Here is a 141077-nt window from a genome sequence, read left to right on the forward strand (position 1 = left end):
GGTGTGGCTGCAGTCGGGGTGCGTGGGCCACCCACAGGGAGCTGCCAGGAGGGGGAGGCGGGTGGGAGGCACTGGGTTCCGCCCAAGCAAGTGGGTGGGAAAGGAAGCAGGGTCCAGACACTTCCACGGAACCTGCGGGACGTGGCCCCGGGTGGTGTCAGGCCACACCCAGCACACCTGCCCCGGGTGCACCTGCTCTGGGCTTTGGGGGAGGCCTGATGGGGAGCCGGGAGGTCGGCGCCAGGTGCAGGAGGGACCAGGGCAGCTGACACCTTCCTCCGCGTGGCTGCTGGACTGGGCCCGGCACAAACGGGGCAAGGAGGCCGAGGTCACTTTTCCAACAGAGATTTCTTTTATTGTCCACGAGGACCCACAGGAGATACTGACTACGGAGACGCAGACGCGGACCCCACCTGGTTTCTACACGAGTCACTCTCGGCGACAGCGATGGCTGTCCTGCCACGGGTCACATGGACGTGGTGAGCTCTCCTCGCTCAGCGGCAGCTGCACACGACCTCGCAGCAACAGGCCAACGTCGAATTCCCATCCCTTGTACCCGCCGCGGCCACTTGCGAGGGCAGCGGAGACTGGCCCCTGGGCTGTGGGCCACGGATCCGAAAGGCCGCACCCAGTCTTCCCTCCGGGCAGGGAAGAGTGCACAGACAGCGGTTCTCACCTACGGTTGCCGCGTGGCGTTGCTCAAAGTCCTTGTGGGCAAGACTGCAGCGTCAGCACACGGGCGGGAGAAGCCAACCTTGCGATCTTGGATTCAGTGTGGCTCACAGGTGGTAGGATTTAAAAAGCCATCCCCTAACGTAGAAAGCGTGCTTGATGCAACGTGCATCTGAGAGAAATGAAATCCTGGTGGGGTCTTTCCCGAATTGCCGGCTCTGGGCCGAGCAGGGCGGTCTCCAGGCTGTCTGCCCAGGCGGCCGTGAGTGTCAGGGGAAGGGACACACTCTGCTTGGAGCGCGCTTCCTTCTGCGGCCTGAGTGTCCACAGCGACCGGGAGAGCCCACGCAGGCAGGACGGAGGCAGCCCACGCTGGTCCACGGAGCCACGCGACGGGAAGGGACTTCGCACATATTAGTGGTTTCTTCCATTCCACCTTCTGCACAACTGCACAAAATAGGATACTTGGCTTTTTTAACATGAGCAAAATAAATGACGCAGGAAGCAACTGTGAGCACAGGGGTTCTCGGCACAGTGTATGTACAGGACGTGGCCTCCTCAGAACACAGGTGACAGCCAGGCCTGTGCCCGGTGTGGCCACAGAGTTGGGGAGGGAGCGGCCTCGCACACACGGAACAGGACGGACACAGCGAGGCATCACGGGTGGTACGAAAGGGTGTAAACAGTCGGAAGATAAAAGCCTCACGCCTTGTTTGTTTTTTCAGTGAAGCGGAGGTGAGAGCAGGCAGCCAGTAGCCATGCTCGCTCTGGAAACGCAGCCCCTTCTTTGCTCGAGCTTCTCCCGTGGCGAGATGCCCCTGGGCGCCTCCTCCCGCTCCAGGCTACACCAACAGCCAGTGGCGCAGCTGAAAGAAAACAGGTTCCATCAGAATCGGAGACAGCGGCTGCGTGGACAGAGGCGGCTCCTGGGCCGCTGACACCCGTCCTGTGGCTCAGTGGCCTTGGTGGGCCACGGGCACTCGCCCACGGGGACGCTCGAGGAGGGCAGGGGCCAACGTGCTCCTGAGGGTGCCCGATGCCCGATTTAAACTCCCATAAAGACACCACGACTTGACAAAGAGAAGCTGTGAGAGTGAGTTTGCAGCACGGCCGGTGCCCTGGCCAGCACACGGCCGCGGTGGCTTCGGTGGCCCCAGGGCCTGTTAGAGATCAACTGTGGGGCCAGGGAGACGCCGGGCTGGTTCCAGACCACGCCTGCCAGCTCCCACGTGACCGAGTGCTGTCCCCTCCCTGCCCTTGTGCGTGTGCAGCTGCACCTTGCTCCGTGTGACCCCATGCGGGGCGACAGCGGCCGCACTGAGCCAGGGACTGACGAGATGCACAAGAGCAGCATTTAGACATTGGCAAATGTCACCGCCTGCTATCATGCAGCTGTTAGTGTGGCCTATTTTTGAGTACAAGCCATTTGGTGACATTAAATGGCAAGAACTGGGTTTTATAAGCATTTTCAAAACAAGGGCAGGCAGGGCTTGCCTCCAACACAGCCACCAGAGACGGGAAACGGCTGAGTGACTGCCGGCCACACGGCAAGGCTCTTCGGGCCACTGCAGCGGGGGAGCCTGCAGGGGCTTCCTCTGGCCTGGGCAGCACAAACCGCGCCATGGGCGGGGGCCGCGGGGGGCCGCAGCAGCCGTGGGCGGTGCCAGCACAGGCGGAGGCTGGGTGCGGAGTGGGGTGCAGTGAAGGGGGCCTGTGGGCAGGGCCCGACCGGGGACACAGCTGGGAGGGGCCCGGGGCCCAGAGCCCCGGAACAGCAGCTCCGGGTGACGGCCCCACTTCAGACCAGCCCCAGCCCTGTGGTCCTCTGCCCTGGCCACCGACAGGAGCAACAAGTGACCCTCTCCAGGGGGAGGTGCGTTCGGGGGACTCCCAGATTCCCCGCAGATTAAGACCAACCTCCCAGACGAAGCAGACCAGAAACATCAGAAACACCAGACAGCGGCCAGACTTCACGTGACCCCAAGGGCCAGAGACATTGCACAGCTAGAGAGTAGGGCGGCTGGACACGGGATGTGTGAAGGTGCCGCATGCAAATGGCAGTGACGTGCATTTCACACGGAACAGGCAGACCAAACATGCCTTCCAGAGACGAAGTGAGAACACGGCTGCTGGCGAAGCGTCACAGCAAAGGGGGTGTGAGTCGGGGAACTAGCTCAGGTGTGTCTGTTCACCTGACAGAGGACGCGCAGCGGGCGGGAGGGTGACTGCAGCCGTGCGGCGATGCGCAAAGGTGATCCGGGGAAGATGGAGCAGCAGGGACCGAATTCGCTGTCTAGAACAACCCAGGTGCAAAGCACGAGTGCCAACAGCGTTCGAGACACAGACACCGGATGGCAGAGGTCGGGGACCCCTGAGAGAAATGAACGAGGACGGCCACCCAGCTGCCTGCCTGCCGCTCCGGGGGCTCGAGATGCAGCACGGGGAGGGGACCCCAGGTGGAGCCCGTGGACTCCCCGAGTTGAGGGGCTGGAGATGGGAGTTGGGAGACTGAGGTGGCTGGATTTTGAAGGACAGAGGACCAGAGGGGGAACAGCCACACAGAAACGAGACCCGGGACAGCTGCGCAGGACCCGTGGGCTGACAGGACCAGAGGGAAAACCTCTGAAGCCCGCGCAGGGCCGGGTACAGCCCCTGCTCCCGCCAGCCGGCTGGGAAGCCGCGTGGCTCGCAGGGTCTTGCTTCACTGGGGGACGATTGGCCACACTGAGTCCGACTCGGGTGCCACCCGCAAGCCTCGACACGCAGCACCCCACAGGACCAGGCTGCTCGGACGTGACGTAGCTGCGTCCAGCACGGAGCCCACGAATATTTAAGGGGACACAAAGTATCCAGCGTTGACAAAGGTAAAACCCGCAACATCTGACACACAACTGGAAATCGCTGGGCAAACAAACGTAAACTGTCAACACAATTCCCAGTGAGAAAAGCCAATCAGCTGAAACTGACCCGAACTGACGCAAACGTGAAAATCAGCACAATTATTGTAACTGTCCTATGTTTAAAAATTTAAGTAAAGACACGAAAGACATGAAAAGATCCAAAATGAGCTTCTGGAGGAAAAGCCATGATGCGTGACATGCAACAAAACTGTGCAGTGAAAGGGCCGGGGAGGGCCAGCGCCAGGTGAAGGAGATTTACTCCGGGGCAGGCGGGCGGGGCCGGCAGGGAGACATGTGAGTTGCCACTGTGTTTCGTCCCATGTGACTGGTGCTCAAGGGCGTGTTTTTTTTTTTTTTTTTTTGAGACAGAGTCTCACTTTGTTGCCCGGGCTAGAGTGAGTGCCGTGGCGTCAGCCTAGCTCACAGCAACCTCAAACTCCTGGGCTCCAGCGATCCTCCTCCCTCAGCCTCCCGAGTAGCTGGGACTACAGGCATGCGCCACCATGCCCGGCTATTTTTTCTATATATATTTTTAGTTTTCCAGATAATTTTTATTTCTATTTTTAGTAGAGACGGGGTCTCGCTCAGGCTGGTCTCGAACTCCTGACCTCGAGCGATCCTCCAGCCTCGGCCTCCCAGAGGGCTAGGATTACAGGCATGAGCCACCGCGCCCGGCCACAAGGTTGTGTTTTGTCGTGTGGACAGAGGCAAACACGAGCTCGCGGGCACTGCCAACAAGACTGGGCGTACAGCTGTGCCCGTGGTTCAAATTCAAAGAAAACCTAAGTGAGGCGAGAGATCGGAGGGGACGTGGCACAGCAGACATGCCAGGGCCCCAGCAGGGACGACATGGAGAGGCAAAAGGCGATATTTAAAAGTGTGGCCAAAAGTCACAGAGCTGACAAAACTGTGAATCCACGGATCCTGGACACACAATGCGTAGCTCAGGAAGATGAAGAAAGAGAAGCCGAAGGTCACAGTGAACCTGCAGCACCACAGGCAGAGGAACGCAGTGTCGGGGGGGGGGGGGGGCACGGCACGTCTTGGGACGGCAGGGGATGGCAGGGGACAGCACTGATGTCTCCACATGCTGAGGAGTCGCTGCCACCCCAGGCTGTGAGTCCACGGACACGTCCATGGTCCGGGGCAGCGTGGAGACGGTCACACAGGCGCAGAAGTGAGGGAGTCCGTCACCAGACCTCTTTAAAAGAATGTCTGAGGGATGTTTTTTGAAAAGCAAGAAAATGATCCTAGAAGGAAAAATGTATATGCCCAAAAGTATGATGAGCCACCTAACACCAAACATGTATACTAATCTAAGGAGCATAGTCTACACAAAATAAAAATAAAAATAAAGGCAACAATAGTGCCTAATTTGTGGGTTAAAAAGAGAAATACTAAGTAGTAGGAGGAAGGTTCAAATCCTTGTCATGTTCAGAATGGGAGTTGAGATATCGCTTAACTTTAGACTTTAAGTGAAATTTGTACGGTACCACATCAAGGGTAACTCTAAAAGCATAGAATAAAGTGTGTAAGTTTCAAACAAGTAGAGAGAAGTAAACAAAAATAAGAATATGGAAACAAACAAGCCAAAAAAAAAATCACTCGATAAAAAGGCAATAAAAGAGAAAGATACACATTAAAAATGGGACAAATAGAATCGAAATGTAACAGAATCAAATTCAAATATATCCATAATCACAACACATGTAAATAGATTAATCTGCCAATTGTCAGAGAAAAAATTCTCAGTGCACGCTACATTTGCAAAAGACACCTAAATGTTAAGATCACTGCAAAGCTGACAGCTGACAGATTGCAAAGGACATTTCAGGCAAACTGGAAAGAGTCCTGGTGCAGCTATATTCATCTCGGACGAAGTGGACTCTAAGAGCAGAATCCTCACTGGGGAGAGGATCTTTCTAGACATGTGTCCACCTCAGAGAACAGCTGCAGGCTCTATGAGGCAAAACCTGATAGAACTACAGGGAGAAACTGGACAGATATGCTCTAAGGTAGAATAGGCCATGAACATCCCCAGTCACTAACAGCCAAGCAGACGCAAGATCGACAAAATGTAGAAGATTTGGGCAACCCGATATGCAAGCCAACCCCATGGACAGAAGCAGAATTGCCTGTGGACATTAGAGAATCCACATTTATGTGAAAGACATGTGTGACATTTATCGAAAGTTGATGAGGTACAAAGCCATGAAAAAGTCTCAACACATTTCAAAGAATAGATATATCTACATCTGAGCACAATGCAATTAACTTAAAAATTAATAACAAAAGATAAACAAAACATCTCCATGTTTTTGGAAATTTAAAAGCAGACTTCTAAGCAAGTTATGAATCAAAGAAGTCACAGTGGAAACTAAAATATATTTAGAACTAAAAGATACAGAAAATACTATGTAAAATATTGTGGAATGCAGCAGATGGGGTATTTTGAGGGAAATTCATAGCCTTGAATATTTGTATTAGAAAAGAATAAAGGTTGAAAATTAATGCTTTAAGGTCCAAATTAAAAAATAAGCAAAAATATAACAGAACAGATCCAAGGAAAGTAGAAGAAACAAAAATAGGAGCTGAGATTAGCGAACTGGAAAGTGAGAATCCTGCACAGCGTTGAAGCTGGGCGTTGGCGAGAACTGACAAAATGCTGGACACAGTGCGAGACCCTGGCAACGGGGTGTCAGAGGCGAGAGGCTCCGACTGAGCTGGGGGAGGCCGGCGGGGAAGGGCCAGGCCCCCAGACAGGTAGGCTTGGGGGCCGCACACCCTCTCGTGTCAGCAACAGTGAGTGCTGGGAGGGCAGAGAGGAGGGTGCGAGGGCGGAGCAGGGAGGCGGGGGACTTGCGGGGAAGGGGGGCAGGAGCAGCCGTGCGCCAGTGGTCTGGAGGCCCCGGCTGCCACTCTCACCACCTCGTCCTCCGCCATTTGTTCTGCACTGCGTCCTGGCCCGTCTTCACCACCCCACCTCCCTCCGCCTCTGTCCACGCTCCCAGTGTGACACACAGGTCCTCATCAGACCCCTACTCGGGAGGACTGCTTCCGTGGTCCCTGACGTGGGATGGGGCCCAGGCGTCCTCCCCACCACGGCCTTCTCTGCCCTCATGGAGTCGGACTCTAAGCGCCACATGCCTGCCCGGCCCACCCCGCCTACAGTCGAGCTTGCTGGGTGCTGTGTGAGTCCCTGGAGGACGTGCACACGCACTCGCGTGTTCCCCAGGTAAGAGCAGGAAGGCCTGGCGTGACCACTCTCTCACAGAGCCTGTTCTGAGCCCCCGGGGTCCGATGGACCGTCCACTGGCCCCAGAGCCGCCCGAGGCCACACCTCCCCGCCTCCCCTCCTGGGCGGCTCCAGGCCCCCGGCCGGTCCCCAAACTCGCTCAGATCTTCGTCTTTGCAGAGACCCCTCCCTCACGCAGGTGCGTGTGCAGATGCACCCCCCGCCTTCCCCAGTCCTCCTGCACCGACACCCACTGCCCGCGAGCCGCCTGTCCTCAGCACAGGGCTCCCAGGACCGCGTGGCACGCGTGTGCTCACGGAGCGCGCGCTGACTGAGGGAATGAGAGCTGTCTACACGCAGCCTCCGAGCTCTGAGTGCTGCAGCAGCAGCTGAGGACAAGGACACTGCTCTTGGGGTCATTCTGGATTCTCCTGCTGGGGCCCCCTGGGGACAGCGACCTCACCGTGAACTGGCGCACCTCCCCTCTGTCCACCAGCTCCCGGTCCTTCTCGGGCGTGATGGCGTAGGCCAGCTTCTACAAGAGAAGGACACAGTTGGTGCCAGTGCTCACCCCAGTGCCCACACCAGCCCGCAGCCCTGGGGTGAGCGGGCTCCCCTTGGGGCCAACACGCGGGCAGACTGGGAAGCTCACGGTCCTCCAGGACAGGGTGGAAAACCAATCATCAAACCCCCCTTGAAATAAAAGGGGTCCTGGATGTGCTTTGACTCTGAGCAGCGTGTGGGGGGCTCTGAGAGAGAGCGCCAGGCCTGGGGACAGCTCACAGGTCCCAGGGCCTTGCTGTCTGCCACATTCCAGCCCCCGACCCTGGCCTGCTTTCCCTCCACCACCTGCCATGGCTCCTGAGGAGGGCGGGGCCAGGGTGCTGGAAGTCACCAGGCCTCCTTGAGCAGGCAGCGTCTCCCAGGAGCTCACACTGGGGCCTGGGGACCCCCGTCTCTGAGGGAGGCCAGGTGTCCCCTCCCTGGTGTGGTCCTACCCACGTCGCTGCTGCAGGCCCCCTATCCAGGCTCACCGGGGCCCCTCCCAAGTCTGTCTTGGACACCCACAGAGACCGACCCCCCACGGGACTGCCCGGCCACACGCTCTCCCTGGGCGTGGTCTGCAGGTCAGCGGGTGGGACCATTGGGGGGTGTCCACAATGGGATCCCCTGGGCTTTCCTGGAGCCAAAGCAGCCCCAGGGTCCCCCCACCCCCCGAGAGGCCCCGCAGCCCGAGGGCTGGCAGCCTGGCCACACACTGCTGTAGGCCCCGGCCCGGCCGACTGCGGGGGACCTGCTGCACGTGGGAGCCCAGGGGATACTGTGTGGCCCTCAGGCGGATCCCTGGACCCAGCCGGGAGCAGAGACGGCTGCGCTGCCCAGGGCGAGGCACTACTTCCAAGAAAGACTGCGGGACTCGAGCACAGAGGGGCTTCTGTGAACCCCAGTGGTGGCTTCTCGGGGAGGGATGTTCCTTCCAAGGACGATGTGTCCTCGTGTCTTCCCAGAACCGCAGAGCCAGGCTGCCACATGGGGGACGGCTCCCTTGCCCTCCTCACGTGAAGGGGCAGAACCGAGGCAGAGAAGAGAACTTGCGGCGGGTGAGGCCCCAGAGCTGCCCCTGCTCGGCCAGCAGGGCTGGGACCCTGGAGGGCACACGGGTCACCCCAGTTCTGCTCTCAGATGGCACGCATGCACACACACACACACACACACACACAAATACATCCAGACACACGTGGGCACACACACAGACTCAGACACACACATAAGCACACATACGCACAGCACACACACACGCGCACACACACACACACACACGGACACAGTGGACATACAGGCACATACACTCACAGACGCAGGCAGGCACATGTGGACACACAGGCACCTGCATGCGACACACTGACACACATACACACATCGACACACAGAGGTACACAAATGCACACACACAGACACACGGACAGAGACAGACACACATGAGCATACACAGGTACACACACACGGTCACAGACACACGTGTGGACACGCATACATGGACACAGACACACGTGTGGACACACACATGGACACAGACACACGTGTGGACACGCACACATGGACACAGACACAAATGTGGACACGCACGCACGGACATAGACACACGTGTGGACACGCACGCATGGACACAGACACACGTGTGGACACGCACGCACGGACATAGACACACGTGTGGACATGCACGCACGGACACAGACACACGTGTGGACACGCACACATGGACACAGACACACGTGTGGACACGCACACATGGACACAGACACAAATGTGGACATGCACACATGGACACAGACACACGTGTGGACACGCACGCATGGACACAGACACACGTGTGGACACGCACGCATGGACACAGACACAAATGTGGACATGCACACATGGACACAGACACACGTGTGGACACGCACGCATGGACACAGACACACGTGTGGACATGCACGCATGGACATAGACACGTGTGGACACACACACATGGACACAGACACACATGTGGACATGCATGCATGGACATAGACACACGTGTGGACACACACACATGGACACAGACACGTGTGGACAGGCACACACGGACACAGACACACGTGTGGACAGGCACACACAGACACAGACACACGTGTGGACACACACACATGGACACAGACACACGTGTGGACACACACACATGGACACAGACACACGTGTGGACACACACACATGGACACAGACACACGTGTGGACACACACACAAGCCCCTCTCCCCTGTCTCCCCCTCCTGGTGGTCGCCACCTCCAGCCTCCTCCTCCTGGGGGGAGAGCCAGGCGGGGACACACCCTGGGCGTGGACACCCTGTGTCTTCCCGGCTTCTCCCTGGGGGGCGAAGGGCCCGCCCGACACCCACCTCTCGGAAGGACCCGGGCAGGCTGCAGAACTTGTAGGCCGCGTAAAGGGGCACCATCGCCATGGAGGACGTGGCGATGACCCAGCCCAGCACGTTGGCCCAGGTGGGGAAGACGTAGGCTCCGTAGTGGGGGGGACTGAAGGTCACGATGCTGACCACGACCACGAACTGAAACAATGACACGGAGGGGTCAGGGGCCGCGAGGGTCGTGCCCTGCGGGGCAGGCTCAGGGCGGAGCAGCAAGAGGCAGCGGCAGGGCCTGTGCTTGGTTTCCCAGCAGGGACGTCCTCACTTCTCCCTCCCAGTCCCCTTCACAGACTGCTCAGTGACGTGCTGGGAACAGGGCTCGGGCACTCACGCACAACCACGCTGCTGCACGGGGTGTCATTGCTACCAGCTGCCAGTGGGTCCCCAGGACAGGACCCCCCTCTCGTCCTGTTCCGACACCCCCGGCGCCTGCACTCGGGCGCTCAGAATCCCTCCACTGTGCGTAGGTAACCAGGGGTCCTCCCACACGCAGGGCCCTGCGGACCCCTGGGACTAGCCCTGGGGTCGGTCCAGGAGGGGTCTGGCCTGAGTCACTGGCCCCCTGCCAGGCATGGCCCCCGTGGCTGCTGGGCCTGGGGGAGGTGCTGGTCTCTGTGAGCAGCTGGCGAGACTCTGCTTGGGCCTGGCCCAGCCCCTGCAGCCGCCAAGGCCCCTGTCCAGACCAGGCCGCACGGCTCTGGCTCCGTGAGCCGCCCTGGTCTCTGCAGCTGTGGTACGGAAACAGCCGGGGACAACCTGCAGGTGAGTGGCAGTGGCTGTGTCCCAGGGAAACCCTGTCCACGGGGACCGGCCAGGGCCCCTGATTTGCTGACCCCAGCCTGGAAGGTCTAAATTCCATCTCAACATCGCAGAAGTGTGCGGACCACCGGGACCAACTCGGCACCCCCAGCACAGGTATGGCCTGAGTGCAGGCTCACTCGGACCTTACTGGGGGTCCCAGACCACCTGGGATCACGTGCGAGGTTTTCTCGGGGGATCTGGAGGGGAACGAGGGAGACACCCTCAGGAGACTAGAGGTCAGTTTAGGTCCCAGCCACTCTTTCCTGGCCGAGTCTCAGGACTGGAACCACCCTGCTGGTTCCAGCCACGGTGACCCTGGTCTCAAAGTGGCATTTAGCGGCCTGCCCTGCCCCGGACCTGCAGGGCTTTCCCTTCACTCAGGGGTGACCCAAGTCAGCGCTGGACCTCAGGGTGGGCACGGGGCAGGGGGCAGAGGAGGGAGTGGCACGTGGCTGGGTCCCTTACCAGGAGGAAGCAGGGGCTGACCAGCTTCCAGCACAGCCGCCAGTACAGGCTGGGCCGCTGCCCCGTCATCTGCTTGATGTCGTCGCTGAACTGCCGGACACCTGGGGGAGACGCAGTGAACAGGGCTGGTCAGGGCAGCACGGGGTCCCCGCTGACCCCGGGCTCCACCCACAGACCCCACAGACCCCAAGCTCCCGCAGGGTGGCCGGGCCCCTCCAGACCCTCGGCATGTCCTGACCCGCAGAATCCCATCAGCCCACCCGCCCCGGAGGTGCCCCACAGGGACCTGTGGCCGGGCAGCCATACTGTTGGGCCCCAGCCACACCCTGCCCACCCCACGCTGCCCCTGACTCCCCTCTGCAATCAGTGATTTTCTTTTTTACTTTGTCAAAACTGTGGTAAAATACACGTAACATAAATTCCCCAGCATAACCATTTTAAGTGCACGGTTCAGTGGCATTAAGCATCCGCACTGCTGTGTGACTGTCACCATCGTCTGTCTCTAGAACTTTTCCGTCTTCCCAAACTGGAGCTCTGTCCCCATGAAACACTGGCCCCCGGCCCCAGCCCTGGCACCGCCCGCTCCACCCTCTGTCTCTGGGGCTCTGGTGACGCTGGAGACCCGGTACGGGGGTCTGTCCTTTGTGTCTGACTCACTTCACTAACACAATGTCCCCAAGGTCTGGCCGTGCTGTGCCGTGTGTCGGAATTTCTTGCTCTTTTAAAGGCTGAATAGTATTCCACTGTGTGTCGACAATCACCGTTTTCTTTAAGAAAAGCTATTTCTAGAACCCTAATAAACTCCCCCCCCCCCCCCGAGCACGTCCCAGTCCCAGTGGCTGACTGTAGAAATGTGCTTTCCTTCAGCGGCGCTGGCTAAGCTCTAGGGATCGACCGTACGGAGGCCTGGAAAGCGGCTTCTCCCCCAAGTCCAGTCTGGTCTCCGACTCGGCCGCTCGGCGGGGTTGGTAAGTCCTGTGTGCCGCCTGCCCTGGCGGAAAGACGCTCACACTCGGACTCCTGTCCGCGCCCCGCGCCTGTCAGCAGGACTCGGGTGGCGGAGGGTGAAACCGGCGCGTGAGCACCGGGGCCCCTGGCCCGCTGGGACCGTCCACGCACCAACACAGAATTTGTTTCACTGGGATGGGAGGGGCGTGAGCTTCTGTTTGGAGAAATAACTCAGATCTGTCTCCCCAGGCTTTGGGAACAACGGGCGGGGCCGGCTTCCCATCTCCCGTCACCCCACAGGTCGTGGCGGTGGCATGTGTCTCCGGCACTTTCTTCCTTTCTCTGCGAGGTTCTGTTTATTTATTCTCTTTGGTGTGTGTTGAGGGTGGAGATTAGGGTTTAAAGTGATGGGCAAATTATTGACTCCGGTAGCAATGAAAGCAGAGTCTGACATTTCCCTTTTCTGTCGAAAAGAATGTACAATTGAGAAAACGCTCTTGCAATATGGGCTACTTGCCGGGTTGAGACACGCAGAGCCAGGGCGTTGCCCCAGGTTGTAAATGCCAGGGCTCCAGGGCAGAGAGAATGACCCCTAGTGTGCGGGTGAGCTAGGGGTGAGCTAGGGGTGCTCCGCGATGGGGGGGTTGTGCAGCGCCACAGATGGTTGGCCTTTGGCTGGACACATGTGTGCAGAGAAACGCAGCTCGTCTGCACTGCTCACCCTCAGAGGGACTCCCAGGTGAGTGGAGCTGTCACCACAACCCCGTCTTACGCAGAGAACTGAGAGAAGTGGAGGTCTGACAACTTGGCCAGCTCAGCACGTGGGGAAAGGGTAGACCTGTCTCCAGCCTGGGTTTCCAGTTACTGATTCAGCTGTGTGTGGACGGACGTCCCAGGACACAGCGGTCACCCCCAGCCGCGGCAGCAGAGGAGCGGGAGCTGCAGCCCCTGTGAGGGCCGCCCGCCGGCCACCAGGTCCCAGCCTCGTCCCACTGTCCTCATACACGAGAAAGCCAGGGCTGGGTGCCCGTCAGCAGTGCGAGTCCACGACGCACCTTTGAACCTCGGCCCTCGTAGCTCAGCACCGGAACCGATGGCCCTCCGACCGTGGTCCCCTACGAGGGACAGACTCACGGGGTTTCTCCAGGGCGGGGCAGCCGAGGCCGTCTCAGCCACCGTGAACATCTGACCACACGTGGGTTTTGGCTGCCGTTGGGCTAACTGACCCCACTGACCCCACGGGGCAGCCCACCGCCCGGCCTCCCTCCGCCAGGCTGTGCTGACCACGCTTACGGCGGCCTGAGGCGAGCGCACCTCTTTCACGGTGGCTTTGCCAGAAAGAGCTGCGCGGCCACAGAGCAAGAGGGGACAGCCTGCCGGCCTCTCCTGAGGACTCACCATAGAACCACGCCACCCCGATGGCTTCGATGAGCACCCCAAAGAGGATGGACGTGCCGGCCGCGAAGTGGTCCAGCAGCGTGAAGACGTAGATGCCACCCTGGGGAGAGGACACCTGCTGACCTCGGCCCGTGGACGGACTTTTCCCGAGGGGCAAACCGGGCCTGTGGCTTCACCTTGCAGTGGGCTCTATTTGACTCTCTATGAAGTCCGGTTTGAGTCGCTAAATTAACCCACAAGGAGTTTCCTGGGGCCACGTCTGTTACGCAAAACCAGAAACGACCTCTCCTTCCGCAGGGCTCCAGGTGCAATTAGACAGGGAAGCCACCAACACCCAGCGGGGCGGTGCCTCCCTTGGAGGGGAAGTGGCCCAGACCCCCAGTCTCTGCTGCCCCCAGGCTCTGCCCACCCAGACCCACAGGCTCCACCCCGCGAGACCCACAGGCTCCGCCCCCAGACCCACAGGCTCCACCCCCTGAGACCCACAGGCTCCGCCCCCCAACCCACAGGCTCCGCCCCCCAGACCCACAGGCTCTGCCCTCTGAGACCCACAGGCTCCGCCTCCCGAGACCCCACAGGCTCCGCCCCCCAGACCCCCAGGCTCCGCCCCCCAGACCCCCAGGCTCCGCCCCCAGACCCACAGGCTCCGCCCCCAGACCCCCATCCCGCATATCCTAGAGGGAAGTGGCTTCAGCCTTGGCACTCCGCGGACTGCCCAGGTGCTGACGTGACCCCGAGACCAGGCTCCAGACGTGCGCAGCTGCCCCGCGGGCAACCGCAAGTCCCTTTCTAAGCGCGGGTGTGTGTGCGGCTTCCAGCCAAGCCTGCAGCTCCGTTCGGCGCGGCCAGGCCGCCCCGTGCCGCGTGCTAACGGGACAGTGTCGGGCGAAGCCGAGCCGCCGCGGTACGTACGTTGGTGACGCAGAACAGGGAGAGGAGGAAGGTGGCCAGGACGATGAAGAGTGTGAAGAGCTCGCGGTGCCTGTGCAGCAGCTGGAACTCGTCGATGAGCCCGGTGATCACCGACTCCATGCCGCCCATCTGCGGGGCACAGACGGGGCTGTGGGGCGTCTGCCCACGCCGGGACTCGCCAGCACGCGGAAGCGTCGGGGCAGGCGTGGTGCGGGGGTGCTGCTGCCCCTTCCGGAAATGCCCGTCATTCTCGGCGCAGCCTCTGGGGGCGCCCTGTCGTGCTGCCCACAGCCTGCAGGCGGCTCGGGGCTGGGGCAGCCGCCGACGCCCCCGGGGGAGGAGCGGGGGCCGACCCCGCCCCGAGAAGGGGCTCTCAGGCGGGGCCTCTGCGCCCAGCCCTGAGGTTTGAGGGCCGTCGGGGAGCGGCCGGGGTCCTGCCCGGCTCTGGGGAGGTTCCCCTGGATGGGGCCGCGAGTGGCCCCAACCGCCCGGGCAGGGCTGGCGCGGGTTACTCACGGCGCTGTCGATGCCCAGGGTCAGCAGCATGATGAAGAAAACCACGGCCCAGGCCGAGGACAGCGGCAGCGTGGCGATGGCCTCCGGGTAGATGATGAAGATCAGCCCCGGCCCTGAAACCGACACGGGTCTTGGCACCGCTGTGCCCACCCCCGCCCAGTGCCTCCAGCGTTGCACCCGGGAGGCCTTCCTTGCCTGTCCCTGTCCTTCTCCCCCGGGAGCCCCCCTCCCCCCAGCTCTAGAAAACAGGAGCCCAGGACCCGTCAGACACCCACCAACCCGGCCACCTGCTCCCCCAAATCACGTGTGTCCACATGGGCCACGGAGGTGCTGGGAGTGGGGACGGGAGGACGTCCAGGCTGCCCTGTCCGTTGCCCCAGGTAACACCTGAGGACGCCTTCTAGTTAGGTTTCCCAGTGCATGCCACGTGATGCAAACACGCACACGCATGCACATGAGCACCCTCACACGCTCAGCACACACACTCACGCTGCTTGGTAGCCTGGTTGCTAAATTTAGCAACACATAATGAGCATGTTCCTGACCTCTGCATTCGGGCACGCAGGGCAAACGAAACTCCTCTCACCCTCTCTAAGGCTGCCCTGGGCGTCCGGGCGAGGGTGTGGTCACGTGGTCATGTGGCCCACGGCCCCTGCCCCGGGGCCTGGACACCAGCACTGAGGCACCCGAGGGGCTCGGAGGGGCCCCACACCCTGTCTGAGACTGGGGGGGCCAGTGGAGGCTTAAGAGAGAGAAATCTGCCTCCCCGTTGTCCCCACACGCCGTGGCACGCCAGGCCAAGGGGCAGCGCGGGCAGAGGCTGGGGAGGTGTCCCCACCCGGGGCCACAGGTGCGTCCTCACCACAGCAGGGAGGACCGGGCAGAGGGGCAGGGCGCGGGCAGGGGTGGGGGTGCACTGGTCAAGACAATGCAATCTGGTCCCAGAGGATCCCAAAGTAAAAACATCCCCACAGGCGGCTGGCAGGCGGCCTCCTCATGGTCCCTTTAAGGGACACACACCCCACACACCGCGGCGAGCAGAGCCTTTGCCTGCAGGACGTAGCTCCCCTCTCCCCGACTCCCACCCGAGGCAGGTGTGTCTGATGCAGCCCTGGGAGGGGGCTGGTAAATTCACAGCTAATGGGTGCGGAGCGCACCATCTGGGGGAGGGGCACGCTTGCACTCTGGCTCTGGTGGTGCAAAGGCAATTCATGTAACCAAAATGTTTGCACCCCCGTGATATTCTGAAATTTGAAATAAAAGAATCAAATACGGATAGTGCCAGGGCCCATCTCCCAAAGTCCTCCACGGGGCGTCAGCCGGGCAGCGAAGTCACACCTGGGCGCTGCACTTCCCAGACGCCCGTGGCCGGGTGCAGGCTGGGGGCTCGTCGGAGACGCTCTGGGTTTAAATGCCATAAGCCGCGGACTGGGAAGATATTCATCAGCCCGGCTGAACGTAATGTCAATATTCTCGGCTTTCGTTTCTGTACCTGAGTTAACATTTCACCCTGTTTTCTTGAGAATTAGGGCCATAAATGACATTTACTTTGCTTGTCATGAAATGCATAGAAGACATTCAACTTTATTTTCAGGGGTTAATGGAGGTTTTGCAAGCTACTGCTATTTATCATAATAAAGGGCAAAAAGAATGTGAAATTGCATAAATGCAACTACAAGTAAATTTCACTGCTGTGTATTTATTTGCATTCTGTTCCCTTTCTCGGCCTTTATTGAATTTTTTTCCTGGAGGGAAGAACACGGGCTTAGGAAACGCACCCTGAGCTGCAGGACCAGCCCTGGCTCCTGCCGCAGGTGTTGGGGGGCCGACTCCCACCTGCAGAGCGAGAGCCCTAACCCAGCTCTCCAGGGTCCAACGGGGTGATGGAGGCCGGCCCTGGCCCAGTGCCCAGGCCTGGGCAGAGCTGGGCCGCTGCTCCCCTGTCCCCCCTGCACCCCTGCACCCAGCACAGCTCAGCGGGGTGTTCTGGCCAGCAGTGGTCGCCTGCAGAAGCAGCTCCCAGGAGGGGAGTCGGAGGAAGCGAGGATGGGGGCACAGCACGGGGAGCCCACCCTGACCCGGGGTCAGCCTCCGCCCACAGAGCAGGCCCAGAGGCAGGTGAGGGGCTCCGCCAGCCGGTAGGATACCACGTGATCTCGGGGGACCCTGGAGTTCTGGGCCAACCCAATTTAGGGCTGCCACTGCCAGCACTTGCCACCCCGGGTACCAGAGCCAGCTGGATTGCCCCAAATACTGAGGCCTCCTGTCGTGTCACCTGTACCAGCCCAAGCCCCGCACCCTCCCAGTCCCCCTGCTGGCAACTCCCAGGTGTGCAGAGACACCTGTGTCCCCGTGGGCTGTGTGAGCAGGCGGGAACACCCTTGCTGGGGACCTCAGGGGCTTCTCTGATTTTACCCAAATCCCATCTCACATGTTGTGTGGTCTCTGGATGTTTGTTGGGAAGAGGTTTTTTTTCTTTCTTTCTTTTTTTTTTTTTTGAGACAGAGTCTCGCTCTGTTGCCCGGGCTACAGTGCCGTGGCATCAGCCCAGCTCACAGCAACCTCAAACTCCTGGGCTCAAGCAATCCTCCTGCCTCAGCCTTCCGAGTAGCTGGGACTACAGGCATGCACCACCATGCCTGGCTAATTTTTTCTATATATTTTTAATTGTCCATATAATTTCTTTCTATTTTTAATAGAGATGGGGGTCTCACTGTTGCTCAGGCTGGTCTCGAACTCCTGACTTTGAGTGATCCTCCTGCCTCGGCCTCCCAGAGTACTGGGATTACAGGCATGAGCCACCGAGCCCGGCGGGGAAGAGGTTTTGAACAGACTAATTGCTGATGTCAGAAACAACCTGGCTTCCTTTTGGTGGACTAGCTCGGGCTGCCTCTCCCTGAGCCGTACGTCCCCCGCACCCTGCAGACAGATGCTGGGGCTTGGCAGGGAGCAACCAAGGGACAAAGGCGCCAGTGCAGCCAGGTTTGGGCTCCAGGCTCCCCTGGGCACATGGGTGCAGGGCAGGGGCCTGATGCGGCAGGGCAGGGAGGGAGCCGGGGCACCACTGTGCAAGTCAGCGCTGTGTGCACGTCCCTCTCGTTCTGCAGGGAAAACACCCCAGAGAGCCGGGCGGCCAGCGCCGCGGGCCAGCGTGTGGCAGGAGAGCTCACCGTCCTTGGCCACGTCTGCGATGGGCACGCTGTGCTTCTGGGCCATGTACCCCAGGAAGGAGAAGACCACGAAGCCGGAGGAGAAGCTCGTCAGGGAATTGATGGAGATGGTGACAAGCGTGTCCCTGCAAGAACGAGACAGGCTGTCCCGTGCCCAGCTGAGCCGCAGCAGCTGCAATTTCCCAGCTATTATCCCTAATTTCCCGTGTGTGGAAGGGGCGGGAGGGCTTGGAGGGGCTGCTTTTCCCTCCGGCAGCCTGCAGAGCCTGTCCTTGGGCCAACTGGGGCCCCGGCCCGGCTGCCCGCGGCTCCTGGGTGCCAGCGGGGCTCGGCGGGTGGGCAGAGCAGATGCCTGACCCTCGTGCCCTGCCGGCCCCACCTCAGGTGCCCACCCGAGCGCCGAGGCTGCCAGGCAGGGCACCCAGAGCCCGGAGGAGCAGCCGCCTGGGCAGGTCTGGGGGCCCAGAGGCCGGTTTCTTGAGCCCCCAGGGCTGAGGGCCAGAGATGGGAGGGCCAGAGATGGGAGGGCCGAGGGAGGAGCAGGGGGGGTTGGCTGGGAGACCAGGTGCCCCTCCTGGGTGCCACCCGCTTCACATGCCAGCCAGGCCAGGCAGGGCTGTCTCGGACCCGCTGGGGGGCCTCCCCGCACGGCCTGTCTGCACACCGTGCTGCGCACTGTCTTGGCAATTTCACTGTCTTTTCCTCCTCACGGTGTCAGAGAAAGTAAACACAAGCCAGTAAAGGTCAAAGAAATTGTGTCCCAGATTCAGTTCCGTGTCTGTCTGGAGGAGGATTTTGGGTCCAGCATGTGGCTGCAGGGGCTGGAGCCCGAGCAAGGCGGGACAGGGACCCACTGGGCGGAGGGCTGTGTCCCCGCAGGGTGGTGCCCGGCTGTGCTGCCTGGGGGGCCCGCGTGGGGGGTCTGGTCAAAGCTGGGGCGGCTCCCACGGAGGTGACACACCTCCCACGTCGGGGCCTTCCTTGAAGCCAAACTTCCTGCTGGCCGCTGCCCCGTCGTAACTTCCATTTAGAAGCCACGTGGCTTGGAGGTTTTGTGGGCTCCGTTCGTCTCCCCTCTCTGCACCCGGGGACACGCTGTTTCCAAACGTCACCGACCCTCCCTTAGTACCAGCGATGCCCTGGCTTGAACCTGCAGCCCTGCACGGGGCGCCGGGCTCACCTGTAGCAGTCGTTGGTGAACTTGTTGTAGCTGGAGAAGGCAATGAGCACCCCGAACCCCACGCCCAGCGAGAAGCACACCTGGGTGGCGGCGTCGATCCAGACCTGGGGGAGCCGGGCGGGGAGGGGGGCAGGCAATTAGGGAAATTGCGGGGAGCACATTCGGCCCAGGCGCGAGCTGAGCTGTCACCAGGCAACTGTGCAGACGCTCCCCCCCACACACCCCCCCCCCCCCCCGCCAGACGCCCAGGGCTCCCGGCAACGGCTGTGCCCCCTCCGGGCCCCTCCACCTGCCCTGTAGGCACCTGGGGTCGTCCTCCGCCCCTCGCTGTCTCCTGCTCTGTCCTGCTCGTCCAGCCACCATCTGCCATCTCTAGCTTCCACCAGTCATCCATCGCCTGTCTCCATCACCATCACTACTGATCACCTGCCCTCCCCCTTCCTGCAGCCCCCACCTTGCAACCTGCTCCTCTGACTGGGCACCCCCCGCCCACGCTGGCGTCTGCTCTGCTCCCTCCTGGCAGACGCCCAGGCTCTGAGCTGTCCCCCTGTTGTTTGACTCTGGCGTACACCCTCCCGTTGGTGTCCCCAGGGTGGGTCCCAGGCCCTCTGCTGACTATGCCACCTTCCCTCCTCCTCCCCCCTCCCCCAGCTCCCGTGGGACACGCGAGGGGCTTCCCTGCAGCATCCAGACCTGCCACCACCCACCCCGCCGGCCCTGCTGCCTCGTGGGTGCCGCGTCCACACCGCCCTCTCTGCACCTGCCAGCCCCTGCCCTGCAGGCCTCCTGGGGACTCCTGGGGCCACGCCTGCCTGTACCTCACACACCTGCCCCAGGTGCGCCTTTCTGATGTGCTCCAGCCCGACTCTGCGCCCGACCCACCCGCAGCACAACGACCTTCCGCAGGGCCTCCTGGCCCAGCCTCGCACCCCGCACAGTGACTCGGACGCCCCAGCCTGGCGCCCTGAGCTATAGCGATGCCCTGAGGGCTGCCATTTCTGCCACGCCAGCCTTCCGCCAGCGCCACTTCTGTTTCTGGGCCCGTCCCTTCTCCTCCCTCTCTTGGGGGACCCAGCCCCACGACCTGCCAGCTTCCCGAAGCCTCCTCCAGGTACTTAGCCACAGTCACTCCTGCCTTTGCTGGAGAGCTCTGGCTTGGTGTTCGACCCCCTGGCACTCAGATCACATCCTGGCGTCCTGGGCAGGGCCTGGTTTCTGCAGCTCACATCCCAGCCCTGCCGGACGCGGGATGGGGGCTGCTGTCTGCATGGGCAGCGACGCCCACGGTGCAGGTGGGGTGACCTCCGGGCCGTGGTGGGCAGGGGGTCGGACTGCGGCGGGCAGCGGCGGGAAGCCCACCCTGACCTCCTCAGTCTGCACCCCCTCGGCCTCCCGCTCTGCTCACATGGCCCCTGGCTCCCCCAGACTGTGGCTCCGCTGGGTGGGCGAGGAGGATGGCGCCCGCACCTGCTGAAGTCACAGGGCGAGAGGAATTCCTGCCCAGCTGTTGCCTGGGGGACATCCCACCTGGGGACACAGGCACCCCGGGGACTGCAGCAGGGGGGTACTCACGGACGCCTCACAGAGCCGGTAGAAGTCAACGCTCAGGTACGCTCTGATGCCGTCGATGGCTCCGGGCAGGGTGACCCCCCGCAGCAGCAGGGCAGTCAGCACCACGTACGGCATGGTGGCTGTGATCCACACCACCTGGAGGAAGGCACAGTGTCACCGCTGCACGGGCCAGCCGCGGCGGGGCCCTCGGCGCAGTGGACGCTGGCATCACAAGAGCACAGGCTTGTCTTAAAGACAGAGGTGGCCTCTGGCTGGGAAGCCCAGGGTCCCCAACATCTCACGGTGCCAGCTCAGCAAATAGTGAATGCTCATGGAGAGGGAGGGTTGGACGCCTCCTGTCTCGCACACCTTCCCCAGGTTTTAATGTGGGAGAACCATTAGGCAAGAAAAGAACATTCTTGTGCTGCATCCAGTAGTCCAAACGGGCAGCAGAGGCTGGGTCTCTGGCGGAGGGTGCGTGTGCATTGACACCGACTGTGCACACGGGCACCTTGACGTGGAGGGACCGACTCTGGGTCTGTCACTGTGGGAAGGTCCCCGTGTGCCTGCACCACACTACATATATTATCGGAATTGAAGGACACACTTTGGTCAAAATTGGTTTTCACGCCCATGTAACAGCCAAAGTATTTTCACCAGCAAAAAGAAGTATGTTGTGCTGTCTTCCTGCCAGGAGCACTTTGCCGTGGGTGCTCTCCCCCCTCATGTCCTTTCACAAACAGCCACGTGTCCACCCAAACCCCAATCACGGCCACGTGGCCACCCAAACCCCAATCACGGCCACGTGGCCACCCAACCCAACCACAGCCACGTGTCCACTTGGTGGCCCCATGTCCGCAGGGAGCCTCACCTTCCCTGAGGTCTTCACCCCCTTCCAGAGGCTGAAGTAGAGCAGGACGATGACCAGCACCAGGCAGGCCGTGAGCTGCCACTGCGGAGGGCCCAGGTCGTCGATGCCACGGCTCTGGTGCAGGTGCAGCACGCCTCGCCTGGGGAGGAAGTCAGCGGGGGGTTGTGGAGGGAGCTGCCGCCCCACCCGGACCTGGAGCTGAGGGCTGAGCTTGTCCAGAGCCCGCCCTCCCCGGGCCAGCAGGGCAGGAAGCGCCTGCTCTGACGGGACCGCAAGACCCACGGCCCCTAGCGGGGGCATCAGGACTGCAGAGCAGAGGGACGCAGCTTGTCAGGGCCCAGAAAGCCCAGCCCTGCACCTGCCCTCAGCACACCTGCTCTTTGGAGCCAGGGAGGGGACGGGCACTTTGAGTTTTCAAAGGAAAGGAGCCACAGAAGCCAGAGGAAGGTGCTGAGTGACGCTGGCACCTGCTGCTGCCCGTGGGGCAGTCCCAGGCTATCCCTCTGTAGAGTGAGGCCGAGGGGACACTGAGCAGTGACGTCCGGCATGTGGGCACCTGCACCGTTTCCCAGGCTGGTGGCTCATGACACGCCCACACAGCCCCGCTGCCTTGATTAAGGACCCCACACGGCTCCATGCGGCTTTTGAGGATCCACCTCCAAGGGCAGGACCCAGGCGAGGGAAGCGGACGGGCTCACAGCAGCCGGCCACACCCTGCCCCCCATCCCAGCACGGATCCTGGGCCCTTTCTGTGCAGTGACTGGAGAATCCTGCTGCCGCGCGGGGAAGACGGAGGTGACCCGTGGGAAAGGAGCTGCTGCCACCCAGACCTGCTGTTAGTGTGGGTCTGCCAAGGTCCCCAAAACAACTCCCGATACCCACAGCAGGACACGCGCCCCAGCGCACGGAGCTTCCCACCTGTGGCACCACACGCACAGCCCCCAGCCTCCCGCACGCCTAGACCTGGTGGCGAAGGACCACGTGCCCACTGCCCGGAGGAAGGAGCGAGTGCAGCTGTGCGTGGCCACAGGCGAGGGAGGCGAGGGAGGAGGTGAGGGGCCGAGGCACCAAGAGGGAAAGTGCCCCCAGCTCGTCGCTGCGGAGCCCTTGCCCTGCGGGGGCAGTCACTGCTGTGGAGGGGACAGGGGGCTTCCATGTCTGGCCGCAATGGAATGGCACCTGGACAGCTAGGACGCTGGCCCAAGTGCACCAGACAAGTGTTTCAGACACTGGACTGGAGGCCACGTGGGGCCGAGGTCCCTGAGGTGAGCCCAGGAGGACCAGCTCCCCTCCTGTGGCCGTGCAGGGACAGCCCTGGGGCAGCTGCTCAGGGACTGCTGCTCGAGGGACGGCGGTCAGAGCTCAGGGCTCTGGGGTGCTGGAAGCTGCAGGGCAGAGCCCGGGAAGGGTCGCCATAAACCTGCGCCAGGGTCTCCGAGTCTCTGCTGGACATGAGGCCCGTCCCAGGGTGACACTCTGCAGGACCAGGCAGCACAGGGCTGGGAGCAGGGAGCCGGCTGGGCCCCAGGGCGCACACGGGTGGGGAGAGTCGTCCCGCCAGCCAGGGAGAGGCTTGCTGAGCAGGGGAGCTCAGTGGGGACCCCGCAGGGCCACACTGCCAGACAGGGAGACACGGCTCCCAAGGCGCGGGCCGCCCCAGAATCACATTAACAGAGCTTAAAAACAAACTTCTAACTTCCTTGCAGACCAAATCCGACACTCTTTAAGGGAAGACAACAAGATCTAAATACCCACTAATATAAAAGTCACCAAGTCCAGCAACTAATAAAAAATTACTAGACATAACGGAGCAAGAAAATGTGACCAATAGCCAAGAGAAAAATCAGTCAATAGCTGCTTTACACCAGATGCAAAAATTAACTCAAAATGGTAAAAAGAGCCAAATGTAAGAGTTAAAACTAGAAAACTCTTGGAAGAAGTCATAGGGGATAATCTTCATGACCTTGGATTTGGCAATGGATTCTTGGATATGATACAAATGAAACAACAGATAAATTGCACTTCATCAAAATTTAAAACTTTTGTGCATCAGAGGACACTATCAACAGAGTGAAAAGGCAAACCGCAGAACAGGAGAAAATATTTGCCAATCGTATATCAATCCGATAAAAGAATAATATCCAGAATATATAAAGAACTCATCAAACTCAACAACAACAAAGACACAAACAACCCAATTCAAAAATGGGCAAAAGACTTGAGAAGACGTTTTTCCAGAGAAGGTGGGCGAACGGGCAGCAGGTGCAGGGAAGACACTCAGCATCACTAATTGCCAGGGAAACGTGGGTCAAAACCACAGTGAATACCACTTCACACCCAGTAGGATGGCTGCGGTCAAAACAAAGAAAATATGTTGTCACTCCAGGATGTGAAGAGAGGGGACCCTGCGCGTTGCTGGCGGGAACATAATACGGAAGGTGCAGCCACCGTGGAACGCGGCACGGCGGTTCCCCGACACTGCAAACAGAATCATCCCACGGTGCAGCAATCCCGCTTCTGGGTGTGAACTCAAGAGACGTGAGAGCAGGGACTCAAACAGGCGTCCGCATGCCGGGGGTCACCGGCGCGTCACTCACTGCAGCCAAAACGCGGGAGCAGCCCAAGCGCCCACCGACACATGACGAGTCAACAAAGTGCGGTCTGTACATAAAATGGAGGGTTACGTGGCCATAAAAAGGAATGAAACTGACAACGGATAAACCTGAAGATGCGGCGAATGAAATAAGCCAGACACAAAGGACACAGCTTGCGTGATTCCCTCACATGAGGTCCCCAGAGCAGCCAGGTTCCCGGGGACAGAAAGTAGGTGGTGGGTGCCAGGGTCTGGGGCAGGGCTGGGGATCCGATGGGGACAGCATTTAACGGGCACAGAGTTTCAGTCTGAGAGGATGAAAGAGTTCAGATGGATGGTGGTGATGGTCACACAGCGTGAATGTGCTTAACGCCCCTGAACTACGCACTTAAGTATGGTCACGATGGTCAATTTTATGTTCTGCACAGTTTATCACATAATTCCCACCCTCTGTAAGACATGGTGCTTTTCAGTGAAACTAAAGCTGAGAGAGTTCATCGCCAGCAAGTCCACATTATAAGAAATATTAAAGGAAATTCCTCAGCTGGAAGGAAAACGGTACCAAATGGAAACCTGGATCTACGTAAAGGGTAGGAGAGCACCAGGCACAGTGACCATGTAGGTGGATATACAACGTTTCTTTGCTGCTTTAAATTTATTTTAAATGTAATTGATTGTTTAAAGCAAAAACAATAACAATGTATTGTGGAGTTGATAACATATTGTAGAAACAAAATCTACAACAATTGCATAAGGACACAAGGAGAAATGTGGTATTCGCTGCCGGTGCTTCAGTTGTGTGTGAGGTGGCACAGCGCCACCGAGGGTGGGCTGCTGCAAGTCAAAGGTGCATGTCGTCAACCCTACAATATCCACCAAAAAGTTAAACAAAGAACTCTAGCTTATTAGCCAATAGTATTGATAAAATGGAAGCCTAAAAATTAATTAATTCAAAAGAAGAAATAAAAAGAGGAAACAAGAAACAAAAAAGAGATGGGACAAAAAAAGAAAGAAAGAAAGGAAAGAAAGAAAGAAAGAAAGAAAGAAAGAAAGAAAGAAAGAAAGAAAGAAAGAAAGAAAGAAAGAAAGAAAGAAAGAAAGAAAGAAAGAAAGAAAAAGAAAAGAAAGAAAGAAAGAAAGAAAGAAAGAAAGAAAGATATAAATAGCATGATGAAAGACCTAGATCGAGCCGTACTGACAATTATTGCATGCAAACGCCAATTAAAACACAGAGATTCTCACGTTGGATAAAAAGCAAGGACCAACTCTGTCTACAAGAAACCCACTTTAAATATACTGACGCATTAAGTTAAAATGAAAGGATGGAAAAGATACACCGTGCAAACACTAATCACAGGAAAACAGGGTGGCTGTGTTAATACCGGGCAAAGCAGACTTCAGAGCGAGACGTGGAACACGAAGCACATTTCACAGTGCTAAAGAGGTCGATCCAAAGAGTTGGTGTCCATAAACACACATGCACTTTGTGACAGAGCTTCGGAACACATGGATGAAGCAAAGACTGATAGAACCGTGAAGAGAAGTAGACAAATCTGAAGTTGCAGTTGATATATCAATACCCCTTTGTCAGGAACTGATAGAACAAGTAGATAGAAAACCAGCAAGGATGCAGAAGAGCTGAACACTACAATGAAGCTACATGGCCTCGTTGACGTTTATGCAACTGTCTACCCAACAGCAGCAGAGCACACATTTGTTTAAAGTGTACACAGAACATTCACCAATGCAGACCACACAGTAAGTCATAAAATCAGTCTCAGTATATTTGAAAATATCGAAGTTTTATAAGAACATCATCTTGTCAGAACAGAATTAAATTAGGAATCAATAACAGAAACATCTAGAAAACCTTCAAATATTTCAAACTGAACAACAAACATCAAAAATTGTCCCATTAATCAAATAGAAATCAAAAGAAAGATTAGAGAATACTTCGAACTGAATGAAAATAAAAACACAATATTTCAAAATTTGTGGGATGCAGTTAATGCAGCCCTGTAGAGGCAAATTTATAGCTTTAATTGATAACTTCCTAATTTATGTTACGCAGCGTTGATAAGTGTTTATGGAAGTGAGGGGAATTTTAAGCTGGTTGGAGCTCTGTGGGCCTCTGCTGGGGTTTCTCAGCCCACATGCACTTTCCTGGCCGGACTTCACATTTATTAAGTGTGAAGTTAATTCACAGCATCATTTTACAACTCCAAAGGTGCCAGCAATGCACTTTGTTTTCTGCTCTGAGCCTGTAACTCTTTCTTAAGTATTCCCGTTAGGAATGGAAGCTGGAAACATGTCAGCCAGTGCAGGGATGGTGAGGAAACAGGCACTGAGAGAGAAACACAGGGCTTTATAGAAAGGGCAGCTTGGGGACAAATACTATCCCCTTACTTTTCTCAGATAAGAAGCCACTGAGAGTAAAAGTAACACTTCCTGGTTCAGCCATCTGGCACGATTGGGTCTCCAGGTTCCTGCTGCAATGCTTCCTTTCTTTTCTCTGCAGGAGTCATTTCTGTCACCTCCCGCAGGCAGGTGGGCCACTGCCCAGGAAGGGGCTGCAAGGCAAGGAGGCTGCCTGGACCCCGGGGCCTGGAGAGTCGTCAGCTCCCATGGGACCCTTGTCATTTGCCAAGCCTGGCAGGCTCTGGGCTGAGTTTGTCAACAGGCGTGGGGGAGGCAGCTGCACACGACGTCTGGACGGGCAGCCGTCCCTTCAGAATCAGAGCCCAGAGCAGACGTGGCCAGCGTCTTGCCAAGGACCTGGGGTGAAGACGCCTGGACGAAGGCCTTTCAGATGTACTCCTGCTAACACCTCAGTAGTCAGATCACGACGTGGCGTCCCTTGCCCTTCGTGTAGGAAGCTGGAATCCCTGTGCGGTGGCTGACGCAGCCACGCATGCCCACTGTGAAGGACGGACAGCCTGGCTGTGGAACAATGGCCGTCACCTTGGCCTCTGCAGCTTTCCATGGTGGCCGTGCGCCCCCTAACTACATGCGCCTGTGGGAACTGCCACCCTTTTACAGTGATCTGCTTTACCAGTGGGTTTGAATCCCAGCAGCCCCTGCAGACCTGGGCACACTGCCTGCTGCTGCTTCCCACAGGGTCACTGGGGCCGGTTTCTGGAACCCTCCGCCCCAGGGTTAGAGTGCAGGGAGCAGCACAGGAGCCTCAGTGCCCGGTGCCGTTCATGAGGCGGCTCATCTCACACGCTCCCCAATCCCATGTCTGTCCTGGACGTGCCCAGCTGGGGCGGGGCGTGTGCCGGCGCTGACCGGGCCTTCGGAGGCCAAGGGTTGGGGCTGCTCTGTTCCCGTCTTCCGTGCCAGACTCAGAATTTCCAAATAGACTTCACTCGTCTGATCTTTTTAAAAAATAACATTAATCTTACCTTCTAGTATTCTTAATCATAAGTCATTAGATGAATCATTTTCCCTCTCATTTTCTTATCTGAAAATCACTCAGATGAGCCAGCTCTTTCCAAGCTACCCACCCAAAGCAAGGGGGTCCCACCACGGCGTCACCTGGCACCTTACAATGTCTGTGCAACCTGTTCAAATGTCCCAGGCTGCACTGAGATCCATCTTAAACTTGTGCAGACACACGGGCTTGAGCACTTAGTCGCCATTTTGTCTGTGTAGCGATAAAGCCAGCTGCAGAGTGGCTGTCCCTCAGCATCCTTTAGTGATGGGGCAGGGTGGCAGAGTCCGCCCTGCCCCTTCACACACCTCGAGGCTCACAGGCTCTCCCATGTCGCTCTGCCTGTCCCCGTGTCCCCATGCCCCCGCGCCGTCCCTTCTCTGATCACGCGCCAACCCTGAGAGCCACATGCAGCCTGGTGGCATTCCCACCGAGGATAACATTCAATTGGGACATGCAGGAAGAATGGCCCCCGCAGCTGTGGCTGTCTCCTCCCTGAGGACGCTAAAGTCCTCTTTGGGGAGTGGCAGACCTGTCCTCTGTTTGGGGAATTTTATCACGTCTTGCTGGCCTGTGCCCCCTTTTCTCCCTGCAGACGCCCACTCAGCCGTCTTCCAGGCACATCAACCGGGAAAATCCTGGGCGGCTCTTCTCTCCACTGGCCCCATCCTGAGACCGGCGCCCCTCCCAGAGCCCCTCCGAGGGGAAGCCCCTATCCCCGCCTACTGGCCCCAGCGTGGCTCTCCCTCCCCAATGGGCGGGCGGCCTCTCCCTGGGACTCGTCTCCCTGCTCCCCACAGGGTCTTCAGCTCATCCAGTTGCAAACATGCACAAAGGCTGTCTCCCCCAAGCAAGCAAGCCCCACCCACGTGGCCACAGCCCTGCCCCACCCACACGGCCGCACCCCTGCCCCACGGGCATCCTGGGCTCTGAGACAGACCTGGTCCGAGGTGTGCTAGAGCAAAGCAGTCAGATTCTGCACATGGAACTCGCGGTGCCAGATCCCAAACGCCTGCTGGTGTCCCCATCTCCCTCCGGGCGGCATCTCTCCCCGTCCTCTGCCCGTGGTGACTGCTGTCTCCTGCCCATGTGAACCGTCTCACCCTCTCTGATGAGCCCCCCAGCACTGGGCGAAGTCCCTTCCTCTCAGGAAAGGCCTCAGTGGACAACACTATCGCCAAAGCCATCTCTCTGGGAGGCTGTTTGCCCCCGAGTTTCCCCTGCACACCAGGACCGAGCTCTGGGGACAGACCCTGCACCCAGCCAGGGCGACAGGCCCTCCGCTCCCCCGCCGGCCGGCCCTCCTGGGTGCGCACGGCTCACAGACGTAACAACACTTCATTTGTTTCTAAGCTGTTTTCTAACTCAAAACAAATTTTGCAAATTTGCTTGCTTGCCGTTAAAACCTGAATTATTTTATTTTTATCGGTCAAAGTTTCTTTTTCTAAGTTGTAAGTAGGCTCATTTTTACGTATAAACATGAAAACAATATATCTAAATAGGCAAGTGAGCGCCTCAAGAAGGAACATCACAGTCAATGCGAAATTTTGACCTCGATGGGGTGGGAATCGCAGCAAATGCCCTTTTCCCGTCTCCAAGACAAATGCTGCGTTCTGAGAGAACCCCCTTCGGTCAGAACAGGGCACCCAGCCGGAGGCGCGAGAGTGCCAGGGCGGCACACACTCCCCTCCCACGGCATCCAGGCGCACCACCCTGCCAGCCGGCCTGGCGTGTCCCCCGAGCGGTCACAAACTCATCTGTCTCCTTAATGACAATTAGTTAACTCAGCCTGGGTAAATGCTAGCTGGAAATCGCTCTGGGGAATGCTCCACCTTGGGACAGAGAGTGGCCCCTCACAGCAAGTGTTTCTCACACACACACAGCACACAAATGCCCACCACATACACATGTGCGTGCACACACGCACTCACGCGCACGTCAGGATTCCAGGAGGGGCCAGGAAAGAGTGGACCTGTGGGGCGGGCGCCGCCCTTGCAGGCTGGGCCAGGGCCCATGGTAAGGAAGGGGGAGGGCTGGAGTTGGCGCAGGGCCCGAAAGGGTTAGGAGAGGACCAGCCCCAGGGGGACCAAGAGGGTCCGGGCCTGCAGGGGGGCAGGGAGGAGGCGAGAGCTGGACGGCAGCTGGCTGGGAAAACACGGGCGGGTGGGAGGAGGGGAGGACTGGGTGGGGCCCCGTGGAAGGAAAAAGGCTGCAAGTAGAATGAGAAGAAAACCTCATGACAAGGGGACAGCTGGTGCACCTAGTAGACAGGGTCAGTTCCCTTAACCCGGGGTCTTCCCGGCAGCGAGGCGGCTGAGCCCCAGCCTACACAGAGGAAGGGCAGGGAGCAGGGTGCAGCTCAGCCCCTCACCGCACTGCCCTGCGTGTCTCCCGCCAGCCTCCTCCTGCCCCAAACTGACGCTGGGAGCAGGAAGGCACCGCCAGCGCCGGCTCAGGCCTCCATCCTTGCTGGGGACTCGCGGCTGAGCTTCTGAGACCACCAATGTGTGATTCAGAAACACGCCCCACCAGAACGCTGATGGGACAGAATGCAGGGACAGGTCGTGCAAGGCAGGGGAGGGAGTAGCTGGCCACGGGCCCCCGAGTGCCCGGTACCGCCGACCCTCCCATTCCTGACACCAATAGAAGGAGCCGGACGCCACTTACTCAAAGTACTCAGCGGCGGGTGTGGTCCCGAAGGTGTCGTTGAGGCCTGGGCCGTCGCTGGAGTTGCCGGAGTGGGCGTCGGAGCAGTTGGGGCTGTTCCAGGTGTTGTTGCAGTGGATCCACGGCAGCTCCATGGTGAAGGAGGAGAAGAAGTAGTGCAGCGCCCAGGCGATGATGACGTTGTAGAAGAAGCCGACGTAGAGCGAGATGAGGATGACCGTGAAGCCCACGCCTAGCGGACGTGAGCACAAGGCTGTCAGCAGCAGCTCCTTTTGGCCACCCCTGCAGGCACCACCTCCACCCTGAGCCGCTGTCCACCGACAGCCTTAACTCAGAACCTTGAAACTCACAGGGGAAGGCACGAAGGGGCTGGTGCCGGCTTCACGCTGCCGTCAGAGAAGGGGCTGCCCAACGCCCAACGCCATCTACATCCACACAGAGACACTCAGGGTGTCTCAGGGGGACATCCAGGGCCATTGCAGGGGATCTGGGACTGCCCTCATACACCCAAGGTCACTAGGGCCAGCAGGGCCACCTGCAGCCATGCCACCCATCACCTCATAGCCACCCAGGATCAACCAGCGTCACCCAGGGCCATCTATGCCCTTAGGCTATCAGAGGTTACCCAGGATCACACAGGAATACCCAGGGTCTCCCAGAGCCATCCAGAGCTACCTATAGTCATTAAGGGACAACTGGGGTCTTCCATAGCCATCTACAGCCTCCTGGGATCATTCAGGACCATCAAGGGCATCCATGACCACCCATAATCCCCCTGGGTAATCCAGGGCCACCCAGAGTCACACAGGGCCACCCAGACCATGAATGACTATCCAGGGTCTCTCAGGGTTTCCTAGAGTCACCTGGGGCATGAAAGACCACCCAGGGCTTCCTTGGAACATCCAGGCCCTTACATGACTATCAAGGTCCATCTAGAGCCGAGTATGACCACCCAGCATCTCCCAGATGACACACAGGACCATCAGGGACCACCCAGAGCCATCCGTGAACATCCAAAGCCACTCAGGGCTGCCCTGGACCTTTTAGAGTGACCTTTCCAGGATCACAACACCTGGAATTTGGGATCAGTCATGTGGGAGGTCCTGGGGAGCTGGAGCAGAACTCAGGGGTGAGCAATCCTTGAGGCTTGTCACCCTGACTGGGGAGCAGAGGGGTGTCGTGGTCAGGAGGCCTCCTCCCATTGGTCAAGGAGTCCTCCCTACTGAGAGCTGGACAGGCACGGTCGTGTTCTGGCTACCGTGCTCACTTTACTAAGCTCCACACGGAATTCTCTTGGAAGGCCTCCTCAAATGTGGAACTTGTCAATATTGAATACTTCTATATTGCATTTCTGTTCAATGAATTTCTTAGGAGAGGCTGCGTTGTGATTTACAGCGAACTTGCCTAGACAGCCATGTTGGGAAGCCATGTTGTTTGGCAGCCATGTTGGGAAGCCATGTTGTCTGGCAGCCATGTTGCCGGGAAGCCATGTTGTCTGGCAGCCATGTTGCTGGGAAGCCATGTTGTCTGGCAGCCATGTTGTTCCGAAGTCAACCATGGAAGGTTTTATCTGGTGGTGGCCTGACTGTGGATGCCGAATTTGAAGACTTTTCAAGGTTAAACTTCGTAAACCAAGTCCTCAGCTTGAAACTTTGGGATCTCAAAGAAGCCTTTGATCAAACACTACAGTGGATCCAAATCTAGTGTCTGAAGGAAGGGGCTGACTTTGTCCCTGGCCTTCCAGAGCCACCATAGGCCAGGTTTCTTGACCTTCACAACAGAGTGACAAGGTCACCACTGGTTGATGTGGCTCCCAGAGCAGGCGGGCTTGCCCTGATCTGCAGCACAGCAGTGTCCGCGCACCCCATCCAGGAGCACCCTCTCTCCTGCACTGCTGTCCAGCAGCCCCGGGCTCCTGGGTGAGGGAAGCAGTGCCCTTGGAGGGTGGCTACCAGTGCCAGCTATTCCTTTGCTCACTCTGAGCTCCGCCCTTCTGGAAGGCAGTGCCACTGGCTTGGGCTACTGAAGCGTGGCCCCCATTCAACCAGCCAAGTTCCCCATGTTCCTCTGTAATCCCATGTAAGACTCAGCCCCAGGAAATCCACTTTTCTGTTTGCAATAAGAACGTTCTTGTGATCACTGTTCATCACATCACCCCAGGCTCAAACAAAGCCTCACCTGATACATTTCTTCCATATTTAACGCCATGGGAAACTGTCCCCCTGAAGGAGGTAGTGGGCTTACTCCTTTCTTATGTTTCCAATGAAAACAATACTGGAAACATGACATGTTTCTCTTTTGTCTGACTCCCAGGAAGCTCTGGGTTAAATGTGAATTTCAATCATTGCTCTTAATGTTGATTTCTATTTTTCTTAGTATTTCTTCTTATTAAACTTGTATGTAATTTGCTTTGTTTCACTTTAAGCCACTTTAAATTCTTTTTTAGAAAAAGGGAGAATTTGTTAAATCACACTAAAATATTATTGACTGCACAATATTATGAAATATTTTATATTCACTACAGTAGGTTGGAGGTGTTTCCACAGCATACATAAAATGGGGGTTTGTCTTTGGCGATTAAGCAGACAACCTGAGAAGGTGCCTCCTGCTAAAGTTGGTGCTCAGCCCTCAAGAGAGCATGGAGCTGCCCTCTCCACCACCCGCAGACGCCAGCACACCCAGAGCACCCACCAGGCTGGTGTCAGGAGATGGTGTCGTAATGAAAACACATCACGGGAACTCCAGCTGCAGAGAACACTCCCTCTGTCCCTTGCAAGAGTCAGTGGGCAGGTCTCTCTAAAGGACAGGAGAGAATTCCTCCCTTGTCAGTCTGCATGTCCTTAGTGCCTGCCTGTGTGTGCATACGTGTGCCTATGTGTGCATGCAGGTGTGTATGTTTGTGTGCATGTGTGTGTGCATGTGTGCACTCATACCAGGGAGAGAGACAGAGAAAGAATGAGAGAGGAAAGAAAGGAGAGAAACAGAGAGAGACAGAGAGTGAGACAGAGAGGGAGAGATAGAGATACAGAGACAGAGTAAGAGAGAGAGAGAGAGAGACAGAGACAGAGAGGCAGAGAGGGACAGAGACGGCAAGGCAGGGAGAGCAGATCATGCGACCCACAGTGGCTCTGGTAGCTGTGCCCACATAGAAGGGCTCTGAAGGGTCTGCCCAGGGAAAGCATGATGAGTCACAGGCTCTGAGGCCAGCAGCCATCTCAGCTCCTGGTTAGGAGCAGGGCGAGGCCCCAGACCCCTGGGGGGAGCGAGGAGAGGCTGGCTGCCTGAGGTCGGGGCTCTGTCTGCCAGGAGAGACCTCTGAGTGGCACAGGCACACAGTCCCCTCTGAGGAACCAACCGGAGCCTTTTAGTGTCTTTGATTATTTTGGGCATTTTAACCGATGTAGTTTACCATGTGGGACTTCCATTTAATGAGACAAGAAAATAGATTTCTTCTAACTAAATAAATAATAGATGTTTTTAGGAGATAAAGGAGGGAAGAGAAGGCACATGTATCGGAGTATCCGGGCTTTGCTGCTGCTTTTTGAGGGAGCGGCCCCAACTCCCGAGAGGTCGGCACCCTGCGAATGGGATAGAACCCCGACAAGTAGGAAATTACATGCCAGGAACTGTCGCTTTTTTGGTATCAGGCTATTCAAGGTGTCTCTTCCTTAAAAAAAATCTTGTTTTCTTGGATTGATTCCTTTATCTCTTCGTTTTTGCACAAAGACACCAAAGCAACACAGTTCACGTTCTGTGACCTGTGGTTTTCCTCAGTCCCCGTCATGGGACGATCCTTCCTGTGGCCTCCATCAGCCCCTGCACAGCCTCCTCTGCACTGGTGTTCTGGACAAAAGCCAACATGGGGTGCCAGGGCTATGACTTGGAATGAAGGTCTGGGCCAGCGGTGACTGTCCAGCTTCAGGTTCTGAGGCTGGGCTGGGAACAGGACGAAACACCCCAACCCACGCCTGCCTTTCTCCAGGATGGGGTGCCGACACGCACGTTGACCAAAGCCAGATGCTCTCCGTTAGCCCAAGTTAAGTTTGTTAGCATCATGTGCTGCTGCGAAGTTCTTGGAAATTGCTTATTGACGTGCTATAAATTGTGTCGTAACAGCCCACGCTGGCTGTTGGAGAACGCTCTTTCTGTGGCACCACGTGTGGGTGGGAATGAGCTTCCACTGGCTAACCAGGTCCTGGCATGAATCACCCCCTTCTGTCTCCTGCCAACCCTTGCCCGATTCCAGCATGTAAAGAGGTGAATTTAATTCTATCCAACGTTAGGGTCACTCGCGGGGAGTGGGAGCACAGGGCGATGTTGTGTAAGAAACTGGCAACGCACTCCAAACTCGAAGGGGTGGCTCTGGAAGGCCCAGCAGAGCAATCTGGCATTGCCACTGCCTGCATCGTAGCACATGGCCAACCCCTCAACGCATCCTCTGGGCGAGGATGGAAGCTCTGTCTCCAGTTCAGCACGGCCAAGCCTCTGAACACTCAGGTGCTACGTAAATGCAAACCGTGCACGCGGCACAGCTGCAGCCGGACTCAGAAGCAACATCTACTGAAACACGTCAGCGCTGCTGGGAGGACTCGATTAACTCACTTGAACTGTTTGGGTTCACTGACCTTGACCAAATCAGTGTTGCAACAATGAATAGACAACACAATGCCCGGTTCGCCATGCGCACCTGCCTCTACAGAGATTCCTGGGTCTTTGGTTAGCTGCTGCACTCATCCCCTGGGGAACTGTGACAGCGACAGACAAATCTCAGGCGATTCCTCTAGGTTTCGCCTCTACCTTCAGATCCCATCAAGGGGATGCCCCACACTGGCATCTGTCTCTCCCTGCAGGTGTGTGTGGGGTGAGTGTGGGGGTCTCTCTTTTTGCAGTTCCATTTCAGTGTGGGCCAGTAAATCACGAAGGCTAGGAAGAAATTACTATAGTCTGAAGACTCACCAAGCGGGCCACTGAGAACGAACAGCACTCTAAGGCCTGGCCAGTCTCAGCGTTCCCCCGCTGCCAGGCCACTTTCTGCCCCGGAGCCCAATCTCAGCCGCCGCGAGATGCTGTCTGTCTCCACTACTGAGACAGACCAGAGGCTCAGCTCTGAGAATCAGCCCTTGACTCACTGACAGCACATCCTGGGGACACTCAGGGCTTCTGTTCTCTTCTAAACACACTGACTTTCCAAGAGCTTCTGAGAAAATCCAAAGACATTTACCTCTTGAGTGCCACCCATGTGTCCCAGAGGAAATGCTCCAAATCCTCCCTGAACCTCTGGCTCCTGGGAGGCAGTATTGGCTCAGCAGGCAGACACGACCCGGAGCTGGGCTCAAACTCTGCTCTGCACCTGACCAGGTGACAGAGGGAATCACTCAAGCCTTCTGACCTTCCACCCAGTGTGGCCCTCCACTGGGCTCTCATGAGGAGAGAAAGGAAATCCTGGGCAGGCCACCTGTACTCAACGTGAGGTGAGCTGCTTCAGGGTGGTATCAGCAGCCGTGAAGGCTCATTGATGACTAGATAGATAGATGATTGATAGGTGTATGGATGGGTAGATGATAGACACGTGGATAGATGGATGGATGGATGGGTAGATGATAAATGATAGATGGATGATGGATGGATGGATGGGCAGATGGTAGACAGGTGGATGGATGGATGGATGGATGGGTAGATGATGGATGGATGGATGGGTAGATAAATGATAGGTAGATGGATGGATGGATGATGGATGGGGTCCATACATACACGTTTTATCTTATCTACCATCTTAATGCCTTGAAAAAATAAAACCATTAATGAACTGCGGGACAGCCTCACCTGGGAGCAGGGAGATCTTTGGTCATCACAGATCTTTAAAGTAGGACCCAAACTAAACTGGCCCGTGCATACTCCTGTGTGTCTTAGTGAGGCAGGACCATGTGCCCACGATGTGGCTGGCTCAGGCGAAGCTCCAGGGCCACCACCATGGTCTGCACCATGCCAGGGTGAAAGGAGAGGCCGAGCCTTACCTTTCAGTATGGGGCAGATCTTCCAGACCCCGGCGGCCCCTTCCCGGTTGAACTGCCCGAGGGCCAGCTCCATGTAGAAAAGTGGCATCCCAGCAATGACCATGAAGAGCAGGTAGGGGACCAGGAAGGCACCTGTGGGGCACAACAGCACATCAAGGAGAGCTCAGGGGGGCAGAAGGGCCCACCTTTCACCATCAGAGCTCGGGCTCCACTGTCCCAGTCGACCACCCACATCCGGGACATGACCTTTGCACTCAGTCACGAGCAGAAGCTTCCCTGAACGGCACCCCCAGCGGTGAGTCCCAGCTGGGGCAGGTAGACCTCCTGTCCACACCTGTTGCCCACTGCTGTTAGTGTCTGGACTCGTCCTTCCAGAAACCCCGAGGAGTCCCCTGCTCCAAGTCAAGCCCTAGTGCAGAGCAGGTGCAGCCCCACCCAGTCCTCCCAGCTCGGCTCAGGCACCTTCCAGGCCTGGCCTTTGGCCTCTCATGTCCTGATCCTGTTTTCCTTTTGCACTGTGAGTCCTCCGGGATCTGTGGCCCCAGCTCTTCCCCTGGCCCTAAGGGGGTTTCACCACCCGTTCCCGGCTCCCTGCAGTTGGAGCCTGCCTCCTGCGGGGCTTGTGGCCGACAGTGTTTGCAGGTGCCAGTGCCGGGTGTCCTCAAGGGAGAGCCTAGTTCCTTCCCTGCAGGCACAAAGTCCAGGGTCCTATGGTCTCGGCCTCCTAAATGCCCCTTACTGTCCCCTAATCTGACCCCGAGTGAGGGAGCCCTTTGCCATCCTCTCTTCTGGGGGTGCATGGAGACCTCTCGCTCTGTCTTGGGGGAAATTATTGTGCCTGCTTAGACCTCAGTCTTCCTGTCTGCAAGATGGGTGTCATGTTGCCAGCTTCCTCACAGGCACGCTGTGGGGCCTGCCCCAGAGACTCTTCTAAAGCCCTTTGTCCAGCAGAGGGACTGGTCGGGGAGGCCGGGCAGGCGAGGCGAGGCCCAAAGAGGCTCATGGGAAAGGGGCACAGATCTGCTCGGCTTCTCAACCTGCACTTCTCAGGGACCCTGCCCTGATCTTAGCTTCCTGACTCAAGTCCAGAAACAGCCGTGGTTCTGTGACCGGCTGATGTCAGAAAGCAGGGGCAGGGGTGGTGAGCTGGGCACATTCCCAGGGGCGTCTTCTGCCACCGCAAGTTCGAGGCCTCCACACACTGTGTAAATACCGCTTAAGTCCTTGGGCCTTTGGGAATGTTCTTTCCAAAGTGAAAGTAACTGTGGGCATGGAAGGAAGAGCCAAGGTGCCTCCACCCACTTCCCTCTAGGTTCTTCTTTCCTGGCCTCAGAGTCCTCACTGGACCCAGGGATGGCTTTGGACCCTGCTCTGGGGTTTTACGACATCATCGGGGACGTGTGTGCCCATTGCCTGCCCTTGCAGGAAGGAGCTCCATCCCCCATGGGGACGCACAATGCCACCTGCACGCACCGTTCCTGGAGCAGCCGGCCCACCGCCCCGCCGTGGAGATGGGACTTACCACCACCATTTTTGTAGCACAGGTAGGGGAACCGCCAGACGTTGGCCAGGTCCACCGCAAAGCCAATGACTGAGAGGAGAAAGTCGATTTTCTTGCCCCAGGTCTCGCGCTCCTGGGTGTCCCCGAGGGTCTGGGGCGGGCTGACGAGGGTGGAGTTGGTGAGCTGCACCCCGTTCTGCTCCTTCAGCAGCACGAGCTCCACCTCCCTCGGGCCCACGGCGTTGGGCTCCTTAGCCGGGGCCACCAGGGACGACATGAGTCCCACCGGGCATTTGCTTTTACTCATGGGCGGACTTGGAGTCTAGGGATTCCGAACCTCTTTCCTGGTCTTCAGCCACCATGAAAAATAAACACACAGGAAGGCAGTGATTTAGCAGCCGGGACCACAGGCGCGCCGTGCAGAGGACAGAGACCAAGGCGTTTGCATTCACTCCTCTGGGAAGGAACACACGTTCCCAGCACCCAGCGTGGCCCAGCGGGCCGAGGAGGGGCGGGAGATGCTGGCTCCCACAGCTGGGGTTGGGGGTCCTCCAGACAGACACTCGCCTCTGGGCCCTCGTTCCCGGGCACGCTCTCCATTCCCGCCAAGGCGCAACGCCTGCACGACCTCTGACAATAATGCACAGGTGTGGCCTCACCTTCCACCACATTTCCAGAGAGTGATTTTACAGTCTCGGAACAGCACTCAATAGCCAGTGGCTACGCAAGTACTTACATATTCTTTATACTCAGCAATAAAATAAAGAGCAGAATTTATATGGTCAAAATCAGCCATAGTAATTGAAGTTTAAAAATAAGCATCACAACAGTTTCTTCAAAGAATCCTGCACAATCCACATTCACCTGTGCACACCTGAGGGCTGGACTGAGGCTGGGCCGGGCAATCATGTGCAAAGGATCCCCCAGAGCCCTGGGCGACACAGTGTCGTGGAGCACAGAGCCCACACGGCCAGGCCGGAGTGGCTCCCGGTGCTGGATCCCTGGCACCGCTGCAGCCTGGGGCAGGACGGCAGGTGCAGCCCCGAGGGCAAGGCTCCCCTGCACCCACCCGGTAAGCTGCTTCAGGCTCAGTGTATGTTCTGTGGCCTCTTCACCTCCTGGTGACAAACCCAACCTGCGCATTCGCTAGCTGTGGGGCTGGGGAGCAGGAGAGACTGGCCGGCAACGGGGTGCAGTCAGGAGAGAGGCACGTTGCAGAGATTGTAAATCTCAGGGCTTTTTGCTCTGACAATCGCCCTGCAGGCAAATCCGGGACCCTCCGCCGAAGTCCACCTCAACCTTCGGGCTGGGGGACCCAGTGCCTGAACTGAGGCCTCAGAGGCGAGGTTGAGTGAAGAAAGGCAAACGCAGCCTCGTGGAGACTGGAAAGCATCTTTCCTCACCACACCCAGGACAAGAGCGGGAGCCGGAGCTGGCTGTCAACTGGCGCCCGGCCCGGCCCCAACCAGCCAGGAAGCCCCACCGAGCTCCGCGCCCCTGCCCCCCGCCCCGTCTTGGACATCACAGACGAAACCCCACGACATGAAGCGGCGCTGGAGAAAATCGCCCCATCGTATCTGGCGTCTCCTCCCCCAGCGGCGGTGTCAGGCTGGACTAGGAGGAATTGGACCGTGGGCCCAGCCGCAGCCGCGCGTCGGCGGGAAGCCGGAGACCCCAGCCCCTGCCCACGTCGTCGTCCTCAGCCTGTGCACGCTGGGGGCCACGGGGGCGCCACCGGCCCTGCACCCCTCCCATGCACACCCCTCTCGGGCTCTGACGGTCTCGAGGGCCCCAAGTGGCGCTGTCGGGTCGCGCTCGGCACCCAACTGTTGGTGAATTTGGAGACGGCGCCGAACGCAGGACGCGGACCCCGACGGCGCCCGCTCTGCCCTGCCCATCTCGGCCCCGCCTTCGGGGTCTGCGCAGGGGGCGGCGCGGCCCCAGGATGCGCGGGGGGCGCCCGTGCGGGCAGCGACTCTGGCCCTACCTGTCCGCCCGGCCGGGGCTCTGCACGGGGTCCTGGCGCCGCGCGGTCCGGCCGCCGAGCGTCCGCGAAAGCTCGGGCTCCGCTGCGCTGGGCGGTCTCGGCCTCTGGGCTCTTATCGAGTCGCCGGGTCCGCCCCGCCCCGCCCGCCGTCGGGGTCGCCTCCCGTCCTGGCTCCGCCTCCGCACCGCCCCGGGTGGGCGGGGGACGAGCCCGGGCCGCGCCCCGCACCCCGCCCGCGGGGCCAGGAGAGCTGGGGAGGCGGCGGCGCGCTCCGGGCTGGAGGTCTGGCGCACCCGGAGCCTCGAGCGCGCGGGAGCCGGGGCTGCTCGGGGTCCCAGGTGTCGCGGACAGAGACGGGCGGTTTCCAGGGAGAACAGCCTGGGTGTCCCCCACCCCGGCCCGCACCCCTCGGGGGCCACACGCCTGCGCCTGCCTTCGGGGCTCCCAGACTTGCGGGTTCCAGCGACGCCAGAGCAGCGAGACGGCAGCGAGGGAGCCGCGCGGGGCCGGCCGGCTGAGCCCCGCTCCCCTGACCCCGACCCCGACCCCTGCTGCGACCGACCCCCACCCTAAGCCCGCAGCTGCCCCTCCTGTCGTCCGGCCCGGGGGACAATATCCTTCCCGACCTCCTCCTCCGCGCAGGTGTGGCCGGGGACCAGGGCTCTGTGGTCTGGGTGGCTTCGGGCAGCGTCCCCAGCCCCGCCGTGGCGACCGACCGGGGTTCCCTGCCCTTACCCGCAGGCTGGGTCCGGCCAGAGGGCTCTCCCTCCCTTCTTCGGCCGCAGCCCGGGCTCAGGGCCCCAAGGTACCCGCTCATTCGCTGGCGTCTGCCCCTGTGAGGGCAGTGGAGACAGGTCCTTTCGTGGCCCGGGCAGTGGGGGGCCCTGCGGTGTCCAGGACCTTGAGGAGGAGCCCAGCCTCACCGCCTGTGCCGGCATCTAGGCTCATCGGAGCCAAGGGGCCGGAATCACACTCCACTCGCTTCTCAAAGCAATTTCCTGAGACCGGCTGCCAAGCCAGGGGTCCACTCAGACCAACGGAGTCTGTCTTCTCTGAGGTGCCTCCAGGCAGGATTTCACATTCGGAGGGGAGGATGGAGCCTCCAGGCCACCCAGCAAGGCCTGTGTCTGGGTCTGGAGAAGGCACACGGTGAGTGGCTGTGCCCAGGCTCTGAGCATCCCTTCCCCGTGACCCTGAGCCGGGGCATTCCTCCCCGGCTGTCCCTCGATGTTCCCCACCGTGAGGACCCTGTTGTGGGCGTCCACACCCTCACAGCCGTGCAGGGGAGCTGTGTCTCTCTGTGCCCGGGCTGCTCAGTCCCCGTTTGCTCTGTGCCCCACCCTGCAGCCTCCCTGCCCTTTCCACATCCCTGACGCTGACTGTGGGGCCGGTCCAGGGCAGGTGGCTCCAGGGCAGAGGCAGGAGGGCTCAGGAGCTGTGCCTGCGGCTGAGCAGAACCCACAGTGACCAGGTGACTGTCTCGGTGCTCCCGGGGTTAAACCACAGACTGGAGCCTAAATGCCATAGTCGGGCTGGAACAACAAACATTTGCTCCCACAGTTCCAGGGCTGGGGAGTCCAGATCGAGCCTGGCCGGCTCAGTGCCTGGTGAGGGTCGGCTTGTGGGCTGCAGACAGGAGTTTCCTCCTTGTATCTTCCCACGGTCCCTGGGGCCTGTTTTTCTGTTTGCTTGTTTTTTTTTTTTATTTTTTATTTTTTGAGACAGTGTCTTGCTCTGTCAGCCAGGCTAGAGTGCAGTGGTGTCATCATAGCTCATGCATCTCCCACCTCGGCCTCCCAGGTAGCTCAGACTATAGGCAGGGGCAGCCATGCACGCCCAGATAATTTTTTGATTTTTTTTTTTGTAGAGACGGGGGCTTGCCCTGCTGCTCAGGCTGGTCTCTAACTCCTGAGCTCAAGCGATCCTCCACCGGCCTCCCAGAGTGCCGGGGTCACAGGTGTGAGCTGCCGCCTGCTCATAAGGGCAGCAATCGCATTCCCGAGGGGGGGCCCTCGTGACCTCATAACCTGCCAGAGGCCCCACCTCCTATCACCATCACATCAGGGGTGGGATTTCAAACTTGGGAACTTTGAGGGGTGGGGATTCAGAGCGGGACTCCAGGGAGGTGGTGGGGATGTGGGAGATGGGGGCTGGGATGCCACCTGGGATCACAGCGTGCCAGCCACGGCAGGGCTCAGCGGCACAGGCTTCAGGGAAAGGGACACAGGCCGTGGTGGGGCCCCAGTTGTGGGTGAAACCAACAAATCCCTCCCGAGGACAAGATGTGGGGGGGTCATTTAAGTAAAGGAACACAGGGTAGAACTGATGTTCAGATATTATGTAAAAAACACAGTCAGGGAAGGACTTATGAGCCCTGCAGGAGGGCAAGATCGTGACCCCAACCTACGGGGTGCAAGGCAGGAGCCAGCAGCAGCAAGTGCCGGCCCCACGCACGCTGGGGGCAGCCTCTCCTGCTGACGTGTGACACGCACTCAGGGCAGGCACCGGCCACTGACGCACAGAGAGTGCAGGGCAGGGGTGCCGTGCGGCCAGCACACACCTGTGACGTGCACCTGGGTGAAGACAAAGAACATTCCTCCTTCCAGGAGCCCCCACCCAGCACCACCCCGACTTCAGGACATAGGAGCTCTGCCTGCTCGCAGAGCCAGGCAACCGTGGGAGCCCAGAGGACAGAGAGAAAGCAGAGCTGCCCAGGGCCGCGTCCCCGGCCTTCCACGATGGGGACGCTCTCTGGAGTTGCACAGGCGGGATCAGTGTGGCTGCGAGCTGATTAAAGCTGACTGCACGCTGCCCTTCGCATGCCTGGAGCTTCGCCCTGCCTGCCAGGCTCGCTCATCGCGGGGCGCTCTGGGGGGCTGCTGGCTCAGGGCCCCTGAGGGACAGGTGCAGCCGCAGAGCACCTGCACTTCCTGTGCCCTCGGTGGGGTCGCTGTGCCTGTGTGGGACTCACTGCAACTGCGGAGCCCTGGCTGCCCACAGCCGTGCAGAGAGAGCCCCCAGCCTCGCGTGCCCCCGGGGGGCCTCGGTGCCAGACGTTGCCCTGGGCCTGTCTCCGCAGCGGCATCGGAGAGGACAGGCCTGGCGGCGCACGCTCAGATGGGCAGCGTGTGTCCTCAGAGGAAGCCCGCGGGAGCCTGGCTCAGGCCCGCAGACAGCGGCCTCTGGCTGGCGCGGGGAGTGGGGAGGGGCCCGGGCTGCTTCATGAGGACTCCCCCCCAGCCCCGCCCGGGCCTGTGGATGGGACCCTCGATGAGCTGTACTAAACCCCTGTTGCCCAGGTGTGCAGGCCGGGCCGAGGCGGGCCTGGACACAGGGCCCATGAGGTCAGACCCCAGGCCCTGCCCGGGAGTGACAGAACCGCCCCGAGGGAGGCCTGCCCGCCCCTGGTCCCTCTCTGAGGAGTTCCAGGGGAGGGACGGCACGGCCCCCCCCCGCACACCTCTCCCTCTGGGCAGGATCCTCGAAGCCCCGTCTCCCTTTCTGGGTACCTCCAGCCCTGATGAGCCGCGTGACGGGCTCTCTGGAGCCACCAGGGACTCTGAGAAGCTGTTGTCTACTGCTGGCTGCCAGTGAGCTCGGGCCCCCAGGAGTAGGGAGACCCCACTCACGTGTGCTTCTGTCCCTGAGCCCCCACGTGGGGAAGCCCCCGCAGGCCAGGCCTACCCGTCCACGCTGCTCTGCCGTCTCCACGCCGCAGGCCTCTCGGGGGCTGGTGTGACCCCGGCTACTGCATCTCTGTCCTGTTCTGTGCTGCTGGCTGTCCTGGGTGACGGGGCACGTCCACACCACATCCCACAGCACGGAGCCCGGAAGCCTGGAAAATGGTTTCCCAAATGCCCTCGCCAGCGGGGTTCGGTCTAAACCCGGCAGAGGGTCCCCGTGGCCCAGGTAGCCGGGGCTCTCGCCTGCCTCAGGAGGTAGAGTCGGGGAGGTCCTCCCAGGGCCGCAGTGTGCCGGTGCGAGTCTTACATCCCTTTGGCCGAGGAAACGGCCTGGGCTGTGGTCTGCACTGACCCAGAGGCTGTGGCCAGTGCTTTGCCTGCACAGTGAGAAACTTCAAGGAAGGCAGATTTCATGATTATTTATATACAGAATTTTAAGGGATTTACAACATAACTACTAGAATTAGTAAGTGACTTTAGCAAGGTTACAGTAAGTGAATTTGGCAGGGTCTCAGCGTAGTTGACACGGACCACGTTGCTGCAGGCACCAGTAGCTAATCCCTTTTTACTGGGGAGTGGTTTTCCGTCGTGTGGATATCGAGCGATTTATCCACTCACCTGTTGATGGACATCCGGCCATTACGAGTAAAACCACTATGAACATTTGTGTGCAAGTCTTTATGGACATAGGCTCCCATTTCTCCTGGGGAAGTACTTCGTGCTGTTACATTGTTTTGTAACGTAGTTGTATCATTTTGAATTTCCATGAACAGTAGATGGGAATTTCAGTCACCCCACATCCTCCTCACTGCTGAGTATGGTCAGTCCCTCTAATTTTAGATGTTCGGATATGTTTATAGTAATGTCTCATTATGGTTTAAGTTTGCATTTCTCTAATGACTGAACAACAACTTTTTATGTGTTTAGTTGCCATCAGTATAATTTCTTGTGAAGTATCTATGTTCACATCTTTTGCACATTTGGGTTGTTTTATTATTATTGAGTTCTGAAAGTTCTTTACATATTCTGGATACAAGTCCTTTATCAGATAGGCACTTTGCAAATATTTGTCCCAATCTTGGATTGTCTTTTCATTGTCTTAATAGAGTCTTTCAAAAAGAAGTTATTAATTTTGATAAAGTCCAATTTATCAATTTTTTCTTTTATGAATCCTACTTTTAGTGTTATATTGAAGAAACCTTTACCCAACCCAAGATCACAAAGATTTTCCCTTAAGTTTTCAAATTATAGATTGTACATTTATGTATATGATCCATTTGAATTAATAGGGTGAAGATATACATTATGTTACACCCGAATATCCACTCGTCAGCACCACTGTGGACGGGACAAGCCTCTCTGCACTGAGTTGCTTTTGCACCTCTGTGGAAACATCAGTTGGACATGTACATAAGGGTTTATTTCTGGACTCTGTTTTATTGATGTGGTCACCTGATTTGATCCCAAACCACGCCTGCTACGGACCAAGCTGCGTCCTCTCCCCGCCCTCCCCGCTCTGGGCCCGGGTATTTTGTCCAGGAGCGCAGGCGGACTAGGACCACGCTCGCTCCCCGACTCCCTTCCTCTCCACAGGGACCAGGTCCTGGCCAGGTGGCCCACGCTGGGCCCGAACTCCTGGGCAGGAGCGACCCTCCCGCCCCAGCCTCCCCATAGCTGGGATGACAGGCACGGGCCACTGTGCCTGCTGTGTCACCACCTCAGTTACGGTGGCTTCGTAACACACGTTCAGGTCCAGTAGTGTAGGTCATGCCACTTTGCTGTTTGGGCTATTCTGGGTCTTTTGCTTTTCATACAAATTTTAGAATCTACTTTTCAATTCCTATAAAGATGCCTCCTGGGATGTTCCAGGTGGAGGCTGCCATTGGCTTGTGGCCTTTGTCTGTCTCTGGTGAGACTGTCAGTGCTTAAATTCCCATCTGAGTTCCACTCGAGCTGAATTCCATAAAGTCTGTTATGTTGTGGTTTGTTTACATTTGGTTCAAAATATTTTCTAATTTCTCTTTTGATTTCTTCTTTGACACATTGTTATTTAGATTTGTGACCAGCTTCTAAATATTTGAGGATTTTGGGGATATATTTCTTAGATTTTTTTCCAGATATATTCATTATGTTGCTATCAAAGTTATTTGCCCTTTTTGTTAAGAACACACTTTATATCACTTGAATCCCTTTAATTCATTGAGGTTCATTTTACGCCCAGACTGTTATCTATCTTGCTAAGTTCTTCACAGGCACTTGAAAAGAGTGTGCATGCTGCTATTATTGGGTGAACTGTAATATAAACATCAAATATATAGTGCAAACATCAAACAGGTGAAGCTCGTTCGTACTGTTTCTCAAGGTTTCTATATCCCCAAAAATTTCTGTGTATTTGCCCTGACAATACAGGTAAAGAGCTGTTGGAATACCCCAGTGTAATAGTGTAGACGGCTCTATTTCTCCTCCCAGTTCTACCAGTTTTGGCTGAATTTATTTGAAGCTCTGTTATTAGGCACATAAACATTTGGACTGTTATGTCCTCTTGGTGACCTGACTCCTTTATCATGATGCGGCCTTGCTTGGACCTAATATCTCTGCTCTGAAATGGACTTTGTCTGATACCAAAACAGCCCTTCAATGCCCTTCTGATTAGTGTTAGAACAGGTGTCTTCCCCGTCCTTTTCCTTTTAACCTATTTGTGTCTTTATAGTTAAAGTGTGTTTTTATAGAAACTGTATAGTTGGCTTTTGCCTTTATATAAAATTTGACAATTTCTACTTTGTTTTTTTTTTTTTTTTTTTTTGAGACAGAGTCTTGCTCTGTTGCCCAGACTGGAGTGCAGTGGCATCATCACAGCTCACAGCAGCCTCAAACTTCTGCCTCAAGTGATCCTCCTGCCTCAGCCTCCCAAGTAGCTGGGACTACAGGTGCCTGGCTAATTTTTCTATTTTTGGTAGAGCCAGGGTCTCACTATGTTGCTCAGGCTGGTCTTGAACTCCTGGCCGCAATTGATCCTCCCGCCTCGTCCTCCCAAAGTGCTGGGATCACAGGTGTGAGCCACTGCGCCTGGCCTCTGGTTGCTGTTTAAAGATTTTTCTCTTTATCGTTAGTTTTAAGCATTATGATACGCCGTGCTGTGGTTTCCTTCATGGTTCCTGTGCTTGGAGTTCATTGAGCTCCTTGTGTATTTGCTCTATCAATACTGGGAAAGAGCTGCTGGAATACCCCAGTGTGACTGTGTAGACGGCTCTATTTCTCCCCACAGCTCTATCCGTTTTTGCTGAATTTATTTTGAAGCTCTGTTATGAGGCACATAAACATTTGGACTGTATAATTTACATCAAATTTATGTCTTCAAATCATGTTTTCTTTCCCCTTCTTCTTTGGGGACTCCAATGTCACATATCTTAGGTGGCTTGAAGTCTCTAGCTTGAGGTTAAGCCCTCGTTGCTTGATATATTTTAAGCTGCGCTATACCGAGGCTCAGTTCAATTTCTTGTCTTTTTTCCCTGTTTTGTTCTGACAGTTTACACTGCTCTCTCTGTCCTCATGTTCATTTACCGTCCCCTTCTGAGACGTTAAATCCACCCTAATCCTGACCAGTGTATTCTGCATCTCAGACATCGTAGTTTTCATCTCTAGATTTTAGATTTGCATCTTTTTAAAAACACCTTTCACGTGTCCATGAAACGTACTCCATCTTGCCTCTGGCGAGTCTCTGAGCAGCGTGACGGTTACGGTGGCTGCCGAGACCTCTGCTCACGCCACCATCGCGCCACGCCTGGGTCTGTCCTGTTGGTCATGGGCCACGTTTCGTAGCATTTTTGCATCGTGGTAGTTTCCGACTGAACGCCAGAGTAGTGCATTTCACCCTGTCGGGTGGTGGGGACTACCGTGTCCCTGGGAACCGTCCGGGACTTCTAGAGCCTTGTTTTTGGCAGCAGGTAAGTTACTTATAAACAGTTCGGCCATTTTGGTCAGGCTTTGCTGTTAAGCTTTGCTCAGCTGGGCCGGAGCAGCATTTTACAGGGTTAATGTTTCTTCCTCGTTGGGGCAAAACCCATCTGAGCTTCCCACCCGACCACCTGCGTTTCGCGGGGAGGGCAAACCTCATCTCTGTTCCTCTGTCTTGGCCGGAAGCAAAAGATGGATTCATTTGCTGTTGCCAAGTTGAGGAGAATAATCAGCACCTCGCAGCCCTGACAACGGGGCAGGACGGAGACCGGCTGTGCCCGTCCGCGCCGACGCTCCCGCCACCGTCCCCGGCAGAGGCTGCCTCGCGCAGTTACGTGGGTGCGAGGCTCGGTCCTGCCTTTAGATGAGGGGGCCACGCTCTGTATGATTTACTGTTCTCAAATTCACCTGCAGCCGAGCACAGGGTGTGTTTTGTGAGCGCTTGAAATGGTGAGTCAGTCAGTTTGGTAAACAGAGTTGTTCAAATTTTCTACATAATTACGTCTCCCCCCACCGGTGGCTCTGTTATTACTGAGAAAATCGTGTTAAAATCTCCACTGATGCTGATTTATTTCTCCTTCTGATCCTGTCATTTTTGCTTAAAATGTCTTAAGCTGTGTACACGCGCCTTCAAGATTACTGTGACTTCCAGTCGAACTGAACCTTTTTGCACCGAGACATGTCTGGACCTCACTCCGGTCTGTCTCCTCCTCTGAACGTGCTCTCAGAACACACCCATCGTGCCACACCCGCCTCTGCGGCTGCCTTTGCAGGTTATAAACGCGTTTCCCGTCCTGTGATTGCCAGTCTGTGTTTCAGCAGTCCATAGTCGGGTACTTGACTTTTTACTTAGCCTAACAGCCGTCCTTCAGGAGTTTTCGGTCTATATTTTATGTGTTGATCCGATTGCATTAAGTTTACCGCTTTGCTGTTTGTTTTAAATTTATGTTATCAGCCCGTGGATCCTCTCTTCTTTCTTTCTTGCTTAGTTTGGTTAATATTGAAATCAACCAGAGCTCCGGTTCTGTTTTCTTGGGCCGAGACAACACGCGCCGTAGCCCACCGCGGTCCATCTGTGCGGAAGTGCAGTTTGCGCCGGGTCCCCCATCGCTGCCTGTGGAACGTGGGCGTCGTTGGCAGCGCCATCTCACCTTCTGCTTTCTTAGAAACGTCTTGCCCCAAGTCTTGAAAGGCGTTCTTTCAGCACAGAATTCTCGGCTGACTGCGTCAGTGTTTGACCTTGGGGGCCCCCAGCTGTCGGGCTGTGACGTCCTCACCCTGCTCCCTGACGGAAGCGCTTTCTCTCCCGTGGCTTTCCGCGTGTCCTCGGTCCCGGTGGCTCCCGCGCTGTGCTCCGCGCTGCCGTGCTGGACTTGCGTGTGCTTATTCTGCCTGGTGCTTACTGAGCTTCTGGAGGTCCGCCTTTGTAGATTTGGAAAATTCTGGCCATTATTTTGTCAAATAAAGTTTGTGTTCTGCCCTCCTGCCCCGGGGCTCCAACTGGGCGTGGAGGACCCCTCGGCCTTGCCCCCGGGGCGCTCACGCCTTGTCTCTCCGCCTGCTCTCTCCCTGAGCTCCGCCGGGGTCGCACGCGGCCGCCTCTCCAGGCTCGCTGGTGTTTCCTCTCGCAGCGTCCTGTCAGGGGATGGCAGTATGGTGACGTCGGCCACCTCCTCCTAGCCAACTCATCTCCTTGGCAGAGTCAGGCACACGGGGCCTCGCAGTAGGGGGACAGGGACCCACAGCGCAGGCTGACAAACCAACAGCCCGGGCTCACGTGGTCATCGCCGAATTCCCGGCTTGTCAGAAGCTCCGTCCAGCCTCAGCCCCCGTGTGGCTCCTCTCCTGGCAAGGACCAGCTGGTCACGCAGGCCCCGCCCACCACGGAGGGGACTGTCTCCTCGTGTCACACACCTGTTCCAGAGGCGGACGGGTCTTCTCTGCCATCAGTGCTTCTGCCAGTGCCACCTGTGGACCCACGTGGTTCCTTCACTGTTGCCCACCTCTGGTCACACTGCTGAGGGATTTGTTCCGCGGCAAAGGCAGCGTGGCAGCGGCACACGCGCAGAGTCCCTTTCCGCCAAGTTCCCCGCCACCCAGAGGCAGCTGTTGTGCTGGCACAGAGGGATGACTTCTTGCAACTTTGGGGAGACAGCCTCAGGGATGTGACAGTGTGTGGACCAGCACACGGAGCCACCTCACAGCTGAACAACATCTGTAACACCAAGGGTGGGACCAGGAATGGCTCTTGTCACCACCATATCCAGCAGTCACCGCAGGGGGGTTTGTGTTACTGTCAAAACATCCCGACCCTCCTTGGGGCGGCCCTCCTCACGGGGTTACGTGTCCCCGCCTGCGGCCTTCGGGTGTGGCTGTGTGGCTCGCTCTGGCCAGTGAAATGGGTGGGATTGACGTGTGTTAGTTCTGCATCTAGTGTGTGGTTTGTCACCTCTCTTGTCCCTGTGCTACGTGACTGGCAGAGTCTGGGGGGGCTGCTCTGCCAGGCAGGGGAACGATGATGCTGACACCGAGCTGATGCCCCCCCAGAAAACTGGTGACAACCCCTCTTTTGCTGTCCCCCATGTGCGGGTGGGATGTCTGTCACTGCAGCAGAGCCGGCCCACGCGGACTGACGCTCCCACTCTCGTTTTCCCTGTTCTCTGCAACACCCGGCTCTTCTGCTTTCAAGGTCTTAGTTCCCAAGGTGGGGACAGTCCTCCTGGGGCCACCTGGCCGTTCCCTGCACCACGAGCTCAGGCCACCACCAGCTACGGAGGCTGCTCACGTGGCTGATCTCACAGGGAGGAGAGTGTCCTGTCTCGGATGGGACGACTCGTGCCAATGACGGGGCTGCTGTCACCGTCTTTGGAACCCAGGACGCTCGCTGGGCACTTCTGGGAACTCTCATGACGAAACTGTGACTGAGAAAGGCAAGATGATGAAGGCTTCAGACCCTTGGAGTGAAAGTTGAACCCTCTCACGAGGTGCATGGTGGGGCCAAGGAAGTAACAGCGGCAGGTGGTGGGAGGGGTTGTCGCCACCAACCATGATCTAACCAGGGACGCACATGGGGCGGCAGTGAGTGTGCAGACCGTGCCCCCAGCTTGGTTTGGGGGTGCGTGTGCATGTGGGTGTGTGTGTGTGAGCAGCGTGCCATCCTGCTGGGGGTACGTGTGCGTGTGTGTGTGTGACATGCATGCCATCCTGCCAACCACGCACCTTCCCACCTCCCAGCAGCCTACTGCTCTACACAGGCAACGTTGGTGGTGAGCTCTGGGACGTGGTTGCTGTCAGGGCACACCCAGGCGGGTTTCTGACGGTCCCAGCGTGAACGTCCCCCAGAGGGGGACAGGAAGACTCACAGGACTCGACTTTTCTGGGCAAAGGTAAGAGCGTCTGTGTCTGGAGGAGCGGCCAGCCGTGGGCTGGGCCACGTGCAAGGCGTGCGTCTGTGCGTGTCCGCCGCGTGGCGGTCTGGCCCTGCTGCCCTGCGCACGCTGTGCTCTGCTGCAGGGCGGGGACCCTCCCTCGGCTGCTCTCTGGTGGGGGCAGCGAGCGGGACAGGGCAGGTGGCGAGGGGGACGGGGAGGGAGGGGCAGGCTGACCCTCCCCACCTCTGGGTTCTGGCGAGTTTCCAGAGCTGAAGTAGAAGCCATGTTCACTCCCGTGTGAGAGCGGGGAGCGGGTCGCTGCACCTCACTCCTGCACAGCCTGGTCCCATCGCTGGATGGCGGAGCGGAGAGCTGGAGAAGCTGAGGCACGTGCGGTGACAACCACCCGTCCCGCAGAGCCCCCGTGTGCACGCACACGGCCCAGCCGTCCCCTCTCCTCCGGCCTTTCCCAGCTGATGCTTAGCGAGAGCTTCAGCCCAGCTTTGAATGGGAAACGTGCACAGTGTGTCTTTGTTTTACCTGCTCTTTACCTAAGAAACTTAAACATATTTAACCTTTTTAAAAGGCGATGTTCATTTATTATATTAAAGATGGCAAATGCATAAAAGCACGATGAAGGGAATAAAAACTGAAATGTCATTTTGGTGCACAGACTTCCCCTCCTCCCTGAGAGGTGGGGCCACGCAGACCTGCCTCTCTGACCTGCTTTCCTGAACAATATAGTTGTCATCCGATCCTTAGAGCTGGTGGCTACAGAAACTTGATTTTTCATGTTAAGTGTTTGGGAGTGTAACTCATTAGCTCTATTTCTCTTACTTCTATTTCTAAATCTTTTGCTGATTTCATAGGACTGAACGCAAGACCCCTTTTTCTTTCTGCCTGACAAACACACTTAGGGTCACACGCTTTGTCTGGAGACACTGCAGGAAATCAACTCACAGGTCGCAGACGGCCACCCACGTCTGAGTCCTGCAAGGGGTCGCTGCCGCCCACGTGACGTCAGACCCTCCAGAGCAACCTTTGCCACAGGAAGGCTTTTCCTGCAGAATTTCAGTTACCCTGTTTTCCCCACATGCTAGAGCCGCAGTAAGGAAGCCCTGGGCTGGGTCTCCGGTCAGTGTCAGAAATGCCTGCCGTCTTTTCATCAACCCCATGCAACACACCCGCGAGTACACAAGACTGTAAGTTTTATTCATTCCACTGAAAATCCAAAGTTCTTTGCGAGGCGACCGGCCGTGACCTCGGGTCCCCACAGGGCCCTGCAGCCAGCCGCGCACTATGTACATTCACAGCTCTGAACGCCCGCGGGCTCGGCGCTACTGCGCGAGAGAAAAGAGAATCAGGAGGAACAAACATCCACTCGAGTCTGTGTATCAGGGTTGTTTTCCTGAAAATGCGTGGTGCATTTCACTCAGAACCCGTCATGCCCAGACCTCGGGGCAGGAAGCCGCCCGGCCTCCCCCCCAGAATATCTTAGTTCATTGACCCCTTCATTGGCCATTTATGGGCTTTTCTCTTTTAGGAACAAACCTTTATGCATATTCTATAGCTATAAAATAACTGCTGCTCGCTGCCAAGGCTGCGTTAGGGAGTCTCCGCATCCAGCGAGCCCAGACCGGCCCTGCTCCCGCCCCTCAGTCCTGGCGGACGCGGACCTCTCCGAGGTTAGCAAACATCTCCTCCTGCACTTACTGGCCTGGTGGTCACTTTCTACAGAGATGCCCCAAATAGAAAAACCGATTCATCTCAGAAATAAAAAAATGTTTTTCCAAAGAAACCCAGAGGCTTTGCTTTAGGAACCAAACTAAAGTCTACGGTTATTATTGTGCTTTAGGGATAGTTTCTAATTAAGCCATAAAAAACGATGAAAAAGGTGATGGCATGAAGCTAAAGGTCACGCCAACACGTGCCCGACCCCGCTGCCTGCAGGCGCCTTCCTCTTCGATCCTAAGAGGGGACCAAGTGCTCGCTCCCAGGGAGACAGTGCTGCAGGGAGGAGCCGTCTGGCCGCCAGACACCCTCGTGGCCCCCCCACGCCGCCCCCTCCACACGCTCCGGCTGCGCTCGCCCCTCCCACGGGAAGGTCAGCCCACTCGGGGCTGCCCCCTCATCGCTATGGAAACCGAGGAGAGGCAGCGGCCGCGCGTCCAAGGGGACCCGCCGTGCGCCCCACGGGTGGGGGAGGGAGCGCCCGTCTGGCCCCCAGTCCCTCGGTCCGCGGCCCGGGGCACCGACACCCCAGCCGCCGGCTGCCAGCCGTGACCCCGCCTGATGCGTTTGCCAACATTCAGTGCGTTGATTGCAGTTTGAGCTACAATGAAGTAGGTTGCGTCATATTGAAACAGAAATACCAAATCGGTAACGTCTATAAAAAAGAGGGGTATTTGAAAAGGATTAAGAAAAGCAGAAAAAGTATTTTGGGGCCAGGAGTTTGTGGCCAACACCCCCGCCCCCCACACCCCCGGCCCAAACGGGAGGGGAGGACGGGCTTTACCCGGCAGAGAGAGGCGACAGGGATTTAGGCCAAAGCCCAAAACAGCTTCGGATGCCATCAAAAAAAGGCCTATAAATAAATATTCTCTGACCTTAAAAGGAAAAATGAAGTAGAAAAACAATTTTCTTTTTTTAAAAATGTGGAATGTTTCCTGAAGTACCTAAATGAAATTTATAAAATACTCGCGAGTTCCCGCACAAATATAGAAATGTTTAAAAATCAGACGACGCGGCCACGCTGTGACCCACGGAGGTGGGCGGGGCTCCGCGGCCGGCGCAGGCGGCAGGTGGCAGGTGCCGCGCAGGTGCGTCGCGCGCGCACACAGGAGCCCCGCCCCGCGCAGAGGGCGCCCCGCCCGGCACCGCACGTTCTGTCCTCCCGAACTCCCCGCGCCCAGCGTCCCACCGCCGCTCTGGAGCGGAGACTCTTCGCAAAGACACAAAGGAAAACCACCCCCGTCTTCCGGAACCCGGGCTGGAGGCGCCGGGACCGCAGCAGCGGGAGTGAGACCCAGACTCGCAAGCAGCGGCCGGTCTCCCGCAGCCGCGGCCTAGTCCAGTTTCTTGCGGAAAGGCCTCCTGCCAGCGTCCGAGCCGTCGGGGCTGAAGTCGGTGCAGAAGCCGTTGGGGGTTGGCGCGGGCGGCGTCTGCGCACAGCTGTCGAAGCGCGTCCGGTCCGGATACAAGTACTGCTCCGCGAAGTCGGGGTACGCTTCTGCAAACCGGCTGAAGTCGGCTGGAAAGACAAAGGCACCTTTGGTTACTGGGGTCTCGGGGGAGCAAACGCCTGGAATCTGGGGGCTCCTTTCCCTGGGCCCCCGCGCCACGCACCCTCCTCGCGTTAGACTCGTGTGTCGGTGCTTTGGGAGGGAAGAGAACTCGCACTCAGCTCCTCTTTGCTGTGCACGAAATCGTCCTGAAAACACAGGGCAGCCCACCGTGTCCTGTGAGCTAGTCCTGCTTTGGGGAAGAGCTAAAGCGAGCTTGTGATTTTGAATTCGGCAGGCGCGTCCTGGGTACTTGGCACTCCTGGTTTAGGGGCGAGGCCGAGCGTCCAGGCAGCGATCTGACCACCTGCGCGGGGTGCGCGGATCACACGCGCGGCAGCCCTGGGGGCCGAGAGCGAGGGCACCCTCCACGCCCCCCGGGCCGTGCCCTCCACGGGCCCGCGTGCGGTTCTGCAGAGAGGTTTGGTGGCCCTCAGAGGACTGAGGCAGAGGGCTGTGGAGACACTCAGAGCCCGGCCGCCTCGCAGAAAACCCCAGAAAGGCTTTCACTGGGCAGTCTGCGGCGGGTGCCCGCTCGCCACACAGCAGCAGCAGAACCCGAACGCACCAAGGCGCGGCGCCCACCTTCCACCTCACACACACCCACACGCACACGTCTGACACCTGGGTGCAATTCTGAAAACACACCCAGATGTGAACAACAGCCATTTCAGAGATTTCCTGTCTTCTGAGCAAATGCCTACTTGCTCTCGTCCTGTTTTTAGGGACGACACACACAGAAAGGAGTCAGGGCTGCCTCTGCACAAGCTCTCGGTCTCGTGCTGGCTCCGGGCGCCCTGGTCAGATGCAAGCGTTTCCCTGAGAGTCGGCCCGGCCCTTCCAGCCTCCCCGGACGCCCCACGCCCTGTGCTGCCCTCGGGTTTTCTCACGTCAGGCTTCCAGGGGGCAGGAACGTGCAGAGAAGTCCCCGCAGCGAGCCAGCTCCACAGGCCAGGTGTGGACGTCCCTCCCTCCCCTGGCGGGACCCTGACCTGGCCCAAGAGGGCCACAGTCTCTGCAGCTAGCGTCCACAGTGGGGCCCGGAGCTTCAGAATTGGCTTGGCATTCGGTGCTATAAACTGCCTGAAAAAATCAGGTTTGAAAACTCCCACCCACCCGGCCAGGTTTCAGGAAGGACCTTTCTTCTGAGCAATTTCTGTGTTGCGGGAGACGTTAGGGCAGCCTGGTACTGTCTCCTGGGGACACCCCGCCAGCACACCCAGGCCACCCACAGTGTGACCCCACTCCTGGTGCTCACCGAATGTGATCGTCCCCTTCTCCTCCTCATCGATGGCTCGAAAGAGGTCGGTCACAGAAAGCTCTGCCACCCCCAGGGCAGTCTTGAGGATGCAGGACAAGGCATCCTCGTCTATGCTGCCATCCTCCGGGGACCCGTACATCTGCAAGGCAGAGCGAAGCGTCACCTCAAGGCCACCGTCTCTGCCTGGCCAGGGCAGCTCTGGCCCCGCGTGTGTCTGGGCTGTCCCCCTTCTCAGAGCTGCCGGGCACCCATGGGCCAGGCGGCCTGGGGACGTGGACGCTGCTGACCTGGCCTATGGTGACCGACGAGCAAGGCCACAAGCTCAGTGCGGCTGGAGCCCAGCGGTCTGGGCTGGGGCTGCCCAGCGGAAACACGAGAAGGAACCTTCCGTGGCCACAGATGCGCCATGAGAGGAGCCGGGTTTCAGGTCCCCCCCACCTTGGGGGACCCGGGCTACAGAGGACATGTCCACAGACAGGAGCAAGCGGACGACTGTCAGCATCGACGGCTCCGGACTCCACAAGGAGGGAGCAGACGCGAGGGGCGGGACAAGACGGCAGAGGGGAGGTGAGGGGCTCCAGCAGGGCCGGGGTCACAGTCACCGGGATGCCACGGGACGGGTAGAGAGCTCCAGCCTCAGCCTCAGCTTCCCCCTCCTGCCCCGATGCTAGAGGCGGCTCCCGGCCCTCTGCGAGCCCAGCCCAGGGCCCGCGCCTGCAGCAGCTCCCAAGCCAGGCTCCCTCCCCACTTCACATGGACCCTGTGGCTGCGTGTTCCTTTCTCGCCTCCTTGGTGGGTCCCCTCAGGGCCCGACTCCACCCAGCCCCTCTGGGATCCAGCCCTTGGGCTTCCTCAAACCCTCCCACCCAGCTCAGGGCAACCTGGTGGTGACTGTCCTCCCTACCCTCCTCCTCCATTTGTGTCACCCACATTGTCACCCCTGCTATTCTCCTTGTCTGGGGCGCGGTGTCCGCGGGGCTCCCCCGACCTTGAGCCCCCCACGGCTCACCTCTTCCCGCCACACACCCGCCTTCTGAGAGTTCCCGCCACATCCCTGCCTAGACGTGGCCGCCACGGCCGGGGTCTGTCCTGCTCTGTAGGAGATGCTGCGCCCTGAACCCGGCCGTGCACCACGCAGCGCTCAGTGATCTTGCTCGTGAGAAGCACCCGGCAGCTCCTGGGCCTCCCGGAGGGCGGCCGGGCTGGGTGCACCTTCCCACCCAGGACACATGCTCCGCTGCCCCTGCGGACCCGGGTCTGCCCAGGCCGGTTCCCGCAGGGCCCCTGTCCTCCCGGGCTCTCCCTCCCCAGGGAACCTGTGCACCGACAGCTCCCGAATCCTCCCTGGTCTAAGTCTCTCTCCTACTTTTAGCTTTGCTGAATCAAATATCTGCAGAGTAGCCCATCCTGGTGTGGCTGGAGCCTCAAATAAGCGAAACCCAAGTCACCCGCCGGGCCCTCCGCTGGTCCCTACTGCGGCTCAGCCCCGGAGGGGAGGTCACAGGACTGCGGTGGCTGCTGTGGGGGACACGGCAGGTTACTCTGCTTTAGAGTTTTGAAAGATGAGAGCAGAACAGGTCGTATTTCTATATTCAGAAATAATTCACTTAGCACTCTGGGAGGCCGAGGCGGGTGGATAGCTCGAGGTCAGGAGTTCGAGACCAGCCTGAGCAAGAGCGAGACCCCCGTCTCTACTAAAAAATAGAAAGAAATTATACAGACAGCTAAAAATATACATAGCAAAAATGAGCCAGGCATGGTAGCACATGGCTGTAGTCCCAGCCACTCGGGAGGCTGAGGCAGTAGGATTGCTTGAGCCCAGGAGTTTGAGGTTGCTGTGAGCTAGGCTGACACCACGGCACTCTGGCCCGGGCAACAGAGCGAGACTCTGTCTCAAAACAAATAAATAACAATAATAATAATAATAATAAACTGGTCAGAGGCTACAAGAGGAGGCGCCAGGGAGCAGGCCTGAGGTCTCGAGGGGTCGGCAGAGACCTTTGGGCTTTTATTTTCTACCTTTCTGAGTTGTTGGAGTTTTTGCCGTGGCCACGTCTGAAGGTTTCGTACAGTAATAAGAAAAATAAAGCAAAAGCAAGAACCCCCAGAAGTACATTAAACACTGGAACTTTCTGCTAGGAAACCTCATGCAGGCATCCCTGGGATTCTAAGTGTTACCAGTGTCACAAACACGATTTTGTGCCTCAACAACCAGCCTGGGAGGGACCTGAGCGGCAACGGCAGGTGTGCACATCCTCACGTGCGTCCCAGCAGACCTGCCTGAGCGTGCCCAGGGGAGGTGACCCAGGGCCAGCAGACGAGGACAGTGGCCGTGCCTTTAGGAACTGGTGACACTGAAAGGTGCAGGCTGCAGGCGGAGACACGAGAAGGCTGGCCCGAAAGAAAGTGAGAGTCAGCCAGATGACCCGGGGGTTAAACCCACAGTCAGGACAACGTGACAGCTGCAGAGTGACCTGAGCCGTGTCTCTCGGGTGCAGCGCGTGACCACGGCCTGTCAGGACATGTGGGTGTCGCTGCGTCTGCCCCACCAGGCAGCCCGTGGGAGGGACCGCCCGTCCCCAGGGTCACTGCAGGACGGTGCGTGTTGTCACCCACAGTGGGATCTGCCGGGGAAGAACTGCCCCAGTACAGGCCCCCCCTGTCAGTGGGGACCGGGTGGTCACTGTCCTCAGCCTTCCACGGCCTGACAGGTCATGGTCACGCGCTGCACCCGAGACGCGGCTCAGGTCACTCTGCAGATGTGCTGACACTCAGCGTGCGGTGGCATGACACCCGCCAGCCCCGCCCAGGTGCCCCAGGGCCTGGAAGGACCCCAGTCTATGGCTTTATCGTGAGTGTGGGTTGCTTGTTTCAGAGAACAGCCGCACGTGCTCAGGGACAGGCATCTCGTAGGCAGGTGACCAGTTTCTCGATACAACAAGCACCTACAAAGCGGATCCCAGGTCTGATGTGGCCGCGTCAAACCCAGGAAACCTGCACTTGCCTTGAACGCCAGCCGGATGGTGTCCAGGGTCTGGGCGGGCCGGCAGACGACAGACAGGGCCACCACGTACTCCCGCAGGTCCACCTTGCCGCCGCCGCCCTGCGGGGAGAGACGCGGTCAGTGGTGCACGGCCCGGGCGTTGCCAAAGCGCCAACGCAGCCTCACTCGACGTCGCCCACGCGAAAGGCGCACCGTGGGAGAACACTCGTGACCAGCTGGATTCTGCAAGGTCACCGTGCTGTGTACTTTTTTGGGCCGTTCTCGAATTCTGTGACACTGCCACATGACGCTTCTCAACAAAGCACATGTAAAGTCAAGACCGTCACCTGCCGAGACTTGCGTTTCAGGAAAACAGACCAGCAAACACCAAGGCCTGTCTGGGGCTCCAGCACTTAGTCTGGTTATGGAGACATCAGGGCTCAGAACGCAGGGGAGCCCAGAGGCAGCGGCCAGCTGCCAGCCCGGTGCGGCGGCTGGGGACCTCGGCCTGCGCTCCGCAGGCGCTCTCAGGGCGCGCTCGAGCCTGCACAGGGCAGGGCCACGCGGCACCTCTCATGGCACTGGGGACAGTCAGGACATGCCCGCAGGGTGTGCCTGGGCCCAGGAAAGGACCACCCCACCAGAGAGCACGCAGCGTGAAGGAGCACCTACAGCGGAGGGAGGAGTCCCTGGTCAGAGAGGAGGGGAGGAGCACCCCAGGGTGGAGGGAGGAGTCCCTGGTCAGAGAGGAGGAGGGGAGGAGCACCCCGGGGTGGAGGGGGGACTCCCTGGGCAGAGAGGAGGAGGTGAGGAGCACCCCAGGGTGGAGGGGGGACTCCCTGGTCAGAGAGGAGGTGAGGAGCACCCCAGGGTGGAGGGAGGACTCCCGGGTCAGAGAGGAGGTGAGGAGCACCCCAGGGTGGAGGGAGGACTCCCTGGGCAGAGAGGAGGTGAGGAGCACCCCAGGGTGGAGGGAGGACTCCCGGGTCAGAGATGAGGAGGTGAGGAGCACCCCAGGGTGGAGGGAGGACTCCCTGGGGAGAGAGGAGGTGAGGAGCACCCCAGGGTGGAGGGGGGACTCCCTGGTCAGAGATGAGGAGGTGAGGAGCACCCCAGGGTGGAGGGAGGACTCCCTGGTCAGAGAAGAGGAGTAACGAGCACCCTGGGGTGGAGGGAGGACTTTGACACAGTCATTGCCCCTCTACCCGTGTCAACCACAGGCTGGGGTGGGGCACACACAGGTCCCTGGGGCTCTTCTCAGGGGACATGGCCACTTTCCCCGCAGTAGCCCCACAACCGCCCTCAAGGCCTGGGCACAGGGTGGTGCGGGGAGGGGCTGGGCGCCGGCAGGTGGAGTTAGTGTCGACGCAGCTCTGGGACACACCTGGCCGCTGGCCCTGAGGTCCTGTGAGTGACATGGAGGATACTTTTACCCCCAAAGATCACTGTGAATTTGAAGTGGCAGAAAGTGCAAAGTCAGGAACACACGCCCTGCCGTAAGTTACCTGGGAACGCTACACGCTGCACCAGTGTTCGCTGTTTCGTATCTGAAACCCGCGCTGTGAAGCGCCCGAGTGAAAACACAGCCACAGCGGTGGCTCCTGCAGACGCCACCTGCCCCGAGATGCAGCTAAAGCTGCCTCTGGGTCAAGGGCCTTGCTGCCGGGACGGCCGTCTGGTCTGCAGCGGGACAGCCACTGGGCTGCGCAATGGGCTGCCTCGTCAGGGGACAGAAGACCCCAGTGACCTACAGTCTGCAACGCTCGGGGGTGCCTGCTGTGCCTGAGCCACGTCCTCGCTTCCCCTGGCCTACGAAAGGCCACACCATGGCTGCTCCTGGTTGGTCCCAGGAACACATCGTGTTGTCACACAGGACACGCTGTGTGGTCACATAGGACATGCCATGGTGTGGTCACATGGGACATGTGTTATTACACAGGACGTGCCGTGTCATCACACAGGACATGTCATGTCACACAGGACATGCTGTGATGTCACACAGGACACACTGTGATGTCACACGGGACATGTCATGTAACACAGGACATGCTGTGATGTCACACAGGACACGCTGTGTGGTCACATGGGACATGTGTTATTACACAGGATGTGCCGTGTCATCACACAGGACATGTCATGTCACACAGGACACACTGTGATGTCACACAAGACACACTGTGATGTCACACAGGACATGTCATGTAACAGGACACGCTGTGATGTCACACAGGACATGCCATGGTGTGGTCACATGGGACATGTCATGTAACACAGGACACACTGTGATGTCACACAGGATATGCTGTGTGGTCACATAGGACATGTGTTATTACACAGGATGTGCCGTGTCATCACACAGGACATGTCATGTAACACAGGACATGCTGTGATGTCACACAGGACACACTGTGATGTCACACAAGACATGTCATGTAACACAGGACACGCTGTGATGTCACACAGAACACACTGTGATGTCACATAAGACATGTCATGTAACAGGACACACTGTGACATCACACAGGACATGCTGTGATGTCACACAGGACATGTCATGTAACACAGGACACACTGTGACGTCACACAGGACACGCTGTGATGTCACATAGGACACACTGTGATGTCACATAGGACATGTCATGTAACACAGGACACACTGTGACGTCACACAGGACACACTGTGATGTCACATAGGACATGTCATGTAACACAGGACACACTGTGACATCACACAGGACACGTGATATCACACAGGACACACTGTGATGTCACATAGGACATGTCATGTAACACAGGACACACTGTGACATCACACAGGACACGCTGTGTGGTCACACAAGACGTGCCGGGGCTCAAGGAGCCCTCCACGCGCAGCCCTGACGAGTGACAGCCCCTGCAGGCCCCACAGCACGTGTATCGATACCGCGGCACAAACATCCAGGGGCGACCAGGCATGGCGGGTTCCTGGTGGGCGTGGCAGCCTCCCCACCCCGGGCTCTGCCCACACCGTCCCGACCCCCCCAGGGCCACACACGTTTTCGGAGCCACGATAATGTGATGTGACCGTTGACAGCTCGTGTGGCGATCACGTGTGACTCAAGGATGCGGTGCGGAGGGTGGCGGTAGGGGAGAAGTCCTCACGCACCGACAGAGGCCGGTGGGGCACTCAGCAGATGGCGAGGAGGGGACACAGCATTTAGAAGTTCTGGCTGTGCTGGCCTGCGGTGGCTTAGGGAGGGGCCCCGAGGGGGTCGCAGCCCAGACACGGCCTTTTGGAGTCATCAGGCTTTAGTAATCTGACTGAAAACCCCCAAAGTACGGCATGTTTATCAGTAAAGGACACAGCATGGCAGGAAACACCCACAGTGACCCACAGCGTGGGCAGAGGGTGGAGCCCCCCAGCTTCCGGAACTCTCTAACGCATGTTCATGCTACAGTGAGGACAAGTGACATGTTGCAAGTCAGAGGTCTGCCACACCAGTGACGGCCCCACCTCGTCAAACAGCGAGAACATGTCTTCCAGCACATCGGACACGGGGACCTCCAGGTACGCCGCGAACTCGGAAACCCCAATCTTCTCTCCTCCCATCATCTTCGCACTTTCCGAATATTTGTCCAGATCCTTTTCAAGTTTTTCTGGTTTTAGCCTAGGGAGGAACAATTACAGAAGGCCAGCAAGAAATTTACTGTATGTTTTAAGACTCGTCAAAATATTAAAATCATTTGTATAAATAGTAGCAAGTCAGTTTTCTAACAACTCGATGGGGCACAGGGCACACTGTCTAAGCGTCCGCCAAGGTGTCCCGCCCCTGGGACCCAAGGACGCCCTCGGGCAGGTTGGTCAGGGCGCAGGGCGGCCTCCTGGGGTGGGGTCCTTGCACAGAGCTGCTGCCAAGCATGAGCTTTAAAGACACTTCTACGTGAACTGAAGTTGATATTTGGAAACCAAAACCCAGAATAAGCGTTATTAAGAATTGTTTCCTTAACTGGCTGCCCTTGACCTCCGGCGGCCTCAGCTGGGCTCGCCAGAGCCGGTTCTGACTCTTGCTCGAGGAACAGGACTCACCCCAGGCCCCGCACGAGCCGGGCAAACTCTAAGAGGCAAGTGTCGGCGGGCAGACGGAGCTGTCCTTCTGCCAGGGCCAGCTGGCAGTCCTCAAACGTGTAGTCTGTCACGGAGACGCCCAAGGCTCTGCGAGAGAAGGCAGGGAACCCCGTCAGCCCGGCCCCGGAGATGGTCAGTCCCACTGTCCCCTTGGAGCAGCTGTGCAAAGGGCTCTGTAGCTGGCTGTGTGTCCCCAGCACAGCCACAGGGCCACCTGCTAGCCACCTGCCCACACGCAAAGGAAAGTTCTAGAGATGGAAGAGGTCAGCAAGGGCATCAAAATATAACAGGCACACACTTCACAGGGCACCACGTGGGTCTCTCCCGAATCAGCCTTGAGAAGGGAAGTCCCTGCAGTGGCCACTGACTGCATGTGGCACGTGGCTCTGGGACCAGCAGGTATTTCTGCTGTGGCGTTGACCGTCCGCAGAATGTGCACCTTTTCTAAGGCGTTTCCTGCCTCAGTGGAATCCAGACAGAAGTAGCTTTATCTGCATGGTAAACGACGCTTTCACTGAGGTTTCAGTGTTTTTATTTTGTAGTCCACATAAAGCATTAGTTTTAAGTTATACATTAAAAAAGAAATTAATACGAATACAGCTGGGGCCAAGAGGACAATGAGAGTCGTGAATAGAACAGGTTTCCCCAGAGTAGAAATCACCTACTGGCCGTCGGAGAATCGGCCGACTTCCTGCAGAAAAGCCCCAGGGCCCGGGAGTCACCTCAGCCCCAAGTCAGGAGGCGAAATAAACCCTCCCCGCACGAGAAACCCACAGGAAGACCTTTGAAAACTAGCCTGACGCACAAGATACTCGAAGATACGTTTGACTAACAGCAAATCAAATCCTCTTCCAGCCCAGTTTTCAGGGGTTCGCTGTCCCCCTGTAAAGCACCACTCTCCCCCTTCCCCCCGCCGGCACATTAGAGGCAATTCCCAGCAATTCCAGCAGAAAAAGTCACAGGCAGCGGGAGAAACTCCGTTGAGGTCTATTTTCCTATTTAAGTGATGCTGGGGGAAGGCTGGGTGGGAGGCAGCTGCTGAAAGACCCCAACCCCTCGGCCTCCCCGGGGCTGTGCAGGTGCACCCCCCGCTGAGCTGGACGCACCAGCACCAAGCCGGCTCCCAGCTGTCCCCTCAGAGGAAGAGACGGGCCAGAAGCCGCCCCCGCCCTCCCTGGGGTGGGGGCCCGCAGGGAGGAGGAACGGCAGCACCGAGGCTCCGGGCAGGAGATGCAGGAGGGAACCCGGGGGCCCTTCAACCACCGCTGGGTTCCGACACACGTGTTCTCTTCCTCCCGCATCCTAGGAGGCAGCCGGTGCCACGGCAGAAGCCTCGGGCACAGGGGCCGGGCCTGGATGTACAAACACGGCTCCCGTTCAGCGTCTGCTCGGCTAAAGGCTCAGAGCTGCCTGTGGGGGAGGCGTGTTCCGGGGATGGCCGCTGCCAGTGTGTCCCCACTTCTACCCTCGGGGCACGTGCTCTGGGAGGGAGAGAGGGAGTCTGCGGGGAGGGATGAGCCCGGCTGAGTTTGTGGTGTCAGCTGAGTGTGAACGAAGGGACTCGGCAGTGAGAGAGGAGAAGTCGCCAGCAAGCCCTGAGGGTGTGGCCTTGTCAGCACCCCTGGGACCTCCAGGCCGTCCCCAGCCCTGCCCAGCCCTGCCGCGTCAGCAGCTCTGGGGTGCGGCCGGAACCCAGGCGGGAGAGCCTTCCAGGAGACTCCTGCAGCTCAGGTCTGAGAGGCCCTGGCGGGGGCCGGACACTTATTTGTGTGTTTGTGTTGAGCGCGTAGCAGAGCGCAGTGCGGGGAGGACAGCGGTCACTCACTCTGCCATGACGCGCCGCACGTTCCGAGCATACAGCGCAGGGCTTCTCTTCTCCTCCTCGGAAGGGCTGTAGACCGGGAGGAACTGCGCACAGAGAAGCTGCGTTACTCCCGCGAACGCCACGAGACCCAACCTCGACAACGCCACCAAAACCGACAACCGCCAGTCTGACAAAATTAGGATCTGTCTGTGACAACAGAACAAGTCACATAAAACACCATAAACCACCACCCCCAGACTCAGGCAAGGGACCTTCGGCTCGGCCCTTCGTCATTGGAGCGGCCTGTCTCCCACGACGGGAGCAGCCGGGCAGAACGCCGGGCTCATTCCTACGCTTAGTATCACTGCAATATTGATGGGAAGGTAGCAAATGGTTTTTATTAAATATTTAAGTTGCATATGACTCATCTTTAATTTTCAGATGTAGGAACAGCATATTAATTCCCCCTTTTAAGAAAAGAAACTGTTCCTTATCCACTCAGATAAAATCCACTCAGGCTGCACCTATGCAACCCTTTCATTTAGCCGAGAGGATGGGCACCGGGACCCCGGAGACCTGCAGGCTGGACCCGGGCGCTAAACGGAGGACGTAGTCTGACACGTTTAGCAGCACGAATTCTGCAGTACTAGCATCAGGCAAAACTAAATGCTAAAAAGTTATTCATTGCATACGTACCAATTTAATATACTCTTAAGCTACAATAACCATAATAAAAGATTAAGTTTAATTTCCTTGATGTAAAGTCTCATCCAAATGGTTCAAAATACAAGAAACAAAGTAACTGATGCAAAGTGATGGGGAAGTCCCACCAAGGAGCCCTGAGAAAGGGAAAGCTACCCAAAGGGGCGGATGCCTGTGACACTGTGTAACATTGTATCTAGACAGGTTCCAGCACAACATTGTATCTCCACAAATCGCAGTGAAATACTATACATTCATCTATACAAATACTATACATTGTATACTATACAATGTAACATTGTACAACATTGTAGCTATACACACCTCAATTTCCACTTGATTGTGAAACTGACACAGCGTAAGCCACAGGATTTCCAACCTTAAAAACAACACATTGAATAGATTTACAAGACTGGTTAAAAGGTAGGATTCCTAATTGCTCGTAGTTTAATTACTTCAATTCTCTGTAGACCCACAGCCTCCAGGGGGCACTGCTGGGCAGTTGACCCCTTCACAGCGGGGCACTGAGCCTTCCACAGACCCGAGTGAACGGGCTGCTTTTCTACAATAGCCGTCCTCACTTTTCCTGTTAAATACCTGCTTATATCTGTGGTTCGTCCAGCAAACCACCATCTCCCCGTCTGCCCCGCGGCTCAGGAGACCTTGTCCACACCACCCCTGCCCCCTGCCCTGCAGACGTCAGCCCAGACACCCGCTGGGAGGCCCGGCCTGCCCGGGACCTCCTGCTTCTGCCTGCTTGCTTGGGTCCGTGGGGTTGTGAGTCACTGCACAAGTGTCTTTGGAGTCCGTCCCAGGGGACAGGGACGCTGACCACAGCAGGCGCTGTCCTCCCGGCCCAGCACCACCCACGCCCCGCACCGCAGAGGGGGACCCCCTAGAACACCCCGAATTTCTGCCTTCTTTGCCAGGGGCCACCAGGCGGCTGACAGACTGGAGATGGGAATGGAAGACTCGGTTACCTTCTGCTGGTGCTGAAGACATGAACCGAGGTCCCCGTAAGGGACGCTCTAGGGAGTGAGAATGGGGTCACGCGCCCACACTTAGTTTTCACAATGGGCCGAACCTAACAGCTGCCAAACCACAGCTTCCACGTGTGCAGCAGCAGCTACAGCACAAGGCAGCCCCCCAGCCTGCACAGAAGGAGGGGACAGAGAGGACATGTGGCCTCCGACTTACGCTCCAGGTCCCTGCCACGTCCACGTGATGGTGTCCTGGGGAGGAAAGAGCAGAACCCGTCAGGACGGGCCCAGGCGCCTGGTGTCCGGGTGCCCCTGCCGCCTCCAACCCCACAGTGCACCGGGGCAGGGGAGGGAGGGGGAGGGCGCTCAGCCCCCGGTGCCAGAGCCCCCGAGGAACCAGACCCCTCCCCCACGTCGCCAATTTCCCCTCCAACCCCACCCCTTTTCCTGCCGTCCTTTCTGGGTCCTCCTCAGCCAAGAGCCTGCCCAGGGCCACCCAGGGGCGTCCGGAGCCCCAGCACCAGCCCCAGCCCTGGCCGGCTGCCCGCTGACTGGGCCCAGAGGACAGGTGCCTGCTTTTGCTTGATACCGTCACCGTCACCTCACACGGAGGATGCCCGGCTTCTCTGCAGCTGAGCTGAGTGCTTGTGGGAGAGGCCAGTTAAAGCCACATTGCTTTAGACAAGCTGAAACAAGCTTAAAAATCTAGGTTTCTACACAAGTTGCAGATTCTCTTACTCTTGATTCCTCCACTGCCAGGAGCTGCATCTGGGGTGTGGTTTCTGCCGCGGAGGTGGGGCGGGGCTGGGTCAGCCCCCGGAGCTCCCGTTAAACACGGCCAAGGATCCCGCCCGTGTCCCTGGCTGCGGCCCCGACCGCCGTCTCCTTAGCTGACGGCTCAGAGACCCTCTCCTGGGCCAGTGCACACGCCCACCCTCCTGGCAGGGTACGACCCGCCAGCACTGGGTCCGGGGTGCAGACCCCAGGACCGAGCAGGCCAGGCCCTGTGGCGGATGGGCTGGAAACCTCTTGCACCCACACAGGCCACCTGTACGTGCACTGCACTTGTACCGCACTGCGGTGACCTGCGAGCACCTCAGCAAACTTCCCTTTGCACCATAAAGACAAACGGCTGCACACAGACGCCAGCTGCATGGACAGAGCCGCCTCACTGTGCTCCTCCAAGCGGCTGGTGACTCCGCCAAGAAGTGCCACAGCGTGCCCGGTGCCCAGGGCACTGGGGAACTTGCATCTCTGTGAACTTTCTGCCGCAAGAGCCCGTCTGGGGTGAGGACGTCCGCTCGGCAGGGTGACGACAGATGGCAGGACGCAGCCGCACTGAGTGAGTGCCCCTGAGGATCTGGGGCCAGGACTCCAGCCCTGGGGGCGGGGGCTGACTGTACCTGCTGCCACCCGAGCGTCACGGCACCCGCCGAAGGGACCGCCACGGCTGCCTTCCGGGTGTGGAACGGAGCCGGGGGCGGGAGGCTGGGGCCGGCCAGAACCCCCACCCCCAGAAACTCTGAGCCCCAAGCTCTCCTTCTTTCCTTTTGTTCTTTTAAAACAAACCCTGTGCACTGATGCAGGCAGATAAAGGCTCATTAACTGTGAAGTCAATTCTTCTCCCTCCTGCTGCCTCCGTCCCTCTGGAACTTAAATGTTCCTAATTTAAAAATTTCCCAGAGGCTGAGCTGGGCTTTGCGAGCTGCTCGGGACACGGGCGGAGGGTCTCTCCCCAGAACGTCAGGGTTGGTATCGTAAGGGGAGAGGCTGCTGCTCATGCCCCATGAAAGTGGGATGTCTGTCGTGTGTGACTATTGAGGACTGTTTTAAAATTACAGGGTTCATCAGAAACACGTTGTAGGACAGGCCACATTTGGGGGAGCCATGCCCGGAGCTGAGGCTGGCATGACAGCTCAGCTGTTGCTGTAGCCTGCTGTGCCCTGCCTGCCACCGCGGTATGGACGAAAGATGCAGAGATGTGGGGACACAGTGCACTGAGACACCTCGAAATCCTCCTCCCAGCTAACTCGCCTTATCACTGACCCCCGGAAAACACAACTCACCAGTTTATTTGGATATCGTAAGACCACAGGCTGGACGGGGACCCCGGGGATGAACGCACCTACCGAGAGAAGGAACAGCTGTTTTGTTTCCGTGGCAGCAGGTGACAAGGGAGGCAGGCCCTCTGCCTGCACTTCTCACATGGAGGATGCGCAGAATTCTAGGCTGATTCTGTCACATGGAAAGTGACAACAGTGGCTCTGCCCCACCCCTAGCCCCCACAACGCTTCCACAGTCGGGGGTTCAGGCCCCGACTTAGACCGGGCAACGCTGTGGGAGAGACCACGTTTATGGGCACTGGTGTCCCCCCACGGGGAAGGAGCACTGTCCACCTGGGGCTCTGAGGACGGCTCAGAGCTCTGCCCCTGGGGTTCCCAGGGCCTGCGGGGGCGGCTGCAGACAGGCGCAGGGCAGTTGGAACCCGCATGCCCCAGGCGCCGTGAGCCATCGCGAAGGGCACAGGGGCCCCTTCCAGACCCAGGACCCCGATGCAAAGCAAAACCTCTGCCTCATTACACGCTTGCAACGTAACTTCTGCACCCTCCTGTGACACTGTAACCCTGGCCAGATAATGAAACTCATTTTGTGACTTTCCTCAGCAATATTTCTAAGAACCCCGGCATACAGGAGACAAGCAGACATTGGCGGACCACCTACCAGGCTTGAAGGTGATGAGGCAGGTCCGGTTCGTGCAAGTTCCTTCTGGGAAAATCATTATCTGGAAACGCAGAGAAAAGGTGAGCATTAAACCACGTGTCACTACAATCCACATGCCACAGGTGCCAGTCGTCACAGCACACACCCTCCACTGCTGGCACGACTTAGAAACTTCGATGACATTCAGTCGAGAAGCTGAAAATGCACCATGGACGCACTGGTTTCCCCTCAGCGGGTTTCACTGAAACCGGAAGCGACACAGATGCAAACAGCCTGTGTCTGCCCAGACCGCGGCTCCCGGAAAACAGGCCATCGTGGTGCCCGTCCCCACGGGCGCTGTGAGAATCAGGTGCAACTAAACGTCAGCTCTCTCAGCGCAAAGCCAGCATCCCGCGGACAGCAGCACTCGCGTTAGGGAGAAAGCGCGGAGAACAGAGGCCCTGGGCGGGAGCACAGCAGGAGGAGCCGGAATGGGCAGCTGCTGTGGTCCAGACTGACCGGACTCAAACGTCCCCACAGGCTGGAAACTGCAGCCACGCTGCTCTCAGTTCTGGGCCCGCAGGGAACACAGTCCCTGGGGGAGCCGGTGTGGGTCCAGCCTGCGTACCCGATGGCTGGGCAGGTCCAGTGGGTGCAAGGGACCAGTGCTTGTGGGGCGGCACGGGGCATCCTGGGAGCCACGGCCCCCAGAGAGCTGTCCCTGGGCATGGGTGGCCCCTATATGTGGGCCAGGGAAGGCCACTCGGGATGTCAGAGCGAGAGCATGCAGGCTGACACGGAGTGTGGGAATCAGACCGCATCCAGAGGGCGGGTTGGCCAGGCTCCAGCCCAGTGAGAACTTAGGTTCAAACACGAGAATTCCAGAAGCTGACATGCATTGGACAATCATCTTCCTTAATTTCACTTTAAAGCCCAGACACCAAAACCAAAAGCACCTGATATTTAGCACGTTCTTGGATTCGTACATTCACCAAAACAAACATGGGAACAAGACCCCACACCCTGAAAAAGAAAGTTCTGGCCCCTTCTTTAGTCTCCCCCCACTCTCAGGTCCACACCTTGGAACAGACCCTCCCAGGGCCCGACTGTTACCTGCGGCCACTTCCCGCTGGACTGTGCGCGTCGCTTGATCTCTTCCACTGTTTTCCTGCGAGAATCCGGGTCCGAGCGGGACACGAACACTGGCCGAATGTACCTTATCAGAGCTGGGGAGAGGGGTGAGGGGTCACGCTGGCATGCGTGGCTTCAGCCACGGCAGGACGGGGGTGCGGGGAGGCCGCGCACGTGCCGGGAGATGGGAGCCCCCCAGGATCCCCCGTGGGCTGTGCTGCCGGTGGGTTCTGAGTCAGTGTCTGACCCTGCGGAAATCAGGGAAGCCTCCCAGCCTCCAACCAACTCACGGGACAGCAGGCAGCCCCGAGACCCGCGGGGCCAGAAGCAACTAAACACGGGACCATGGAGCAGGGGCAGGAATACAGAACGACAGCCTGACCCCACCGGGGTGGCCACCGCACTAACAGGGCAGGGGGCCAAGACCCCTCCCGCCCCCGTGTGGGTGGAGCTGCGTCCCCTAAAAGAGGAGCTAAAGTCCTCGCTCCTGGTGCCCGTGACTGAGACCCCACTTGGGAACGGGGTGCTGCAGACAGTCAGGTCATGATGAGGTCATCCGGGATTAAGGCGGGCCCCTCCCACGATCTGTGCCCTTGTCAGAGAGGAGGGGAGACAGGCGGGGAGGTGGCCACAAGGGAGGGTGGAGGATGGGAGTGACGTGGCCACCGCCAAGGGTCGCCAGCAGTGCCAGGAGCTAACAGAGGCATGGAGCCTTCCGGAGAGGTGGCCAGCACCGCGGCTCTGGGCTTCTTGGCTTCCGAAAGTGAGAACAAATCCCTGTTGTTTAAGCCACCTGGTGCTACTTCCATGAAAGCCCGGAAACTCCCATGGCCTGAACTCCCGCCTGAGCCACATGGCCCCGCGTCAGGGTGGGGCGGGCGCCAGGACCCCGCGCTGCTGTGAGGACGGCGCCCAGCCAGCCACACTGACCGCAGCGGCCACAGCGCCCGTCCTTTTGCCAGAGGAGGGAAAGTGGAAAGACGTTTCTCAGCAGAGAGGGCTGAGCAGACCTCAGAGCTTCGCCGTGGAGAAGTGACGGTGAGCCGGCCGCCATCCGCCAAGCGCGGCAGCACACGCTCTGCGCGGGTCACGACCCCAGCAGCTTCGGTCTGTTCTCCTAGCGTTTTCACTACTTGCCGAGAACAGCGTTCGTGCTTCCGATTCTTTCCTGGAAGCCTCCCAAAGGGCAAGAGAAGATTGCAGAGAGAAGAAGAAGAAAATTCCTGTCTTGCAATTCCCCGCTGGGGCCACGGGACCCTTTTGTTAAACGGAAGATAAACATGGAGCTTAGTGATCTCAATTTTCCTGTGTCGTGAGCCATTCTGCTATTTCTCCATGCTCGGAGCTATTCACCCTTATGTCGGTCACTCCCAACTCCGCTAAAGACGGCAAACGGGAAGCAGGAGCGACAGAGCCGGCTGGGAGGACGGGCACCAGAGGTGGAGTGAGTGACCCGACTGCGGGTCCCCTGTTGTGCCCAGAGCCTCCCGCCGTCTTCCGGGGACTCAGGGTGAGGAGACATTGCTCTGTGGTCTCGCCAGCTGTCCTGCTTCGCCAACAGAGCTGACCTGTCAGACGACGGCAGAGACAGGACAGTGAGGGGGAGGGTGATCCCACCCCCGCACACGTGGCCGGCAGCAGCAGCGAGAGCCCGAGGACGGCGGCGAAACTTCGGGCTGCAGGTCCCCAGAGGGGTCTCCACAGATGGCTCTCACGCCTGAGAACTCTAACAGACACGTGCGTCTCAGGACAGAAAGGAGACGCGGTTCCTCGCAGGGAGTCCGGCCCGGGAGGGGCCTGGCCACGCGGCTGCAGCAGGACCGGCCCCCGTTCCATGGTGGGACAGGGGGGCACGTTCCTGACTCTGGCATCGGGGCCCAAACTTTACTCGAGGAGGCTCACACGTGGGCAGGCGTGTCCACAACGCCAGCCACAGAAGAATGAAAATTCATTGGGTCGGTCACTCCAGCTCGTGTTGATGAGTCTAAAAATGAAAACATGCTGAGCATTTTCAACATTCATCTCTCCAACAAGGTGCTGAGCCCTCAGAGGTCCAAAGTGGACCCAGCGCTTGTGACAAACTGGAACCCATGGGGGACGCTGAGCCGGGTGGGGACGTGTCCTGGTCAGTGCATGGCGGGGGAGCCATTAGCCACATTCTGGGGACGGCCCTGTCAGGTGCGCTTGGCCCCAAAACCAGGAAAGTAAGGAACACAATCTGGGAACATTTGAATTCTAGTTAAAATTTCCAGTAAGCCTGCTTGTCACGACCCCGTCACTCTCAGGTCTGTGAATCCTCTGTGACACGACGAGACCACAGAGAGGTCCTGACACCCTGACTGGGACACAGCTGGGCGGCGCCTGCTCTACCACACAACCCAGGTGCCTGTGGGTGACGGTGGGTGCCACCCTCCCGGCCCAGAACTTGCCAGAAATGCCGTGTCCGTGGCCTGAAGCCTTAACGCTGCAAGGGACGGGACAGCGGCAGCTGGGAGTCCCGAAACTGCCCCCGCCCCGGTGCCAGGGACCACGCCCCTCCTGTTCCAGGGTTTGCGATGACTTCTCAGTGTTACTAAAGGGAACTGCAAATTTGCCAACCTGACTTTCTGAAACCTCTTTCAGAGTTTCCAGGCTCGTCGTAGGTAATTCTTTACTTGCAAAACCAAGCTCTCAAATAGCAACCTAAGATGCCCGGCATCCCCGAGTCTCTCGAATTCCCTCCAGGAAGCTCGGTCAGCGAGGGCACCCCCCCGCTTGCCAGGCGTCTGGTCTGCGGCAGACACGCCTCCTTGCTGTTTCATTTTGTGACCAATGTCCTCGGATTAGCTGGGTTATTGCTACGCGGAGGATCCGTGACGTCACTCGCAGGGCTGTGTGTCATCCCAACTGTTTGCCCCTGCGCTGGCCTGGCCACCACGGCCCGGCTACCTGACACAGAGCTGAACCCAGCCGCGGGAGACTCAGTCCGTGCTCGGGACACACCGCACCCGGCTCCCCGGCGTCCGCGTCTCCACGTTCAGCCGAGGAAGCGCAGCGCCCGGCTTCCTGCAGACGAACGGGCTCATCCTCCATCCACCCAGGCCCCAGACGCCTCGGCCACGACACTCCCCACGTCCACTGCGTGAGGAGGACACGGCACTTCCACGGAGAAGACCTGGGGGTTGGAACCTTCCAGGCAGAAGCTACGTTTGCGGGTCTGGGCTGAGCTGCGGAAGCATCTGGAGTTACCAGCGTGGGCTCTGCATATGGGGAAGGGGTGGGGACTCTCTGCCACCACCTGCCTGTGTTTCGACCCCTGGCTGGGCCACCACCCGAGCGGAAACCGAGGCTCAGCTCCTCGGCCTCCCTGTGCAGAGGGAAGAGCACCTGCCTCCCAGGGAAGCGGCAGGTCAGGCTAACAGATAGGGAGGTGCTCAGAGTCGTGGTCGCCGGGCACTGGAGTGTCCCCTACGCGGCCACTACGGATGTTCCCCTGCGGCATGATGATGTGTCCACAGCAGCATGTCTGCAGTCACTCTCCGGGAGACAGACAGCAATGCAGCCAGTGTTGTGAACCCACGGGAACGTGAGCGCTGGGCTGGACAGGGGGACGTTCCAGGCCTGCCTCCTGCCCTGCCCCAACACCGTCAAACTCCCTCCACGGCCTGGGGAGGTGGGACCAGGTGTGGCACCTGCCAGGCTCGCCCCGGCTCTGAGCACAGCAGGGGTACCGGGGTGCACAGGCTGCCACTGCTCCCCGGCCCAGGCCCAGACGGAGAGGCTGGGTCACCGAGCACAACGGAAATTTCCGAGAGGTACAAAGCCGGCCCCTGAGAGCTCACGTCCAGCCAGACCACTCAGCAAGTGTCTCCGCAAGAGCCACGCTAATGACGTGCACACGCCAACACATGCCTCAAAGACACGCCAAGCACAGAGCTGAAGGAGAAGAGAGAGAAATCACCCTCTTTTCCCCAAACCTGTCTCTCTTTCCCAGCATGTTCATGCCAGAAGTGTTTGTTCATCCCTACGCCAGCCGGGGTCTGTGGAACATGGGTTTTCCAACCCCAGGTGTGACGGGGGACCCACCCCATCCCTCCAGTGTCCCCACACCAGTCTCCGCCACGTCTGCTCTGCGGCACGGAGGGACCGGGGGGGAAACAGCCGGCCGTTGGAGCCTGGGCCCCTCACGGCCGAGTCAGCCCGCTGGGCCCTCGGACTTCACTCCTGACAGTCAGCGTCCCTCCCCAAGGCCCCCTGCAGACTCGGACGGTCCCTCCAGCCCACCTGGCCTCACAAGCAATGTCTCTGAGTGGATGAGACAGCATCAAGGTGCCCCCAACAGCGGAGGCACCAACACGGAGCCTGGGTGGGGCAGCAGCTGGGGACTCGGCGGGGCTAGGGACTCAGCAGGGCTGGGGACTCGGCGGGACTGGGGACTAGAGCTGGAGCCACCCTGGCCGCCGGCAGTGCTCGGAGGGCAGAGGGCAGCCAGCACATCCCAGACAGAGCCCAGGGCCGTCACCTGCACTGTGCCTGGAGCCCATCGCACCCCACTGAGGGCTCCTGTGGGGTCCCCCTTCCACGGCCCATCTGGGGGAGGGGAGAGTGGCCAGCGCTCGTGTCCCTGCAAGGGCACTGGCCAGCCTGGGCACCGCCGGCTCCTGCGGGCGTGGTCTCCAGCGGCCATGCCGGGGGCTTCCTCACCCCACCTCCAGCCTTCCTGTCCCAGCTGTGGCCGGGATCCTCCGGGGTCAGCACCGCAGACTGGATGTGTCCCCCGCCCAATTCGTAGGTTTCAATCCCCAAGGTGATGGCGTTATGGGGTGGGGCCTCTGGGGTCTCAGGATTGCAGCCTTGTGATGGGGTCCATGCCCTTAGGAAAGGGACCACAGAGAGCCCCCGCCCGCCCCACGCGCGGACACACATGGCCCAGCCGTCTGTGCAGCGGGAAGCGAGTTCTCCCCAGACACGGAGTCCGAGCCTGGGTCCTGGACTTGCAGCCGCCAGAGCTGCGGAAAATAAACTCCTATTGCCTAGAAGCCACCCAGACTGCGCCATCCCGTCACAGCAGCCTAAGGGGACCGTGACGATTGGGACGTGGAGGTCTGTGCTGACAAAACATGGCCACAAAGTGCCTGTTTGATCTAGATGCTTGGTGGTTAGGGAGGGCGGCGGGGACAGAAAGGAAATGGGAAGGACGTTCCCGGGAAGACGCGCCGGCCGTTCGCCCACCCTGGGAGACCTCGACGCAGAATCCCAGGGTCACCGTTTCATCCTGCGGTGAGGAAAACTGCTCCGCAATGGACCAGAAACATCCAACCCACAGTCAACCAAATAAATACTAGTCAGCATCTATTTTGCAAACGGTACACCATATGTCAGCCCCCCCCATTAGAAAGAAACAATAAAATCTACACGATATTCTCTAGGTAACCACCACACGGATGCCAGCGCCATCCGGTGCTGTGTGCAAACTCGGAGCAGGGGCAGCCCAGGGCTCAGCACGCCTGCAGCCCCCGAGGCGGGAAGAGCCAGCAAGGGGCCCACACTCGGAAGTGCTTCTGGTCTCCAGAAGGACAGAAGAGGCATTTCTGCTCCGTTAGGCGCCCAGCGTCGGCGAGTCGTTAGGGCAGCCCTGGGACACTCAAGCCCCTGGCTCACACACCCTCACGGGGGGTGGGGACAGCCTCACCGGGCTGCCCCTTCTAGAACTGCCATGTGATAAACGTGTTACGTCCTTGCTAAACAGACCCGAGTAAGCATGTTGCATGGAGTGACCCTGGGGGCACTTGGCTGCCAGTAAAAGTAAAAACCACACAATTAATATCACAGAAAAAAATCACAACAAAGAAAATGGGATGTAAGGCCAGGTGCCCTCCTCGTGTGGGTGTGACCCACATGGGCAGGCTGTGTTCCCATGGCAACCATTCCCACAGTAACCACGGCAAGGCTCACTCCCTGGGGGTGGGTCACTCCCTTGTGGGGGCAGAGGCCACTCCCTGGGGGGGGTCTCACTCCCTGGGGGGGTCACTCCCTGGGGGGCTCACTCCCTGGGGGGTCACTCCCTGGGGGGTCACTCCCTGGGGGTCTCACTCCCTGGGGGTCTCACTCCCTGGGGGCTCACTCCCTGGGGGGTCACTCCCGGGGGCTCACTCACTCCAGCGGTGGGGGGGGGATGGGGGGCCGCCCCTTCCCAGTGGGGGGGACGGGGACTCACTCACTTCCCCAGATCGGGATGTCCCTGCTCTCAGCCTTCATCACGATGGAGGACATCGTCATGGTGACAGGGATGGCGTCGAAGTAGGAGGAGTGTGGCGCCAGCGTGAGGATGGCCGCCTCGGTGGGCAGTGCCTGCCGCCCCTTCACGGTCACGCGGTGGAAGCCGCCGGCAAACCACATGGTGCGCATGATGGCCTTGAGCAGGACGTCCACGACCCTGCAAGGGAGGGCACTGCCGTCAGACGGCTGGGTGGGGCAAGTGGGTGCAGCCGTGGCCCTGGGGCGCCACGGCGGTCACGTGGCACCCGAAGCTGCAGCCTTTGCCCAGGGCCGCCGGGGCGCAGGCCGGGCCGCGAGACACCTGCAGGAGCTGCTGGGACGTGGGCTGAGGGGAGAGAACGACCCTGGGCTTTCCCTCCCGCGACGGCACGCTCAGCTCGGCCCTGTTCCACGCGTCCACTGCAGGGGGCGAAGGGCTCTGCGCGTCCGTCTCGGCCGCGTCACCAGCAGCGCCGGGCAGCGCACGGCTCCCGGACACTAGAACAGCCACAGCACACTGACCGACCGCCAGGCCCCGACGTCAGCAGTTTGCTCATCGGCATTCTTAAACGAAAAAACGTTAAAACACCTAAAAACACCCAACACGCACATTGGAATATGGAGAGAAACCCAGAGGTGAGGACGGAAGTGGAGACCTGCTCGGAAACCTCCCTGGTCTCTTTCCCCCCAGGACGCCCAGCATTCCCGGAACCAAACGTGACGTTATTCAAATGAGCTGTTTCTGGAAGAAATTTGGACAATAAATGTACAAAATAAAGTAAAACCCAGCCTAGATTAACTGCATTTGTTTCCTACTTATTCCTTTTTTAAACACGTAGGAACTGAGACATTTAAATGTACACACTCCCTTTCACGCTAATCTCTGACAAGGCCACACCCCGGAGTGTCGTCCGGCTCGTTCCTGCAGTGACCCGGGTGGGGAGGCCCTGGGGACAGAGGATCACAGGCCAAGGCGCCTTCGTCCACAGAACAAGGCCCGCCCTTGCCAGGAGCCGCGTCTCATGCAGCCACCGGGTGGCGGGGGTGACCCCACTGGGTAAGACCCCTGCACAGATAAACAGCTGGAATCCTTACGGCGTGGCTCCCCGAGGGACCGAGACCCGTCTGGGGAGAGTCCTCGCGGTGGCTGACCTGGAGCCACCTGGAAAAGACCTTTGCTTATCGGGGCGATGAACAATCGCTATGTGGGTCACACCAGCGACACCAGGGACACGCTTTGATGCTCTGCTTCCGGGGCCAGGTGTGACAACACAGGCGTGCACTTTTCTGTTTGTTTCATAATAACAAATGTACAAAAAAAAGCCAAAAGACGACAACTGACACCTGAGGAGGAGAAACGAGGCCGCAGTGGGAGCCGGAGCCTGGAGCCCGGCTCAGGGCAGGAGGGAGCGGAGAGTTGGGGAAAGGGGGGCTCGAGCCGCAGGCCTCCTCTTAGGGGACGCCACAGCCCTCGGCGGGTCGGCCCAGCAGAATCACTCTGGGCGTGGGGTGGAATTATGTCCTCGAAGCCCCGAGGACGCAGGATGTTGAACAGTGGTTCGAGACCCGTCACCTGCTGTCTGTCGCAAGGGGAGCGCAGAGACGGTTCAGACGCGAAATGAGTCTAAGTTCCTCTCGCATGCTCTTCTGGAAGGAGAACTCCATACTCCAGAAAATCTTAAACAGCAGAAAGGGGGACGCGAGGAGGACGGCACGGCAGACGGTGCACCAGGAGGAGGAAGCAGCAGCATCCGGCACTGCTGGCCAAACAGCCCGAGCCTGACTCTGAACCTGAACCCTGAACCCTGAACCCTGGGGCGAGGCCACCAGGCCCCTCAACGGGCCGGTGTGTGCCAGAGCTGGGTGGACGAAGAGGCCGACTCCTGAGAGTTAAGGGAAATCACCGAGCTACGTGTTTCAAACGGTTCTGCCGTGAAGGGGGCCGGCAGGTGGAGGCAGCCGGCCCTGGTGAGAGACGGCTGTGGCGTGTGACCAGACTGGGGTGGGGCGCCGGCCAGAGAGGAGGGTCCCGGGGCAGCTGCCGGCTCCCAGGGCAGCCCCAGGCTGAAAGCAGAGAAAACGGTGTGAAGTTCCCACCTCAGCCGACCTTCACGGGGTACCTGGAGTCATCCCGGGGACGGACTCCACAGGGCTGGAAACGGCGTCCCCACACACAGCACTCGGGAAAGCGGGACCCTCCTGAGCCATCCGGTCTGCCGAGCGGCAGCCCCCAGACCCCACTACCTGCACCCCCCGCCCTGCTCGGGACTTGGCCTGGGCAGGGGTCAGCCCGCACCGGGGGTCCTACAGAAAGGTGCTGGGGGTTTACACCCCATGTTTCGAAAGTATCTTAGAATAAGCGCCTTTTGTGAAACTGTGTCATTCTTTCATCCAAAGCCTGAGATTTTATTTTAGGAAGGTCTGAGTGACACCCACTCACATGCAGCAAAAGTCCCCTTTAATCTGGCGTCGACCTGCTCCAACCGCAGGGCTCGCACGACGCGGAACAATTCAGGGCCCCGACTGCGCGGTGATCACTCGGCAAACGTTGCTCTCAGCCCCTTATTTCAAAGCCTGCTTTTTCCTACTCCTGAGCCCCTAACTAAGGCGCTGTTGTCACTGTGTTTCCAACTGAGGATCCAGGGTTGGGCGTTTGCAGTTTCTTCTGTTTCCCTTTGAGCATCTGGCCCAGTACTGGCATGAAGCACGTTTTCAATAAACGCTGCTCAATGGTGACACCAGGGCTGCGGGGTGGAAATTCACTGCCCTGTGGCGTGTGTAGCTCAGGTACACACAAGTACGCTCACACTCTTGCACAAACACACACACGCTCTCATATACATACACACACATACATATACACGTACATACAGGTACTCATACTCACATGTATGCATACATACATACTCTCATACACACATGTACATATACTCACATAATACACATGCACATTCACCCATGCATATACACTCATATACATACACACGTACACACATACATAGGTACTCTCAGACACACTCATACATATATGTGTATACACATACTGTCACACATAATACACATACACACACGTGCAAATGCACTCTCATTCACATATATGTACACATTAACACCTGTACATGTGCACATGTGTACACACTCATATGCATACCCATACACATGTATACTCCCCACACACGTGCACTCGCATACGCATACACACTTTCTCCTATAAATACACACGGACACTCACACAGGCATGCACACACATGTACTCTCAGACACTCTCATACACACGTACACAATACACTCTCACACATACACATACTCTCACGCATACACCCATACCATATCTCACACATGTACGTGCACACACACCCTCATTCACACACATTACAGTCACACACACATATGTACACACTCATGTATGTAATACACACATGCATGCACATACAGAATGATACACAGAGGTAATACATACACGTATGCACACACAGAATGATACACAGCTTGTCTCCGCAGACCCTGAGGCTCAAAGCTCTCATGAAACTGAGGCCATGAGAAATCCTGACATTTCACTGCCATAAGACACGTCACATGGGCATGTCATATGGGCATGTCACATGGGCATGTCATGCGCGTGTACCAGCATCTCTGAGGGGGGCTGCCGGAATGGAAGTCTCCGTGGCCACCTGTCACCTGGGGAGCCGAGGACCTGACTCCCACACAAGGAGAGCCGCCGGGGCTGAGCACGGGGAAAGGTCCAACAGCCCTGATGCGTCCACCCTGCCAAGCGGGCCTGCGCCTGCCGGGACTCCCGCGTCCCAGGGGAGAGCGCAGCAGAACACAGGAGGGGCTGGGAAAGCGTCACAAGCCGTCGCTGCAGAACCCCAATGTTTACTCAGGTCTCCAGCGTGCAGCCCCAGAGGGCAGGGCTGGGATTGCTGCCCAGAGCGTCTGCTCTGCCGGGCCAGAACAGGGCTCTGATGTCAGACCCCTGGGCCTTCACGGTGCGGCACTTAGCCCACTTAGCCCTTGTTTCCTAAATCAGGTCGGCAGGTGGCACCGCGGCAGCCCCAGCAGACGTTCCCACCGGGGCGCCACCCTCTCCCCCATAGCACCTGCAAAGTCCAGGCCCCTGCATGGGGGTTGCAGAGGCGGGGCCCCCCGAGCAGAGCCCTGCACCACGGTGGTGCCTGGTGTGCGCAGTGCAAGGGCTGTCCACGCACAGCCCGGGGCCGGGAGACCACCGCTGGCACAGCCAGAGCCGAGAGTTTGAGGAAGACCGGTGGCTGCACAGGCCACCTTGCCGGGGGTGGGGGGGTGGCCTAGGAAGCTCGGACTTTGGTCTACAACTAGGAATCAAGGAATGTTCTGGAGCACAGGGCCACGGGTGGGGCTCTCTGTGCTCGGGATGCTGACACAGCGGCCATGCAGCCTGCAGAGCCCCAGGAGACAGAGCCTCAGAGCAGGACTGGGGTGGCACGGCGAGGCGGCCAGTTTCAGGCAGGAGGTGGCCAGGGACAGCGGTGCCCTGCGGGATGCTGGGCTCGGACAGGAAGGTGGACAGGCCCCAGGCGGACAGACAGGGCCACCCGTGGGGGTGGATCCAGGGCTGTCGGCTGCTGGACCCCCGACCCGCCCAGGGTCCCGGCGTGCGAGCGACTCACCTGCGCCACAAGGCCGGGGGCTGCTCGGGCTCCTTCTCGGCGGATCCCAGCGACGCGGCGAGCGCGAAGGGCCAGGCCAGCAGCATCATGAGGGCCGCCAGCAACAGCCGCACGGGGAAGAGTGTCAGTGTCATCATGGCCACCTGGGAGGACAGAGGGACGTCAGCCGGGGCTCATGGCCAGGATGCCGCTTGGCTGCACGCCGGGCACCCCTGTCCACACCTCTTGGGGGGTCAGTGGTGGGGTGGCGGGAGGAGCCGCAGCCACGCAGCCGACCAGCGTCCTGCACCACCAGAGCCACCGAGGGGTGGCTGGAAACGGCACCTGGCCTCTCCTGCAAGTTCAAGGGTGTCCCGCCCCAGGACACAGCGCCTGGGTCCCCAGAGCCTCATGCAGCACGGAGTTCCCTGAAACCCTTCACGTGGACACGAGGGAGCTTATTCGGCCTGAAGCAGCCGCCTGTGATGCCGGCACTGGCTGGTCTGGAGCGTGCAAGGCTGGACCTCGGACCACAGAGAAGACAGGGAACAAAGGTGGGACCAACTGGCCCAGGGAAGACCCTGGCAGGAGAATGGGCTCGGAGGACCTCGTGCCCAGGACGAGAGGGGGGCCCGGGACGAAGGGGAGCATGAGCCAGGCCTGCACCAAGGCCGTGGGATCAGACGCAGCCCACGGTCCTGGGCGGGGGCTCTCTGGAGGGTGCATGGGGGCTTCGTGGTGGGGGGCAGATGCTCGAGTGAGGGTGGCAGCCAGGGCACGTGGGGGCCAGGACGGACCCCTGGGGAGGAGACCGCAGAATTGGGAGCGTCCCAGGGGAGGGACGCAGCAGCCAAACACAAGTGCTGCGGCGCAGGTTTTATGCACGGAAGTCAGGAAAGACAGAAGAGAGGCAGATGGTGGCTGGCGGACCACGCCACGCCGTCCCTAATTTCTGTGGCCTGCAGTGAGCGGGGTCCCACTCCAGGCCCTCGGTTCTCTGAGGGGTCTTTGGGGTTCCGGCCCAGTAGAAACACAACGGGGGCCACACGAGTAACTGCAACTTTTCCAGTAGCCCTGTGAAAGAAATACACAGGTGACAACATTTAATGTAATACATAGTTTATTTTACCAATATCTGCAATACCATTCGGCACGTATTCATTATAAAATCAGTGAGATATTTCACTTTTTCCTGACGTATGGGCCACGCAGTGTGTGCCTTACACGTACAGCACACGCCAGCCACACTCTGCATGTCTGAAGTGCTCAGCAGTCACGTCTGGCCCCGGCTGCCTGCGGGACAGTGCGGCTCTGCACTGCTCGGGTTCTGGGTGGGGGTCTCGGATGCGTCCCCCTTCCTGCTGTCGGGGGCTGCTCTTCTCCCACGACCTCCCGACCCCGCGTGGGGGTCGCTCCCCAGCAATGGTAACGGGCGTGCGTCCCCACTAGCTGACGTCTGCCACCGGCTGTCAGTAAACGTTCTTCCCAGCAGGGACACACCTTCCCAGGCCTCGCTCTGGAGTTCCGTTTTGCTTTAAACCATGAATGGTGCCGGATTTTATCAAACGCTGTCCCACATCTACTGGGATAATGATGTGCTCGTTCTCACTTAATCTACGAACGGGCCGCGCTGCGTTCACAGTTTTTCTGATGCTGGTCGCTGGCTGTCAGGGCTGCGAGGCCACTTGTTGCCAACTTTCCCTTCATAAGGAATGGCCAGCGTGCCGGCCGACGTGCTGGGACGGCTCATGCGTCTTAGGCAAGACTCGCCATGACTTCCCGTCGGCTTCCTCCCGCGGCCGCCACGTTGCACCACCTGCGAGCGCCGCTGCCCACATGGCTTCCTGCTGCGTCTTGGTGCTTCTGACACGACTGTGCATCTCGAGTTTCTGTGTCTTCCCGGGTTAATTTCAGTGTTTTTGTCGAGCAGGAAACGTGTTCCGGAAGCAGCCGCAGATTCTTCCTTCCTCCCACCTTTCTCCTGGGTCTGTGCTCACGATAACTGAGTGACATCCCCGCTTCCTTCTCCCAGGATTTGCACCAGGGCTGACCTGCGGCTCACCTGACATCACCCGTGACTGTGACACGTCAGCCTGTGTCACCAGACACTTTTCTGTGTCACTGATCTGTTTACACGCCAGCCAGGATTTGTTCATTCTAACGTGACCTTTGAATCAAACTAATTTTGGGTCCCACAAGTTTTCCTTCTTCTTTTTTGAATTTATTCTAATGTTCTTTTTTTAATTTTTTTCCTTTGCAACCTCTTGAGGTAGAAGCTTCAGAAAGAGCGCGTTTCCCAACGTTCACGGTGAGAACACGCTCCTCTCATCACGCTTCAGTTGAACCACACAAACGTGAAAGGGGCCTTTCCTCTACTTTAAAACTTGTTTTAAACATGGTGTCCCCGCCCCTCCCTCGTTACCGTTTCACCACGCGCTGCAGAAAGCAGCCTGAGGACGATGCGCCGTCCCCCCACCCTCAGCCTCGCGGCCGCCCCGCCGTCCAGGGCTCTGGCTGGAAGCCGCTGTTCAGGCACTGAGGGCTGGCTTTGCCGTGAGTGTCGACGTGCTGTCTCTTCCCAGCCGGCACAGGAATTAAGTGACCGGGTGGGTTTATTCCTCATGCCCATAAATCGTTCTTAGCGCCTGGCACCCGCACTGGCACACACCGGGCAGGGCCCCAGGGCAGCAGCAGACGCCGCGGGCTCATCGCGCCGTGCAAGCTGGTGCTGGTGGACGTGAGTCCACACCACACGCCTGCTCTGCAGCCACGGCTGTTCCCACCAGCATCCCGCGTATTCTGCAAAGAGCACCTGACTGCCAGGCCAGCCAGGCCACGCATGCCAGAGCCGCCCACCAGGGAAGAGGCTCTGAGTGGCCCGGGGGCCCCCTGCCCCCCCACCCCGGTTCCCAGACAACAGGGGAGGCGCCGGCGAGACCTGCATGGTGAAGTCTGCCTGGCACCCGGGAGCTGGGCATGGGCACGCCCCGTCCACGCTGTTTGGTTATTAGCACACGGGGTTCGCTCGGCCATCGCGTGGGAGACACAATACGTGACCACACCTGATCCTCAGCTATGGCATCCGTGTGCTGCTCTCGAGAGCATCTCAGAGAACACGCCCCCGGGCTCTGAGGTTTGCAGCAGAAGAGAAAGGGACTTGGGAGCCACAGTGACCAACCCAGTGACGGCAAACGGGGCTGGTGCGTCAGAGGGCAGAGACACAGAACAGTCAGGGCCAGAGTCCCTGACCAAGTGTGACCCGTCCCAGCCCCACCTGGACCCCGCGGAGGAGGCGGCTCTCGTCTGCCGCGCTGTGCAGACTGCCCGGCGAGGGAAAGGTCAGATGTCCCCGGGGTCGGGCTGGACCCGGCTCTGGAGAAAGAGCCCAGGGGACTTCACAGCTGTCCTGCCTGCCTCTCGGCCCAACCACCGGGGCTTCTGCTCCTTCTGCAAGGCTTGGCCTGGTGAGGAGTTGGAAACCCTCCCCAGGAGGGGCAGGGCTTGGCCTGCTGCAGCTCCTTCCAGAAGGTTCTGTGCCCTCCTGGACCTTCTGTCACCTGCATCCAGGCTCAGGGCTGACCACTAGGCTCCCTGGCTGCCTCACGCCCTGGTGCAAACTGGCTGAGCAGGAGAGGCCGGTGCACAGAGCCACTGCAGGGGGGAGACGCCGGGTGGCTGTGACAGCCAAGCTCCCAGCTCGGGGGGGACAGCCGCAAGGGAGGAGCTGTGGCACGGACGTTCTTAGAAAATCCTGGCTGGACTAGAAAACAAACAGAACGGAGACCCTCCGAGCGGCAGGGTCGGCCGTGCTGTCCCCCGGGCGGCTTTGCTGAGACCCAGAGGCTCTCTCGGGAGCCGTCACCAAGCAGGCTCCTTCCCCGAGGCCTCGGCCGGCTCCTTCTTTTGCTGCTTCCCTCGTGGGCCCACAGAGAGCAAGCGGGGGCTACAGAGCCCGAGTATCTGTCCCTCGGGAAGCCAGAGGGACACCTGGGGGAGAGAGGGCAGGTGTCGTCCTCCTTGCCCAGAGTAAGGACTCAGACGGTGCTGGCACAGGGAGGGTCCTCCTGGCCTGTCGCTGCTGTCCCTCAGGTCCCCGGGGACAAACGCTCTGGTCCCAGCCGTCTCCTTTCTCTCTCACCAGGTCCTGCACCTCCAAAATAAACGGAGAGCCCACCGCACAGACTGGCCTTCTGGCTTTCTGTACCTGGGACCACGACGGGTGCTGCTCTCCTGCAGGGGAGAAGGGTCCCGAATGCTCACCTGTCGTCTACACGACCCCTGGACGCGCCGGGAGTGACGGCCGACACGCAGGTAGCAGTGGGTCAGCGGGAGCCCAGGACACGAGGCCCCACCGGGAACCAGGACTTATCTAAAAGTGACGGGAGCAGCAAATTCGTGGTGGGGTCGCGTGTGTCCCTCAAGGCCACCCCAGGGCTGGCCTCGTCCCATGAGGCCTGGAGGACGAGGTGGCCAGGGCTTCCCGGGGGACTGAGGAGACGGGACACGGGAGCTCTGCAGGATGGGCTCCGGGTGGCACAGGCAAGCGGACGGGCGGCTGCTACTTCCCAGCAAATGCCAAGCGAGCTGTTTTGTGCAGCCCTTGTAGACGGGACACCACACCCGGGAGCTGGAACTAACCACCGACGCCCCGGGCAGCGCGTGGCCCTCCACGGAGGCGTCTCGGCAAAGCCCCCTGCAAACAGTGCATCTCCAAGGGCCACCATCCCTTGACACAGGTAGGAGAAGGACACGTCTCTTGTATTTTGCTTTTTCCTTTTAAAGAAAAAACGAATTTACAAAGTACAGTGATCCTCACAGGTGCCCGGCCACTGAGCGCCGTCATCAGAAAACCCCGCCAGACACAGAGGCTTCGAGCTGGAGCTGTGGGAGCCCCGAAGGCGTCACCCTGGGTCCAGCAGGGCATAGACACCCGCTGGGCACACCAGCCTCAGAGAACCGACTCCTTCTCTGCTTCCCCAACCACCAAAACACCTCATCACACATAAGGTACCCTCTCGTCCAAATCAAATGCCCCATTCAAACAGGGAACAGTCATTTTCATTTTTGCAATGAATTCCGGCTGAAATACTGAAAGCAAAAATGAAACGAAAAAACTGCATCACAGACGGCTGCTGTCGCCTCATCCTCGCACCACACGTAGCTGCTCTTCCCTCTGGGCCGAGCGGCGGCCCACGCCCCAGCACCATGGACCCCGGACCCCCGGCACGGGCCAGCAGGGAGGGCCGAGGGGCTGGCCACACGCAGGGCAGCTTCAGTGGAGAACGCTGTGTTTACTGGGTATTTGTTCTTCGCCCATTTACACAAATACTGTGCCCAGATGCACAGCAGGCTCACCTGTCACCTCCTCACTGACATGACTGCGACCATCCTGGTGACCTCGGATCTCAGCCGCAGCGTGCTCTGACACTCTGTGCCCGCCTGTGCCAGGGCAGGGCCGACCTGCCTGCACGCGCACGACCTTCCCCCAGAGCCCAGGCTCGCTGCCCTGCGTGAGCTGCTGCTGCTCAGCACTCCCACTCACGTCTAAAATTAAATAAGGCTTTTCTAAAACCGGCTACTTTTTCTTTCAAACCCTCAACCACCCCAACTCCTCACTGTTGCTGCTGTCCTGCTCCGCAGCCCTCACCTGAAATCCTGGCGCCCGTCACCCAGCCCGGAGGCTTCGCGCCTGGAGGAGGAGCGTCTGTCACTCACTCCTCAGCGGCAGCTCTGCCTGCATCCGCGGCACAGTCGCCTGCTCCACGTCCATGTTCACCGTTTCAGCACAGCCCGGTTCAGGGGAGGCTTACGGGACTGAAGCCACCCTGGGCCACGGCAACCCTGAACCATGGAACGTGACCCGAGACGACAAGAACACCCCCCCCCGGGGGCCACACGAGCCCCAGAGCCTCAGACGGGGCCTCCTGGGGCGGGAGGAGGGGACGGGTCAGGTGCCGAGCGAAGGACTTAGGACGGTCTCTGGCGGGTGCGGTGCTGTGGCCCTGCCGCACGACACAGAAGGGAAAGGAAGGGTACTGTGGGGTCAGCGGGGCTTGAGAGAGCAGAAATAGGCAGGACCCTCGCTCGCTCTGCCGTGAGGATCCCATCTGAATTCCTGTCTTGCCCACAGAGCTGCGTCCAGCAGACAGGTCGGAGAAACGCAGATCTCCACGCGTGGGGTCGGATCCCAGCCCCTCCCCGTGCGCCGGCCCCGTGCGCCGGCACGGCGAGGCTCGCATCTGCCCCTTCCCGGCGGCCAACACCCGGCTGCCCCAGGTGAACAACACCCACAAGGGGGGCCCGTCACTCGGGCGTGTCGTGCTGTGGAAGCCCCTCAGCCCTGCAGCTCGGAGCAGAGCCGGGTTCCCGCTCTCGGTGTGTGTCCCTGGGGACCAGGTCCCACCAAGGCCAGGCGATGAGGCACCACCTCAGCGTCACACAGGAAGACGGCAGGTGGCAGAGGCCATGCGGTTGCCCGAGTGGGACTGGCCCCTGCTGAGCCCCGCTGCTTGGGGACGGGAATCTCACGAGCGCCAGCGATGGCCGCACTAGGGACAGTCCACACAGGTCGGCCCTTGACGCTCGGGGTTGGCTCAGAAGAGACGGAGCCGCCAGGCAGGAGGACAGAGTCAGTCCCATGGCCAACGGGCCAGACAGCAAGAGACACCTTCTCACTTCCTGCCACCTCAGCACCCAGGGCCGACACCTCCAGTGGTGTCGGGGGTCCCGGACCCTGCGGTCACTGGAGAAGGCACAGCGCAGTGCCGGCAGCCCCCCTGGCGCTCACGCGTCCGTGTGGACACGGAGTAGAAGGGTGTGCGGCGGGAAGCCAGGTCCTTCTCTCACCCGCAGCTGCCTCCGTGGGAACCTCTGGGGGTCCAGGCACTGCCCTGGATACAGGGATGCGGCCAGAACCAGACAAACCCAGGACCCGTGGGCAGAGCCGGTGCGAGGACGGCACAGGCAGGCGTCCGGGTGTGGTGCCTGCAGCGAAGGGTAGGGGGCCGGGGTGGGCTGTGGGCTCCGGCTGAGACAGGCCTCGCATTCCTGGTGGGATTTAAGCAGAGACTGAAGGAACATGGGGAGCGGGTGGTGCTGCCGACACCTGAGGAGAGAGTCCTGCGTGCAGGGACGGCAGGTGCAAAGGCCCTGCGGCACTGGGAAGGCCCGGGCAGGGCGGCCACTTGTGGGCGTCCACAGCAGATACCCTGGTCCCTGCCTCAAGATGACGGGCAGAGGGCACACGCAGAGCCGCCCCCGTCCCAGGCTGGTCTTTGGGTCCTGCCCACACACCCGCCAGGGCTCTCCTCACGCCGCCTCCCGACCTGCAGAGCTCTGTACAAATCTCCTTTCCCCCGGGGGTTTTGGGAGCCCCCAGAGCTCTGTCCCTACGGTTCCCACGACTCCAACCTGCACCCTGCAGCTCCGACGCGAAATTCCACAGCAATCCAAACCTTCCTCCCACCCAGTCACCCGGTGGGCTCAGCGCCACAGGCATGCCCCCCACAGGTGCTCGTGGGAGCAGATGAGCGACGGGAGAGAAAGCCCAGAGCGCAGGGGTCTGGGCTGGACACGCCTCACCCTGGGAACGGCCCAGCTCCCAGACCAGACGCTGGCTCAGATCCCCCTGCAGGGACGTGGCCGCACCTGACCTGGCCACGCTGCTCACCTGCGGGGAGGATGCCCTGTAATCAGGTTTGCTCAGAAGGGAGCTCGAGCCCCACGAGCACGGGAGACGCTCAGGGGGGAACGTGGCCCCCAGTGGCAGCCGCAGCTGGACCCTCACCGACTGACTTCCCAGCAATCGTGCCTCCGGGCCGAGGCCTCGCCACGCCCTGCCACGCCCACTCGGCTCAGGCTCTGTGGCCCAAGGAAACGCCTTATCTCCCAGGACCCTCTGCCTTGGAGTGGAAGAATCCTGAAATTCAAGATCTGTGGCATTCCCAGCTGCTTCCACTTGCGGGGAAACACCTGCAGGCAGGCAGCAGGGCTTGTGCTAAGGGCACCCCAAGTCCCCTGCCCCGGGCGCGTCCTGGGCTCCCAGCTTTGGGGAGCCCCCAAGCATATCCCGGCTCATCGGGCCCCTCCAGCTGCAGGCAGCCTCCTGGCCTGTCCCACTCCCCACCCCAAGCAGATACAGGGGGCACCCCCAGAACACCCTGACCCAACCCACTTGCAACTGAAGGAGCCCCTCCCTCCCCAACCTGGAGTCCACACCACCATCTGCGGGGGGCCCCCAAGGGCTCCTGGCTCTGCCCCCAGCGGTGGGAGTCCCCCAGGGACATCCTGCTCCCCGGCTGCAGGGACAGGGTGGGAGGGCATGTTGGGGGCAGGAGGCAGAAATGGCCCAGCCGCTCCGGGGTGAGGGAGGCAGGGCTCCTGTGGACTTGGCCGCTGGCTGTGGGCACTGGGTGGTCTCGGAGCTGCTGACCAGCAGGACAAAGACAGCCTGGTGTGCAGGGGACGGGACAGGCCCATTTTGGGACGTGCTGAACTTCTGGACCCCAAGAGGATGTCACAGTGACAATTCACATGGCACAAAAGTGACCAACCCCTCTCCCTATCAGTGAGAAAGACTCACTGCTATGGACAGGTGGATTCTGTGCCTTGCCCTGTATGTGGGGACAGTCACCCCCTCCTGGGGACAGTAGCCGGGGAGAGCAAATGGGTTCAACTATAGAAGATGACCCCCTCCCCCGGGTGGGCATTCGGTGCCTGATCTGAAGTGTGCCCACCCACGGGCGTCTGCTGTCCCAGAGGCACTGAGGCCATTTCTGCGCGCGGGCTTGGCCTCGGGGTGGGGCCTGAGACAGCTCTGCCCAGCTTTGCGTCTACCCTAAGGGTGTGACATGTTTAAAATCATGAGGTTTTTCTCTCATTTTGTAAAAAGGCTTGCATGTGGCAAATAACTTTCTAGGAAAAATAACACACTCACTTGGCTCTCAGAAGGACACACGACTTCCAGGGGTAAAGTCCAGGTCTGGGCAAGGACGTCACACCCAGGCGCCCGCCCCACGGCTGCAGCACGTCCCCCGCATGGTGCAAGGCTGGGCCATGCCAGGCCCTCCCCCAGGATGGTCCCTGGCAGCAACTGGGGGGCCACCAAGTACCACGGAGAGAGGGACACTGAGCTGAGGGAAGTCGGAGCAGACAGCGCGAGTATAGTATAAGAACAGCACTTGCACTTAAAACATCCAAGCTCACGATGCTGGAATGTGGCTGAAAAAGCTAACGAACACCTTAATTATTTTTATTACAGTAAAAGGTGGCACCAAGGGTTGCAGTGACTTAGGTTTTAGCAGGACAAACACCGGTCACATTATAAAATAATGTTACCTCCACACAAGCCTAGCACTGTGCTTTTCCCTCTGGGCTCATTTTCAAAACATGAATAATTCACAACTAGATTATAGGTTGATGGAGTGGCAGGAACAGAAACGCTGACTGGGGAATGGCGAGGGAGCCTCCACACCACAGGAGACCCACAAGAGCTGCCTCTGGCCATGCTGGGGACACTTTTGTCCTGGGCTGTGTCCGGGTGAAGGGCCGGGAAATAGGAAAACGAAGGAGAAGCCGCCGGAAGCTCTTTCCAGGGTCTCTGAGCCAGCTTGGGGAGACACATGACTCTGTGGAAGTCTCACGTGGACTCTCCCAGCCAGGGACGCCCAAGCGTACGCCCAGGGCACCTTCTTAGACGGAAGCCGTGCAAGGGCGGCGTCTCCACTGTCTGGGCGCATCCTCCCGTGCCCGAGGGCGCTCTGCCCATGTGGAGATGGCGGTGGTGGGCACGGGCCAGATGCCCAGCAAGTGTGGCGGGGGGAGCCCTGCACCTGCTCCCGCGGTGGGCTCCGGGGTGGCCAGTCTCGGGCACGGAACCCCTGAATTTGTATATGAGAAACAGATAGTTAAGTTGCAAAAAATACCCATGTTAGGCAGAAAATATTTAAACAAAAACGAAGCAGGTAGTGACAAAAATCAGCACAAGGTCAACACTGACAACTGAAACTCTTTCTCCTAACAGAGCACAGTGCAAGGACGTTGAGATGAGGACTCTCAATAATTTGATTCCAAAGACCCAGAGCTAGCTTAAGACACGCTTTGGGCCATAATCACAGGTTTCTGTATAAAACTGATTATGCTTCGTTCAATCAGCTGTAAAACAAAACACACACTCGTGTTAAAAATACAATTTTAGGACAGAAGGCTAAAAAAAAATGAAAAATACAGTCTTTTCCAACCTTGAATCCCCCTTCCCACTTTCCAAAGTTAACCACAACTAAGCTTTACGTGTGTATCCTTGCAGAAATCAGAAAGGACTGAGAAACACTGGGCATTACTCAGAGGAGAAGACCAGTCCCCTGAGGTCCGGGGCTCCTGGTAAGGTAGGGCAGATGTCCACCCCAGGCCAGCCTGCGCTTCCCAAGGCACCGGGGACAGCACAGCACCCAGCCTCAGCACCTGCATGCTCATCTGCACCACTGCAACGCCACACCTGCCTCCCTCCAGCCTTCTGGGGCTGCACCAACAGTGACCAGGGCAAAGATGCTGGGAAGATGACCCCAACTCCACACCCCCTCCCCGCCCCCGGGCCTTTCCTGGGCAACAAACACCAGGATGTCAGAAGGCAGCTGGGACCGTGGGCATGGTGCCTGCTCCAGGGCCTCCCGGGTGTCCAGAGGGGCCCAGACCCTGTGAAGCCCCACCCTCCTCCACCTCCCCAAGGGAACTGTGCTCCCCTGCAGATGCTCCACGGGGCACAATGGCCCCAGGCTTACTCTGGGGTTTGCTGCCCACAATCCCTCGGGGCAACCCCGTGTCCCTCCACACCCACTGCACGGTGCTGACCAAAGAGCTGCTCCGTGTTAAGTCTCACGGGTGGAGCATCCAGACACCTGACAGCAGCTCAGGGAACCACCTTGCCTGAGCGTGCACCAGGGCGTGGGGCACTGAGGGCCCAGGGCATGTTGCAAATGCAGTCACCCACAGGAGTGGCCGGGGAAGCCGGCAGGGCGTGGGACTCCCTGCTCCAGAATGGCCCTGCCTGACCCCAGGCGAGGCAGAGAGGGCGGAGTCCTGCTTCAGATTTTCTTTTTTTCATCACAACCCAGGCATCTGGATGAAAACTTGGAGGAAACGATAGCCCACTTTGGGGTAAATTCCAAGCAGGGCCACTGTGCAGGGGGGCCAGACTCTGTCCCTGGATGCAGATCTTCATAATCCTCTCTGCGGATTAGCCCGGCTGAGCAGGGTGCTCGGCAGCTGCCCCTGCTGCACACGAACCAGCAACGTGTCCGAGGACTCGGCTCCCAGGAGCACTGGCAGCAGCTCCGCTTTCCAGGAAGTCAACCCCACCGACCCTGGCTCTGAGCAGCGGGGACTTCAGAAACGGGGAAAACGCGTCACGGCGGGGGTGGGTGTGCTGACACCCACGGATTCCAGGGGAAGTTCCCCAAAACCCTGGGTGACAGAAAACCACTTCATGACTCCAAAACCAACAAATTACCCTGTGACTGTGAAGAACTTTGGCTGACATCACCAACATCCAGTGTGGTGCTATTCACGGTTTTGCACTTAAATCTGAGTCCTTGCTCTAGCCAGGGAGTAAAAGATGGTAGGTTTCATAAACCCAGATGATTCTGACACTTCTTTTCAGATCTTAGCATGCTGTTTTCTGTCCAAAGAGATGCTTAAGCTCCTCACTAAATCTGTAGTTAAATGACAGATGGACTGGCCGGAGGAGGTGACCCTGCAGGGCATTAATCCTGAGACACACAGCGGCCCCTCCCAGGCGGTGAATGCTGACAGGTAAATGCAGGTCCTCACCTTTTATCTCAGGTTGGAATTTAGGTAGGTGAGTGTTTCAGTCCCTACAGAATCTCTTTCTTTCTTTCTTTCTTTCTTTCTTTCTTTCTTTCTTTCGGGAAGCAAAGTTTCTTTCAAAGATAGGCTATTTCACTCTGTGGAAACTTTTGATGATATGTTACATAAAAGCAAAAGCTTTGCAAAGCAATGCTTGGTGAAAAGCAAAACATTTCTGTGAAGGGGAAGTCTGAGAGCATTTACAAACTCTATCCTTGGCCACACACTGAAAACATCTGAGCAGTAACATTTTTGTTCCAAATACACCTAACTACTCAGACTGGGGCCCGTGGAGCGTGGCAACACGGTGCACACAATGTATCCCTCCCTCTCCCGGAGGCCACGACATCCCCACCAAAGCCAGGATCTCGCCCTCCGGAGAACGGCCTGAGGAAGAACGGCTCCCCCAAGCCCCCAGTCGTGTGACCCCTGCCCGAGAGCATCTGGGAACAGTCCCCACCCCGAGCTCTTGGAGCAGAAAGAGACCGGGGCTGGACATCTCTGCCCCTGCCCTGACATCTGCACCCAGCGTGCGTGAGTCTCTGCCCTGCTTCCTGCCAGGGCAGTGGGCACAGGCTTTTGGGCAGAACAGACCTGGCCCCTGTGGGTCTGTGCTAACCAGAGCTGTGACCGTGATAGAGGCACAAAACTGGCCTCCAGGGACCTCAAAAGAGGAAGGAGCCTGGCGTTTCACCCAAGACCTCGGGGAGGGGCAGAGGCTGGGAAAGTGCAAGCTGAGGGAGTGAGGCTGAGGCAGCAGGACCCCGGGTGGGGACAGGGTGACCCGCCTAAGGGTGGGGGCTGGGCAGGAAAAGTCCTCAGGAACCACACATAGGGGTCAGGACTGCAACCCGGGGTGCCTGTGGAGGAGGGGCACCCTGACCCCACTCCTGCAATGGGCACAGTGCCCGGCAGGTGACGAGTGCAGATCTGTGCGTGAACGGATGCCGCAGACGGGGCTCCAGGCAGAGCCGGGGGGCAGGGGGGCCAGTGCTGCCCCCACCCGAGTCGTCCCCACACAGGACACAGAGACATGGGACAAGGCCTGGGCACCAGTGTGGGGACAACCTTGCGTGTTGCCAGGAGGGATGGCACCCTGGTGTTCCCAATCTGCTCACCATGTCCTTCCCACAGACAATAACCAAGTCTATCAGGGACTTTGAGGAAGAGCTTTACGCGTTACAAATTCTCGTCCCCAAAAGAAGTTCTGTCGCAGCTGGAAATACGCTCCCATGAACTGGTCAACCACAGAGTCCCCAAACGGTCGCTTCTCTGCACAGTTTTGGCGTCCAAAGTACGGCCCCCTTGCCTGGGCTCTCACAGGACGGCACACACGACGTCACCGCTGTGCCAACAGAGCAAGGGATGAGGATTCCACTGGCGACAAGCCGCAGCGTCGCAAGTGCCAGCGCTGTCGTCCTGCACCCCACAGCCCACACCCACGGCAGCGCGGACACAGGTCTCCACTCCCCGCTCCCCCAACCTGGAGTCTCACCAGCAAGCTGTTCCCTCCCACGGGGGACCTCGTCCCGTTTGAAGCAGAATCTGGTCACAGACTCACCCCCAAGGGCGCATCCCTCACAGCAGGAAAAACGTACACAGCCCAGAAAACCAGTCGCAAATAGGTGGAAACCCTCCTGTCTATCCCCAGGGACCCCCGCCTGCCCCCCCACTGTCCCTGGCACTGACTCAGACCGTCAAGTCCCCACACACGAGCTCATCAAGTGATAGAGGCAGCCTCCCGCCCGCCGAGCTGCTGCGAGGGGAAGCCGGCTGGGCTCCGCGGGTCCCTGCGGCCTGCGCCGGGCGCGGGACCGGGATGCCGCTCCGGTTCCGGTGCGGGGTCGAGGCCCGGGTGCGGGGTCCCAGGTGAAGGGTGTGGGGCCGAGCTCCGGGTGTGTGATCGGGGGAGGGTCTCAGGAGAGGGGACGCGGGGCCGGGCTCAGGGTGAGTGATCGCGGTGCAGGGATCAGGAGAGAGGAGGTGCGGGCCCGGTTCAGGATGCGGGACCGGACAGACGCGGCGAGGAGCTGGCATCCGGCGCGGGCGGCGGGCCGCAGAGAAGTGCTGAGACCCGGCCACGGCGGGCTGAGGGGTGGCCGCAGGGAAGGGACCGCTGCCCCCAGGGCCGGCCGGGCCGCGCCGGGTCCCCTCCGCGCGCCCTCCGCAGCCGCGCATCCCACCCGGGCCGCGAGCGCCGGAGCCGGAGCCGGAGCGCACCCACCTGGGCCTTGCGCAGGGCGCTGAGTCGCAGCTCGTGCACGAAGGGGTTCCGCCCCGGGGGCGCCAGCCTTCGAGCGTCGCCGGCCCCTGCGCTGGACGCGGGGGCGGCCCGGGGACCGCATCCCCGCAGCCTCATGGCCGCGCGGCCCAGCCCAGTGGAGCGGGCGGGCGGGCGCGGAGCGGGACGCGGAGCAGGGCCGGGGCCGGGGCCGGGGGCGCGGGCAGAGGATGCGCCGCTGCTGGAGTGGGCCGGGCGCGCGGCCGCGCAGGCGCGTGAGGGCAGCGGCGTGACGCGAGCGGGGCGGGCCGGGGGCGCCGGGCGGGGGCGGGGCCGGGGGCGCTGGGGGCGGGGCCGGGCGGGGCGTCCCCGTGCTCCCCACTTCCCGCCAGCGAGCGAGGCCGCCTGCCGCAGCAGCCCGCTTCCCTGCGGGCTGGTGGGGACCGGGCAGGGGCCGCCGGTCCCGGGGCGAAGGGGCTTTGGGGCGGGGGCGCCTCCCGCAGTCGCAGGACCACACGGACCCCGCTGGGCCCGCTGCCCGGAGAAGGGGAGGTGCCCGCCTTCCGCGAGGCCCGCCACGTCGCCCCTTCCGCCGCTCAGCCCGCCAAGGAGGGGCGGGATGGCCAGGCCCAGGCGGGACAGAGGAAGGGGCGGGCACGCGGCCAGCACGGGCTCCCCGGGGCTGTGGGTGCGGAGCCCGGGCATTGCCGGCCAGGGAGCCCTGCCCCGCCTAACCCCGAGGGCAGGGGCAGGGGCAGGGCCAGGCCTGGACGCACCTGTGAGAAGCCAGGGCAGTATAGCCGAAGTCCTCACTGGGCCCATGGGTCCACTCTGACCACAGGATCCACTAGGACCTCAGGGCCCACTAGGACCACAGGGCCCAAGCCCGGCCCTGGGCGGGAGGCGCCCCAGGGCATTCTCTGACTTGGAGCCAGTGGTTCTAGAGGGAGTGACATGAATGGGATGAGTCTCTCTCCCTGAGTACTTCGTGGAAGCAGGTCCTCAGGAGAAGGGGCGTTCGGAGAACTCTACTTTGTGGCACATTATTAACTAGGGCAAAAGCGCAATGGCCCCCTGGCCAGCATTTATGAATTTAAAAAATTGACAAGTCTTGTGACAATAATGCCGAATGTCTCCCCTCTCCTTGGGGCCCGACGGGCGGCAGGTGGTGGGTGTGGAGGATTGAGACAGGCTCCGTCTGGCCGGCCCTGTGAGCTCACACGGACACCTGAAGTCACCAGGAAGGCACCCCAGCTCTGGGACTTCCTGGCTGACCCCTCCAAAGTCCTGCAGCTCCTTGGGGACGTCACTGCCCTGAGGCTCCCCAGCCTGCTCTTTCCCTCGGAAGAGGGTCAGGGAGTGACCCCTCTGGTAACCCGGCCGATAGGCTCGCCGGACAGCACAGTCGGGGGTGGCCTCGCCGGACAGCACAGTGGGGGTGGCCTCGCCGGACAGCACAGTGAGGCTGGCCGTGCTGAGGCCCTTCTGTGTCTGAGGCCGGATGGGGAGAGAGATGGGAGGGCTGAAGGGCAGGGGCAGGGTGTCCACAGCACCCACGTGGTGTTGACCCTGCTTCACGGCACTCCACAGCGCTTCACAGCCGTGTTCTTGACCGTGGCCAGCACCTCACCTGGGCCCCCGTCCCTTCTGGGACATCAGCTGGCAGCAGCACCTGTCTTCCTCAGTGACCTGCGGACGTGGAAGCCCTGGGGGCCGTGGTGAGCCTTGCTGGCTGGTGGGCATCAGGGCTGTGTTTCAGTGGCCCCCGTGGCCAGGCCACCAGCATTCTGCTGACCTCCCGGGCTTTCAGTTGCCACTTGCTCCGTCTCAGACACAAGAGCCCGGCATCCAGGGCCACCCAGGCTGCTCGTGAACCTGATTGTCAAGAAAGTCACAGGGTGCAACAGCCTGTTGGCGCCAGGTCGCACCTTCACCCCAGACAGGATGAGCTGGTCCCTGGTGCCACCTGACGTCTGCTAGGCGAGGATGCCCGTGGACGTCCTCATCGTGGGGTTTGTGCGGCTTCAGAACCGGGTCTCCAAGAACCACCCCAAGCAGGTGCAGGTGTGTCCTGATCATCCTCCCGGAAGCATGGGCCAGGGGGGTTAAGCCCGCTGGAGAAGGGGCAGCCCGGCCAGCCGGGAGAGCCTCAGAGCATACTGGGCCTGAGCCACGTCCCCAGGGGCTGCTGACGTCCTGATCCACGGAGCCCGATTTGGAAACAGGTCTTTGCAGATGGTGAAGGTACGATGAGACAGGGGGAGCCTGGCCTGGCTGGCACCTTGATCTCGGACGTTGGCCTCCAGAGCCCTGAGAGAGAAATTTCTGTGGTTTTAACCCAGTTTGTGGCAACGTGTCACAGCAGCCCCAGGAAGCTCAGTGCAGCAAGTCGAGCCCAGGGAGTGCCCCACACTGTCCCGAAGTCTGAGCGAGGTCGCAGGCCAGCTGGGTGTGCTCGGGTCAGGCTGGGTGTCCACACCCTGTCCTGCTGGTCATTGGCATGGCCACATGGGAAGTGAGGCCTCTGTGCCAAGGCTCCGTGGGTCCCTGGGTCAGCGGGGGCCACTAGGGGAAGCCTGGCAGCACTTGCTCTGGTGCCTGGAGGGCAAGCAGGTGGGGGCAGTTGCAAGGAGGGGCCATCAAAGGGACTGAGGGTGGGGACCTGCTTAGCCAGCCACACGCCTCCCTCCCCTCGCTGTGCCCTGGGGGCTGGGGATCCAGTCTCTGGCCATGGGGTTTGAGCGGCTGTTGCCGGGGATGGGGCTTGGGATGTGCCTTTCCTAGGGAGGCAGGCTTGGCGGGTGCCCTCTGGCCCTTCCCTCCCCCTCTTGCAGCGAAAATGTGCGCACAGCCCCTCAGAGTGGGGCCGTCACCCGGTGACCGGGGGTTGGCAAGCAGGGGCACGGAATCGGCATCCTAAGGGTGCAAGGTGGAAAACGCAGAGACTGTGTGTTCCTGGGCCAGCACCAGTGACAGCCCCTCTTGTCCGTGACAAGGGCAAGCCCTGCGGTGTTCAAGCCACGGTGGCCGGCTGTTCTGATGTGTGCAGGGGACGGTTTCCAATCGGATAATCAGCACGACGTGCAGCGCGCCCGACAAGACCAGGGCTTCCCCTTGCTCCGCTCACTGCAGGGGGTGGAAATGGTCTCTGAGAAGTCCAGGTCTGGGACGTGATTTGGGGAGAAGCTAGGATTGGATAGGTGAATCCTTCGAGAAATGAGGCTGCATTGGGGAGGCCCAGCCAGTGGTAGTGGCCAGTGGTGGAGACCCGGCTGGCGGTGGAGACCACCCTGCAGGGTGCTGCGGCGTGGACGGGCTGGGGAGACTGAGAGACACAGGTGCCCCTGTCCCACTGGCCGATGGAGAGAGGACGATCGGGGGATCTCAGGGGAGGGAACACTCAGGAAGAGACGCAGGAGTGAGGGGTTTGGCCACAGGCAATCAGCCAGCCCCACGGGAGGAGCTGAACCCCCGTGAGGGGCGTGACGGGCCACCTTGGGCAGGAAGGACCCAGAACTCTGGGGAAGGGGGCCTGCGTCCAGGAGTGGGGTGCCCTCCTCCGCTGCAGTTGGGAAGAGGGAGGGGCGGCTCCCGGGGCAGCGTTACCCACAGGGTGCAGAGCTGGGTGCCCTGTGGGTGGTAGCCGGCTCTCTCCTGGGGACTCTGAGGGGTGGGTGCTGGGGAGATGCTCCCGGCTTGGAGGAGTGGCTGGGAAGTTCCTGGCTCACAGCGGTGTTCCCACTTAGGCTTCGAGTTAAATATATGATGGAATGTTCTAGAATATCTGGAGGGTTCTGAAAGCTTGATTAGGAGAAGTTGGTCTTGGGCAAGGGGGTACCCGTGCCCGCTGTGCTCTGGGGAGGCGAAGCCACACGCCTTGCTCTTGTTTTGTTTGTTTTAGGAGAGTAGATTTACAGAGAAGTGTTTCCTGTACTCCAAATGCATTGAGAACACGAGGTACCTGCTTGTTCTTCTGGGGCTATTTTTGGTTTGTTTGTTTATTTTTTGAATTTTAGAGTTATTTATAGGAGAGAAAGAGATGTTCTCCTTCATTTTCTTCTACCGTTTCCAAAGGTGTAGTCGTTGGAACTGTAGTACCACCAGTGGAACAGACAGACCCACGGAGCATCCAGAACTAGCTTTATAAATACCTCTGCTCACGCTGGAAGGGGACCCGCGAGTGGGAGAGAGATTAGTGCTAGTGTTGAGCACGCCGGCTCACCACGTGGAGAGTTTAAAACAACAGCGAAGGGCGGGGGAGCCAGGGACCCCTGCAAGAGCCTTTACTGTGGCTCCTGGGAAGGAAGGGCGAGGGTGGGAATGCGGGCTCCCAGCTGCCTGACTGGAGCAATTTCGGCGGGCCCTGGGGGCACAGGCTGTCCCAGGTGTCCAGCACCTGGCCCTGGCTGACTAGGGCAGGGGGTGAGAGGCCGCTGGAGGGGCTGGTGGGGTGCGGGCTCCGGTTTGCTTGGGCTGCATTGGAAGGTGCACAGCTGAGCGGTCCCTGCCTCTGGGACTGGGCTGGCCCTGGGACAGGCAGTCCCCCTGGGGTCAGCAAGGCTCCAAGACTTGAAAGCATCAGAGAATACAAAAACTTTTAAAAAAATGAGTGATATGGAGTGGATACTTTGAAATTTCAAGCATTGTTTTTCACCAACATGGTTATTCTTCCATTTATTCAGGTCTTCTTTTATGTCTTTTGATTTTTCTACATGAAGAGTCCACATTTGTATCAGATTAATTCCTGGATACTTTATACTTTTGCTGTGGTAAAATAATTTTATTTTTTAATTACTTTTAAAAACTGTTCATGGCTCCTGCGGAGAAACACCACTGATTCTTTTGCCGTGTGGCGTGTGCAGACGCCCGCGGGGACAGGAGGGCAGCTGTGGGGTCAGCCCCGCGCACGCAGCCCTGGTGAGGGACCCCCCAGCACCCACAGGGCCACGGGAAACAGGACATGGTCGTGGTTTTCAGTTGCTGGGGCTGAGCTGGTGTCGTAAGCATTGATAGCGTCTTTCAAAGAGCAGAGGTTTTAAATTTTGGTGAAGTCCAGCTTCTCAGTATTTTTCTTTTAATGGATCTTGCTTTTGGTATCCTCTTTTAGAAATATTTCCTATGTCAAGGCCGTTAAGGTTTTCTCGCTCTGGAAGTTCTGTGGTTTCAGCTGTGACGTTTAGGTTCCAAGTAGCTGGTGTTTGTGTGCGGCATTTCATGAAGGCAGAGACAGAGGCCTTTCTACGTTTTTATTTTTTGGTCTGAATATTCAGCTATTTCAGGGCATTGTTGAAGAGAATATGGAATCACCTTGGCGATTTGTTTTTAATTAGTGGCTGTGTACTTAGGGGTCTTTTTCTGGACTCTGTCGTGTCCCATTGACCTGCACACCTGCCAGGTGCCGAAGCCACACTTGCTTGATCACTGACGCTGTGTATTGTCTTGAGATCAGGTGGCCTGGAAGGAATGGAAGGCTTCCACCTCCGTGCCGCTTTTCCAGATTTTTTTTGGCTCTTCTAGATTGATTTCTCATGTAAGTTTTAGAATCAGTTTGTCAACAAACTGAAGCATCCAGGAACAAACAAAACGTCTGCTGGGATTTTTATTGAGATTGTGTTGAATGTGTGGATCCAAGTGTGACAATCGCGGTCTCAGCGACACCGAGTCACCCACCGTGAGCACGGCACCTGTCTTGCCATTCAGCTCTTCGTTAGTTTCTCTCAGGGGTGTTTCATGGTTTCCACCACACGGCTCTGACACGGGCTCTTCTAACTCGGTCCCTAAAATTCATGTCTTGATGCTGTTGTAAATGATGCTGTTTTTACATTTCAGTTTCCAGAAGTTTGCTGCTAGTATGTAGAAATACAACCGAAGTCGACATATTTACTTTGTGTGCCTTAACCTTGCTAAATTAGTTTATCAGTTCTAGTAGGCTTTTTGTAGATTCCCTCGGATTTTCCGCGCTCACAGTCAGGCCGTGTGTGAGTAAGAGCCTCCTTTCCTCCTTCCGACCCGTGTGCTGGCCTTGCTGGCCTTCGCTCCTGTCCCCGCTGTGACTTCTGCAAGACGCTGAGCACCTGGCGCGGGTCCCAGCCGGGTACCAGGCTTCGGGGAAAGTACTCAGGCTTGGTGTCCGCGGTGGGTTCCTCAGATGCCCTGAAAAGGTTAAGGAAGTTTCCTTCTATTCCTCGTTTGCTGAGTGTTTTCGTCATATTTGTCAAAAATCTTTCTTGCATCTGTTGAGATTACCATATAGTTTTTCTTCTTAATCCTGTGAATATGGTGAACTAAGCTGGTTGATACTCCAATTTTAAACCAACCTTATTTTTCTGGATAAGGTTTATGTGCTCATAATTCACTATCAATTTATATGTTACTGGATTTAGTTTGATCCATTTATGTCAAGGATATTTTTGTCTATGTTCATGAGACACATTGGCCTGGAATTGTCTTTTCTTGTAATGTCTTTGTCTGCTTTTCTACTAAGGATAACACTGACTTCATAAAATGAATTAGGATGTATTCCAAATTCTCTGCTTTTTTAATAAAATAGAGGGCAAGAAAGGTGGGTATTATATCTTCCTTAAATGTTTGTTAGAGTTCATCAGTGAAGCTGTCTGGAATGAGAGCTTTCCTTTTAGGAAAGTTCTAAATCATGAATTTGAATGCTTCATTAGACATGGGGTTATTCATATTTTCTGTTTCTTTTTGGGTCAGTTGTAGTAATTTAAGTATTTCTAGGAATTTTTCCATTTCATACAAGTTGCTGAATTTATCGGCATAAAATTGTTGGTCACTTCCATTATATTCTTTTATTTTATTTTTTTTGTTTTTACTATGCCACACGACGGTGCTCACCTTGTATCCTTTTTGTATCTGCGGGCCCTGGACTGGTGTCCTTGCTTACGTTTCTGAGGCTGGCGTGTGTATCTTCTCTTTCTTGGTCCCTTTGGCTAGAGCTTTATCCATGTTATTCATCTTTAAAAAGAGCTACCTTTTGAATTCATTGATTTTTTTCCTATTATTTTTCTGTTTTCAGTTTTATTGATTTCTGTTTATATCTTTATTATTTCCTCTTTTCTCCTTCTTTCAGGTTTTTTGCTCTTCTGTTCCTACTTTCTTAAGGCGGAGTGTAGAGCATGGATTTTAGACCTTTCGTGTTTAATGCCGTACATTTCCTTTTAGGTACAGCTTCGTCTGCATCCCCCAACGTCTGTGCTGATTTTTCATTTTCATTCAGTTTTCAATTTACTTTCTATTTTCCCATGTGGTTTCTTCTTTAACTCATGTGTCTTTTAGTCATGTGTTAATTTCCAAATATTTGGAGAATTTCTCTATACATTTCTGTTATTAATTTTTACTATAATTCCTTTGTGGTCACAGCACAAACTATGTATGATTCCAGTCCTTTTATAGTCGTAATTGTGAATGTTTGTGCGCACGTGATGGGAATGCAGCTCTGTTGCTGGGGGTGTTCTGTGAACGCCAGCTGGGTCCGACTGATAGTTTAGTTCAAGGCTTCTGTGTCTTACTGCTTTTTGTTATTTGTTCTATTAACAACTGAGGGACCAACTATAATTGTGGATTTGTCTATTTCACCTTTCAATAGTGTTAGTTTTTGATTCAGATACTTTGAAGCTGTGTTATTTGGTACATACATATTTAGAATTGTTATGTCTTCTTGGTGAATCAACCTTTTTATCATTATGTAACGTCTCTCTTTGACCTTGGTAACATTTCTCATTCTGAAGTCTACTCTGTCTGATGTTAATAATATAGTCACCCCACCTTTCTTATGTTTAGTGTTTGCATGGCATATTTTCCCATCCTTTTACTTTTAATCTTTTTGTGGCTTTATATTTGAAGAGGATTTCTTATAAACAGCATAGAATTGGGTCTTACTTTATTATCTAATCTTAAAATTTTCATCCTTTTATATGAATGTGTAGATCACCTGCATTTGATGTGTCAGTGTGGTTGGGTTTAAATATACCATCTTGCTGTTTGTTTTCTGTTTGTCTTATCTGGTATTTCTTTATGTTTTTCTCTTATACAACATTCTTTTGGATTAATTTAATATTTTATCTCAACCATTGGCTCATCAGCTATACCTCTTTGTTTTAACTTTTTAGTATCTGCTTTAGGGCTTAAAATATGTGTATTATATGAAGGCATTTCAAGTAATATTATACTGCACAAATAATCAAAGATCTTTACAGTATTATACTTTCATTTTCCCCTCCCATCCTTTATGCTAGAGCTTTCTTATATTTTAATTTTACATATGCTACAAGCCCCATGATACATTGTTATTATTTTTGTTTTGAACAACCAATTATCTTTTCAAGAAATTAAATTTTTTAAAAAGGCTTTTGTATTTATTCATATGTTTGCCAACTTAAGCACTTTCATTGCTCTGTTTAGATCTGAGTTTCCTTCTTGTATCATTTTTCTTCCTCTTGAAGAAATTCTACTATTATTTTTTTAAGTACAAAAATGCCTGCAACTAATCCTTCAGATTTGGGTTGTGTAAAATTGTTTTTTATTTTACTTTCATTTTTGTAGGATGTTTTTCCCTGATACAGAATTTTGCCTCAACAAGTGTTTTGTTTGTATTTTTATTTGCTTCTAAGATTTTTGGCTTTATCACTGGTTTTTCAGTACATCAGTTATGATATACCTATGTGAGTGAAAAATCATTAGCTTCTTGGATTCCTAGGTTTATACTTTTAATAAAATTTAGAAAATTTATGTTCATTATTTCCTTTTTATCATAACTTATTGAATTGTAACTGACATGCAATAAACTGCATAAATTTAAAGTGTACACACACACATATATACACGAGATCGTCCTCACGTTCAAGGTAGGGAACGTGTTTATCATTCCCAGAAGTTACTTCCTGTCCTTTTGCGATTCCTGCATCCCAGCCCCACCCCTGCGACTCTGGGCAACCACTGTTCTACACTGTGTCACTGTGGGTCAGTTTGCATTTTCTGAAATTTTATATAAACAAAACCATACAGTTTTTTCTTTTTGGTCTCAATTACTTCACTCAGTATAAGTATGTGAGATTCACCCATTTCTATTTTTATCATTCACTCATTTTTATTGCTGAATGATATTCCATTGTATACACATACCACAATTTGTGTACCCATTCTCCTGTTGACAGATATTTGGGTTGTTTCCAGTTTGGGGCTGCCACAAATAAAGGTGCTATGTGCATTTGGGTACAAGTCTCGTACAGAAATGTATGCTTTCATTTATCTTGGGAAAATATTTGTGAGTGGGAAGGCGGAGTGATAATTTTTAAAGAAAGTGCCAAACTCTTTCCCACAGTCATTGGACCATTTTACGTTCCCCCCAACTGTGTATAAGGGTTTCAGCTTTTACAAATCCTTGCCAACACTTGGGATGATCAGACTTTTTAACGTTAAACTTTCTAATACATAGTCATATTTCTTTGTGATTTAAATTTGCATTCTCTAATGAGTGATGAGGTAGAGCATCTTCTCATGTGTTCATTTGCTACCCATAAGTCTTTGATGATCTTTTCAGATATTCTGCTCATTAAAATATTTTTGTTGTTGTTTTATTAATAAGTCTAGAGAGTTTTTATATATTCCGAGTATAATTCCTTTACATTAATATATGATTTTCAAATATTTTCTACCATTCTGTGGTTGTCTTCTTACTCTTTCTAAAATATTTTTCAAAGAGTAGAATTTCTTAATTTTTATAGAGTTCAATTTATCCTTTTAAAAATGAATCATGCTTTTGATGTCGTAGCCAAAAATATCTTTGCATAACTCAAAGTCACAAATATTTTTTCCTATGTTTTCCTTAAGAAGCTTCATAGCTTATATTTTACATTTAGTTCTATAGTCCATTATGGGATAATTTTTATAGGATATGTAGTATAGATACAAGTTTTTAATTTTAGTTTCTTTGCATGTGGATATGCAATTATTCCACACCATTTGTTGTAAAGACTATTCTTTCTCTACTGAATTGCCTTTGCACCTTGGTGAAAATTGACCACGTCTGTGTGCTTCTACTTCTGAACTCTCTATTCTGCCTCATTGACCTGTTTATCCATTTGGATGTGAATCTTGGTTACAATAGTTTTATAAGATGTTTTGAGATCAGACAACATTAGTTCTCAAAACTTAGTTTTTCTTTTTGGAAGTTATTGCAGCTGTTTTAGATCCTTTCCATTTCCATGTAAATCTTAGAATCTTATAAACAATAAATCTTAGAATCATTCTCCACAGAAGAGTCCTGCAATTTTGACTGAGATTACGTTGACTCTATACATAAATTTTGGGAGAAATAACATCTTAACAATGTTGAATCTTTTGATCCATTAGCATGGTGTATCTCTCCATTCATTTTGGTTTTCTTTAATTTCTCTCAGGTGTTTTGTAGTTTTCAGTGTGCAAGTCTTGTGCCTCTGTTGTCAGATCTATCACTGAGTATTTAATATTTTGTGTTACTGTAAATGCTGCTTTAAAAAAATTTCAATTTTGATTGTTTATTGCTAGTATATAGAAATACAATTTATTCTTATATATTGATTTTTGTGTCCTGAAATCTTACTAGATTCACTTGTAAGTTCTAGTAGCTTTCTCATTGGTTCTGTATTTCCTATATAGAAACTTATGTTGTCTGCATATAAAAACAGTTTTGCTTATTCCTTTCTAGTCTGAACACCTTTTATTTCTTTTTCTTGCCTGATTCTACTGGTTGGAATGTCCAGTAAACTTTCAAATAGAAGTGGGGAGAGCAAATATCCTTCGCTTTTTCCACTTGTGCATGGTATAGTATCCTTTTTTTTTTTTTTTTACATTGTTGGGTTCTATTAGCAAACATGTTCTTAAGAACATTTGCATCTGTATTCATGAGAAATATTGTTGCAATGTCTGTATCTTGTTTTGGAAGCAGAGTCATGTTTGCCTCGTAGAATAATCTGGGGCATATTCCCTGCTGCTTACATTTCTTGAAGAGTTGGTGTAGAGTTGGTATTATTTTTTCTTTAAATATTTGGTTGAATTTCTCAGTGACGCTATCTGAGCATGCAGTTTTCTTTGTAGGACTGTTTTTAAATTCAAATTTGAATTCTTTAATAGATACAGGGCTATTCTGGGTATCCATTTCTTCTTGAGTGAGCCTTGGTTTTTGTATCTTTCCAGGAGTTTGTCCATCTGATATAAGCTGTCAAATGTATTGGCATGTTGGCATCAAGTTGTTCAGAATTTCTGTTATTAATTTAAAAGAATGTCTGTAGAATATGTATAAGTGTCACCACTCTCTCTTCTGATATTGGCAATTTGTGATCTCTTCTATGATTTTATTATTTCCTTTTTTATGATCACTTTGAGTTTAATTTACCCTTCTTCCTGTAGCTTCTTAAGGTGGAAGCTGAAGTCATTTATTTAAGAACTTTCTTCTTTTTATCATATAGGTGTTTAGTGCTATAAATTTTTCTCCAAATACTGATTTAGCTGCTTCTCACAGATTGTGAAACGTTGAAAATGCATTCCAATTTCTCGTTTAACTTACTGTTTGACCCCTGGGTTATTTATATGAGTATTTTTTAGTTTTAAAATACTTGGAAAATTTCAAGATATTGTATTTGTTATTGATTGTTAATTTAATTCCACTGTGGTCAGAGAACATATTTTATATTACCCAAACTTCCAAATTATTGAGGTTTGTCTTAATAACTCTTCTTTGTGAACTTGTGCAGAATGTGTATTCTGCTGTCGCTGGGTGTGGGGCTCTGGTACATCCGTTAGCTCAAGCTGGTGATAGTGATGACGTGTCTTTTATTTTTACTGATGTGCTGTCCACATTGTGACATTATTGTCCCTTTTAATTTTGCTTTATGTGATTTGAAGCTCTGCTATTAGGCACATACATATTTATGGTTAGGATGTTTTTCTGATGAATCAAACCTTGTGACATTATGAAATGTCTTTACTTCTGGTTATATAGTCTGTTTGGAAGTTAATTTTTTCCTGATATTAATTATCACACTTTAGCCTTCTTAATTTTGCATGGTTCCTTTACTATCAGCCTATTTGTGTCTTCATACTTGATGTGAGTCTTTTGTAGACAGAATGTAGCTGGTCCTTGAATTTTCATTCTTTCTCTAGTAGTCCTTCCTTTCACCCCTCATCCCTTATGGTATAATTTTCATGTGCACCATATCTATGTTTATTTTTTATCCTACAAGAGAATATAATCATTTTTGCTTTTAACAGTCTTATGCGTTTTAAAGAAGTTGATAGTAAATTAATAATCAATGTATTTACTGCTTCTGAAGGTCTTTATTCCTGCCTGAAGTTTCCGGTTTCCACAAGGTGTAACATCTGTTCATCCTGAAGAACTTCTCGAACATTTCTCACAGTATTAACACATGTCTACTGTAAATGAATTCTTAGTTTTTTAAAAAAATCTTTGTTTTGCTTTCATCATTGCATTGAAGAATACTTTCATGGTTTTAGAAATCTAGGCTGGCAATTTATTTTCTTTCAGCACTTTGAAATGTGGCACTGTTTCCTGCCACCTGCATGTTGTGATGAGAAGTCAGCCGTGGTTCGGTCCCTATCACTGTGTGCGGATGTGTCACTTTACCTGGCTGTGATCTGTTGTTCTCTCTATCCTTGGCCTTCAGCACTTTGACATTAATCTTCCTAACTGTGGTTTTCTTGTGTGTATCCTGCTTGTGTATTTCCTGAGCTTTTGAATCTGGAAATGTGCGTCTTCCACTGCATTCATGGAACTATCTCCTACTGCATCTTCCGATGCTGTTTCTGCTGCGTTTTCCCTCATTCCTTCTCCTGGAGCTCCCCCCGCATGTATGTTAAACCTGTTGCTGTTGTCCCCAGGTTCCTGAGGGTCTGCTCATTTTTTCAATGTTTTCCCTCTTTATTCTTTACAGGGGACAATTTCTAACGATCTGCTTCTGTGGATCAATGCTCATTCCTTTGTCTTGCCATCCAGCTGTGAAGCCAATTAAATAAGTTGCTATTTTCGGATATTGTATTTTTCAGTTCTTTTTTCTTCTGTGGGTTCTTTTTAATAATTTCTTTTTCTCTGCTAACATTTTCCATATTTTATTCATTGTTATCTGGTGCCCTGGCCGGCCCTGGTTCTGCCCTGTGTTCTCACCTCTGTGCCCGGAGGGACCCTTCCGAATGTCAGTGGTGTGGACAAGGCCTCCCTTTGCAAGACCGCGTCAGGCCCGCCGACAGGGAGCAGCCTCACGACCTGCTGTCGCCTTCGCCACGGCCCTCCCTGCCCGTCCTCCGGAGATCTCACAGGAGGTGCACCTTGGCGTCCAGCCTCAGCCTCGAGCCAGAGCTGGAGCCTGCTGACAATCCTGACAAAAGCTTGGAAATGACTGACAGCAGCTTCGATGGAAGGCAGCTCTGCTCTCTGTGACAGGACGAGGCAACCACCGGCCCCGTCACAGCAGCACAAACCAGCTGCTGCCAGGACGAAGCCCAAAGCTGAACATTCATAGACCTTTTGCTCCATTTTAATGCTAAAAATCACAGCCCAGGGTGGAGATTGAACATGGTAATGAGACATGCGACATATGAAGAAGCATGATGGACAGATGGGCAGCTGCCAGCAAAACTCCACCTCTACGTGCCAGGACTTCAGTGCCGGCATCAAGCTTTCTCTGCCCTTCAAAAGTTCCCCAGCCCTTTGTTCAGAGAGCCCGTCTGGTCCTCCCTAGCAGCACTCTCTCCCTTTTGTTTGGGCAACCCCACCCCCTGCCCCCATAAAGCCTTGCCCGTATAAATTCCTTTTTCAGTCTTGTGCCAATTTCTATTGACTTGGGGACCAAGAACCGTGAGGTTGGTAACACTCCCAGCCCGGCAGGTGTGCTCTGGCCTCAGGGCTCTCGCCCTTGCTGTTCCCCCTGCCACTTCCCCTGCTCTGGACCCCAAAGCCTGGCAGACAAGTCCCGGGCCTGCTGCTGCCCTCTGTGCCGTGCACACAGCCCTCCATGCCCACACACCCCACGTGCATGTTACGGGAAGTTTCATCTACTTGGTGTAGAACAGTTTCCAAGGCACCTTGAATGGGAGAGGGAGAACCGTTTTATAGATGGGGAAAATGAGGCACAAGGGACTGTGACCCAGGTCACAGCCAGGAGCGGGAGGGAAGGCAATGGCCTGGCTCCGTCCTGTCCCCTCTGTCCAGGGGTCTTTCGGCCACTGGTCAGGATTCCCCGTTGGACACTGCCCTGCCGTCATCACCTCTGCAGCCGCCTTCCAGAGGGGCCCCGATCGTACCACTCTTGGCATCCAGAGAAAATAATTTTCCTCAACTACGGGACACTGGCCATGAAATACGGGTCTAGATACTTGACACCGTCTTTACATTTTATTTGGCAGCTTTGACTTCATTTGACATTCACATAAGCATTTCAGACACGTGAGAGTCACGTTGACACCGTCTGAGGCCACGTCCGTGGACTTCCCGACTTTCCGGTCTGGGCGGCGCAGGGAACACAGCGTCCCAACAGCGGCTGAGCCGGCCCCGCCGTCGTTGACGCTGAGCGGGTGATCCTCCGCACCAGACAGGAGCTGCAGTGGGCTCTCCTCGCGGGTCTTCATGACAACCAAGACGACTGACACCAGCGGCACGGGCTGTGGTGAGAGTTGGATGCCTCCTCCTTCACACTTTGGGTCTGCAGAACAAGTGTTTGTGTGCAATTTTGCTTCCCAAAATGTCGAAAATAGCACAAATATGAAAACAAGTGTTCTCAAAGAGTGATCTTCCGGGAAAGATTCCTTGCAGTAACTCTTTCCAGCTGGCTTTGAAAACACTGTGTCAATTTTTTCCCCCACAGTTGGGAGCAGGGAGGGCGCATCGCGGGGGCCGTCGTGGGGGTCGCGGGGGCCACTCCAAGGCAGGGCGTCTCGTTTCCTGACCCGCACAAACCCCAGTGTCTGTCGGTCAAATGAGGAGGTCGCATCTCCTCTTTTAAAAGCATATTTAGTCCTATGTTTTCTAAAACCTAAGCGTGGTTAATTATAGCATCTCTGCCATTTGTAAGGGATTCGGTGTGAAGTATTTCCTCGAAGTTGCAAAGACAGAGCCCTCCCCTGGCTGGGAAGGAGGAAATTCTCTGTGGGGAGGAGTTGGGTCACGGCAGAGCCTGCGGCATCTCCCAGCGTCCGTCCTCACCTCACCTGCACGTGTCAGCTGGAAGTACAGCCACCTGCAGGGAAGACTGCGCATCCCAGCCCACCTGGCCTTGAGGTGAGGTTATGCCGCTGAGTCCTGCCAGCAAGTTGGACAGAAGCACAAGGCTGTGGGGTTCCCGGGAAGTGCCCAAAAGGGAGAGTAACTTCCTGCTGGCTGGATGGTGGATGTAATGGCTGGAGCTGTAGCGTCAGTATTGGGCTGTAAAACAACTCTGGGAAGAAAACGCCACCGCAGAGCTCCCAGGGAGGCGCCGTTGGGGCCTGCACCCCGTGGAGGGCCCTCTCTGCCCACACCGGCCTCCTCTGGCCTTCGTGAATGTGAGGGAGTAAAGTTCTGTCTTGTTCGGGTTATTCTTGTTTTGAACAGCTCTGCTGCGTGTGAGTGAACCTGACCCTAATGGGTGTGTGCTGCCGGCAGTGCCCGGACTGGCCACGCGGTGTTTGCCCTGCATGTCGTGCATCTGCGTTAGACTAGGAAGCCCCTCCAGCCCCTCTGGACACACCTGCTCCTGCACACCCACACCTACACTCATCCGCACCTGCACACCCACACCTACACTCATCTGCACCTGCACACCCACACCTACACTCACCTGCACCTGCACACCCACACCTACACTCACCTGCACCTACACACCCACACCTACACTCACCTGCACCTACACACCCACACCTACACTCACCTGCACCTACACACCCACGCCTATACACACTTGCCCCTGTGCACACCTGCCTGCACATACACCTGCTCCTGCACACCCACACCTACACTCACCTGCACCTGCCCACATACCTGTCCTGTTTGCGTCACAGCACAGGTGCACTGACACCTGAGCTGGAGCAGCCCAGAGGGTTTGCTTGTGCAAGAAGTCCTTGCTTTAGCAAACAGGGAAGTCACCTTGAGAAGCAGCACTTGATCTCTGATAACAGACCAAGAATCACCTGATCTCACACCCCTTGTGCCAATCTCAGTAAGAGTCGTTGAGGCCCAGAACTCTCATTTGATCAGGGGCTGTTTCGTAAGCCACTTGGTTTTAAAGACTCCACAAAGAGGACATGGCCCTTCTGACACCGAGGAAGACACTGGCACTTGTGCTGGAGGGAGGATGTCTGGGCTGGCTGTTGTGAACACCGCTGGGTGTGCAGCCCCTGACTCCTTGGAGTGTGTGTGTCAGTTGGGTGGAAACAGCATATAGTTCGGTGTTCTGGTGTGTTTTTAGAATGATCACTTAGCACATTGTTAACCCAGAACGAACCCAATTTTTTGCAGTGGTAGTTTTCAAGCTTAAAATGAAATATTTAGCTACATACCATTTAATTGTGCCAATCTGCTTTCATTTAGCAGTTTTGCTCTAAGTTGTTCTTTCAGACAGATATTTATCCAGGCAATGTTGTTTCACAATGTCTTAGCAATTCTCTTCTCCATGTTGAGAACTAAAGGCTTATCCAAGCAGCTGCTTGTAACCAACAAGGATTCTGAAGCTGGGACGAATGGACACAGTCAGGCTCTTCTTGTTATGCAAGTCACACTCCGTGACACGGGCAGGCGATGGTGCAGTGGGACCACGGGCTCCTCCTGTGACCTGGGGAAGTGACTTGGCTTTTCTCTGCTCTGTTTACCTTCGTCCTGTAAAATAGGGACAAGCTGGAACTTGAGGGTTTCTGTGAAGTTCAAGGAGTGAACGCAGTTCCCAGAAGCAGCCTGGCACAGAGCAAGTGCCTCTTGCCTGTTGACTACCTTATCAGCGCTCACCTAGTGCCTCGTGTTTGCTTTCTGGCCTCACTGGTCTTTCCCGAAACCAGCAGGAATTCTGGCGGGCAGGAGCACCCGCATCCTCCGTGGAGCTCAACAGGACGTGGTGAGCTGTAGAGCACTGATTCTTTTATGAGGGCTGGAGAATTAGTCACACTGTATTTAAGCATTGGCTCTTGGAACGCAAGTGGGTTTTATGAAAAGCTGGGTATTTCAGCTTTCAGCTACCAACTAAACTACCACAGAAAGCGCTGCTGATTTAACGTATTTCAGCAGAACTCCAGGTCTGAGTATTTCTGATTCCCAGAGGAGGAGACAGCATGTTCTGCCTGGGACGACTGAGCCCCTTGTCTCTGCACTGATTGTTTCTTCTGCATCCCGACTGTCCGGAACAGACTGGCCGACTGTCGGGAACGACGTGGCCCACAGTGCTGTGCCCTCAGTTCTTCCTCTGGACGTTTGAGTTTCTAAGTCCTCAAGACACACACGTGTTTCTCCGTGCAGAGGAGGCACCTCCCCAGCGCACGTGCACGGCAGCCGGGGTTCAGACGAGGTGCGCTCTGCTCCGCGGCTGTGCCGAGCCGTCCCCAGAGCCCCCGTGTGGGGTGTGGGGCAGGCGTCAGGACTCTGCAGCCTGAGAGTCCCTGCACTGCCGTTTAGCACTGGGGTGACTTTGGATGAGTCATTTCCACTCTGAGCCCTGGTTTCTCAGCTCAGTTAGTAACAAGACCCGTCACGAGGGTCGCTGCGGACCGCACTGACATTCAACCCCGGGCACAGGTGCGTTTTGTGGAAGGCTCTCAATACAGGGCAGCTGTGACTATTAGCAGGCCGCGTGTGCGTCCTCCTCTCACCTCGGCAGTTCTGGGGCATCTCCCTCACGGTGCCAGCACAACAGCTGCATCCCTTTCCTTCCACTGGGGGTGGGCTGGTGGCCTTTCCTGCTCTCTTGGCCCCCGAGGAGGAAGTGCCAAGGGTTGTGCTCTCTGCTGCCTTCTTGAGGGACACTCGGGCCTGTCTGGGGGGCTCAGAGGCTGAGGCGGGGCTGGAGGGCACTGTGCCCGGTGAGGTCCAGGGTGGGACCTGCTCTGCTCCCAGGGCAGCAAAGCCCCCGGGGAGGATGGGTCGGCCCGTGAGGACAGCGAGCTGCAAAGCAGAAGGAAACATTCCTAAACGCTCAGTGCCAACAGACCCACGTTGTGCGACCATGCTGGAGGGCGGCTGAGTCGTCCTCCTCTGAGTGTGGTGCAGACGGTGAGAACCTCAGCACAAGCCGGCCAGGGGAGGGACGTCAGCTGGGATGAGCTCCGTCCCCTGAAGAGCCGCCTGTTCTCCTCGCTCCGCGCCCCGTCTTCCCGTTCACGGTGCTGTCGGCCCCCCCAGGGCAGGGACACCCTCGGCACGGGGGAGGTGGGTCACTAGTGAATGAGTTGTTTGCAGTTGGCTTTGGAGACACACGGAGGTGATGGGCGCACAACATTGTGGATGCAGCTATTGCCACCGAGTTGTGCACCTAAAAATGGTTAAAATGGCAACTTTTATATTCATTTTCTTTACCACAGTTAAAAAAAAACTCAGATCAATGAGTGGTAAAATGTGAGAAAGGTAACCTTAAAGTTAAAAAATAGGAGATTATCTTAATGACTTTGGGACAGAAAAGCCCACAAATGCACAAGTCATAGAGGAAAACATTGATACATTTAAATAAGTAACATTGAAAAAGTCACCGGAAACCACCTGAAAATAAAAGCCGCAAACTGGGCAAACACAGAGTCACAATGAATATGAGCGGAAAAGAATTAGCATAACTTGTAAAGGAATTCCACGCAGCTACGGGAAAGTAGCACAACCCCAACTAGACAGAGCCCACGGGCAGGCAACTCACAGGAGAGAAACCGGCAGGCAGGGAAGATGGAGGGACGGAGCTCGGCTGCTGTGCACGGCCGTGCCCTGGCCCCGAGTGGGACATGCATCTCTGCTCCGCTGGCCGAGGAGCGAGGGTCTGACCAGGCCCCGTGCGGGGACGCAGAGCTGCAGGGGCTGAGTGTGGGGACCGGAGCCCACGCTGGAGGTCGGGCAAATGTGATGCAGGCAGGTCACGCACCTCGAGTTCCAGGGGTCGCCCTCCAGCACCCCGGGGAACCCACACCCGAGTAGAATTTTATTTTGGAATTGCGAGAAACTGAAAATGCCCATCTGCAAGGGAAGAAAGTGATCAAGCTTGGCGCAGTAACACACCAAATACTGAATAACCAAGAGCTGCAGGCACCGCCGCCATTGGTGGCATCAGGGCGCAGCCGCTGCTGCAGCTGGCTGGGCTGGGTTTCCGAAGGGCCCAAAGTGGGGCTCGGAGTCCAGGGAATTCCAAGGTGGCAGTTCCGGGTGGGGCCCCTGGACCCCTGTAGGCCACGGGGTGGATTTTGACAAGTGGAGAAGGCGGATGACGACGAAGTGTCCCTTGGAAAGTTGAAGGACAGCAGATAGGCCCGTGTGGCCGGGACTGGGGACAAGACAGGAAGCAGCTCGGCCTGGATCTGGCAGGAGTCTCGCCCGGCGGGGAGGCGGCCAAGAAAGTGAGAGTGTTCACTCTTGAATTTATGTTTTTAGTTCTATTTCATTTGACAATGAAAGTATGGTTTTATATTGTTTTATTTTAATTTCAGTTTTTTCAATTTTATTTTAAAATGGAAAGTGACGCGTTTTCCTAACAACAGGGCACTTTCGGCACCAGCGTCTCCCTGCGCCTGGTCTTGGCCTCGCGCTCGGGACGCAGCTGGGGAGAGCCAGTGTCCTGGCCGCGCCCTGCGGCGTCAGCGCCTCTGTGACAGACGGTTCCGCGGGGCTTAGGGTGTCAGCGAGGGATTATTTCAGGCTGACGCTGGCACAGACAGTTCTCAGCCAAATGCGTTTCTGAAGAGTGGGATTTGCTCTCAATGATTTCATTCAGCGTTGTTACAGGGCGTGAGGGAAAAGGCGTTTCCCGACTCTGCCTCGGCCACATTTTCAGTTTAACCCCGACGGCGCTGCGCGGTGGGCGCCCGGCTTGGCAGGGGCTGGTATCTCAGTGACTTTGGGAAAAGCAAACCCGGTGCAGCGGAGCCAGAGCTTCGTGAACGGCCGGCCCACTTTCCCGCCGAGGCTGTGCCGTGATGCCGGCCCAGCGCCACACACAGGCCCCTCTGTCCCCTGCTGGATGCCGGCCAGGTGCCCCGGCTTCAGCGCACGCAGCCAGCTCAGCCCTGGAAACCGCAGCGCAACAAAAAGCCTCTGTTCCTTCACGGCACCGTGGGCAGGAGAGGCCGCCCCGCCGCGGCCAGAGGCTGATGGACGGAGACGGGCGCCCTGGGAGAGCGCGCTTCAGTTAGCGCCCCCGCTCTGCGCACCCCGAGCTCGGGGGCACCCCCTTGCCTGTGCGAGGCCCTGTCCTTCATTCCCCAAGTGCTCGGGCCTGTCTCAGCTCCCAGGCCTGGGCTCTGGCCCAAGTTGGCGCTCCAGTGCCGGGGGGCGGTGCTGGGAGCCCCCACGACTTAGAGCTCCATTCATGTGGGTTTTGTGGAATTGTCCTATTCAGGCCCAATCATTGCTGTGTTTTTTCAACTTTGAAATCTGAGCTGTTTGGACGGTTCCCCGACAGGGAAGGGAAGCCTGGTGGGTTTGCCTGGTGGCCCAGTGACGGGGAAGCCCGTGTCCAGCGCAGCTCTTGGGCCCCTCCTGCCTGTTCACCCCATTGGTGCGGGAGAACCCCCTGCCCCAGGAGCACAAGTGGGCAATGCCCACCCCCAGGGCTGGCCAATGAGACGCAGGGCTCAGTCTGTCATCCTTGTGGGAAGGGTCAGACACGCCACGTGGGGGGCAGCCCGCAGGTGAGGAGGGTGTGGGGTTCCCCTGGCTGCCCTGGGAGGGTGGGATTGGCCTGTTGGGGTCGTCCTGTGGGCTGGCAGGGACCTGAGACCCTGAGACCCACAGGCCGGGGACCGGGTGGGCTGCAGCTGATCCGCTGGGAGAGGAACCGGCCAGCAGGGCCCGTCCCACGGGGGACATGCCCCTGGGAACAGGGGGCTCACAGTAGGCTCACATGCAGGGGTCTCACTGGCCGTGGTGTGAGCTCTTCATCCGGCCTGTTGCTCACAGACGCACGGAGGCTCCTGCTGAGTGTGGGTGCTGGGTCTCCCGGGCATCCATCGGGTACCATTTTAGGCTAATTGAGTAGAACATTTACTATAGCTCATCGCTGTCACAGCCTCCTTTAAGGGATTTCTTCAAAGGCTGAGCTATCCCAAGCACTATTTGGTTTTGTGATTCACCTTATGGGGAAAGTTGGCTTAAGGAATATTCTGGAATGAACAAAACAAACAGCCACAGCCTCCTGATGCCGGCTGGCCAGGCTCTGTGTGGCCAGCTCCGCGCCCCTGCAGACCCCTCTCTGTGGTCAAGGTGACACCTCTTCCCCGCACTGCAGGGGCCTCCAGAACCCGGACAGGCCCTGGGACTCCGGGCCAGTGGCCCCTGTCCTCTGTGCAGACAGCGGGGTGGGCAGGGAGAGGGCTGGGCCTGAGACGCCCCCCAGGCATTGGGGACACAGGCCGGTCAGCTCCAGGCAGGCTCGGTGACACTCTGAGGCTCCTGTGACGTCGGCGCTGGCTCTGGGAGAGGAACTGAGAAGTGCAGGCGCATTTCCGAGATGTCTCTGATGCCGTAGGAGACCAGGCCTTAACATACCCTCCCAGCAAATCGCAGGGAGCCGCTCTGCAGAAGAATGAGACTCTGGGAAGACTCGTGCCTGGGTGGGTCTCAGGGGCGCAGGCTGAGTGGGCAGGTGAGGGTGGTGCTCGTGACAGGTGGGTCTTGTCCACGTGACCCTCTCACCTTCCCGGAGCATGGCAGGTGCTTCCTGGGCTCACTCCTCACATCCCGACTTTGTCCCACCTCTGGCCTCCGTGGGGGTCTCACCTGCCCCCAGCCTGGCGCCCAGGCCCTGAGGGAGGACCCCCCGGGAGGAGCCTGTGCCCTCCTCCCCTCCCCCAGGGCTCTGGCTCCTGCTCAGCCGAGACCTTCTCTGCAGCCTCTGCTGCCCCAGCCTGTGGGTGGTTGGGGGACACCCTCGTCCCTCTCAGTCCTTTTTAATAAACTGGGTGATCTCTTTGCTACATACTATGGCGAGTATGTAACAGTTAAAGCCATCCTTAGGCTCCCAGCGTTAACTCCTGTGCGTGGTGCAGGACATGCCCAAACACGCCTGGCGAGTGACCTTCCCCAGTGTGTCCCGGATTAACCAGCGACTGCACAGCAAATCCGATTGTGCAGCTTTAGTGGCCAGAGGTGTGTGCATCGGCGGGCATGTCCCCTGCCCTGTCCTAGCTGGGAGGTGACGGCAGCCGTCCTGGCACGGGGCTGGGTCACGCCTGGGCTGGGTGAGACTTTGAGCAGACAGTACCCTGCCTGCTGCACGCTGGGCTGGGACTGCCCCTGTCCCTGCACGTGGTCCCTGCCCGTGGCCGGGGGCCCGTGAGAGCTCAGCCGGCCACACGCAGCAACCAATGGAGGAAAGACCTGCCTTGCTGCTGCAGCCGATGCCCCGCCCCAGTCTCTGCCTTTGCTCCTGGCGCGGGCCGCCCCCACGCCCACCAGCCGTGGGCAGAGACTGGGGTGGGGCTCGGTGCCCCCTGAGACTCACTTGGTTTGGAGGCTGGAAACAAGAAGACCCCAGCCCAAATCCTACGTGGACACAGCGTACAGAGAAGGGGGGAGAGGACACGCACTTGCGCCAGGAAGAGGCCGCCTCGGCCAAGCCGCGGGCCCTGGTCAGCCCGGCCGGGAGGACACTCTGGCCGTGGGTGTGGGAGGAGAGACCCCACACAGACAGGAAGGGCACTCAGGCAAGAGAACACCCCCTGTTCCCTGGCAGACCCGCGAGGGACCTTTGAAGACGTGAGGAAGTGTGTGGTTACCTTTGTCTCAACTTGACCAGGCCGCGGATGCCCAGGTAGCTGGTTAAACATCACTTCCGGGTGTGTCTGTGAAGGTGATTCCAGGAGAGATGAGGGCTCACATCCGTGTCACCCAGTCCCCTGGGGCCCCGAGCAGAACAGCAAGGGCAGGAAAGGGTGAATTTTCTCCCTGTGCCTGGCTGCGGTAGCGGGACCTGGGTCTTCCCCTGCCCTGGCTGGGGCCGGCACCGCCGGGGCTCCTGCTCTCCCAGCTGCACCTGTGGCTTCCCCAGGCTCCAGCAAGCAGACGGCAGGTCGTGGCACTTCTCAGCCTCCGTAACTGCGGGAGCCAACTTCTCTGATAAATTGTCCTCTCTCCCAGTCTCTCTGTGGTCTACACACCTATCCGTCTGCGTGGCTTGAACGTCTGTCCCCTCGAAAGCTCGTGCTGAATTCACTCCCTACGTGTAGGGCTGGGAGGTGATTGGCCACGAGTGGGTTCACCTGTTACTGGACTCGCAGGTGAAGGGGTTAATGGGTTATGATGGGGGAGGGGAGCTGGTGGCTTTGTAAGGAGAGGAAGAGACCAGAGCACACGCAGCCCGGCCAGGTGGCATCTGTGCCCCTGGGTGCCACCAGTGAGAAGGCCTCACCAGACGTGGCCCCTTGGCTGTGGACTTTGCAGGCTCTACGAGAAATACGTTCCTTTTCTTTATGAATCACCCAGGTTCAGGTATTCAGCTACAAGCAATAGAAAATGCACTAAGACTGCATCTGTCTGCCGTCCACCTGTTTATCGTGTACCCGTCGTGGATTTATCCATCTCTGTCTCTCACACACTCTGTGTATCATTTATCACCTAGTTGTCCCTCTCTGCACACCTGTTACATTCACCTGTTTCTGGAGAAGCCTGGCCAACACAGTGGGGTGAGACCCCCCCCCACCAGCCTGCCCAGGAGGAGCCCACATCTTCTGCGGTCCCCCCAGGCCCTGTGCGATCTGCCCTTCACCCGTCTGACCCCACCCCTCCGAGTCCCTCCCCGTGCTGGCTGCTTGGTTTCCTGGCTTATGCAGGGGTGGACCGCTACCCTGGAGGGTTATGCCTGAGTCATTGCTCACTGCACCTGCTGCTCCCACTCACTTCCCCAGGGCTCTGCTCAGAGGCCACCTCAGGGAGCCCTGCAGAGCCCTCCTGGCCTTCCCCTGGCACCCGGCACGCCCAGCACGCCTGGCACGCCAATGCCCACGGCCCCCTGCCTATCGCTCCCACTGTGACATCCCCTCCCAGGTGGCAGGATGTGGCTCTGCCCTGAGGACAGTGCCTGGCTCAGAGTGCGTCTGTTGAAGAGTTGGCTTCCCTGTTGGAGGATTCCTGGGGGCCAGGTGTGAATTATTGGAGGGTCTGAATTGGAGATTCTGTTTAAGGAAACACAGGCCAGTTTCATTAAAATAAAGGACAGATGGCAACAAAAAATCAATAACTAGCCAAGTGTGTCCAAGAACCATTCCTGCTGGTCGGTTCTAATGAATAGATGCTATCGTTTATTTTATGATACAAAGTATTCGCTCAAAACCAGATACTCTGAAAATCGAAAACCACTTACTCTGGGGAGCAGCGGGAACAGGCCTCTGCGCTGTGGTTCACCTCGTGCTTTCTCTGACACGGGCTTTTCACACCTGCCACCCTCAAGGTGGTCTTGGACCAGCTGCGTTTGAGACGGAACCTCCGACTCCACGGACGCCTGCGTCCGACTGCGGGGTGGGTGTGGTCCGACTGCGGGGTGGGTGTGGTCCGACTGCGGGGTGGGTGTGGTCCGACTGCGGGGTGGGTGTGGTCTGCGGCCGCCCCGCCCACTGTGGGCTCTGCTCTGCCCCTCCCCCAGTTGAAGCGGGACGAGAGGGCCCAGCTCGGGATCAGCGGAGGAAGCTGTGGGTGTGAAGCGCACCCGTGTGGCCTTCAGGGAGATCTGAACCGTCAGGACCAGGCAGGCCCAGCGACACCATCTTTCCTCCTCACCTGCGACTTGTGCCGCGCGGCACAGCGCTCCGGGAATCGCCCGCCCCACTGCGAAGTGCTGCGGACGCCGGCGGGCTCTTCTGCCAACTGACCAGCGCTGGTGACCGTCACGCGCCGTCAGCCTCCGCCCCCTGTGTGAGACGAGACACACGGACGACCCGCAGCACCTGTGGCACTTTCCACGCAGCGCGCCGTCTCCGGAGCCCGCGAGAGACTCAGACTCTGCGTTAGCGTCTTGAGCTTCCCAGACGCTGGGGACACGCGGAGACAGACTTCTCTCTCCTCTCCCACTCTCTTCGTCGTACCTGTCGCTCGTGGTTAAAGCTTTTTCTTTCTTCCTTGTTCTTCCCACTGTGTCTTCACCAGTTTTTCATCCTTTTGGGGGCCTGTGGTTACCTTGCAGTCAAACTGCACTAAAGCTACGGTGGGAGACTATACTGGGCATTAAGAAACACTCAGTGAGGACAGCTGATGTTCTTGGAAATGGTGCACCTGCACAGCTGCACACCTGCACACCTGCACGGCTGCACACCTGCACACTTGCACGGCTACACAGCTGCACACCTGCACAGCTGCACACCTGCACGGCTGCACACCTGCACACCTGCACGGCTGCACACCTGCACGGCTGCACACCTGCATAGCTGCACACCTGCACACCTGAACACTTGCACAGCTACACAGCTGCACACCTGCACAGCTGCACACCTGCACACCTACACACCTACACGGCTGCACACCTGCACACCTGAACACCTACACAGGTGCACACCTGCTGGGCATGGCCAGATGCTGCCCCTCGGTGTGTGTTCACAAGGGAAAGGCTTCAGTCACCCAGACATGATGTGCCACCCAAGTGTCCCATATGAGGCCTTCTGACTAAAAATGTGTTGACAAATTAGTGACTGTGATTTTGCTTGAAACCATGTCAAAATATCACTTCTTCTATCATATTTATTTAGTGTGCTTTCAGGTAAAGAAGTAGTTAAACAAGATACTAAAAACAATATAATAAGAGAATATTATGATTTGAAAATATAGATGAGACGAACAAATATCTATTCATAGAAAAGTGCAATTAACTAAAATTGACAGAACATTGTCCTCAGAAAAGCAGTGTCACTTCTCAAGAGCCATTGTGAATAAAAGATGTCACCAGGAAGCATCTAAGTAAACAGTCCATGCACTAACAAGCTAATAGGGGTGAAATAAAATGATAAAAGTATTTGATTAATCAAAAAGAGGGCAAGAAAAGAGAAAATGAGGAAAGAGTGCAAGTATAAAAGGAAAACAAATAGCAAAAGAAGAGATTTAACATGAATTACACCAGCAACTATATTAAACATTAATGTACCTCGAATTAATAGGCGACGGCCCGAACACCCATTCGTAGAGTGGTGGATGCGTCGCAGGTGGCGGATGCATCGCGGGTGGTGACGCGGCCGACTCTGACCAGGTGACGGCACCGCCCAGGCTGCAGGGGCCCACGGCACAGCGAGACCCAGGCCCGGGCTCCAGGGTGCATCCCACACGGTGCCATTGCATGGAACTCAGAGCTGGGCGAGGACAGTGACGGGGCCCAAGGCCGACAGTGGTCCCTGCAGGGAGGCCACCAGCATCCTCAGCTCTGGTCACAGAATTTACCATGTGTGTGCTGCTGGACCGTCACACGTCATGAAAGTTTTCTCAAAACACAACATTGTTATAAAACAGTCCCCCTCAAATGCACTCATCACACCTAAATAAGCAGTTCAAAACCAACCATCAGTTTAAAATCACCATGGTGTGAAGACATCTCGGTGAGAGTGAACCTGTTCCAATCGGCTGCATTATTTGCTGAGCTCTGAGTCAGGGTTTTCTCTTTGCTTGGACAAGTTGCCTGTGTGTCAGCAGGCAGATGGCTGACGGGATTGCGTTTGGCACACGCTCTTACATGCACAGCCGGACGGCGTGTGACCTCAGGGCCTCCGCCCACCCGTGGAGCAGGCAGGAAGGTCAGGGTGGGGGCGGCCACAGTGGCCCGTCCACGGCAGCCTCTTCCTAGTTTTGTCAACTTCATCCTCATTTTCTGCAGAACACGGAAGTGCCCACAGTTGCTCAGAAATCAGCAGTTAGCACACTTCCCCCTCCTTCCCCGGCTCACGCTCTCACGCCGACCCGGTGAGGGGTCTTTCACCGTCCAGGCAGCGTGTGGCAGAGCAGTGCCCCGTCGTTGTGGTCCCGGACCGGGCCGTGTGCCGGGCGGGGAGACACGGAGCAGGATCCCTCCCACATGTCTGTGTCTCTGACACACAGACGCAAGGCAGGGAGCCCGTGACAAGCCTCTGCTGCTGCTCAGCAGGCACCGGCACGTGGCACGCGGGGCCCCTGTTCCCCACCCTCGTCACACACAGCACACGGGAGCTGCACGGAGCCCCTGTCCTGGGCTGTGGCCTGTATTCCCCTGTTTTCTCTGCTACCGTGCAGCAATATTCGTGAACGCTCCGGAGGGAACACGCCCTCTTGTTAACATTCCCACCAACAGTGCGGGAGAGTTCCCGTTGTGTTTTTTCTGTGTAGCAGTGAAACAGAACAGAAGAATTAAATTCCAAGACAAAGGAAATAGGTAAGTAACTGGAGAGAAATACCACGTTTCTTAAACGTAATGTGTCCAGTCTATAATTTCAATGTGATCCTAATCAAAATTCCAACAGAACCAGGCTTCTAAAATTCACGTGGAATAAACTGCAACAGTAACCAAGAAATACCTGACAGAGTATTTGATTGCAGGGGGGATTCCTGGACCCCCAGCTCCGCCACTTCACCTGTTTTCACCCAAAATCCACGTGCTGAAGGGCAGCCTTGGCCTGGCCGGGGAGGCTCCGGAGGGTGGATGGCCCCGAGGCGCGTGGCCCGAGCTCCCGTGAGGACCTGCCCTGCGTCTCCTCAGCCTGGAGCAGAGGCCAGAAGAGACCCGGGTGCAGGCAGGGCCCACCCTGGGGCGGCGGCTTCCCGGCTGGCCTGTGGTCCGGACGACTGAGCTGACGGCACCTGCGAGCCCTGTCTCTACTCGAGTCCCGCGCACAGTACGAGGGCCAGGCAGGCTCCAACACAGCAGTCTGGGGGGACACGGTTCAGCCCATGGCACAGGTTGCGAGAAAACAGAGACGGGGGCTCTTCGGGTCGGCCGTGGGAGGCAGGGCTGTGGGCAGAGGGTCGAGGGCCCCGTGGACCTTGGGGAAGCTGAGCTTCCAGGTAACACCGTGGTGGCTGAGGACTGTGCCTCTTCCCACCCCCAGCATCCAGCGTCCCCACAGGTAACCTTCTCCAAGCCTAGGAGGGGGCGTCACATCTTCCGGGTTCCTGGGTGGTGCCTGCTTGGCAGTGCGAGCTCACTGCTGTCTCAGATGCTGCGGGCACAGGTGACAGGTGGTGGGGTGAGGCCCCTGTCCGTGGGGGTGAAGGGCAGTGTCACTGGCACCTGTGGCAGGTGCTCCAGCCCGGGGATCAGAGTGACTCTGCAGGTGTGTGGGGCCCAGGTGACGTCTCACAGCTCCCAGGGCAAAGCTGACTTGCTTGTAGTTCAGGAACCGGGACCTGGGGCTTGTCACGGTCAAGATGCTCCTCCGCTACTCGTCGCTGTGGGTCAGGGCCTGGGGGGTCACCGGGAGTGGGGGACAGACCTGACACCTGATGGCCTCCACCGACGCTCCTGAGGGGGAACCCTGGGGAGGAGGCGTCGGGCAGGGAGGCCGTCCCCCCACCCCCAGTGGGCCACTCTGGACTCTGGTCTGGCGAGGACACGTTCCCTGGGGACGTCCTCCTGGCCCGTCCTGGGTATCCAGGTGTTTAGGGGACATTGTGGTCCCAGCGATATTCAGAGGACGGTGGTTTTGTTGATGTTACACATATACACGCAGAAGTAAGAAAACTAACTAACCCATGCTAGTTTATGGTGCACCGGGAGGTACCGATCTTTACCATTTTTTGATGTTCCCAAACAAAATGTTTAAGTGGGATCATGCTGTTCCTGCTATTTAGTAGCTTTCAGTTTTCTCTTGATGACACATTAGAGCATCTTCCCATGCCCCAAATGCACGTCCGACACCATTTTTTGGGTAGTTTCAGGATGTGTTGCTGGCAGTGAAGTTTGGGGTGTACAGCAGGGCTTCCAGCTGTGGATCCCCCACTTCCCGTTCTCTGCGGTCGCAGCTGTAACCTGTGCTCCCTGATCTCAACTTGAAATCGGCTCTGGGGGAAAAAAAAAAAAAAAATCACAGGAATTAAGTTGAATGTTGTGGAAAACCCTGCTCACAGCACCACCGTGTGGCCGTGAGGGGTGAGGGTGGGCAGCGGCCTGGTTTCCGGAACGCCAGCCCGCAGCCCCCTCGGCCTGCCCCTCCTGCGCCCAGCGAGGTTACATCACTGGGGGTTTGTTTCACAGTGTTCCCGCTGCACAAAGCAGCTGATGTCCCACCCCAGGAACAGCAGAGACCTGCGGGACCGCAGAGGCCCTCCAGGGTGACAGTGAGGCCCTGGCAGGTGTGGGGGGTGGACCGTGAGGCCGTGGCAGGTGTGGGGGGTGGACCGTGAGGCCGTGGCAGGTGTGGGGGGTGGACCGTGAGGCCGTGGCAGGTGTGGGGCGTGGACCGTGAGGCCCTGGCAGGTGTGGGGCGTGGACCGTGAGGCCGTGGCAGGTGTGGGGGGTGGACTGTGAGGCCCTGGCAGGTGTGCTGGCAGGAGCAGGAGTCTCAGGTGTGAGCAAAGGGCCGGAGCCTCCGAGCACCGGCAGAGGCAGCCGTGGGAGGAGACGGCGTCCCACGACGAGGAGGTGGTGTCTGCCGCGTGAGCAAGCCCAGCCGTGGTGATCAGGAAGGAGAGAAGGACACAAACTGAGATTGTCTCACACCCACCGGGCAGAGCTTAAGGTCTTGTGAAGCCAGCGCTGGCGCATGTGGATCAGAGGGCCGTTTGCCTCTGGCAAATGTGGCTGAAGGTGGACTTTGTGAGGAATCACACTAAAGCTGAAGGTCGTCTTGCAGCCCATGTAACAGGCTGCTGTGAGTTCCCGTCCATCTGTGCCCCCCAGCCCGTCTGCCCAAGGGACCAGAGGAGCCTCACGTGTCCCGAACCCAGCAGTGCCACCACCCTTCTCGCTCCCGGTCAGGACCCCTGTGCTGCCGGGCCCCCCCCACAGCTCTCCAGCCTCCCCCCCCCACTGACCCCCTTCCCCAAGTCCCAGCTCAGTCCAGGCTCCGCAGGCCCCGGGAGAGCAGCTGGAGTAGCCGGGTGGCTGCACCCGGCCTTCCCAGGCGTCCCGCGCCAGAGCCCCGAGTAAACGCCGCGCGTGTCTCAGGGCTCCCGGGAGCAGGTGCGCCGCCGCAGACACGCTCGTGTGCTCTCGATCAGGAAGGGCTTTTCCTGTGAACCCCCTGGCTTTGCAAGACAGAGAAGACTTTCTGTGGGGGACAGCTCAGACGGCTGTCCTGACCCCACCCCCAAAAGGGGGCTTCTAGAGGAGGTTCCGAGCACAGCCTTAAAGCCACTGCTTAGAGCAAAACAAGGACACACAGCGTAACGGTGTTTAGGTTTCCCTGTGCCCGCTGGCCTTTGTGCGTCTCCGTGCCCCGAATGTCCATTCAGATCCTGTGCCCACTGTCAGTGGGACTATTTCGGTCCTTTGCTGTCGAGCTGTCTGAGTTCCTTGCGTGTTCCGGGTGTCAGTCCCAGCAGGCACACGAAAGAATGCTCAGCGTCGCTAGTCGCCAGGGAGACGCAAGTCAAAGCCACGGTGGCTTCCTCTCACTGGCAGAGTGGCCATTATGAAAAGCACGAAAGTACCAAGTGCCCGCGGGGTGTGGAGAACGGGGAGCACCCTTCCCCCTGCGCTGCTGGCGGGAATCGAATTGGTGCAGCCGTGATGGGAACACCACACAGAGGCTCTCAGAAAGCTGAAAGGAGAACTCCCACCACCGGGCATTCGGCCAAAGGAGCGGCCACCAGTAGGTGAAAGGGATCCTGCACCCATGTCCACGGCTCTGTTCACGGCAGCTAAGATGTGGAATCGACCTAAGTGCCCATCAGGGCTCGAAGGCGCGGTCGTTCGCGGAGTGGAGCACTGCTCGGCCGTGAGCAAGAGGGAAATCCCGTCCTTCGCAGCAGCGTGGGTCATCGTTCCGAGTGAAATAAGCCAGACACAGGAAGACAAACACCACGTGTTCTCACTCACACGCGGGTCTTGCGGGGTGGAGAGTGGGTGTGGATGCCGGAGGCGGGGGCGGGGGGCGGGGGGCGGGAGGAAGAGAGGGTGGTCGGGCACAGGCAGCCAGGGGGCAAAGGCCTGGGCTCTGGTGTTCTGTGGCACCGTAGGGCGACTAGAGTTAACAATAACTTACTGTACATTTCACAATATCTAGAAGAGAAGAACTGGAATGTTCCCAACACAAATAAATGATAACTGTTCGTGGCGGTGGACATGCTAATGGCCCTGGTGTGCTCAGCACACACGTCTGCCGGCTACCGAAATACCGCGTGTGCCCTACACACATGTACAAATGTCATGTATCAATAAGATGTTTTAAAGTTTAGATTTAATTACAAAGACATCAAAACCTTCCTTACCTCAAAACCACCATAACAAAACAGACAGGGCCCAGTGAAGACTGAGGTGCACCTACTGGCCACGACGGAGACCGAGGGACCGTCCGGGAAGGGGACCTGCACTGGACTCAGGCTGGACGTGGGGACAGAGCCACGGTAGTCCAGGAAGACACAAGCTGCATGGTGGCTTCTGCTTGTGACTTTAGCAACGAGGCAGGTGTGTGTGTGTCCCGGCTGGTCCCCGGGCTCCAGCTGGGCGGCAGGTGTGCCGACGGCGCCCTCTGGTGCCGAACTCTCTCTGCACACACAGCGGCGCACGCCCAGCCTGGCCACCGGTCCCGGAGCCAGCAGCCGGGAGGTCGTCAACCGACTTCCTGGCCCAGCCAGGGGCAGCTGACCACGGGCACCGAGCACTCATTCCAAAGATCAATAGATAATCAATAGCTCCATTGCCAGCACAGAAGGTCCTCGTGGCCTGACAGAATTTGGCCAACGGCCGGCCTGTGGGTCAGCGGGCGTCACCCCCATGGCCAGGGGCTGCCAGGACCAGCCAGGCCCAGGGAGCCAGGACCAGGCAGGTTCCCAGACCCAACCAGGGAGTGCTGGGCTTGCCTTTAGCTGCGGTGAAGGATGCCCCATCAGTGAGTGGGGGGCCACCTGCCACTGTCACCCACAGCAACCTCCCTTCTGCCTCCCGCGCTGATGTGTGGGGTCTCCCGGCTCTCGCGCTGCAGAGTAGCCGTGTGGACCCGGCTTTGGTGCCCGACGAGTCAGGCACTGCCCCCCTGCCCCTTCGGGGGCCACACCACCTGCTGCAGCCCCTGCAGAGCAAAGGAAAGGCCCCCCCGGGTCAGCTGTGGGGCCCGTGGACACGGTGCCTGCTGCCAGCGTCCAGCTCTGCAGGACCAGGCGTGGGGCCTCCAGGGACAGCAACAGGGTCACAGAGCACCCCCCAGACAGGACCGCACCTGACACGCTGACCCAATGTTCTGTACCCAGGGCCCCAAGGCTCCCAGAATGAGGGGAGAGAGGGAGAGAGAGAGAGAGAGAGATGGAGATGGGGGGGCAAAGGGAGGATGACGTCCCTCCTGGACCTTCCTGCCGGCCTTCGGCCCTACCCACCCCCCCAGGGCTGAGCAGCCCGGGCGGCCTGCCCCACAGAGCTGGTCCCAGAGATGGGACCCATCCCCGCCCCCAGCTTCCTGCCAGCAGGGCTGTGCCAGGTGGTCCCTGGCCACGTAGCCCTGGGACACGATGCTCTATGGCTCAGGTGGCTCCTGCACGCTCTTTCCCAGCCTGTCCTGTGAAAGCAAGACAGGGACATCGCGGGATGTTCCCAGCACCCCCTGAAGACCCAGGGGAAGGCCGCCTTTGCCCACGGGGTCAGGATGTGGACCCAGGTTCCCGCCTGGCCCTGGGTCCCCGTGGCCACACCAGAGCCAAGCTGGCCGGGCTGGAGGGAGGGGACTCTGTGTGTGACGTGCAGCCAGGCTGGTCCCACTCCTGGCCGTTAAGAGCAGCATTCCCGAGGAGTGCTCGGCAGTGTCTGCCGGTGCATGTGTGCTCACGCCTGCTGGCTGTGGGCTGAGTTCAGGCTGAGCAGTGGTCCCCAAAGACATGCAGGTCCGAATCCCTGGGGCCTGACAATGTCACCTCGTGTGGCAGGAGGCGCTTTGCAGACGTGATCACAGGTCTGCAGATGCAGAGGTTCTCCCAGGATTGGCCACGTGGGCCTTGCACTGGGTCAAACAGCAAAACCCCCAACCCACGTCCTGCCCCAAACCTCACAGCGTGAGCTCGCGTGGAAGCAGCGGCATCTCTTAGTTAGGACGAGTCGCATGGAGAAGGGGCCCAGCCCGACAGCGGGGGCCTACGGGGAGGGGAGACGCAGGACAGCGCCGGGTGCGAGGGAGGGGCAGGGTCTGACCGGGCTGTGCCAGGCGGGGACAGGCCTGGGCCGACCTCCAGAGCCCCCCGGGGGGGGGGCACCCCGTCCACTTCTGTGGATTTCAGACACTGTTGGGGCCTCCAGCGCCGTGAGAAAGCGAATGTCTGCTGTTTTCAGCCACCACGTGCGGGGATTTGCTGCAGCCCAGGACGCTCACGCGGGCCCTGACAGCAGTGACACGTGTCCTGGTAGGAGGGGGCAGAGGACACTGGGCGCGGAAGGTGGAAGCTGAGTGCAGACGGAGCACAGAGACCAGCGGGGGCCGCCGCTTGGGGGACGGGGCGAGGGGTGGGGATGCCCGGACGCAGCCCTCGGGGCCGAGAAGGACCCCCAGAGCCCCTGGGAGGAGCCTGGCCCGGCTCGCACCCCGACTTCCGCCCAGGGAAACGGACTTCAGACTTCCGGCCAGAACTTTGAGAGAATAAGTTTGTGCTGTTTCAGGCCACCAGGTTGGGAGCGGTTTGTTTCTGCAGCCCTGGAGTGAGGCCGGAGGGCGGGTGGGGGTCTCTCCCACCCGGGAGCTGCCAGCTGCCCCTGGCGTCACTCCAGTCTCTGGCCCCACCGGCGGGTGGCCAGTCTTTGGATTCGGGGTCTACTGTCCTCTGCGGGTGACCTCGTCTTTACCTGACTGCGTCTGCAGAGACCATGTGCTGCAGACGAGGCCGCGTGCTGAGGCTCTGGGGACGCCACGGCTGTCTGCCCCAACCTGTTTCCCTGCACAGCACTCGCCACGGCTCGGGGCTCTGGCGTGAGTGGGTGACACAGGTCTGCCTGGCCTCCCTGCTGGACCCCGTGGAGGACTGAACTTGCGCCTTGTCTGTTGTCCTGGGAGGGCTGCGGCCAGTGCTCAGTGGACGGCCTGGCTCTGTCACCACTGACAAGTCAGTGAGGCTGGCCTCACCCGGTCCCGACAGAACCTCGCCCAGCACCCTGTGTGGGGCACACGTGCTGGGTCCCCCTTAAAATGTCTCGTTCTGATCCCACTGGCTTGGGGTGCTGGCCTGGGTGCCGGTCGGGTGCCGATTCAGCTCTCCAAGGTTACATTGTATCTGCTGCTATTCACCAAGTGTCCCACACTGAAATTTGTCCCCTCTGTTTCATAATCACTAGTCCCGAGGACTTTGCTGTTTCACACCGTGTTTGCAGAGTGAGCACGCCTGTTAATGCCCATGTACTTACGTACATGTACAAAGGCTTAAATGGTTAAACATCTAAAACAAATATGCTCAGTGAATTGAAATCAAACCTTATTTCCTTTTAATTTCAGAGCTGTCCGTGGAAAGCTGACTTGAAAGACGTTGAAATTGGAGAGGTAATTAATTCGCACGCACCTACGAGCGAAGGGAGAGGCCGCACGGCTCCTTGTAACATTTGTAAGCACCGAAATTAATGTAGTCTGCATCTGTCATTTCTACCAAAAGTTACAGATTTTCTATATTATAATTTAATCTTTTTAATGTACAAAGAATAGAAATTTTGCCCTTTCTGGCCTCTCGGGAAGCAAGAACTAGTGTATCTAATTATCTGAACACGCAAGAACATAAAGGAATAGCAAGTGGTGAAATTATAAATCGGCTGGAACAGCTCCGTGTTTTCTGATTAAACCCTCTTTCTGGGGCTCTGGCAATCGCGTTGCCCCCGTGTTCCTCATAATTGCATGTGTCAGACAGAGGCTTTGTGTAAATGGGACCGAATGCACTGCAGCTTTAATTTAGGAGGAGATGGCCGGGTAGGGCTGGGGCCGCGGGCTGGTGGGGGTGGCAAAGGCCCCAGGGCGGCAGGTTAATGGCGGGCGGGGATCTAATCAGGCCACATCACAACCCCAGAATTTTTACAGAAGAGAAATGCAATTTACCAACACAAAACCAGCCACCTGCTCTCGCCCTGCGTTGTCCATGTAAAGCAGGCGTCTAATGTTTTTCATAGCTCAAGGGCAACGAATTTTAACAATGGATGCTGTGTCGATCATCGGAATGGTCACGTGCTTAAAATGAGATCTTTTGGACATCCTGGAATCTTAGAAACAAAGCAAAAATTCTGTCTGTAACTTTTAAAATGCTCACAAAAGCCAGAGGCATAGCCATTTCTTTAAAAACACATTTTTAAAAGGCATCTCAGCTTTCTTGTTTTCTCCCGGTACACTGATGAGTTTTGCCTTTGAAGTCTCTTTGTCCTGGAGGACATAGGACTGCCATCAAGTGGGGCGCTACTTAGTCAGGACAGGGAATATCCAACAGGCAAACCTTTTGCTTCTGAAACTGTCTCTCTAGGGTGAGGGGATTTAGACCAAAGCTCCCACCAAAAAGCACTGACTTAATCGTGGGCAGACTTAGCAGGGCTGTGGGCTGACTCGGGGCACAGAGCCTCCGCCCCAGCTCCTGGCACCTGTGTGGCCCGGGGCTCATCGCGGCCACACGCGTGGCTTCCTGTGGACTCTGGACGAGGCCCCTCTGGCCGACGCACCTGCCCGCGGGTGCTCCAGCGCCGGTGGCCGCGCTGAGTAGACCGCACTCCCGCCTCGCTTCCAGCTCTCGGTTTTTGTGCCGCCCTCCTCCTTCGACACGTGAAGCACCGGTGTCAGACACAGAGGCAGAGCGCAGGGGCGGGATGCGCAGGACTCAGACCGGACGGCCTGGCCTGCCCACGGCACCCCGCAGATGGGGCTCCAGCAGCAGATGCTGACCTGTCGGGTTCGGAGGGTGCAAGTCTGAGATCAGGGGTCGGCGTGGCCAGGGCTGGTGGGGCCCTGCTGCTTCACAGACGGCACCTCCTGCCTCGTCCACCACGGCAGAGAGCGAGCAGGCTGGTTGGCGTCTCTTCTTACGGGGTCACTAATCCCACCATGAGGTCACCGTATCGCCTCATCCGACCTTAATTATCATCTCCCAAATGCCACAAATACCACCCCAGCACGTGAACTTGGGGGTGCACACCAGTCCAGAGCAGCAGGTGCATCTGCTGCCCCCGGGATCCTGCCAGGCCCAGCGCGTCCCTCACGCAGGGCTGCCCGACTGGCGTCTCTGGGCCACCAGCATCCTGCCGGGCGAGCCTCTGCGAACAGTGGCTCCAATCTCTCCAGGCACGTGTCACTATCCCTGTCTTACAGATGCGTAGGCAGACCTGGGTGGCCTACAACACAAGGACACGGCCACAGCTGCCCTGGGCCTCCAACAGGGATGAACGACCAGGCATTTACGTACAAAAGTCGTTGGACTTTCAAAACCCAGAGGCCACAGGGCTTTCCAAGGTTGGGGGAAGGGGCATCCACGGGGCCTCGTGGACCCCGAGTCTCAGCTGGTGCCAAACAGTGTGGCGTAAACCCAGGCATCGGGCAGCTCCATCGTGCCTGGCTCCCCACACGGTGCCCTGAGTGTGCGCGTGCGTGTGCGTGTGCGTGTGTGCGCACATGCGTGTGCAAGTGGCTACCATCACCAGTACTGAGGAATGAGGCTGGAACCTCACTGTGTTGCTGTATGATTATATTTTCTTATATTGCTGTAATTATCAACAAGAGAAGTCAAAAGAACATGGCAAACAAAGATGCAGATGCTAAGTTGGTTCACAGGTTTTGTTTTTCCTCGCTGAGGTCATTAAGTTTAATTTTAAGCTGTGATGGTGAAGTGTGAGGAGGACAGAACCCTCAGGAGACGGGGGTAGCTCCAAGGTCGTTGGCATCAGCCTTGTGTTGTCACCAAACACTCCTTCCTCTGCCCGGCCTGTGGGGCTCTCTCAGCCGCTTTCCGGCTCCGATGGCGAGATCGGGACCAAACAACTGGATTCCGGAACAAACACGACTCGTGTGGCCAAGAGGGCTGGGGACACTGGGGCCAGAGATCCCACCCGGTTCAGCATGAGGACAGCCCTGCCCTCGGCAGAGGCTCCGGGGTCCCCTCCCTCCTTTGTGCGGGACGTGCCACCTGGCCCTGGGAGTGGCAGGTGTGGCCTTCGAGTCCGGCCTGGAGGCCCAGCTGCCTCCGAGCGCCAGGCCTCGTCGCGTGTCTCAGCACCCGCACCGGGGATTCCTCCAGGGCGAGCGGGTGTTTCCCAGGGAGGGGAGGGCCCCTCGGAGCTGCGGGCGTCACACGCTGTCCTCCTCCGAGACGTGCCTGCAGCCGGAGGACAGTGCCCAGTGGCCGTGCTGGTCCCCGAGCCGTCTCTTTGATTTACGCTGTTTTACTTGCAGCCACCTCTGCCCTTGGTGTCCACTTCAGACTAAGCGGTTAGCTTTGAGAAGTCCCTAAAATCCTAACTCCCATCGGGAGTGATCATGGAGGACCTGTTCAGCCCTTCTGGAAGCTTCCTCCTGCAGATCCCATCTGGCGTCTGGCAAGGGCAAGGTTCTCACACGGAGCAGCCGGGTTCTTGTCACCTGGCCCAGCAGCACCGTGGCCAGGCGACTCCTCACCTTCCTGCCGCATCTGGGCCTCCGGGCACCGTGGCCACAGCCCCCGGATGTCTACTGCAACCAACTGGATGAAACGGTGAGGATGCTTGCGATTAAGCAGCCGAGACTGGTCACTAGAGACAGGCCGATCCTCTTGCAAGACAACGCTCGACCACAGGTCACACAAACAACGCTGCTCCAATTACAGAAGCTGGACTTGGAAACTCTGTCTTCCACCGTATTCACCAGACCTCGCAACAACTGACCCCCACTTCTCCCAGGCTTTGGACCACTGCTTGCCTGGAAAAATATTCAATTCTCAACAAGCTGTGGAAAACACCTTTAGATATTTCATTGCCACTCACTCTCCAGGCTTCTTCTCTGCTGGCATAAACAAGCTACTGTTAAGATGGCAAAACCGTGTTGATAGTTTAGGTGCACACTTTGATCAATTGTACTGCTGCTTGTTTGAGATATAAGAAACTTTTGATTTGAAATTGGACATTTCATGTTTAATGACCTAATCCAATGCAACCATATGTAGAAATGACAATATATTGTGCCCAGGCAGGGTGTGTTCCAGTTAACTAATTGGTGTAATTCCCTAACTTAACTAAATAAAGGAGAAAATCATATGGTTATCATATCAGATGCACAAAAATATTTAAACAAAATCATTTGATAAAATTCAACTTATGCTCATAGAAACATCAAATAAAAACCTCTACTCAAACAAGAAATAGAAGGGAACTTTCTTTGATACTGTATTTGAGAAAAGTCTTCTGCAAAACCTCAACACTAATGATGAACTATTAAAAGCTTCCCCCTGGAGTTTGAGAAAAACTCAAGAGATTCATTCACTGTCACCATTTATATTCCACATTTGATGGGAGATACTTTTCAAGTGCCTCAGGCACAAAGAAAATAGTATTAGCTATGAAGATTGGAAAGTAAGAATTAAAACCTTCATTATTTACAGAAGACATGATGCATAAATAGAAAACCCAAGACATTCTACAGACTGTAAGAATAAATGAATTTAGCAATGCCGCTGACTATAATGTTGATTTACAAAAATTAATTGTATTTTTTCGTATGCTACCCGTAGTAAAATTGTTAGATAAAATAAAAAATTACAAGAAAAAGTAAAATAAATGCCATTTACAATAAAATAAAAACATCATATACATAGGTATTCATCTTAAAAAAGAGCACCAACATCTTTTCTCTGAAAATATAAGCCATTGTTGGGAGGAATAAGAATGCCCCAAATAAAAGGAAAGGCGCCATGTTTACAAGTCCAGAGAATGGACATTGTTGAGGTGTCAGTTCTGCAAAGACAGATCTGTAGGTGGACGCGGAATTGCTCACAGCCCAGCGAGGTGCCGTTATGTAGCTGATGCCAAAATTACAGGAAAACCCGGGTACCCAGGGCCATAGATAACCGGGGGAAAATCTGCAGAGCGGAGGATGTATCTTACCAGATATGGAGACTGGAGATCAAACTGCAGTCATCAAGACTGTGGTATTGGTACTGGGATACGTAAAACATGACTATTCTAATAAGTGTTTCCAGATTTATTACATCTATGTGACAAAAATGGAATTTGACTCTATACACAAAATCAATTTTGAGATGAATCACGTGAAAGGGGAGAAAGAAAAACTCCAGAAAACATCACAGCAGCCTGTCAGACCTTGGGAGCAGGCAAATACCTTTCTAAGAAGAAATAAGGAATGCCAGGTATAATTGAAATGGTTTTAAGTTAGACTTCACGAAAATGTAAAGTTTACATTCACCAAAAGAAGCTGGGGCCTGGGAAGAGATAAACCTGGAAGAGATGTCTGCAAGGCGTGTGGAGGACGAGCTGATCACGAACACGCAGACAATGACGGATCAATAAGGGTAAGACAAAGACACAATTCAGAAAAAGAGAAAAAGTGCTGGACACGTATTTTACAAAAGGAGTCACTCCTGCGGCCAAAGAAGGGTGAACAGCAGCCTTGTGCATCAGGCAGCGGCGAATGGAGACCAGGGTGAGGAGCCACTGGGCGCCACGGCTGCTGAAGCGAGAGAGACAGACACAGCCGCTCACCCGCCCGCCGGCGGAGACGCAGGTCGGGAAGAAATGTCCCAGAGGCCGCTCACCGTCCGACGAAGCAACGAGTAGGACACGCTGTCACATGACCGACAGCCCCCTTTAGGGAGCAGGGGGACCACACCCGGCAGTTCCATTCCTAACAGCCACAGGCGCACACGGAAGATGGACAAACGCCTTCCTCTGATGGGATGTCGTCCGCAATACAAAGGACACGGCGGCACCGCTGGCAAACGGTCTGGAAGAACGTCACCGACGTGTTCTGAGTGACAGACTCCTATGTGCCCCCCGCTACGTGACCCCCATCTGTACGTAAACTGACCACGGGGACAGAGGTGAACAAAAGGCGTCCCCCTGGGCAGGGAGGTCGGCACTGACTCGGGCACGGGGGAGGCTCCTCCGTGCTGGGAACGTCCCACACCTTGACCTGGGGTTACGCGAGTGTTGCGCGGGCAAGACTGCACTTGGGCTAAGCACTTGCCTGTATTTGGTCACTCGATCATTTCTAGAAACCTGAGTGGTGAGTACATGGGCGTCGTCAGACAGTGTGTGTCACTGGTCTCTCTTTTGTATGTTTCCAATGTTTAATTATCTAAATTTAGGAAGAAGGAGGCACAGATGTGTGCTGCTGCTGTAGTGTGTGTGTGTATATGTGGACATACACACGTATAAAACAGGGACTTTTTGTGTAATGACATCGCAAGGCTCACAGGAAGCCTGTTACCATGTTTGCTTTTCAGGGCCAGGAGCGGGGGGGGGGGGGGGGGGCAGAATTGTTACACTTTTGACTGTTGGTCTTTTCTCACTCTGAGGTTTCATCACTGGTAAGAACCACACTGGAAATGATTTGTCACAAGCAAACAGATTTCATGGTAGACCTTCGTGTGGAGTCTGGGCGGGGGGCTCACCGTCCTGGCTGTCCCAGGGCTGAGGGTGTTCCTGGGATGTGGGCAGTTTGGTGCTTAAGAAAATGACTGAGATGCCCCCTGAGCGGGCCGCAGGCACTGCAGACAGTTCTCCTGCCTTCACTTTTTCCTTGTGTTCCAGACGTCAAGAACAGTTGCCTGTTTCTCTCTCAAACGTGGTTGTACTTAATTGCTTTTAAAGTTTGTGTACATACATTGCAAATAAAAGAATTTCTTTTGGAGTCTGTGGTGCTTGGAGAAAAGCAGTCTGCGGTGCTGGGAGTCCCATCCCTGGCGTCGGTCGGGAGGTCTCTGCACGGAGCTGCTTGGACTGATCGCGTTCTCGCTCTGGATAGCGGAAAGTGTGAACATGATACGACGCCCTTTCTTGACCAGGGTCTCAGCCCAAACTCCCTGAGGTGGGTGGACATTCAGCTCGCAGTCGGGCTTACAAACAAACCCTCCCCTGGGACGGCGCCGGGCTCGCGTTGGGCACTGCTGTGCATTTGCAGCGGTTTGTGTCTTGCACAGGGTTGTGACTGCACCTGGGCCTCTTCCCTCCCCGTGACGCCTGGGCTGTGGTGACTCTGGAGCAAGGTGGGCTCATCTGTCCTCATCTGGCAAGTGCTACCGTGGCTGCCAGCTCAGCACCACGTAACAGTGGACTCTGTTTCCCCCCTGATGAGAGCGTGTGGCCGGCGAGCAGCGGAAAGTGCAGCTTCCACCTGCCAGGTGGTGTTGAACGCTCCTCCCAACCGAACACTCGGGGCTCATTACAGCCATTTGATGACCTGTGGTTTCTTTTTCAACTGATCTTATTTTTTTCTGGTAATAAAAGTAACGTATGTTCCTTGCAGAAAGTTTGCAAGCTATAAAAGAAAACAATAATCACTTGCAATTTCATTGCCCAGAGGTAATCCTGGTCTCTGTCACTCTCTGTGTCTCTCTCTCCCCTCTGTGTGCACAGACATTACCGTTGCCATGGCGATGACCTCATGTGGGGGTCGCAGGAACAGTCATCATCTATCGAGAGGTGATAATGGCAAAGCTCCGTCCTGAGCACTTTGACCTTCCATCCGCTGAATTCCCGCAGCATCCTTGTGCGGTGCCGGCCGCCGGCCTCCTTCCCAGGAAGCTGCAGCTGGGAGAGGTTTGAAACGTGGCCAGTGGATGGTTAGACAAGGTCACGGCCACTGCACAGCATGTAGGTGACCTTGGACCGCATCTCAAATTCGAGGTCACAATAGATGGTAAACTAATTTCTTTTTTTTCCTTTTCTAATATGATGTTGAAATCCTGGCCGGCCACACCCTGTCTAATGGTGTCGGGGGGCAGGGGCATGTCCAGGGCTGCGCGTGGGAAGTGGGCAGTGTTCGCTGCCCCGGGAGGGCACGCTTGGTGCGTGAGTCCCTCGTGCCCGTCGAGGAGAAGGGCTTCCCAAGACCGGGGGTTTCACCCCCTGGGCAGATGCCACCTCATCTCGCAGCGGGGGCTGTGTGTGAGGACACGACCGGCCATCTGAGTGGCCGACAAGTGTGGTCATGGCCTGACGTGTGTTTTGTTTGGTTTATGACACTCGAGTCTGAAGTGACGGCTGTGCCATTCTGGGTGTCACGGTGCTGATCTGACCGTCACTCGCCTAACACAGAGCTGGTCCATGAAATAAAAGGCAGCCTAGTGTATAGATCATTCCAGTCCTCTCTCTGTTGGCAATTTTATTTTCATTGTAAGGTCATTTATTTATGTGTGAAAAACAAAAATTTGAATCAAATATATGACAGCCTTAGTCACAGGGGACCTATGGAATCCCCTGCGGAGGCCAGCGGTTTATTTCTGAGTGGCTTCACACCGTCTCGAACAGGCGGAACTTCTGCTGCCTTCCCTGGCACCTGTCCCCAAGCTGTGTGTGGCCAACCGAAGTCCCGAGTCTCAGCCACAGGCAGCGTTTTGCCTCCTAAAGCGAGCCGGGCGCATCTGCTTATGCGAGACTGGGCCTGACGTGCTGGAGGAGCAGGGACACTGCGGACCCTCTGCGTCCCGGGGGGCTTTGCTGGGATGAAGGGCCGCAGGGTCGCACGTGCCTGGCGGGGGAGAGACAGGTCTGTCTCAGGAACTCGCCAGTGCTCCGGGTGTGAGGTGCTGGCCAGACGGACTGCAAGTAGGCGTGGGAACAAAACAGGCCTGGCCCCCAGCGCTAGCTCCTGAGTTTCCCAGTCACGTGGCTTTGGAAAGATCATTGCGTTTTTCTGAGATTCCATTTCCACACTCCTAAAAGGAGGAGCGTATTTTTCAGGGTTGCTGTCATGGCTGGGAACAATGCCCATCATGGTGTCTAAATAGGTAGTAGCTGTGATTATTGGCATATATGAAACTTTAAAAAAAATTTACTAAATACAGTTGTAAAAACCTCAGTGGCTGAAATCTTATAAATTATTCAGTAAACCAAGCTGTTCATCTGCGACTCCAGCAGTTGCTCCGGGAGAAAGAAAATGAGCTGTTGCTGCTGGAGACGCTGGGCTCTGCTGGAGAATGTGCCAGAACCTTAGAAACCGCGGAGAGCTGCCCACGGAGCCTGGCGACACTTCTGAGGAGAGGCCTGGGGCGGAGCACACTTTTCTTTGGGAAGCACACTAGAGGGTCTGAGGGAAGCGGATCGAAGCGGGGAGTGGAAACTCCAGGGTGTGCAGAGGGCATTTCAGTGTGTGGGGGGGGCTGGCGTCCCGAGGGGGAGGCCGAGCGGAGCGCTGCAGGCGGGCGGCAGCCAGGGGAGAGAGGAAGATGCCAGGAGCAGACCCAGCCGGGAGAGGCCCAGTGAGGCCGGAAATTCACCTTCCCCTGCTCTGCGGCTCCTGCCTCCGCCATGCCTTCTATCCTGCCATTGGGACCAGTCCTCGGCTCACAGACGGGGCAGGGACGGCAGGGCAGGACACACACAGCCCCCCGGGAACGTGCTGCAACCGGCAGCTTGGAGCAGGCCGAGGGAAGAGGCCCCCAGGAGGACACCGCACCTCCTGACCCGTGGGAAGGGGGGTGGGTGCTGACAACCGGGCTGTTCCATTTTCCCATGGAAGGAAAAGCCGCTGCAGAGGCTGGTGCTGGTGGTGTGCTCATTGGTGCAGAAACTTACACAAAACTGCGATCCTGGAGGAATCGCGATCAAACGGCGTCTACTTGAACAGCTTTGCGACAATACATTCAACAGCCTACGCGAAGTGGATAAATTCCTTGAAAGACACAAACTTCTAAAGCTCACTTGGCAGAAAGCAGATAACCTGAGTAGTCCTACACATAATAACCAAGTTGAATTTGCAGTTAAAATCTTCCCGTAAGGAAAATTCCAGGCCCAGATGGCTCCATGGGTGAATTCTAGCAAACATTTAAGGGAAAAATACTAACACTCCTACACAAACTCTTTCAGAAATCGAACAGAAAATAATACTTCGCAACTCACTTCATGAAGCCAGCTCTGCCCAGTACCCCAGCCAGCCAGAGACGTCACACGCAAAGAAAAGCACAGCACGATATTTCTCATGAACATAGGCTTAAAAAGTTAACAAACTTTAGAAAATTGAGTCCAACATGTTAAAAGCATGTTGTACATTCTTGATATGCAAATGAAACCAAGCATTTGAAAAACGTTCAATATGTTGTCCTGATACAAACTCTCAGCAAACGAGGAAGAGGAGTGAGCGTCCTTTACCTTATCCCCGGCGTCCGTGGCAAACCCACCGCTACGTCACACTTTGCAGCGAAAGAGGAAACGCTTCCCCCAGGACCAGGAAACAGGCAGGTTCAACATCGCAGGCAGGTCCTGGCCGGTGCAACAGGAAAGAGAGAGGAAGAGATGGAATCGGGTTGGGAAGCGGGAAGCAAGGCAGTTCTCAGACGCTGCTGTCCATGCACAGAATCCCACGGGATCTGCAAACAGCGGGACCAGGCCAGTGACCAGCTTAGCAAGTTCAGAGGATGCAAGTCAGGACACAAAGTCAACTTTATTTAAACATAATAGCAAAATAATAATAATATTAAATAAAAATAAAAATTGGAAATTAAAATGCAAACGAGTGCTGTTGGCAAGCAGGGACCTGCCCCAGGTGCTCAGCACCTACAAGCCCCTCCCCCTCCCTCCCACACACCCTGGCAGCGCCTGGAAGGGTGGAAATTCCAGAAGGTTTGCTGAGTGAATACTTAGGAACCAACCCACCGGGTCCAAAGGGACCTCGTCTGGGGGTGGAATGGGTCCGCACTCACCTCTGCGGAGCGATTTAGGGAAGCAGGGGTCACTCCCGGCCAGGCGCTTCTGATGGGGGTGACCACGGAGCCTGGGGAGGGGTCGGCCAGAGAGGAGACCAGGAATGAGGGTGAAGCTGTCTCCGAAGGAGGGGTCCCCAGGGGACATCCTCCGGGCAGGCTCCCGAGTGTCGCCACATGACCGCTGTCCACTCCCTCAGTGCCCCGGGGCTGTTTCCTCAGGGCGACGCGGGGGGCGTGGCGACGCGGGGGGCGTGGCGACGCGGGGGGCGTGGCGACGCGGGGGGCGTGGCGACGCGGGGGGCGTGGCGACGCGGGGGGCGTGGCGACGCGGGGGGCGTGGCGACGCGGGGGGCGTGGCGACGCGGGGGGCGTGGCGACGCGGGGGGCGTGGCGACGCGGGGGGCGTGGCGACGCGGGGGGCGTGGCGACGCGGGGGGCGTGGCGACGCGGGGGGCGTGGCGACGCGGGGGGCGTGGCGACGCGGGGGGCGTGGCGACGCGGGGGGCGTGGCGACGCGGGGGGCGTGGCGACGCGGGGGGCGTGGCGACGCGGGGGGCGTGGCGACGCGGGGGGCGTGGCGACGCGGGGGGCGTGGCGACGCGGGGGGGCGTGGCGACGCGGGGGGCGTGGCGACGCGGGGGGCGTGGCGACGCGGGGGGCGTGGCGACGCGGGGGGCGTGGCGACGCGGGGGGCGTGGCGACGCGGGGGGCGTGGCGACGCGGGGGGCGTGGCGACGCGGGGGGCGTGGCGACGCGGGGGGGCGTGGCGACGCGGGGGGGCGTGGCGACGCGGGGGGCGTGGCGACGCGGGGGGCGTGGCGACGCGGGGGGCGTGGCGACGCGGGGGGCGTGGCGACGCGGGGGGCGTGGCGACGCGGGGGGGCGTGGCGACGCGGGGGGGCGTGGCGACGCGGGGGGCGTGGCGACGCGGGGGGCGTGGCGACGCGGGGGGCGTGGCGACGCGGGGGGCGTGGCGACGCGGGGGGCGTGGCGACGCGGGGGGCGTGGCGACGCGGGGGGCGTGGCGACGCGGGGGGCGTGGCGACGCGGGGGGCGTGGCGACGCGGGGGGCGTGGCGACGCGGGGGGCGTGGCGACGCGGGGGGCGTGGCGACGCGGGGGGCGTGGCGACGCGGGGGGCGTGGCGACGCGGGGGGCGTGGCGACGCGGGGGGCGTGGCGACGCGGGGGGCGTGGCGACGCGGGGGGCGTGGCGACGCGGGGGGGCGTGGCGACGCGGGGGGCGTGGCGACGCGGGGGGCGTGGCCCTTCCCTTTGGCTGGGCTGTGTCTTTGTTGGCGCCCAGTCGGCTTGTGTTATCCTC

General features: G+C 57.3%; 2 protein-coding genes and 1 long non-coding RNA gene across 3 annotated transcripts; 1 reads left to right on the forward strand and 2 right to left on the reverse strand.

The window, feature by feature from the left end:
* Window positions 1-419: 419 nt before the first annotated feature.
* SLC6A3 (solute carrier family 6 member 3) lies at window positions 420-38078 on the reverse strand. The gene is made up of 14 exons (XM_045565710.1): window positions 37793-38078; window positions 36271-36402; window positions 30257-30488; window positions 21564-21702; window positions 20714-20848; window positions 19142-19245; window positions 17962-18086; window positions 14792-14904; window positions 14276-14404; window positions 13364-13463; window positions 11018-11118; window positions 9725-9892; window positions 7271-7342; window positions 420-1538 (listed from the first exon to the last, which is right to left on the reverse strand). The coding sequence occupies exons 1-14, from the start codon at window positions 38076-38078 to the stop codon at window positions 1515-1517; spliced, it is 1860 nt and encodes a 619-aa protein (XP_045421666.1). The 3' UTR covers window positions 420-1514.
* Window positions 38079-53736: 15658 nt separating this feature from the next.
* LPCAT1 (lysophosphatidylcholine acyltransferase 1) lies at window positions 53737-94853 on the reverse strand. Its single transcript, XM_045565859.1, has 14 exons — window positions 94662-94853; window positions 80600-80742; window positions 75914-76128; window positions 69696-69808; window positions 68604-68664; window positions 67949-68007; window positions 66100-66134; window positions 65227-65281; window positions 64222-64304; window positions 62358-62483; window positions 61785-61938; window positions 58313-58411; window positions 55306-55447; window positions 53737-54016 (listed from the first exon to the last, which is right to left on the reverse strand). Exons 1-14 carry the CDS (start codon window positions 94794-94796, stop codon window positions 53832-53834), a joined length of 1605 nt encoding a protein of 534 aa, XP_045421815.1. The 5' UTR covers window positions 94797-94853; the 3' UTR covers window positions 53737-53831.
* A 14980-nt stretch (window positions 94854-109833) lies between these two features.
* On the forward strand, window positions 109834-114299 carry LOC123648342. Its single transcript, XR_006738578.1, has 2 exons — window positions 109834-109944; window positions 111528-114299. It is a non-coding gene; the product is annotated as an uncharacterized LOC123648342 (long non-coding RNA).
* Window positions 114300-141077: the final 26778 nt, after the last annotated feature.

Source organism: Lemur catta, chromosome 12, assembly GCF_020740605.2.
Source record: "Lemur catta isolate mLemCat1 chromosome 12, mLemCat1.pri, whole genome shotgun sequence".
Classification (NCBI taxonomy): Eukaryota; Metazoa; Chordata; class Mammalia; order Primates; family Lemuridae; genus Lemur; species Lemur catta.

What these genes read in the sequence shown, in the direction of transcription:
- SLC6A3 (XM_045565710.1), bottom strand. Translation starts at nt 38,078, where the DNA reads ATGAGTAAAAGCAAATGCCCGGTGGGACTCATGTCGTCCCTGGTGGCC. An exon ending in GATCTGCCCCATACTGAAAG is followed by an intron (nt 30,489 to 36,270) that starts GTAAGGCTCGGC and finishes CACGTCCGCTAG; the next exon opens with GCGTGGGCTTCACGGTCATC. An exon ending in CCCTGTTCTGCGTCACCAAC is followed by an intron (nt 13,464 to 14,275) that starts GTACGTACCGCG and finishes TCCTCTCCCCAG; the next exon opens with GGTGGCATCTACGTCTTCAC.
- LPCAT1 (XM_045565859.1), bottom strand. Translation starts at nt 94,796, where the DNA reads ATGAGGCTGCGGGGATGCGGTCCCCGGGCCGCCCCCGCGTCCAGCGCA. An exon ending in CCTCATCACCTTCAAGCCTG is followed by an intron (nt 68,008 to 68,603) that starts GTAGGTGGTCCG and finishes TTCTCTCGGTAG; the next exon opens with GTGCGTTCATCCCCGGGGTC. An exon ending in TACGATATCCAAATAAACTG is followed by an intron (nt 66,135 to 67,948) that starts GTGAGTTGTGTT and finishes TTTCCTCCCCAG; the next exon opens with GACACCATCACGTGGACGTG.